This window comes from Rosa chinensis, chromosome 7 (genome assembly GCF_002994745.2).
Source record: "Rosa chinensis cultivar Old Blush chromosome 7, RchiOBHm-V2, whole genome shotgun sequence".
NCBI classification, from domain to species: Eukaryota; Viridiplantae; Streptophyta; class Magnoliopsida; order Rosales; family Rosaceae; genus Rosa; species Rosa chinensis.
This window is the reverse complement of record NC_037094.1, coordinates 51,537,283-51,679,853: the sequence shown is the minus strand read 5'-3', so window position 1 is coordinate 51,679,853 and position 142,571 is coordinate 51,537,283. Positions and strand designations below refer to the sequence as shown.

The 142,571-nt window shown below is 40.2% G+C and overlaps 8 protein-coding genes, 4 long non-coding RNA genes and 2 pseudogenes across 66 annotated transcripts in view; 10 read left to right on the top strand and 4 right to left on the bottom strand.

The window, feature by feature from the left end:
• Nucleotides 1–2,911, top strand: part of LOC112175343 (V-type proton ATPase subunit G) — a 2,926-nt gene extending 15 nt beyond the window's left edge. Inside the window, exons 1-6 of one of the 2 annotated variants that reach the window (XM_040512176.1) lie at nt 4–108; nt 1,262–1,457; nt 1,677–1,775; nt 1,984–2,084; nt 2,240–2,392; nt 2,704–2,911. In XM_040512176.1, coding sequence (XP_040368110.1) covers nt 1,688–1,775; nt 1,984–2,084; nt 2,240–2,383 — 333 coding nt within the window. In that variant the 5' untranslated portion in view covers nt 4–108; nt 1,262–1,457; nt 1,677–1,687 and the 3' untranslated portion in view covers nt 2,384–2,392; nt 2,704–2,911. Of the gene's footprint in view, nt 109–1,261; nt 1,458–1,676; nt 1,776–1,983; nt 2,085–2,239; nt 2,393–2,703 lie in introns of both variants that reach the window. The other variant, XM_024313015.2, reaches the window with a different exon arrangement.
• Nucleotides 2,912–23,649: 20,738 nt separating this feature from the next.
• LOC112176375 (putative disease resistance protein RGA4) lies at nt 23,650–87,196 on the top strand. 42 transcript variants are annotated; one of them, XM_040510358.1, is made up of 16 exons: nt 23,650–26,651; nt 26,923–26,982; nt 27,098–27,395; nt 27,577–27,685; nt 27,943–28,028; nt 28,915–29,303; nt 29,420–29,543; nt 29,752–29,889; nt 29,997–30,092; nt 30,375–30,460; nt 30,552–30,644; nt 30,787–30,895; nt 31,375–31,473; nt 31,834–31,914; nt 32,030–32,148; nt 32,562–33,167. In XM_040510358.1, exons 1-2 carry the CDS (start codon nt 23,782–23,784, stop codon nt 26,951–26,953), a joined length of 2,901 nt encoding a protein of 966 aa, XP_040366292.1. In that variant the 5' UTR covers nt 23,650–23,781; the 3' UTR covers nt 26,954–26,982; nt 27,098–27,395; nt 27,577–27,685; nt 27,943–28,028; nt 28,915–29,303; nt 29,420–29,543; nt 29,752–29,889; nt 29,997–30,092; nt 30,375–30,460; nt 30,552–30,644; nt 30,787–30,895; nt 31,375–31,473; nt 31,834–31,914; nt 32,030–32,148; nt 32,562–33,167. The 42 variants fall into 42 exon arrangements, with proteins under 42 accessions (XP_040366292.1, XP_024170040.1, XP_040366302.1 ...); XM_024314272.2 differs by lacking the exons at nt 27,943–28,028; nt 28,915–29,303; nt 29,420–29,543; ... (7 more) ...; nt 32,030–32,148; nt 32,562–33,167 and adding exons at nt 82,946–83,089; nt 83,703–83,783; nt 83,926–84,068; ... (6 more) ...; nt 86,192–86,290; nt 86,651–87,196 and having other exon boundaries at nt 27,582–27,648; XM_040510368.1 differs by lacking the exons at nt 27,943–28,028; nt 28,915–29,303; nt 29,420–29,543; ... (7 more) ...; nt 32,030–32,148; nt 32,562–33,167 and adding exons at nt 82,946–83,089; nt 83,703–83,783; nt 83,926–84,068; ... (6 more) ...; nt 86,192–86,290; nt 86,651–87,196 and having other exon boundaries at nt 27,582–27,685.
• On the top strand, nt 45,671–49,527 carry LOC112176378 (protein FAR1-RELATED SEQUENCE 5). 6 transcript variants are annotated; one of them, XM_040510370.1, is made up of 6 exons: nt 45,671–45,823; nt 46,336–48,409; nt 48,514–48,611; nt 48,692–48,740; nt 48,868–48,960; nt 49,042–49,527. In XM_040510370.1, exons 2-6 carry the CDS (start codon nt 47,608–47,610, stop codon nt 49,140–49,142), a joined length of 1,143 nt encoding a protein of 380 aa, XP_040366304.1. In that variant the 5' UTR covers nt 45,671–45,823; nt 46,336–47,607; the 3' UTR covers nt 49,143–49,527. The 6 variants fall into 6 exon arrangements, with proteins under 6 accessions (XP_040366304.1, XP_040366303.1, XP_040366305.1 ...); XM_040510369.1 differs by having other exon boundaries at nt 48,493–48,611; XM_040510371.1 differs by having other exon boundaries at nt 48,493–48,611; nt 48,692–48,763.
• LOC112176380 lies at nt 49,643–53,353 on the bottom strand. 5 transcript variants are annotated; one of them, XR_005802966.1, is made up of 6 exons: nt 53,147–53,353; nt 52,719–52,820; nt 51,453–52,078; nt 50,263–50,336; nt 50,118–50,215; nt 49,643–49,984 (listed from the first exon to the last, which is right to left on the bottom strand). It is a non-coding gene; the product is annotated as an uncharacterized LOC112176380 (long non-coding RNA). The 5 variants fall into 5 exon arrangements; XR_002926921.2 differs by having other exon boundaries at nt 50,118–50,196; nt 53,147–53,352; XR_002926923.2 differs by having other exon boundaries at nt 50,118–50,336; nt 51,453–51,582; nt 51,882–52,078; nt 53,147–53,352.
• Nucleotides 55,335–59,108, bottom strand: LOC112176377 (pentatricopeptide repeat-containing protein At3g61520, mitochondrial). Of its 2 annotated transcripts, none has more exons than XM_040510375.1 (2): nt 57,087–59,108; nt 55,335–55,962 (listed from the first exon to the last, which is right to left on the bottom strand). In XM_040510375.1, the coding sequence occupies exons 1-2, from the start codon at nt 58,059–58,061 to the stop codon at nt 55,924–55,926; spliced, it is 1,014 nt and encodes a 337-aa protein (XP_040366309.1). In that variant the 5' UTR covers nt 58,062–59,108; the 3' UTR covers nt 55,335–55,923. The 2 variants fall into 2 exon arrangements, with proteins under 2 accessions (XP_040366309.1, XP_040366308.1); XM_040510374.1 differs by having other exon boundaries at nt 55,335–55,965; nt 57,090–59,108.
• On the top strand, nt 66,402–69,308 carry LOC112178119 (annotated as a pseudogene).
• Nucleotides 71,273–73,200, top strand: LOC112178117 (putative disease resistance protein RGA3). Its single transcript, XM_024316320.2, has one exon. It carries the CDS (start codon nt 71,353–71,355, stop codon nt 73,198–73,200), a length of 1,848 nt encoding a protein of 615 aa, XP_024172088.1. The 5' UTR covers nt 71,273–71,352.
• Nucleotides 80,225–81,094, top strand: LOC112178116 (putative disease resistance RPP13-like protein 1). Its single transcript, XM_024316319.1, has one exon. The coding sequence runs from the start codon at nt 80,225–80,227 to the stop codon at nt 81,092–81,094; it is 870 nt and encodes a 289-aa protein (XP_024172087.1).
• Nucleotides 87,197–96,218: 9,022 nt separating the features above from the next.
• LOC121050818 lies at nt 96,219–111,217 on the top strand. Its single transcript, XR_005804075.1, has 2 exons — nt 96,219–96,374; nt 110,969–111,217. It is a non-coding gene; the product is annotated as an uncharacterized LOC121050818 (long non-coding RNA).
• A 1,655-nt stretch (nt 111,218–112,872) lies between these two features.
• Nucleotides 112,873–113,668, top strand: LOC112177192. The gene is made up of 2 exons (XR_002927305.2): nt 112,873–112,980; nt 113,297–113,668. It is a non-coding gene; the product is annotated as an uncharacterized LOC112177192 (long non-coding RNA).
• A 200-nt stretch (nt 113,669–113,868) lies between these two features.
• LOC112177191 (pentatricopeptide repeat-containing protein At3g61520, mitochondrial) lies at nt 113,869–117,681 on the bottom strand. 3 transcript variants are annotated; one of them, XM_040511640.1, is made up of 3 exons: nt 114,571–117,681; nt 114,221–114,487; nt 113,869–114,115 (listed from the first exon to the last, which is right to left on the bottom strand). In XM_040511640.1, the coding sequence occupies exon 1, from the start codon at nt 117,628–117,630 to the stop codon at nt 115,294–115,296; it is 2,337 nt and encodes a 778-aa protein (XP_040367574.1). In that variant the 5' UTR covers nt 117,631–117,681; the 3' UTR covers nt 113,869–114,115; nt 114,221–114,487; nt 114,571–115,293. The 3 variants fall into 3 exon arrangements, with proteins under 3 accessions (XP_040367574.1, XP_024171197.1, XP_024171196.1); XM_024315429.2 differs by having other exon boundaries at nt 113,872–114,487; XM_024315428.2 differs by having other exon boundaries at nt 113,886–114,487; nt 115,231–117,681.
• Nucleotides 117,682–125,569: 7,888 nt separating this feature from the next.
• LOC112179759 lies at nt 125,570–126,306 on the top strand. The gene is made up of 2 exons (XR_002927885.2): nt 125,570–125,720; nt 126,015–126,306. It is a non-coding gene; the product is annotated as an uncharacterized LOC112179759 (long non-coding RNA).
• A 7,954-nt stretch (nt 126,307–134,260) lies between these two features.
• Nucleotides 134,261–135,612, top strand: LOC112178115 (annotated as a pseudogene).
• Nucleotides 135,613–137,557: 1,945 nt separating this feature from the next.
• LOC112179335 (D-galacturonate reductase) lies at nt 137,558–139,348 on the bottom strand. Its single transcript, XM_024317733.2, has 4 exons — nt 138,961–139,348; nt 138,471–138,714; nt 138,169–138,348; nt 137,558–138,001 (listed from the first exon to the last, which is right to left on the bottom strand). The coding sequence occupies exons 1-4, from the start codon at nt 139,287–139,289 to the stop codon at nt 137,789–137,791; spliced, it is 966 nt and encodes a 321-aa protein (XP_024173501.1). The 5' UTR covers nt 139,290–139,348; the 3' UTR covers nt 137,558–137,788.
• Between the last annotated feature and the right edge of the window lie 3,223 nt (nt 139,349–142,571).

Here is a 142,571-nt window from a genome sequence, read left to right as displayed (position 1 = left end):
GATGCCTAATCTCTCTCTCTCCAACGTCTATTATAAAAAAAAAAATCTGCCATCGTTCCCTTGGGTAGAAATTCAGAATCAACTCTTCTGTAGTATCTTCTCCTTCAGGTATATCTTCAAATTTTATTTTACTTTTGATAAGATACAAAGACAAGTATTAGCTAGTGTCATAGAAACATATTTGTTTTCCTTTTGTCTATTTGTTTGAGTTTCAATGTTGTGTCTGTACATTTGAGGCCGGCCGATAACTAATTTAAAATTTGAATTCAAATTTGGGAGAGATTAATCATGTGTCAGATAATGAAACTCACATGAATCTGCACACACATTGTATAAGAGTTTGTAGGTTTATCTTCAGAAATCTAGCTAAATCTGCAGAGAAGTGTTGATTAGTTTACACTGCTCATAGCTGCAGGTACATCCGTAAAAAGAGAATTGAAATGGTATTAATTGATCTTGGTTTTTGATCACTTACAGATTATATGTGTTTCCTTTATCATATCATCAAGTGTGGTCAATACGATCAAATTACCAATTAGTTGAAATAATCGTATGTGGAATAGAAGGACTTGAATTTGGAAAAGTTCATTCTCAAAGAGATTGAATTACCGGTCTATGAGAAAAATGGAGTCATGGAGATCTAACAATTAATTAGTACCGGCCTCATATGTCCTTGCAACTTCGCATGCTTGTACAACAAGTGGATTCTTTTGGATTAGTTGTCTATAGCATCAATGTTTGGTCAGCCTTTAGATATCTGTTCACACTTTTAAAGGGTCATCTCTATCAATAAAATTAGTAGTTAGCAAAAGCTGCTATCTACTGGTGCATTTTTAGGAGTCTCAGTGGATTGACACAATGAGAATTTCATTCATGCTTTTTAGTAGCTTACATTCTTCAACACTCTCCATTGATCCGTATGTACTTTTTTGAGCACTTACGTGGTATGGGAGATGCTGGACCAACTTCCCTTTTCTATATAAAGCAGATTTTGACAGAGTTAATTAGCTTGGATTCCTCTAAGGTTTAACACAGAGTTTCTTGAATCACTCTACATAATTGGCTTGGATTCTGCAACTATGTATATCATATCCTTCTTGTCGTTCCAATATCCATTAAAATTGGTTCAAGGATGTCTCATCCTTAATCGATGCACTTCGGAGAAGACAATATTGGAATTGATTCACTTTGCCTGAGAGAGAGAGAGATTAACTGAAGGATAATTGTCAATATTGTTTAGTACTGAATCACAACTGATTAGCTTGCAGATATACTCCTAGCTATGGTTGATTTCCTTACAATTTCATTTGATGGGTGCTAACCAGAAGATCAGCTCATCTGCAGAACGAGATGCTCGCTGCAGCTACTGTATCGTATTATATAGCACTCAGAATATTCCAAAAGCTTATTAAGTCTGGTCAGAATGGATTAAGTTATCCATTCATAAAGTACCTAAGGTTAGCAATAGGTAGTTATGCTTGTTGTAATCATTAGTGATTATGATAATTTAAGGATCTACTGCAAACTAATACTGGTGTATCCAAGTAGTGCTGATCTACTATGATTGAGAGACCATACAAGAATATAGTTCAAGCTTTATTATTTCTCCAGTAAGTTTTTGATCATTTACACTATCTCTTCTGATTGAAGCTCTTACACTATCTTTTCCTTTCTAGGTTGTACAGAGATGGATTCCGTTAGAGGACAAGGAGGCATCCAGATGCTGCTAACAGCTGAACAGGAAGCTCAACACATTGTTAACAGCGCTAGAAACTGTAAATGCTTAAACTCATTTCCACAATTATCATTCGACATGTATGATCGCATATTTGACTACAGCTGATTATAGGTTGATCGAATAAGTTTCATCACGTCGTTTATTCGACTTCCATTGTTTTCTGATTCTGTGTTTTTCATGTCATCTGCTCCTTTTCTATTTTAACCATTTGTGTGTGTCTTGCACAATAACCTTACATTCTTTAGCGAAGATGGCTCGCTTGAGACAAGCTAAAGAAGAAGCTGAGAGGGAAGTGCAACAGTATCGCACCAATATGGAGGCTGAGTACCAAAACAAACTTTCAGAGGTACCACCAATCAATATCAAAAGAACTTCATTCTTGCCACAAAAGATGTATAAATAAATAAGAAGTCATTTGCTTTCTTCAAATGAAATATTGCGAAGCATCAGTACATTACCATCATAAAATGATCTGATTAGCCTTTTATTAAATTTCTGCAGACAAGTGGGAGTTCTGGATCCAATGTAAAAAGGCTCGAGGAAGAAACAGAAACGAAGATTAAGAGCTTGAAGGAATCAGCCTCCAAAGTCCAATCAGATATTGTTGGCATGGTTATGAAGTATATCACTAATGTGAAAATTTGAAGCGTGCAGGTATGGACGCAGCTGATTTATTAATTATGTTACATGCTAACTCTATTTATTTTGGATTAGTCACATCAAGTCATATATAGGTTTATGAGGTTTATATTACTATAACTTAGTAATAAATCTGCACTGTAATATCAGCAGCCACTGAATGCTGTTTGAACTACATATGGGTGCAAACACATGAACTCACTTGACCCTATAAAGAATTCCAGTTTTCATATGCATTGATCTCTCTAATATTATCGAAACAAAACTGCAATACTAACAATCAATTCCTAATATTAATTTGTTCTCTTGGTTGTCTTATTATCCAGTCACAATATATGTCGAGTTGGTGCAGAGAGATCATGGAATAATGGAGTGCATAGCTATAGCAGACAGGATAGTTTTCAAAAATCTTTTTATCTTTGGAGAATGTCTTAGCAAAGAATTTCTCTAGTTCCTGTTTTCTTTTTAACATGCTTCTATTTCCTTCTGTACTGATAATAATTTTGACATTATACTGTATCTGATATACTGTAGTAATTGCGAAGTTTTCAAACACACAGAGAAAGTCAGTTAGGGAAAAAATAGGAGAGATTAAAACCGAGCAATTTTTCTTTCCACACACTCTTGAGGTTTGATAAAGTTACAGCAGCACTCTGAAGATCATTAACAAGGATTTAGATGTGGAAACCACAAGATAAGCTCTGCAGACTGTGACTAGAGTTCATTACCCAACTCTTGTTTTTTTTTTCTTTATTTGATCAACAAAAGAACTTAAAAAGAAAACCCCTAACTCAACCAGTGCCAAGCTTGAGGATGAAGGTAGAAATCTATTCCAAGTTGTTCAGGTCGTTGTGTCATGATCCAAAGTTTCAAGAGAATGAACCACAAAGTTTGCCTCACAAGAATGTGGGAGAAGGTGAGGGAAGCGAAACTGGAAGCAAAAGGGTATCTCTGAACAGAAGTTTAATTTTCTAGGGAACAGAACGCTAATGATGAGAATCTTTGAGTCATCTTCTACATCATTACTTCAAAACTGATGAACTTGTAATGCTAGTAAGCTGTCTCTCAGAGCAATAACTCTAGTGACGAGAATCTCAGCAACACTATGTTTTGGCAGCTGCAATGATGAGGGGTTACCTTGATTATCTGACTATAAGGCATACGTATCAAAGTTAACTTGATTAGTGAAGGGTCTGGGGCTATCCATTTAATGTGAAAATGCTTGTCCCTTAACTGATTATCCTGCTTATCCTTGGGAGGATAACTGGAGAAGTATTTGTTCCAGCTAGCATAGATAACTTGTGCCGAACTAGAAGCAATATTTTAAAAAATCAGCCTGTTATGCTGATGCCAAATATGCTTCTTTAGAATAAACTTTTGTTGTCTTAATTGATGTAGAATACTTCATCCATGTTCATGGATACTACTGCTTTCCTCGATGGAGATTTAGATGAGCACCTAGTGTGTAAAGTTCGTTAGTTCAATGCTGATGATGGAACAAATCTTACTCCAAGACCGGATCTCTTTCTTTGAATGGCTGCATGTCAATCTCAACCTCCTCCGCTTCAATCAGCGTCAAAGTCCCCGAAACCGGAGCTTTTCCGGTATTATGGATAACGGCTGCCAGAGGATCGGTTTTCAACCAGGCCCGCCCTACTACATTGGTGGATTTGGTGCGGGAGATGATTAAAGAACTATGTTTGAACTAATAAAACAATAATACGTCCTCTAGTCTACAAAATTGGCAGTCCTTTGAGAGCACTCTGTTAGATTTATTTAGCTTTTTTAACAATGAGCATGATTCCTTGCATATAGGTATTTCAAATCCATCTCAAACTCATTTGACCTAATATTTAATATATTTTAGCAAATTTACCACTGTTGTAAAAGTCAAGTTGTTTTAAATCACTCCATTCAAATCAACCTTAAACAATATGGTTGTTTTCAAAAATATGGGTAATAGGAATGGGAGCATAGTTACAAAAGTTTCGCATAATTGTCAATGCTGATGAAGAGTGATGAAGCAGTTGTAAAGAGTTGCAGAAAAGAACAATATATGCTTTCCGTCTCTCGCATTATTATTCTTTTTTTTAATCCAAGAGTGCTGCTTTTAAACTCTTGTGGTTCAAGTATAATTAAAGAGGAATACTGCTCTCTTTAGCTAAAGTTGTTGAAGTAATAATCGAGGCAGGTATCTCCATCTCTCTCTCTTTGGAAACTATACCTTAACAATTGATATGGTGGTGGATATATTCGTTACTTCAATTATTTCTTCATCCAAACCAGAATTTAGCCAAATCAAATTAATTGAAGCAATCAATGAAATTTCGGCACTATATATAGACAAACCGAGCACAAGAGAGGTGACAGCACTCTCATCCATTATACCTTAGTGTTTGAGCCCAAAAGTAATTTTGGCGAAATCCTTTAGTGGGTCTGAGCCAGTGGGCCGATACCTGCGGCCCAAAAATGAGACTACGTGGATTTGGTTTGTGATGTTGCTCATCCAGTGTTTCATAAGGAGATATCATCCTTAATTGCATGAAGATATGAGCGCTCGTGAGGGCATGAAGATATACTTGCAATTAATACGTGCGTATCCTACTGCTCGCATCCAGCGATCACATCTAGGATTCTAAGAGGCAATTAATCTTTACCTATATTCTAGCGACGACAGAAGCGGATAGTTATCACCCACAATAATATCAATACTATTAAGAGTTTTGATTTGATTCAAGGCCAATAACTGTGGCCCAAAATATAGTATTTCATTCCTATTAGGAAGGAGAATCTGCAGCAGCCTATATATAGAGGCTAAAGACGATACAGAAGGACCCCCCTTTTTGACATCTCTCTGAGCAATCGATCCCAGCGATTACAAAGCCTCCCCGGAGCAAACCCTCAACCTCGTTGAAACCCGGTGACCGCCCGCCAGTCCTAGTCTCCTCGCGAGCCGACTGTCAGCCTCACCAGTTCAACCCGACGACCGTACTTCCAGTCCCAGTCTCCCCAGGAGCCGACTGCGAGCACAACCGCCATTGTTATTTCCAGCGAAGCAAGGGTAACGCCCTCGCAACCCAGCGAAGCTAAAGTCACGCTTTAGCGAACCCGTGTTCCTCTCAAACTTCCCAGTGATTGCTCTGCTCAGCTTTCAAGTTGAGTATCGATACGGTGAACGAAAGAAGACCACAACCAAAGCCCTTACCCGCGTAAGGCAAGAAGTCCTTTTCCGGAAGGCAAGAAAAGAACCCTGTGACGAGGTTGGTGCTCTCCTCGTCCACAGCGCTTGAAGAAGAAGTCAGGTCACGGGACTACCCCAATGACTGCACCCCGCGGTGCTGGCACGCCTGCACAACCACTCGCCCAAAAGAGACTGTTTGCACACCAGCTGGTTTTGGAGCCAAACATTTTGGCACGCCCAGTGGGACCACCTCAAACTAGGGTTTCTTTCTGAACGCAACCATTGGGAAGCCCAGCGATAACCCTTACCGAAAAGGTTACGCTAGCTGCCCAAAGCATAAGACCTCCAGCTACAGATCGCATTCTCGTGCGGACTGTCGTGGTCTATCTGAGGAACAAGTGACGCAACGATTCTCTCTGCAGACTCAATCATCCAGTATGTCAACTTCTCAAGGTGAGAATCGCTCGGCCGCAACTGAAGGTCAGAGCGTCAACACTAATCAGGCCAGCGAGCCTGTCAATCCCTCCACTGTCAACACTGTAGTGGAGGGTGGAGAGGAAGAGGCTTTCGTTTCGAAGCCTATCCCGGAAGGAGCAACCATCGATGAGACTATCGCGATCCTTATGGAGAATGTCGAGAATCATCGCAAGAAGATGGACGCGGATCTCGCCAGAGAAACTGCAAAATCCGAAAGGCTCCTCCGTGAGTTTGAGCAGCGCATGACCCTCTATGCGGAGAATACCAAGCAGCAGGTCACACAGACAGAGGGCGCCTTGAAAGCGCAAGCTATAACTATCGCTGCTGCACAAGATGAGCGTCATAAGACAATTCTGAACGCTATAGCGGATCATTCCAAGCAAACCGCATCAAACATAGCCGATCTCCGCAAGGATGGGGCCAACTTGGCAACTGAAGTGGCTATGCAGAGAGCCGAATTGAACCATGCGAAGGAGGTGATGCACACGGCTTTAGGAGACCCTAATACTATCATTGGCTCTCTTGGCCAGCCGTCCGGTTCAGGCAAGTACGTGCCACCAAATTAGCGCGACAAGGCCAACCAGAACGTCGGTTCTTCGTCGACGATGGTTGCTGCTACTCCATCGAAGAACAAGGAGCAGGCCTTGGTTATTCCTGGCAGCAAGGAAAAGACTGCTTCATCAAGTGGACAGGCCGCCAAGAAACATCAAGCCTCTAAGGGTGTAGGAGCTACGTCAGAGCCTACGACTTTCGTCTAGTACGACAGTGACGGAGAGGAAATAGTATATCAAGAATTGCCAGGAAACTATTATGCGCTCGACCAAACTGGCACTCCGATCAGGATAACCGCTCTGTCAAAGGAAGAGATTATCCCTGCAGTGACTCTCCAGCCAAAAGCGGCTACCCGCATTGTACATGTCGGGGAAGGATCAACAATAGTAAACCAGGCAGCCCCTGGACAAACTGTTCACCGAGCTGCGGTGATACCCCTCCACCTCCGGGTCCGGAGTACGTGAGACGTGAGGAGGTAGAGGAGATGATCAGATTGGCAAACCCTAGGGCCCAGCCAGATGGAGTGTACGAGGGACCTTTCCCTCCACACATCATGCTCGCACCTTTCCCTCGAGGTTATAAGAACATTATTTTTTCTACTTTTTCAGGGGAAGACACGGAAGATGCGGCCACTCATTTGGCCAGATTTAGGGTGCAATGCGGCCAATATCAGAATGATGACGTCCTCAAGTGCAGGATCTTTGGCACCTCCCTATCCGGCGCTGCCTTCAGATGGTTCTCTAAACTTAGGCCAGGGACAGTGATGGATTGGCCGGCGATGGAACTACTTTTCCGGGAAACATTTGGGAATATTGAGCCTGAAGTGGATCTGGCCTCTCTTACTCAGATGGCCCAACAGCCTACAGAATCAGCAGTTTCTTATCTTCAGCGCTTTCAAATCCAGAAGGCCACACTGAACGTCATTCTGCCTGAGAGGGAGTTGGTCAAGTTGGCGGTTAAAGGCCTGGAACCCCGGCAAAGAAAGAAGCAGCATGGCAGCATGATACAGTCGATGGGAGAACTCATCACGGAGGTAGGCAGTTTTGAGCATCTCCTTCGAGAGACAGATGCAAGGAAGAATGCTTCCAAAGGAACGTATGTGCTCGGTAAACACCGTACGGTAGCGGCCCTGAGCTACCAGCCAACCACTTACGACCCGTATTATCATCGCGGTACTGGTGAGGTGAGCCAGGACGATGAAGAGGACGAGGATAATGATATAGCAGCCTACGAATTGACTGGGAAGAAAAGCTCGTCTTTGAAACAGTTGAAGATTTCCAAGGAGCCTGTTAAGCTCAAGTCAATGGCCTTCACTAAGCCGGAGTTCGCGGCATATACCTACGATGCCAACAAAGCGCACGAGATTCTCGACGAAATGATTGCTGCGAAGATGGTGAAGACTGATTTTGGGCCGTTTCCGCGGCCAGAGTAGTTGAAAGGAAAGAAATACTGCAAGTTCCATAACCTGTGGAACCACAACACGGCGGACTGCGTAAAGCTCAAGGACCAAATTCAGGTATGGCTTAATAACGGTAACTTGCAGGTTGAAGCTCCAGTCACCGCGACGGCACTGGTGGATTGGACCCCTTCCCTGATACTGGGGTCAATATGGTCAACGTAAACTGGAACAGAGAGCAGCAACGGAAACCAACGCTGGATTTGGCCACGAGCAAACAGGGTCATAAATCCACCGCAGGTGAGGCATCTGTTAAGGATAGAGTTGCGACGACCAACCAGGCCTCACCCGTGGTTCTGTGTTCGCGATGTAAAGAGGAATGTGGTATCCAAATGCCGCATGAGGAAGTCGAGCAGACATTTCGCTTTGGTTCCCTGCCACCAGTCAAGTGGGCTTCCCCGTCGCGGAACTATCAGCCTACCAGCCCGAGGGAACGGGAGAAAGTGACATCACCACCACCCCCCAGAGACTCCAATTTATTCCTGAAATTAAAAACAACCGCGAACGAACCAAAGCAGGAAAAGGTCAGAAGCGGTTGCAAAGATGTTTTGACCAAGCCCTATATACCACCTGCAGCAGCTAATCCTATCAAAGAAGGCAGATGGTACACCAGGGAAAAGGGGAAGGCAGTGGAGATTAGCCCGTCCAGGAAGAGGAAGCTACAGCGCAGGTTCGGTGAAGCCAAGCGCACTCTAGAGGCCTTAGACCAAGGCCTAATTAAACCTTCCCAATTGGTCAAGTTGCCTGAACAATACCAGAAAGAAATGGAGGCACTGGCCGCCAAACCACTGAGACCTCCCCGTGGTCTTGACAAACAAACAGGTTCGCTAATGGGGGCTTCAAAGCCCAGTGTGTTTTGCAGGATTACTAAAGAGAGCTCACCGCTGCCTACCCAAAGGAACAGCTCGCCAACTCAACGACCGCACGTCAGGCGCAGGCTCTCCCATGAAGCACCGGCGGTCAAGGCTTCAGTCTTCGACAGGCTGGGGGGCAAGGACAGGGTGGTTAGCACCTTGCAATGGCGACCTAAGGAAGTCCAAAGTGTGGTCGTTCCCGCCCCAAAAGAGCGTAGGGAACCGGAAAACCCTAAGCCGTTGGTAGGTGAGCAAGAACTCGAGTCACAAGCGCCTGAACACTGCCAGGTAAAAGGCCTTACAGAAGAATCTTTAGTAGATCGCTTGGCTCGGCAGTTCCAGACTGATATCCCGTTGGAAGAACCCAAGATTGATCTGGATGTCGACGTGGAGGGGACTGAGTCAGATAATGTTTCTTGCAACATGGTTTACGTGCTCCCCGCGAAATATGCCTTGCCGGTCGCTACTCAGGATTGCGTGGAGACAGAAGAAGAGGGTGCGCAACCATTGCAGATCACTTCAGCAGCCGCAACACCGGTAGAAGACGGGGCCTTACCAGAACCAGCGGGGGTTCCAGACAAGGGGTCGCTCATGCACTTCTCCAAGCCAACACCAGCCATGGTCCAACACATGCGGCCGCTATACATTACGGCAGACATCGGTGGTATCAAAGTCAGCAAAATCATGATTGACACCGGAGCGGCCGTTAATGTTGTCACTACTCGGACCATGCACTTGCTTGGAATCAAGCGGGAGAAAATCCAATCCACATCTCTTGCGCTCAAAAATTTCGCAGGAACTGTAACCAAAACCCTAGGGTTATTGTTCTTGCGTTTTAAAGTCGGACCAGCAGAGGGAGTTTATGCTTTCTTTGTGACGGATTGTTATGCGGCCTACAGCGCCATTTTGGGCAGGGATTGGATCCATCGGAGTTACTGTGTTCCGTCGACACTTCACCAAGAGTTGGTTATGTGGAATAGAGAAACAGACACGGCAGAGGTGGTCCCAGCAGATCCCCGTCCGTTTCCGGTCTCCGCAAATTATGTAGATGCCAGATACTATTTGGAACCTATCACTCCATTGCAGGTTAGTGGCATCGATGATAAGGGCCGCCCCACAGGGGTGACGGCCTCTGAACTGGCACAGTGGGGTCTCACGCTCGCAAAAGAAGGCTTGGAGCGGCCCGGCCATGTTGTGCCCAAACCTTTAACTGATTAATGGATTACGACCTCATTGAAGAGGGAATGGAAGCCTTCCACTCGATACACGAACGGTTGTCATCATACATGGTGGAAAAAGAGGCTTACGATCGCATTGCGACCTTAGAGGTCGTCAATGAAGAACTTGCTGATCCGGAGGATGACGAGGAAGTCCATATTCAGCTCGCTTCGGCGGCGCTGGACGATACACCTCCCAAGGTTAAAGACCCTACTGAGAAGGTCAACCTGGGTACTGTAAGCGAGCCTATGGAAGTATCCATCAGTGCTTACCTAGAGCCTAACGAGAAACAGAGGCTCATCGAACTATTGCTAGAGTTCAAGGATTGCTTCGCGGAGAAGTATGAGGACATGCCCGGCCTGTCACCAGACTTGGTTTGTCATCAATTACCAACTCTTGCTGAAAAGAGGCCCGTCAAGCAGGAACCTCGACGAATGAACTCTGAGACCCAGATTCTGGTAAAGGAAGAGGTAGAGAAAATGCACAAGTCAGGCATTATAAGGGTTGCCAAGTATAACCAGTGGCTATCTAATATAGTGCCTGTCCGGAAGAAAAATGGCAAGATGAGAGTCTGCGTTGATTATAGAGACTTGAATCTCGCCACACCTAAAGACGTTTACCCCATGCCGGTCGCGGATATGCTGGTGGACGCGGTGGCAGGCCATGAATTGTTGTCCTTCATGGACGGCACTGCGGGATATCACCAGATTCCCGTCGTTGAAGAAGACAGACACAAGACTGCTTTCCGCTGCCCTGGCTTCGCGGGAGTTTTCGAATACGTGGTCATGCCTTTTGGCATGAAGAACGCCGGTGCGACGTATCAAAGAGCCATGAACTTGATCTTCCACGACATACTGGGAAAGGTTTTAGAGATATACATTGATGACGTAGTCGTCAAGTCTCAGAAGCGAGGGGATCACATCGTGGATCTCAGGAAAGTGTTTGAGCGCATGCGCCGACATAGACTCAAAATGAACCCGGCCAAGTGTGTGTTTGGGGTTCAAGCAGGGGACTTTCTGGGATTTATAGTCCACCAGCGAGGAATTGAGGTCCCCGAGGACAAGGCAAGCGCAGTCATTAATGCATCTCACCCACGGACGAAGAAGGAATTACAGCGTCTTTTGGGTAAGATTAATTTTCTAAGGCGTTTCATCTCTAATTCTGCAGGGAAAATCCAGCCCTTCTCACCTTTGCTGAGACTACAAGGACAGAATGAATTTGTGTGGGAACCCAAGCATCAAGAGGCTTTCGACAGTATCAAGGCCTATCTGGCAAACCCACCAGTCTTGGTTCCACCTAGAACCGGGGTCCCGTTAAAGCTATACATCTCAGCAGCCGACGCCTCCATTGGAAGCCTGCTCGCTCAGGACGATGAGGACGGTGTCGAGCACGCTATATTTTATCTCAGCCGCGTACTGACAGATTGCGAGACAAGGTACACCCCTATGGAAAAGCTGTGCTTAACCCTATACTTTTCGGCGTGCAAGTTGCGACATTACATGTTATCCTTTACTACTTGCATCATCGCTCAGACCGATTTGGTCAAATATATGTTGTCCCGGCCTATCTTGAGAGGCCGCATTGGCAAATGGGTATTGGCACTTTCAGAGTTTTCGCTCTGGTATGTACCCCAGAAGGCGGTCAAAGGGCAGGCTATCGCAGATTTTCTAGCACATCATCCTCCGCTAGAAATACCCGTACTGAAAGAGTTGGAGATTGCCTGCAACACCACGACTCGACCAGATAAAGCAGCATCCCTGAATACGAGGTCTGGTATCAGGCTACAATCTCTCTATAGCCCTGGGTGTTATTCTTCGATGGCTCAAGAACAGATACTCTGGCCGGCGCAGGGATTGTTCTGGAGAACCCTGCTGGTGATCGTTTCTCTTATTCTTTCCAGCTCACGTTCCAATGTACTAATAATCAGGCCGAATATGAAGCTCTTATCATTGGACTCGAAGTCTTGTTGGAAATGGGCGTTCGGGACGTTCAGATTCGCGGCGATTCTCAGCTCGTTATCAATCAGCTTCTGGACAAATATCGCTGTGCGAGTTGGCTGCTCATCCCATACCTGAATCGCGCCATTGAGCTTCTGGACCAATTTACAGATGTTGAGATGGAATATATACCACGTGAACGTAACTTTGCAGCTAATAAGCTCGCTCAGTTGGCTACAGGCATTACCTTGAAGTACGGAGTGCGCGAGCGCATTCTGAAAGTTGAGCGTCGCACATTACCTTCGTGGCTTGCTCGACCTGATCCTCCAGATGATCCCGTGGTTGCGGTACTAGAGCCCATTGATGTCGATTGGCGGATTCCACTGATTGAATACCTCAAACAACCAGACTCCACCACTGATAGGAAGATTCGTTTCCTCGCATTGAATTACTTCCTTAGAGGCGATGAACTGCGCAGACGTGGAGAAGATGGTATAGATTTTCGATGTGTCTACGGTCGCGAAGCCAAGAGATTGATGCGCGAGGTGCACATGGGGATATGTGGATCTCATCAAGCTAGACCTAAGATGCGTTGGCTCCTCCGACGTCATGGTTATTATTGGCCCAGCATTTTGAAGGATTGTATTGCATTCGCCAAAGGCTGTGAGGACTGTCAGGCGCACGGTCCTGTCCAGCATGTCCCTAACATTCCTATGCAACCTATCATTAAACCTTGGCCTGCGCGGGGCTGGGCACTGGACTTGATTGGGATGATCCATCCTCATTCTTCCCTACAGCACAAGTTTATCATCGTCGCCACTGATTACTTCACGAAATGGGTTGAAGCAGAGCCTCTGAAAGAGGCCTCCGGCGCTACCATTCGCCAGTTTATTTTCCGTAATATTCTCTGCAGGTTTGGCATCCCTGAAGTGCTGGTGTCGGACAGGGGGGCAGCGTTCATGGGAGGCCCCGTTGAGGAGCTGGTGAATGATTTTGGCATTCAATTCACACATAGTACTCCGTACTATGCTCAATCTAATGGTCAGGCGGAGGCGAGCAACAAGACAATCATCACCTTACTGAAGAAGATGTTGGTGGAGAATCCTCGACAGTGGCATGATACTTTGTACGAGACACTTTGGGCCTATCGCACTTCTAAACGTAATCCCACCGCCACGACGCCGTACGCGCTTATGTTTGGACATGACGCTGTTTTACCATTAGAAATTAATGTTCATTCCTTACGAGTCCAAGAACAGCATCATTTGATTGGCGAGGATTATGTTCAAGCAATGTGGCAGGAGCACGAAGACTTAAGCGAGCAGCGCTTGGCCGCTTTGGACAATTTGGTGATGGAAAAACAGCGTATCGCCCGCGCCTATGATAAGAGGACCCGGGGTCGCAGTTTCAAAGAAGGTGACCTCGTTTGGAAGGCCATTTTACCCTTAGGTGAAAAGGTAACCGGTCGCGGTAAATGGACGCCGCGCTGGGAGGGACCCTTTGTTATCCATCGAATAATGGAGCGCGGCGCTTTTCACCTCAAAGACATCGACGGTGATATCCATCGCAACCCTATTAACGGTCGTTTTCTGAAGAAATATTATCCAAGTGTCTGGGAGTTTGACGATCCTCCCGACCCTGTTCCTGCTCCGACTGGGGGGCAACCTTAATCTTCATTGGCTCGCAGTGTTATGGTTATTCGGCCTTTTCTCGGTGGCCTTTTGTTTTTGTATCTCCTCCCCACTGAACATTGGGGGGCACCTCAATATCTATTAGGGCCTATACAAGAGGCTTTGTTTTGGACTATTTTTTGTAAGAGTCTATACAAGAGGCTTTGTTTATGCTTATAGTCCATGCTATCAGTTACTTGGTTTTTATTCATTATCTTAACAAAACGTGTTAAGAATAAATACAAGGGCCTATACAAGAGGCTTTGTTTTGGACTATTTTTTGCTTTTTTGTTTGTGCAGATTTTTTGAGTACAGATTTTTGAGTAAATCAAGCATTTTATTCATAAAGTGGCTTTGCGGCCAGAAGCATACAACAGAATAGAGCAATACAGTTTCACATGCGAGGCTACAGACATAAAAGTTCAAAGTGTTCGTTGTGGCCGTGTGGAGAAGGATCTGGACGCTACCACCTCAGAGCATTCTTCCCCCTACGATCCGATCCTCCTCCCATCTAGGTCGCCGCTGCTGTCATCGGTACTGGAGGAAGAGGGGAAAAAGAGAGCCTTCATTCCCCTTCCTGGGGCCTCTCCTCCAGGCAAGCGTTGGGCTCCAGAGCAGGCGCGACTCACAACCACATCTACCTCCTGGGGTAAATCAGAAAGTGCGTGCCCAGGCCCCAGAGGTAGACCGCGGAGGCAGAAAGGTAAGCCTCAGAGTGGCTTTCCTCCCTTCCTCCGCTTGCTCCGCGCGGGCAATCTGAAAAGTTGGACTCCTCAGAATGTGGTTCTGCCGCGTTAGGAGCGCGGCATGTTCTTCGGTTTAACTGAGACTGGCCGGTTCATCCAGATTTTCAGTAACCAAAGACATGCCGCCGGACCTGAGATTAGGCCATGAAGCCTACCCAGGTCTTGAGATTAAGCCGTGAAGCCTAAGAATCTGTGGCTAAGGGTGAGATCACGGTGCGAGGATTTTAGAAACTGGAGGAAAAGCAACAGGGCTTGCGAGTATGGTGGTTTGGTTATCGCTCTTCTTTGGATGCTGGTATTTATAGGGTTGATCTCACACCGTGCAATGAGCAGTTGAGACGCTTTCAACGCCATCAATAAGAGAATCAATGCGGTTAAATGCGATTATCTCGGAAATGGAAGATATTGAAAACGCGTCGGAAGCAGGACGGTCTCCAAGGAAGCAACCGCCCAAAATGGGGTTATCTTTTCAACGATCTTGCTTTTCATTAATTGGCAAACCTTAAATGATATTTGGGCCGAGCAAAGCGGGCTGAATATTGTATATATTAAAAATATCCTTATACAAAGTAAAATGGGCCTAAAACAGGAGGCCTAAAGTTTTCGACCCGCATGGGTCAAGCGAAGCAAGTGCTCATCCAGACGAAAGCTAGCGTCGACAGCAGCGCGCTCTGCTTGTCGAACTGCTTCGTGCGCTTGAGCCAGGTTCTGAGACATCGCTTCTAGCGCTGTTAAGGGTTGTTCAATCTGAGGCTCCTCTTGCGCCAGTTGGGCCGTAACCGTCACTAATTGGGCCTTGGCTTCGATTAGTTGGGCTTGGAGGTCCTGAATGTGGGTCCGAAGGTGGTTCTGTGAGATCCTTAGATCCCTGACCCGAATCGCTTGATCGCCTAGAGAGTCGCGAGATACCTCTGCTTGTTGTGCGAGGCCGCGATAGTGGGCCTGAACCTGCCTGACCTGTGTGGCCGCGGTCGTCCTTCCATCGATCCGTGCAGGAAGATTTTGCAAGAGCTCATATATTTCAACAAATTCATCTTCAGTGATGGTACGTTCGCGGCGAAGTACCATCAGATATTCTTAAGCTCTGGCAGCTGCGCCCGGCAGTAAAATGTCAAGACCCAGGAGTCGCTGCAGATTGTCCCTCGCTTCATCTGCGACCCCTGGAGGAGCCACTTCGAGTACGCGAACAAGTCTTTCCAGCCTATTAGGAGGCTCAGGAGGGGGAGCTTCATCGATAATGTCGGCATCAACGGCAGCAGCAACAGGGCCTACTTGAGGCTCGACGATCGGGGCCGCAACTTGTTCTGGTACTGCATCTATATCAGCACCTATTTCTGGAACCTGGGGGGCAGGTTCTTGATTCGCCATGCCTTCATCAGCGGGCTCAGCAGGGTCAGCGACAGCGACCTCCTCAGCAGGGACGTCACTCTGCAATGAGGAAAGACGGTCAGGTATACAAAGAAGAACAAGAGCTAAGGCACCAATTTTCGACTAAGAATACCTCTGCGACAGGGCCCTCGTCTGAGACATTTACTGGCGCGGGTTCTTGAGCTTCCTCATCAGGATTGCGATCAGGTGACGCGAGCGCTGCTGGTTGTGTAGCGATCAGATCCTCAGGTGGTGCGTCCGGAAGGGGCGCATTCTCTTCCGTTTCATCGGAACTATCCTCTATGATCTGCACAGGAATAGAGGCTGAGCCACCATCAGTGCTGATAGGCGGTGGAAGATTTTCAGGTCCCACAGGTGTTGGCGCTCGCGAAGTAGTTGTTCCTTGAGTGGCAGCTGAAGAGCCTTCCCCAGCATATGTAGATGGCCTGCGACGAACCTGTAAAGGAGAAGGGTGTGAAATATGGGCAGAAACAGGGATAATTTCTAACATAGGCTCTTTGCCTCTTACCAACCGGTCAGCCATTGGTTCATCTCCTTCCCAAGGGTCAGCATGAGTATCTGAGAGACTATGCTTACGGGCTATAGCAGCCATAACCTGTGAGAAGCAAGAGGTTAGCATTTAACTCACAAAGTTGGTCCTGAAGACAAAGGGTTCTTACGGTTTGTGGATCGTCGTCATCAGAAGAAGAAGAAGAACCCTCAGCTGTAGCTTCAGCAAGTACTGCCTTTTGTTTTCCAGTTTGTCCAGCGGCCGGTGAAGCATTGTTTGTGCGGCGGCCAGGGCGCGGCGCACTCCCCTAGTACAAACAAGTGTGAGTAAAGGAGGAAACAATGAAGGAGTTTGCAGGGATTAGAGTTGCAGTACTTACTTCTGGAGGTGGTTCACGAATTACGATGCCAGCCTGGGCCGGACGAGGAGCCCGCGTAGGTCTGACCACTTGGAGGGGTCGAGGCCTGTTGGCGTCTTCAGAAAAGCGAGCGAGCACTTCAATATCAGCGGGGTATGGTTTCCTGAGCTCGCCAAAGAGAGTAGCGAAGAGTTCGTCATCTGGTTGAGTCCAACAGTTGACAGAGACTTCTTTCCACCAAATCTCATACCCTTCTTCGGTTCCGTCTACAGCATCAAGGTTTTGGGCCCAACCGGGAAGGTCGACCAGCGCGAGCATACTTTGTGCCGGTGGGGGCCCGGAAGGTGGACCGAATCTTCGCCAGGAAGTGTTATAATTCCAGGCATCATACAGAGGGACTGGTACCAATTGGACAAGGCCAAATTGGCGGGCGAAATGATTAGGAGCATAGAGCTCATAGCTGAGTTCCTCGGCGGCAATACGGATGTCTGAACAGGAGACGGCGCGGCGGAACGCCAGGCGAGCGCGGTCGGGATAACGAGGATCGCCAGGGAGGAAGCCATATTGTAGCACAGAAGGGAATCTTCTTCCCAGAATTAAATCACAGTATGGCATGTCGTCTAACAAGTACAGATAAGAAAAGCATTCAGAGTAAGGGGGAGATGAGTACTTGTCCTCGCGGCAATACCATCGACCTAACAATTGATCGGCCGGCGGGGATTGCGGGATATCTTCACGGCGGAAGAATGGGAAGTAGGTCTGGATCCAGAAGTCCAAAATCCAGAAGGGTCCGGAAATGTTGATCTCAAAGGGATGCATCGTCGCTTGGTACAGCATGCGATAGATGGCGCCCAAAACCGGTTGTCCGAGCCCGATGTTGCGGCCGTTGTAGAGGGCCGTCGCTAAATAGGTCCAGGTGCCAGTGGGCTTGCAGGAGGAGGTACAGAATATGAATTTACAGAGCCAATATTCAAGGAAAGCAATTCCGCCGGTCGCATTGTGTTCCCAGCTGTAATATGCCAGCCATCTTGGGTATGAACCACTATGAGCGCTGCGGCCTTGCTGGGCCATGGTCAAAGTGAAGTCGACAGAGTCAAATTGACCATGCACATACGGCTCGCCATCGATAGGAAGGCCAGTGATGGCGAGGATGTCCAACAGAGTGATGCTCATTTGACCAAATCTGAAGTCAAATGTGTTGGTGGCGGCATTCCAGAAACAGAGGAAAGCAGCGAGTGGCAAACGATTACCACCGCGAGGAAGATGGAAGCACAGATCAATAGTGTGGGTAATACCTGCAGCATTCCAGCAACCTAGATCTCGCGCCCGCGCCTCGTGATACCAAGAAGTCTCCTGTGCACTAATGGAGGATGGCCAATTCCCTATCTTGGCCTGATGGTTTTGGACACCCCAACCGCTGAAGTCTCCGGGAGTCCTTCGGAGGACTAGAATGGGCCATCGGACAGGAAGACCGTACATAGCGATGGCATCATCTGGGATAACACCTTGCGGTGCTGGGCCTAATCCGGTGTGATGATCGGAAAAGCGAAGGAGTAGGGGTCGGTGAATGGTAGTCTCTAGATGAATGCGAGCACCAATACTGGTGCCCCAGGTCCGAGCAGGAGTTTCGTTCAATTCTTCTTCCTGATCGATAATGATTTTCTTAGGGGGAGCCATTTCTGGATTGTTTGCAAAGAAGATGGAGCAGAGATGGGTTTTTCTGGGTTTAGAGTTTGAAGGAGTGTCTGATGTGACAGGGTTGCGGCTCTGCGTGTAAATAAAGAATTTTGTGAGGGAAACGATGCAACAAAAAGCGTTTCACAAATGAAGGGATGCGACCTTCATTAATGGCATCGTTTCAAGCGACTGACACGACTTTCTAAGTCCCCTTCAATCAGTTGCATTTTAGCAGGCTTGATTTCGGGGCCTGGGGGGCAATGTTTGAGCCCAAAAGTAATTTTGGCGAAATCCTTTAGTGGGTCTGAGCCAGTGGGCCGATACCTGCGGCCCAAAAATGAGACTACGTGGATTTGGTTTGTGATGTTGCTCATCCCGTGTTTCATAAGGAGATATCATCCTTAATTGCATGAAGATATGAGCGCTCGTGAGGGCGTGAAGATATACTTGTAATTAATACGTGCGTATCCTACTGCTCGCATCCAGCGATCACATCTAGGATTCTAAGAGGCAATTAATCTTTACCTATATTCTAGCGACGACAGAAGCGGATAGTTATCACCCACAATAATATCAATACTATTAAGAGTTTTGATTTGATTCAAGGCCAATAACTGTGGCCCAAAATATAGTATTCCATTCCTATTAGGAAGGAGAATCTGCAGCAGCCTATATATAGAGGCTAAAGACGATACAGAAGGACCCCCCTTTTTGACATCTCTCTGAGCAATCGATCCCAGCGATTACAAAGCCTCCCCGGAGCAAACCCTCAACCTCGTTGAAACCCGGTGACCGCCCGCCAGTCCTAGTCTCCTCGCGAGCCGACTGTCAGCCTCACCAGTTCAACCCGACGACCGTACTTCCAGTCCCAGTCTCCCCAGGAGCCGACTGCGAGCACAACCGCCATTGTTATTTCCAGCGAAGCAAGGGTAACGCCCTCGCAACCCAGTGAAGCTAAAGTCACGCTTTAGCGAACCCGTGTTCCTCTCAAACTTCCCAGTGATTGCTCTGCTCAGCTTTCAAGTTGAGTATCGATACGGTGAACGAAAGAAGACCACAACCAAAGCCCTTACCCGCGTAAGGCAAGAAGTCCTTTTCCGGAAGGCAAGAAAAGAACCCTGTGACGAGGTTGGTGCTCTCCTCGTCCACAGCGCTTGAAGAAGAAGTCAGGTCACGGGACTACCCCAACGACTGCACCCCGCGGTGCTGGCACGCCTGCGCAACCACTCGCCCAAAAGACACTGTTTGCACACCAGCTGGTTTTGGAGCCAAACACTTAGCTCATATTCAGCGTTGTTCTATTTCTATTTGAATTATAACCAAGTTCTGACCCCAAAAATGGCTGATGCACTGATCTCCGTTCTTCTGGAGCAATTGGCTTCAGTAGTATATAAACACATAAATGAAGCGGTGAAACTGGTTTTGGATACTGAGAAAGACGTTAAAAGTTTCAGCAGCAAGCTCAAAGCTCTCCAGACTGTGCTTGAGGATGCAGAGAAGAAACAAGTGATGGAGGCTAGCGTGGGAGACTGGTTGAAGAAGCTGAAAGATGTGTCGTACAAGATGGACGATGTGCTAGATGAGTGGAATACTGAAATTCTCAGACGACAGGTGGAGGAGATGCAAGACAAGGAAGGAGAAAATGCTCTTGTTACCAAGAAAAAGGTATGTTTCCCCAAGCCATCTGATTGCTTTTGTTTTGGCCAAGCCAATAAGGTCATTCATCATCATAGAATAGCTAGAAGGATAAAAGGACTGAATGAGAGGTTAACTTTGATTGCTGCTGAATGATAAGGATTGTTTGGCTTTGTTCAATAGCATCGCGTTTTTGGATAGGGGAGAAGATGAGGCTGATGAGTTTGGAGCTATTGGTAAAGAAATTGTGAGAGTGTAAAGGTTTGCCTCTTGCTGCAAAAACTTTAGGTAGTCTAGTGTGTAGGGCTGCACACGGATTGGGTTGGATCGGTTTTGACTTCAAACTGTCTCTATGCCAAAGTGAACGGTTTAGGCATTTTGGAAAACCGGTCATAAAATAAATAATCTCAATCCAACCTAATCCAATCCAATTAAAGATGGTTTGGTTTGGTCGGTTAGGCGGTTTTCACCTATATAATATTAACATGCTATTTATGAAAAATTCATAGTAAAAATTCACTCTCAAGAATTGAAATGATGTTAAATTATCTAATTAAAATCCAAAACATATAGTCCAAAACTAAAACCTAAATTAGATTCAAAGTGATTCACTTATTTAAAGACTTAGCCATCAATACTAGCTTAATATGATAGCATTAAAGGTCAAAGAATGAGAGATTGAGAGATCAGAAATGTGATATGAAAGGATCAAAAAAATTATAGCGATTATATACTAAGGTTTTAGGCCTTTGGGCCTTGAATTCAATATGATAGTATATCATTTTAGAATAGAGTTATAACTGGAGATTTAGAACTTAGAACAAACCGGACAAATGAATATATATATTTATTATGTGTGTGTGTGTGTGTATATATATATATATATAAATTTCTCTTATATGTCAAACATACCGGTCGGTTCGGGTTCTGCGGTTTAAGTACAAGAGAAACCAAACCAACCCAGTTCATAAATGGTTTGGTTCGGTAGTGAACCAATTTTCAATTTTTAAAGTTAAAAAACCTTAACCAAACCATATTTATCTGTCGGTTTTGGCCGGTCTGTACCTTGTTTTGCACACCCCTACTAGTGTGGTATAAAAAAAAACAAAGAGGAATGGCGAGATGTTTTGAATAGTAAGATATGAGAATTATAAAAAGTTGAGGAGCAAGTTGTAGACACTAAAAATTTAATGAAAATAAAATTCATTAAATAATTCGGTCAACACTTGAAATTATGATCGAACAAATTTAGTCGGCATGTGGGTCTCACAATTTTGCGATGCTAAATGGTAAATGCTTTAATTGATCAACAGGGGTTAAATCTCGAATTGCCGTACTAGGAGTTGAGATTGTGCTGCCTCTGAAAATCACCTTGGCCTATACAGCCGAGGGATCAAGGAACAAATGTCCTTCTTGATGAATAGATGCGGAGCGTGCCAGCACACTGCCAGAAGGCCAAGTGTACAATTGTAGATGTAGTAGATGAAGTGCGCGTGTTCTGACTTCGTCGAGCAACTGAAAGCCGAGGAAGGAACAATCTCGGCTGAGAGTTCGATGCCTTTAGATCAAGGACTTTTGGGTTGTTCAATGGACGAGTCACAAATAGTGATTGGTAACCGAACAATTACGTAAAACTACTCCTAGTGCAAGAAACAAACACGATAGTAAAAGAGCAAGGAAGTAAACTCTAAATTAAGTGCAGAAAAATAAAGAGCAATAAAGTAAATCGCAGGAAAGTAAATAGCAATAAAGTAAAGAGTGAAAAAAGAAAATAATAAATGGCTTCAAGAATAAAACTATCAACTATTATCAAAATGTAACAATGGAAACAATTGAAATCATACTAGGTTACAAGAAAAACGAAGGGAAATGACTTGAACTAGTAGAGCCAACAACTAAAGAAATGAAACTAATCTGGAGCTAAGAAAAATAAAAGGAAACCCATGATGGACTTTTGACTGGAGATGCATGTGTGTTTCTTGATTTGTCGACTGCTTCTTTATATATATAGAGGCTGAAGTGGTTGAATCCTTCTTCCATGCAGCTGCCTTTACTTCAATCCAATTAACGTCCCGGTTTAATTGATGCATTAGAATACTTCAACAAATAGGAGTGTGGTTCTCATGTGACAAGTGGCATGTCAATTATCATGCATACATGATTAATCAACATTGATCAATTAGTTAATTAGTACTGCACCACGTCTTTGCTAAAGAGTCCTAACTAACCCATGAAGCCAATGTCCTTTATCTTTCATATCTCTCTCTTTGTTTGGATATGAATAAACCACCCTAGCCAATGCTAATCCAAACTCCTAGATTGTTGCGTGGGGCTACAAAATATGAAAGGCACTTCTAACATACTTCCTCTAACATCTTCAGATAAAGATGTTGATAATTAGAAGATTATTAATAATTATCAGGAGCCTCCCTCCAATGGCTATGACTTGACGAAATGGAGGTTGATAAACCGGGTGTAAACAGATTGACAGCTACTCTTCCACCAGAACTCGTGAAAAAGTTTGAGGACATGAGTCTTGAGTTTTTAGTGCTATCAGCTAATAGCCTTCTAGTGTAGAGCTTCAATTCATCGGGTCTTCAGAACCATGCTATCTTACCAGTGGGGCTTCTATGTTGTGCGGTTCTAGTCATCCTATTTGGAAAGTATAATACTAATTTGGTACCGACTATCAAATAATTGAGGCATTGGAAATTACCAAGGAATGGAATTGGAAATCATAATACTAATACGGTAACAACTAGCGAAGAATGTGAAAATGTATGCGTAAGCGACTTTTTATGTAGGAGATGACTCATGGTTTAGTGAACTCACTGTTAAATAAATAAAACTCAATCATATTTGTGAATTCGTGTTTAAACAAATGAAATATTATTACATATTCTGATACACAAAATTAGCGATTCTTTGCTAGCATACTCGATGTTTAATTACTTCATTTACTCTTTTTAACAAACTTTAAATGGTTTCTATCATTTGCAATATTCTACCTACTGTGAATTTGTCATCGTCCGCGTGTTGTCTAAATCATGGGTTGATAGGAGAGTGAAATATTTCCAACATGTACATTGTAAGGTTAATGTTGATAATGGAGCAGCTGTGAAGAGTGCTGAGAACGATATATATCGACCCATCAGAAGCTTTCCAGCTTTTTATGCTTTTCAATGTTGATAATGGAGCAGCTGTAAAGAGTGCTGCACAAAAGAACAATATTTATGGTCCCATCATAAGCTAAAGACAACGGTAAAGAGTGCTGCTTTTCGAATCCTGTGGTTCTAGTTTCTTCATGCTTGCAATTATTAAAGAGGAAATATTTATAATGATCTGTTGAACAAATAATTGAGGCTAGCTGCACATAAGAGCAATATTTATGGTCCCATCATAAGCTAAAGACAACGGTAAAGAGTGCTGCTTTTCGAATCCTGTGGTTCTAGTTTCTTCATGCTTGCAATTATTAAAGAGGAAATATTTATAATGATCTGTTGAACAAATAATTGAGGCTAGCTACACATAAGAACAATATTTATGGTCCCATCATAAGCTAAAGACAACGGTAAAGAGTGCTGCTTTTCGAATCCTGTGGTTCTAGTTTCTTCATACTTATCTTCTTTCAAAAAAAAAATAAAAGAAAAAAGTTTCTTCATACTTGGTACGTAGAAGAGAGGTGAGAGCACAGTAATCCAACAATTTCATATTCATCTCCGTTCTTTTTCTCTTTCAATTATAACCAAGTTCTAAACACGAAAATGGCTGAGGCACTCATCTCTGTGCTTCTGGAGCAATTGGCTTCAGTAGTATATAAACACACAAATGAAGCGGTGAAACTGGTTTTGGATGCTGAGAAAGACGTTAAAAGTTTCAGCAGCAAGCTCAAAGCTATCCAGGCTGTGCTTGAGGATGCAGAGAAGAAACAAGTGATGGAGGCTAGCGTGGGAGACTGGTTGAAGAAGCTGAAAGATGTGTCGTACGAGATGGACGATGTGCTAGATGAGTGGAATACTGAAATTCTCAGACGACAGGTGGAGGAGATGCAAGACAAGGAAGGAGAAAATGCTCTTGTTACCAAGAAGAAGGTATGTTTCCCCAAGCCATCTGATTGCTTTTGTTTTGGCCAAGCCAATAAGGTCATTCATCATCATAGAATAGCTAGAAGGATAAAGGAACTGAATGAGAAGTTGACTTTGATTGCTGCTGAAAGAGAAATGTATGGCTTTCATCAATCCACAATAGGTGGCCATGATGATCAACAGCTTATTCAACGGCAGAAAACTTCATCTTTGGTCGATATATCTATGATATTTGGCCGAGAAGTAGAAAAAGAGTCTTTGTTGAGCAAGTTGTTGAGAGAGAGTAACCAGGATGGGGGGAGTAGCCAAGAAGGCAAGCGGTTCCTTGTCATCCCTATTGTAGGGATGGGAGGGATGGGGAAAACTACTCTTGCCCAATTAGCCTATAATGATGAAAATGTTACAGCCTATTTTGATAAGAAAGTATGGGTTTGTGTCTCAGACCCTTTTGACGAGATTAAAATTGCCAAAGCGATCATTGAGAGTCTAGATAAAAATGAAACCCAAAGAAATTCAGATGAGTTGGAAACCCTACTCTTATGCATAAAGACTCATGTTGAGAGTAAGAAGTTTCTCCTAGTCCTAGATGATGTGTGGACCGAAGACAAAACCAAGTGGGAAAGTTTGAAATTATCAGTAATAATGCAAAGTTGTGAAGAAGGGAGTACAGTACTGGTTACCACGCGAAAACAAGGGGTTGCTGAAATGATGAGAGCAACCAGTAGCATGATCCATTTAGACAAGTTGAGTGACAAGGATTGTCTAGCATTGTTCAATAGCATTGCATTTTTGGATAGGGAAGAAGATAAGGCTAATGGGTTTGGAGTGATTGGTGAGGAAATTGTGAAAAAGTGTAACGGTTTGCCTCTTGTTACAAAGACTTTGGGTAGTCTATTGTGGCATAAGAAAACAAGAGAGGAATGGCGGGATGTACTAAATAGTCAGATATGGGAATTAGAAGAAGTTGAGGAACAAGTTTTTCGACCACTGTTACTTAGTTATTATGATTTGACCCCTGCACTCAAAAGGTGTGTTTTGTATTGTGCACTATTCCCAAAAGATTATATGTTCGATAGAGATAATTTGATTGAGCTTTGGATGTCACAAGGTTATCTTAATTCAAAGGAAAACAAAAAAATGAGAAGAAAAAGTCAAAATTATTTTGAGAGTCTAGCAATGCGGTCTTTCTTTCAAGATTTTGACAAAGATGACTTGGGAAATATTATAGGGTGCAAAATGCATGACATTGTCCATGACTTTGTGCAGTTTCTCAGTAAAAAAGAATGCATGATAATAGAAGTTGTTGAGAGTGCTACTAAAAAAATGGACCTATCAGGTGATAAGGTTCGTCATTTGACTTTAGTGAGTGTACCCGAAGGTCCACTTCCTACTTGGTGTTTTGGGTGTAAAAATATGCGTAGCCTTACACTCCTTAATTCAAAAATTACAGCCATAAGCCCCGGTTCAATTTTGCAAATGAAATGCCTCAGGACATTGAATTTGCGTGGTAACAAGCTCAATGAAGTTCCAAAAGAGATTGGTGAATTGATTCATTTGAGATATATGAATTTGTCTAGGAGTGGTAATTTCAAAGAATTACCGGATGCTGTGTGTGATTTATACAATCTACAAACTCTGGACGTTTCGTGCTGTGATCAACTAGAGAAACTACCCAAGGCAATGGGAAAGTTGATTAACTTGAAGCATCTACATGTTTGGGGTTGTGAGGAGCTGAGGTACTTACCGAAAGGGATTGGGAGTTTGAAAAGTCTGCAAGTACTGGACTGGTTTTATCTATGTGAGGGTGATGATGAAGCATTGAAATTAGGAGATCTCGGAATCATGGACCAGCTTCAGGGGAGCCTTTTTATAGATGGATTGGGGAATAAGGAAGATGCGAGTGAGATTGAGAAAGCACAGTTGGGGAATAAGGAGCACCTCTCTCATTTGGGAGTAGTTTTCCAGGTCGGAGATGAAGATGGAGAGCAGAGAAAAGGTGATGAAGAAATACTGAATGCATTGCAACCGCATCAAAATTTGGAATATCTTGTGATTGGGAATGGCCATGCCACCATCGAGTCTCTCTATCGGATCAAGTCTCTACACAATTTGAGAAAACTTCATCTCTATAATTGGCGATTCTGGGAAGTTTTGCCTCCTCTTGGAAAATTGCCATCGCTTGAAATTCTGGAGATATGGGCGATGAAGAAAGTGAAAAAGGTAGGAGTTGAATTTCTGGGAATAGAAGAAGAAGAAGAAGAACAAGTCTCAGGAATTCTATTCCCCAAATTGAAACAACTCTGGTTTTTTGCCCTGAAGAACTGGGAAGAGTGGGCCTTTCTTTCTGAAATCACAATAATGCCACGCCTTTCTGAGTTGCTAATTGAGAGTTGCCCAAAGCTAAAAGCACTGCCAGACTTCCTCTACAAGATACCAGCACTGCGTACTTTGGAGATCAAGGGTTGTCCAATTCTGGAAGGAGAATACGAAAAAGGAGTGGCACAACATTTCTCACATCCCAAACCTCACAATTCGAAGTTACTGAACAGGTATCGATCACCAAATGCAAATTATGAATGAATCTTTAATTCGATGACTCTATTATGTAATTCCATTCTGGTATTCATATTGTTGGATTTCAACTACTTTGCAAATTTGCAATTCCGTTCACATTTTGCACAATATATATATAATCATCAATTCTTTAATAATCATTATTGTATCTTGTTTATGTACTCCAACGCTTACGTTTACACACTTGTTCAACTTCCATAAGATGATTTTGACTCCAATCCAACTTGATCAACAAATCCTATGCAGGAGGAAATTTTCAAGCGGTTGCAAACCATAAACTGGCTCTTCCTCCATCCTTGTTCAGAGGTAAGTACTATTTCTCCTTTCCTTTTTTGTTTTTCTTATTTCTACTTTCTGCATTTCTTTTTCTTTTCAGTTTCTAATTTAGGAGTTGGAATTTTGATTATCTGTTTGTTTGCAGCAAATCATTTTGCCTTCGACCAACATGTGCTTCATCTCTTTACTTGGCGTGCTTCTGAATGATGGGCTTCCATGTCCTCTCATGGATGCACACCGCACTCAGGTCTGAATGATGCTTCATGAAGAACTTGCAAATGCAAATGGAATGTGTGCAAGTCCAATCAGGATATGGGAACCAACCCAACAGAGAGTGAAGTTCTCCGGACAGAGAATCTTTAGTTACACTTAAGGACTGCATTGAAGCTTCTAGGACTAAGAATGTCATTGGAGTTGTCAAGCTGATGAAGCTCTCTAGATAGGTATGCTAGCTAAATACACCTCAATACCATTCCTCTGATTTCTCTCCATTAGATCAAATCTTCAAGCTTTTGTTCTTTATTTTCATGTCTCTTTTCTAAATCCTTATGCTGAGATGAAAAAGAAAATTTTGACCTCAAACTGTTACAGCTAATTCATATCGAAACTGTTTGTTCTTCTTAGCAAAGGTCATGACTGAATTAACTTGTGAAGTTGGAGTTCATCCAGTCTGATGTCTCATGCAACATGTTGGGGGTATGGACTATTCTTCAGTAGCTTAAATATTTCAAAGGTATATAACAGTGGCATTATGTTATATTGTAATGTTTCAAGATAGTACAATTGCATGCTAAAATGTCACATTAGAGTAGTAAAGGAAAGGAAAACCTATATAACTTAGTTGAAGCCTTGAAGGCCACTTACAGTATTGGGTGAACTGCTTGCTAATTCACGATTTCTATATCTCATGCTTTCAATTTATCAGCCTCTTGGGTACAGGGTTTGGTTGTTAATTTGTTGAATGCTATCTGATTTTGTTAATTTGTCCAGGTGGAGAAATAAATCTGATTTTGATGAACACATTCTAAGCAAGACGAAATATGTATCAGGCGGACTTTCACCACAAATGAAATTTGGTGTGCATTTGACTGATTTAAGTGGTCTTAACTCAATATGTTATCAGTATCTTAAGCTCCAGAATTTGGTGGGCTTTGATCAAACTATATTGCGCGCCTAGAATTGGAAATATATTGGTGCATATATATTTTAGTTAATAATTAATTAAAAGGTTAGTGTATGAAGCTTGACAAATGTATTTTAATAGAAGCTCCAGAATTCTGTTGGGACTAGGGAGTTGTTTCCTTGTTAAACCACAAAAGCAATAGCTTGTCATTCCTCTAGCTACACCTTGTCTATATGCCTTTTAACTATGAAAGAAAGAAAATCTCTTTCTTCAGTGCACTGAATGCCAGTTTACAAAATTTTGTAACTTATTTTTTAGGTATTCATAAGATATCATATTTATTGTAATCATCTGGTAATATGTAGGTATTCATAAGATCTGGTGTCTTTGAAAACGAAAAAACATAGCCTATTTTTGTTTTGTAAAGTCGTTTTTAGGCCACTCCTTCCCTATGCCTTTGTCGTAATCTTTAATTGAAAAGAATAACAGCACTTCTGGAAAGATTTGTTAAGAATTTTAATGCCGCTGCATACTTGTTTTGGATTGATGTCTCTTAGTTTCAGTTTATACTGTAGTCCCCAAATCATGTCTATTTCCTACCCTTGTTGTCTCTTTCTAGTTTCTACTCAGTAAAAGAATATAAATGTAAATTTACATACAGCTAGGTTTCATATTACTTTGCATTATCTGCAATAAGATTACTATTATTTAGTCACTATGTCTTCTCTCTGGAATCCAATGCTTATAGTCCCTGGTTGTCAATTTCTTGAACTGTCAAAAGATATATTTACCTCCAGCTGGAGAAATGAATCTGATTTTGATGAACATGTTCTATGCAGGATTATGCATCACATGGTCTTTCACCATAAAGGAAATTTGGAATGCATTTAACTGATTGAAGTGGCCCTTAGCTAAACTAGGTGCATGTTAACGATCCACATGTTCAGTGATCCATTGCCATACTTTAAAGGCTTTAATTTAAGCACTTTTTAGTTGTCAAATTATCTAATTTTTATTAGGTTTGACAACTAATTTCCATGGCATATGGGTTTTCTTTTCTTGGGCTGAGGCTTTCTTTGGAATGGATACAGATGCGAATCGGAAGCTTTTTGTACAATCTGCATCCTAACAATAAACATGGAGCTGGAGAAATGGCGTTTCTGTAGCTGTACTCAGTGGACATCCTCTGTAGTCACTATTAAACCATTCCACCTCCCTATCATGAAAGGTAATTCTGTAATAGTCTAGATCCATTGTGTTAGGCTACACCTGCATATACTCTCTCCCCTAAATATTGCAAAATATATGCCTGTGTACTGCTGCTTATATATATTTTAGTTACAGATGTTAAAAGGTTTAGGTTCTGAAGCTTGATAAGTGCATTACTAGGACAAGGGATGTGAAGATACAAAATCAGTTGAAGTTAAATGGTGGTTCAGTAATAGGAGCTACGGGATGCTTTTGAGCGGTAAGTTGTTTAATTCCTTGCACTAGGTTGTTGCTGTCAAGTCTGTTTGATACTTTGATATTCTTTTCTGGTACTTAAGTAACAGAAAGTTGTCCCACACTTTCTCCTCAACCCCTCTATTTTAAATTTCCAATCACTCAATCATCCAAAATTCTGAGATCAGTTTGTCGTGGCCTTCCATTGCCAATCCCTCCTAAGTGCATTACAGGTTGAGGATTGTCAAGCGGTGGATTACACCATAAAGGAAATTTCAGAGGCAATAATTTGGAAATTTAGACCTCCAAGACCTGATGATGATCCCCCAGTAGGCCTTATGCTTCTAAAACTTGGAGGCTTAAAACCATAGGTAGGCTTAAAACTTGTATTCAAATACAAATTTTGAATACGTAGTATGGAATTTATCACTTTCAATTCACTTTATAAAGAAGTGCTCTAATTATGTATTTTCTGTAGGCATAAAATGTCGCCAGGCTACATTTATGAACCACTTTGAAGCTTCAAGGGCCAAGAATGGCATTGGAGTTATCAAGATGATTAAGTGCTACATAGGTAAGCTGGATATATAGCTCAGTATCAGAACGAACTTTAAGTTCTTTGTTAATTTGTGTTTAAAACTGGTACTGATGATATATGATTATATATGCTTTGTATGTTATATTAATGTCTATTTCTTACTAGTCATTTCTTATCTTTTTACTACTCATGATACAAGGATATATAAAATTTTGGGTGTTGTACTGAAATGCGCCGCTTACTGATGTTGGTTGCTTATTTGTTGAAGAACTAAATGATCAACAACACCTCCTTGACATTTTGCTGAACTAATTCTAGGTAGGATGGATTGTCGAGCAGTTGTACACACCGCAAAAAACTTGGTACCCATTTGACTCGTTGAAGTGTCTCTTACCTAAATCTAGGTACATGTTAAGAGCTTCCTAAGGAATCCAAATATCATGGTTAGCATGGGTTTGATATCTGATATTGTTGGCATGGGTTCTCTTGTCTTAGGCTGAAGCTTTTTGTTGAATGGATGCCGATTGCTAGAAAAGAACTTGGAAGCTATTTGTGCAATCTCTATCTTAACAATAAGCAAGCAACCAGGTAAACGTTATTCTGAAATATGTACTTTCTAATTAGATTATTTGACAGTTTTGATATGTAATTTCCTTGGCGCCATTGGTTTTCTCGTCTTAGCCTGAAGCAATTGTTTAATAGATGTTCATTGGTAAATGGGCCTTGGCAGTTGTTTGTGCAATCTGTATCTGAACAATCAGCAAGTAGCCGGTAAATGTTGCTCTGAAAGATTTGGTGGACATCCTCTTACTCAAACTCTGCCAACATCACCGTCCCAGGTAAATAACTATACGGTCCACATCCGTGGTACTCCTTTCTGTTATGCTGCATGCCCATATTGTCAGACCTTGATCAAAATCAGTGGCCTAAGAATGCAAATACAGCATTGCATATATATTTTAGTTACAGATTCATGTTATAGATTGAGTTTTAGTCTCCGAAGCTTAATAAGTGAATTTATACTAGGATAAGAAATTTGAACATACGATATCATTTGTAATAAAAGGTGGTTTAGTTATTGGAGCTGCAGGGTTATTTTAGTATGGACGGTATGGTGTGTTGCTTCTTTCCTGTTAAATCATGTCTGGTGTGTCTCAACAATGTTGTTTTGCTTATTTTACTTTTTCCATCATCTTGTTCCCATGTTTTAATTTAATTTAAATTCAAATTCATAACACATACATTTTCAGGTAATATAGAATTGGCTTCCTTTATTTTAGTTATGATAAGTCATCAAATGTGCAACCTTTTTACTCAGGATATCTCACCAAATGACATGTATCTACTACATTCACTGCATTGAAGCATCGATCACGGAGTAGGAAGGGAGCTGAGAAGCTGATGAGGTGTCACTTAGGTAATCAGCTAGATACCTCTATATCACAACTTGGTGTTCTTCGTTACCATGTGTTTATTGTAAGGATGGAAGGTTTTTAGTTTAGCTTCGGAGAGATTTCATAGGTTTCCAGTTAGCTTAGAAGAGATTGCTATGGTGTTAATTATTACGTACTTCTCCTTATGTCCTCTGCTTTCCTATTACACAAAATCCTGAATTCCTGTATTTATTTTGTTATGCAAATGTATCTCTCTTATAGTCTTGTGTGATCTTATTTAATTGTATGAAGGGCTTGATTTTACGCTTTCATGTTGTCAAACTTTTCCAATATTACTACGTTTGACATCTAATTTGCAGGACATGGTTTTTCTTGTCATATAGGCTGAAGTCTTTTGTGGAACTGAAGCTGATTGGGATTTGAGGCAGAAGCCAAGTTCAATGATGGTTAACTTTGCTATTGAGGTAGAACCCTCTGCTGTTGTTGATGGCATCAAACTGGCTTGTCAGTTAAATCTGGAAAGTGTAGTGACTCGCAGCAGTTGATTGCAGCACCGAACAATTGATCGAATCGATATAGGTAGTTGGAGGATTTATCTTTTTCTCATTGATTTCCATCATCAACTGAGTCTTGTGGTTGTCGATTTATCCTGAAGCAAATTGTGCTACTGATGTGGCCGCTAAGCTTGCCAAATCAAGGTTCGCTGTAGTATGGGTTTGATTGACCCCCGACCTCTTTAGTGTCTGTTTAAGTGATGGTCTTCCATGGCCACACTAAATTCCATTTCATGTTGTTAAAGTTCTTATGCCTGGTGCTTTGTATCAGCTGACTTTCCTTTCTATTTTTGTGCTCCTCATGCATGTATTTCTCTTCCCTCTTGGACTTCCTTAATCGAAGTATTTCAGACCCAAAACAAAAACTATTCATGCATTTTCTCAACATGGTGCCTAATATTGATGGTCACTAGTTGGAGTTCAAGATCTAAGCTTACTCCAGCTGAAGTGTGATAGGAGCATATTTTATGCAATATTTTTGTTATAAACTCTTATGTTTTCTTTGTTATTCTATTTTATTTTTAGATAATTTATTTATTTTTGTATTTATTTATTAGGTTTTTCAAAGCAAACTAAAAACAAAGAAGCTTAAAGAAGGAAATGACGTGGAATTATAAAGCATCCGGATTCATTCAAGAATCCTTGATGGACCAATGATAGCTTAATCAATGAAGCTACATAAAAGATGGAGTCAAATTCAGCAAAATTAATGATGTGGCAAATTCTCATTGGATGAGTGATGTCAATCATTGATGGACCAATCGGAAAATTAGTCAGAGACTTTTTTTGAAGCAAGGAGTTAGAGATCCACAAGAAAACAAAGAAGAAAGGTCTTGGACCAGAATAAAGAGCCGTTGGATGTTAGAATCAAAACCTGCATGTGACACATAAGAAAAGCAAGAAACCATTCAAACTATTCAAGGAGAAGAAGAAAAAGCTTGAAGCCCCAAAACGATTGATCTCTGCCTTTTGACGATCGATCGTTCATCCTGTTTTCATCATCTTTTCGATATTTGTTTCTCTCTCTACCATATATGACTTTATTTTGTGTGTCAGTTTACTCAGTTAACATTATGAGTAGCTAAATTTCCTACAGTTAGGGGCTTTCAGCACTAAACATGATGTGATTTATGATATTGGCATTTATTAATATATTTCCTGAATTTTGGATGTTTATTTGTTCATTTGTTTATCATTGATTAGTTTAGTATGCTTGTTAGTGGTGGAAAACATTAGTAAGCATGCTAGTTTATATGGCTATGAGTGTATGTATGATCATCATTCTAGAGTAGCAAGTGAATTACTTGAGCCCCATTCTTATGAACCAATACCTAGGTAGATCGATTAAAACAACACCAGCCAGTATCGAAATTGCCTAGCTTTACTCAATATTTTAGTTCTTAAAGACTTAAAATTTTACACCCCCACATAACCTCCATATTTCATAAATTTTTTTTTTTTGATAGATGGGGCCAAAAGGCGCACACAAATCATCAAGTAAGACATTGATAACTTGCAGAGGAGGTTGCTCTATGAAATGCACTCCAAGATCAGCACCAACACCATCTTTAGAATGCAACTCCATATTTCATAATTTATGTTTCTATGTGAATAACAAGTTTTTTTTTTTTTCAATGTTTTGTTCTTTTTCCATCAAATTTTACATATATTTCTTCATTTTATCGGAATATATCCTAAATATCTTATATATTGAGGATATATGATAATATAGCATAAATTTTGCAAAATCGATGAAAGATAAGATATTTTCTCCCTATGATATATCAGTCTCTCTAAAAAGGGAGATATATCAAGAATATCATAGATATTTCAACCCTTGCCATCACCACTAGACAATGATTTCATTTATGATATCTTTATTAGCATGTTCCTTTTCATTTGGATGTCTTTACTCAGGTTAACCTGCATGATGTGTGCATCCTAATGCAACTTTTAACGGACATTTGATGAAAATGAGTATGTTACTAGACATATACTAGGGGGAAAAGGCCCAGAATAAGCCCAACTCACATGAGAGAGAGGAATTAGAAAGGGCAAGCCCTAAGGCCCAGCTCACCAGGCAGCATTGCTGCAGTCCTGAGAAGATGAGACCCTAAAGCTAGCCCAGTACCCATTCCTTCCCGGCCTCTCTACCACACAGGTCAGCTAGAACTGGACTTACAGGGGAACAGCCTACCCCTCATTACTCCAATGGCTTCTAGCATCTTTCAGCCATAGAAGCCCCCAAAATGGTTTAAAGTGAATTAAATTTTTGGAATTTAGCCAACTTTCTCAACATGATTATTCTTGATCGAGAAAACAAAAGGTTTTCGATCACTGCTGATATATTATATATAACAAAAGAAAATTTTTTGGTGAAGAATATACCTACATTAATTTGATCCTCAAATGCGAGTCTCATGTACATCTCTAATATTAATCCTTGGAGCAGCATACATGTCGATCGACTTTCCCTTCTTCGAGCCCTGGGCATGTTGCGCCTGCCGGCAATTGTTGCTTCTCCGGAGGTGGATTGAATCCTTTATCGTGCTAATATGGAGCTGCAAACTCGAATCTATGGCCGGTACAATATGCATGCTTGTCATGTATGATCTGTGGCACTACTGCAACAGCCATCCATTGCTGCCGCTAATAAGGAGAGACTATATGCTTATTATACATATTTGGTTCTTCATTCTGCACCCAAGGATCGGAATTTTCTGTTACTGTATTAGTACAAGATGCGATGCATTCCTAAAAAATTCTAGTGTGAGCGCTCAGTTGATTAGTAGCTTGATGATGATTCGGAATCCGTTTCATTGCATGTTGACTTTCAATTTCATTCTGCATTTTTAAACTATACGATTTTTATTTGATCATCAAAATATCTAATACCCCATCTCCAAGTCATTGACAAGACTAAGGTATCTATATATATTGATGAATGAATACGTAGCTAGCTTATTTGAATTCTAGGGCACAACCCTAATTTTAAATTGGACTTTGTTTTTTATTTTACTTTTTCAATACAAAAGATAAATCTTTAGGATCACAGATCCAATACTCGCCATTGCTGCGATGGCTCTTCTCCTTGTTTGTGATAAAATCCCATACTTATCTATTCTAAAAAATAAAAAATAAAAAATAAAAAAAATCTCATACTTATCTCTTCATATATGTTTGTTTGTGTTTGTGTGTTTGTGTTTTTTTCTTTTCTTTTTTGAGGAGAAACGATAATTATATTGATAATTGGTGATCGTCTCATTTAAGCTTCAAGTTGTGGCTTTAAAAAGATTCCAAGCACATTTTTAGAGAAGCTAAATTTGCGGCAGATCGGTTAGCAAATTTGGGATAGGCCTCATCATGGGCCGGGCTAGGACCAACCCTACCCTAAATTTTAGGGCTTAGGGTAGGGCCGGGCCGGGCTTTGACCGAGTCAACAAAAAATAGGGCCGGGCCGGGCCAAGGCTCCAATATGTAAGCCCTTACCCGCCTTTAAAGCCCATTCCGCAAGGGTCAAAAGGGCCGGGCCGGGCCAGCCTTTTTGAATAGGGCCAGGCCGGGCTTTTGTTTAACTCACATAAAACAAAATTTTGACAACCAAGTATGCTCTCTGTCTGAAACTTCCAAAAAAAAAAAATTTGAACTCAAAAACGACTTCAACAATCATACTTGAGAACTTGGGTTAATTACAAATCCCACTACACCTGAGTTAATTAGGCATTCTCATTGAAATTGCACCCAGAGGCTACAAAAACTCTTTTAATCAATTCACAAAAAGTACCGCCATATTTGATACAAAAACTGAAGCAAACTTTCCTCTCGTAAGCAAAATTTCCTTCATCTCTTACTAACATCAACAGGAGAAACAGGCTTTTTCATGGCAACCAAACAAAGAACCTGCAATACACAAATATATTTCAGTTCAGCAACATTACATGTCATAGGCGGCTAAAATTGCTAGTCATGACATACAACAACCACATGCCTACAATTTAACTCTGCAATAACATGTCATAGTTATATGATAATAAACAATATAGTCTTTAGCTAAACTATATTAGTTGGACAACCATATAAGATTAGTCTACCAAGATAAAGACTCAATTGACATGTTATCAGAGCTTGACTCTGAATAAAGATGGGTGGTAGTTAGTTACTTGTGGTAATAATCTGCAATTCAAGGCCTGTATAGTACAAAGTTTAATTATACATTGGCTGGGAGGAGACCATATCCATTACGAGTTCTAAAATATAGCCAAAAATCTAAAGGCTTCATTATGGCAAGAGAAGAAGCGAGGAGATTATGCCTACAAAGATGTGTTAAACACTTCCCCAACAACATCAAGAAAAACCATTGAGAAATAATTTGAAAAGAAACAAGGTTACAATATAACCTTGTGTTAGCCTTGTGTTTCTTCAGGTTAGCCTTGTGTTTCTTCAATTTTCTGGGCTTGCATAAATCATTCAACCACTCATTGGCATCATTTTGCATTCTGATTCACACCCTCGTGGCCTCGTTCAATCTAGCCTCTTTTGATCTAAGCAGATAGCAAATATTGCTCAAGTTCCTGAATCGGAATTGAGTTTGGGGATGTTTTGGATGAAGGTGGCTGAGGTTTGGTGGATTATGGTTTTGGAGGAGATTGGGGAAGTGGAATAGAGAAGAAGAGAGTGGCGGATTGGGAAGGGTCTGTGCGAGTTCATGCTTCTCTCCAAATGGCTGCCGCCTCCTGCTACTAAGCTCAGTCGCTCAGAATCTCAGATTAGAAGTTTAGGTTGAGCTTGGATGACCTAGATGGCTCTCTCTCTTTGGGCCAGGAAAATGGGCCTCATATAGTCATACATTAATTGGGTTTAGGTCAGAACGTACCCATTCTGCCATTTTCTAATAACAGTTTATATATTTCCATTTCTATGTATTATGTAATAGAAAATATTAAAAATAAAATACAAATTTTAGGGTTGGGCCGAGCCGGGCTTTTAGGGTAGGGCCGGGCTTCATTTGCATTACCCATACCCTACCCTATTTGAGAAAGGGTCGGGCCGGCCCGCCCTAATGGAAGGGCCGGGCCAGGCTTCGGCCCTAGGGGCCGGGCGGGCTTTGGGCCCAAGGGCCATATGATGAGGCCTAATTTGGGACACATGAAATCATCAAATTGTCCGTGGACTTATTTGGTGACTCATGTAATCTTATTTGATAACTTGAATAGCGGGTGCCGTAGAGATTCTTCTGTCTAGTTTGTTTGTTTGTTTTTTATTTTTCTTATTTAAAAAAAAAAAAAAAAGTCATACGCAATGCGTAGTTCATTTGAATTCAAATTTGACTAAATAGATAATGCTATATATCATGATAAAAAAATAATAATAATATTAAAAAAAAAAAAAAGAAGTCATACCCAATGTGTAGTTCACTTGAATTCAAATTTGACTAAATAGATAATGCTACATATCATGATCATATCTACTAGCACACTACACCCTAAAACCACCTAACTCACTCTTGGGGACCATAAATTTATAAACTCCGCGCCCCCCATTTCATCTATCACGCACTGAAATTCTACCATAAGCACCACAAAATAGCAAATAACTAAATGAACATAAAGAGCTGAAGATGCATCCCTCGATACCAATAATCATGCAGGCCATGTACAAAATTCTAGAATCTAAATCAATCAAGCCATACCCTCAGGATTGTGGATTAAACCACCAAAAAGGGCGCGGCTTGAATGATTTATCTGTCACATTAAGGAGCGAATTAAGCTTTTTTCCTTGGGAACCCCCATCTCCGCTTGTCCTTACTTGTCGTTACTCTTCTCATCGGAGATAAAAATTTCGTTGAAATCCCCAAAACACATCCATGGAATCATGGACATCTTGACGTATAGCACCCCCATGTGATTGATAACTTGACAAGTTTGAGCGGGCGCTCAATTACTAACTTGACAATCGAACCCCTCCATTTGTTGACTTTCAGTTTCATTCCATAATTTCAACACCTAGACTTTTTAACATATCCTTCTCCTAGTATTTGATAAGATTGTAATAAGTAGCTCCTTTGAATTCAAAGTTCAAACTTGACTTTTATAGCCGGATAATCATGATCATATTGGTGGATTCACACCACAACATAATTGGGTTCAGAGAAAATTTTTGATTCTTCTCTTTTTAATTGTTCCTAATTAGTATAAATAGGCGGCCTCTCCTCACAGCCTCAAAACGCGAAGCAAATTAACATGGCTAGAGACAAAAGTATGGGTGCAATAGTTCTTCTTCTTGTTTGTGGTATGATCCCTCACCTCTCCTCAACTATTGTCGTTGTAATTAAACCTTGTGTAATTAACTTGTCTTTCAAAGTACAGACAGAAACATATATTCATTGTAAGTATGCAAATGTATATTTGTCAGATTAAGCAAGTAAAGAAAGGATTGAAAAAATGTGAAACACTTCTCCAACTTTAACAAATCTACTTCTGAATAGCATGGTTTTTATAAAATTATAAACCCTATTGAGTAGTATATATATCGTGCATGATCACAAAGGTGTTTGCTTGATTATGAAGTTACGATCGGATAATGTATGGGCAGGTTCAATCCTACTGGGTATGAGTCCAACCGAGGCCTGCCCTCAATTTTGCTACGAGGCAGCTTATATGACTTGCCCGTCTTCAGGATCGACGCATATTTCTCCATCTTGCAACTGTTGCTTAGCACCGCAGGTTGGCTGCAAAATTTACTACTCTGATGGAACTCTAATCTGTACTAAAACTTGAATATTAAGACGCATGATCATCATGCCCTGGTATTAATGGTTTTAAGTAATGAAGTAATAAAAACGAGAATAAGAAACAGACTTCGATGTCTGGGTTATATGAGTTATATCTTTGCCGTCCGATCTCTCTTTATGATTTCTACTTTTTTTAATTTTTTTTTTATGTAATCTAAAAGAGAAAAATGAAAAGAAAAAAGTAAAAAAAAAAAAAAAAAAAAAAACAACAACAACAACAACAACTATTAGAAGACCACCAACGTTCAACAACACCAAGCTACAATATTAAGAAGTTAACTGAATCTGAGCAATATATATAAACCCTAAGTATATTGAAATAGGTGTGTAGTATACTGCCTGGGAACAAGATCGATGCGTCCATGAGGATGATGGCATTTTATCAGTATAAGAACACTAACAACACCAATGAGATTCCAGAACCCTTAATTAGTTCCACATCAGAAAAATAAAGTCATATATGCATTGATTAGTCCGTTAATGCAACCAGCACCACACACTAATTAATATTGTTGGATACATGTGTGTTGAACCCGTTGATGCTTCACCATAACAGTAAGGAAACTAGAAGAACTGCGTATGCGTGCAGTAATTAATATCACTCTACTGGTAGTTTTGGCTTCTTTGTAAATGTGTCTGCACTCTGAACATCCTGTTGATGTTGTCTTCACTTGAAGGCATAGCAGCCGAAAGAATTGAAGACTTTTTGGAGTGGGTAGCCACATGTTTTGCATCCCATGTTTGCATGTGCCAAGTCTAATAATACATATGTGGACAAGGCAATTATGGAGCAGCTGCATAAAGCCATGGAAAGAGAATATATGGCAGCTGGAAAGTAGAGAAAGAGTCAAAAAGCTTGTTGAATTTGGCAGCCTAGTGTTGGTATTCATGATGACTGCGTGTGCTAGACATAGCACATAATTATAGACAGAATTGGGGCATTGCAGCCGTATGGGAAAATAATGAGAGGAACGTGAAGCAGAGAGAAGCAGAAGGGAGAAACAAATTGATAGCCATCCTTGAATACTCATAAGCCTTCCTATTCTTGTTGGTGACTTAGCTACTCCATAGTTGAAGCTTCTTAAGCTTAGTTGTTGGTGTTGCTATGTATTGTATATGAGAAGTAAGAATTCTTCTTCTTCTCTATTTGAATCAAAGGAGAGTTAATAGGTTTGGGTGTATTGGGGATTTGGGTAGAGAGAGTTGTTCATAAACTCTAATTGTATGTTTCTCCAAATTGATCATAGTGGAATATCTTGCCGGCTCCGTAAGTGGATGTAGTTCAATCACACTGATTGAGTGAACCACTATAAATCTTGGTGTTTCTTTGTGGTTTGCAAATAAGTTGTTTTATTTTGCTTTGTTTGTTACTGTTGAATTCATATCAATACCTTGTTTGTTACGCTTCCGCACAACAAACTGGTATCAGAGCTCCGGTTCTGAATTTGGGAGTTGTGTATTGATTGGATTCAATGGTTGACACAAAGAAAAATTCGAGTTCGGGTTCATCGTCGTCGACTACTAGGCCATCAATTGGCAATGCCAAATTTGAAGTTGAGAAGTTTGATGGAACAAACAATTTTGGCATGTGGCAGTGTGAGATGATGGACGTCTTGTGTCAACAAGAATTGGATATAGCTCTTGAAGACAAACCAGAAGATATGAGTGAGAAGGAGTGGAAGCAGATTAATAAGTGGGCTTGTGGTTCTATCAGATTGTGCCTTGCAAAGGATATGAAGTTCTTTATCATGAAAGAAACTTCGGCAAAACAGCTGTGGAAGAAATTGGAAGACCAATACATGATCAAGAGTGCTGAAAACCGGTTTCACCTGAAGAGGCGGCTTTTCCGATTCAATTATCGGCAAGGTATTTCTATGTCTGAACACATCAGTGATTTCAATAAGATACTTGCAGATTTGGCTAATTTAGATGTGCAAATTAGTGATGAGGATAAGGCTTTGTGTTTGCTAAATTCTCTCCCTGACGAGTATGAGCATTTGATTACAACTTTGTTGCATGGAAAAGAATTTGTGAAATTTGATGATGTGTGTAATTCATTGATAAATAATGAGTGTCGAAAGAAGGAGAAGCAATTGCAGAAAGTGACAGGTGAAGCACTTGTAGTAAGAGGAAGATCTAGAGATAGAAATTTTGGTGGAAAAAGAGGTAATTCTCGTTCCAAGTCAAGAGGCAAATTTCCTGCAAAAGATGAGTGTGCTTTTTGTCACCAAAAGGGGCATTGGAAGAAAGATTGTCCCAAGTTGAAGACTAGAGACAAGAAGGGTTCTGAAGTGAATGTTGCAAAATCTGAAGATGATGATGATTTTGGTTTTGCATTGAGTTGTTCATCTACCTTTGATGATGTTAAAGAGGATGAGATTGATTTTGCTTTGGCAAGCTCATCTTCACTTGATTACTCTGAGAAATGGATTCTGGATTCGGGTTGTACACACCACATGTGTCCTAACAAGGAATGGTTCTCTACTTTAAGAGAACTAAATGGTGGAGTAGTTTTGATGGGAGATGATAGTCCTTGCAGAACTAGAGGGATTGGTACAATTCGTCTAAAAATGCATGATGGGGTTGTTAGAGAATTGACAGATGTTCGGTATGTTCCGAACTTGAAGAAAAATCTTATCTCTTTGGGAACTTTAGAATCAAAGGGTCTTACAATCACATTGAAGAATGGAGTTGCCAGAGTTGTGTCAGGTTCACTTGTGATGATGAGAGGTACTAGAGATAGAAACTTGTATTTTCTACAAGGGAGTACAGTGACAAGTGAAACAGCAATTTCTGAGACTACAGATGATGCAGATACTACCAGATTATGGCATATGCGTCTTGGACATGCTGGTGAGAAAGCAATGCAGGGATTAGTGAAGCAAGGTTTGTTGAAGGGTGCAAAGACTTGCAAATTGGAATTTTGTGAACATTGTGTATTGGGAAAGCAGACTAGAGTGAAGTTTGGTACTGCAGTTCATCAGACTAAAGGTGCTCTAGACTATGTTCACACAGATGTGTGGGGACCTACCAAAACTGCATCTTTGGGAGGTAAACACTACTATGTCTCTTTTGTTGATGACTTCTCTAGAAGAGTATGGGTGTATACCATGAAGCATAAAGATGAAGTCTTAGATATATTTGTGAAGTGGAAGAAGATGATTGAGACTCAGACAGGTCGGAAAATTAAGAGACTCAGATCAGATAATGGTGGTGAATACAAGTCTGATCCATTCTTGAAGTTATGTCAAGATGAGGGCATTGTGAGACACTTCACAGTTAGAGAGACACCGCAACAAAATGGGGTGGCAGAGCGCATGAATCGTACTTTACTAGAGAAAGTTCGATGTATGTTGTCTAATGCTGGATTAGGCAAAGAGTTTTGGGCTGAGGCAGTTACATATGCAGGCCATCTCATCAACAGGTTGCCTACTGCTGCAAATGAGGGTAAAACGCCCATGGAGGTATGGTCTGGAAAACCTGCTACTGATTATCATTACTTACATATTTTTGGTTGTCCTGCTTATTTTCATGTCAGGGAAAGCAAGCTTGATCCGAGAGCCAAGAAAGCTATTTTCTTGGGATTTAATGATGGTGTGAAGGGATTTAGGCTTTGGTGTCCAGATGTGAGGAAAGTTATTGTAAGCAGAGATGTGACATTCGATGAGGCTGTTATGGTTAATCAGAGTGAGCAGACTGATTCTCAAAAACAGAAGATGACCATAGAGAGTTTGAAGCAGGTGGAGTTTAAAGAAAAAGTTGATGAAACTCCAATTGATCCAGGTAGTCCTACAGTTGAGCTAGATGATTCTACAAATGAAGATTCAAGTATTGAAGTAGACGCTCAAGCTCAAGAGTCTCCACAGCAACATGGACCTATTGCACTTAGAAAAGGAAAAAGAAATGCTCCAAAGCCGGCTTGGCTAAATGATATGGTAACTTATGCACTTCCAATTATTGAAGAAGAAATTCCTTCTACCTATGAAGAAGCTGTGATACATGCAGATAGTGTAGAATGGGAAAAAGCAATGGATGAAGAGATGAAGTCTCTTCACAAGAACAAGACTTGGGAGTTGGTTCAGTTACCACATGGGAAGAGAGCAATTGGCTGCAAATGGGTATTTGCTAAAAAGGAAGGATCTCGATACAAGGCTAGATTGGTAGCTAAAGGCTATGCACAAAAAGAAGGAATAGACTACAATGAGGTATTTTCTCCTGTTGTGAAGCATTCTTCTATTCGTATTCTATTAGCCTTGGTTGCACATTTTGATCTTGAGTTAGCACAACTTGATGTCAAAACTGCATTTTTACATGGTGAATTGAAAGAAGAGATCTATATGACTCAGCCAGATGGTTTCAAAGTTGCTGGTAAGGAAAAATTGGTTTGCAAACTGCATAAATCATTGTATGGTTTGAAACAGTCTCCAAGACAGTGGTATAAGCGGTTTGATAAATTTATGTTTGGTCAGAAGTACACTAGGAGTCTTTATGATCCATGTGTTTACTTTCGCAAGCTACATGATGGGAGCTTCATTTATTTGCTCTTATATGTTGATGATATGCTAATTGCATCTAAGAGCAAGGTGGAAATTGAAAAATTAAAATCACAGTTGAGTGGTGAATTTGAAATGAAGGACTTGGGAGAAGCTAAGAAGATTTTGGGCATGGAAATTGAAAGAGATAGATCGAAAGGCAAGGTTTGTTTGTCACAAAAACAATATTTGAAGAAGATACTACAGCGGTTTGGCATGGTTGATAAATCTAAACCTATAAGTACACCACTTGCCTCTCATTTCAAGCTTAAATCTTCTATGTCTCCTAGCACTGATGATGATAGGAAATATATGGCTAAAGTTCCTTATGCTAGTGCTGTTGGTAGCTTGATGTATTGTATGGTGTGTACTAGACCTGACATTTCACAGGCTTTAAGTGTGGTGAGCAGATATATGCATAACCCAGGAAAAAGTCATTGGCAAGCAGTGAAATGGATTCTACGGTATATTCTTGGTACTGTGGATGTTGGAATTGTGTTTCAGCAGGATAAGATGAGTCAGTGTGTTGTTGGGTATGTGGACTCTGATTTCGCAGGTGATTTGGATAAGTGCCGATCTACTACAGCTTATGTGTTTACTCTTGCTAGTGGAGCGGTGAGTTGGAAGTCGAACTTGCAATCTACTATTGCTTTGTCGACTACAGAAGCTGAATACATGGCGGTAACAGAGGGTGCAAAAGAAGCAGTTTGGCTTCGTGGTTTGCTTGAGGACTTGGGAATAATTCAAGATTATGTGGATCTCTATTGTGATAGTCAGAGTGCTATTCATTTGGCAGAGAACCAGGTTACTCATGCTCGCACTAAACATATCAATGTCAAATTTCACAAGATTCGTCAACTGGTGGAGGATGGTGATATAGAGCTCCTGAAAGTTGGAACTGAAGACAACCCTGCTGATATGTTGACCAAACCAGTTCCATTGAGCAAGTTCAAGCATTGCTTGAACTTGATTGGTGTTCGTAAAATTTGATCTTCCCTACGGGGATGTTGGAGCGGCAAATTGGTATATGATATTCTACTTGTGATGTTATTGTATCAAGTGAAGCCAAGGTGGAGATTGTTGATGTTGTCTTCACTTGAAGGCATAGCAGCCGAAAGAATTGAAGACTTTTTGGAGTGGGTAGCCACATGTTTTGCATCCCATGTTTGCATGTGCCAAGTCTAATAATACATATGTGGACAAGGCAATTATGGAGCAGCTGCATAAAGCCATGGAAAGAGAATATATGGCAGCTGGAAAGTAGAGAAAGAGTCAAAAAGCTTGTTGAATTTGGCAGCCTAGTGTTGGTATTCATGATGACTGCGTGTGCTAGACATAGCACATAATTATAGACAGAATTGGGGCATTGCAGCCGTATGGGAAAATAATGAGAGGAACGTGAAGCAGAGAGAAGCAGAAGGGAGAAACAAATTGATAGCCATCCTTGAATACTCATAAGCCTTCCTATTCTTGTTGGTGACTTAGCTACTCCATAGTTGAAGCTTCTTAAGCTTAGTTGTTGGTGTTGCTATGTATTGTATATGAGAAGTAAGAATTCTTCTTCTTCTCTATTTGAATCAAAGGAGAGTTAATAGGTTTGGGTGTATTGGGGATTTGGGTAGAGAGAGTTGTTCATAAACTCTAATTGTATGTTTCTCCAAATTGATCATAGTGGAATATCTTGCCGGCTCCGTAAGTGGATGTAGTTCAATCACACTGATTGAGTGAACCACTATAAATCTTGGTGTTTCTTTGTGGTTTGCAAATAAGTTGTTTTATTTTGCTTTGTTTGTTACTGTTGAATTCATATCAATACCTTGTTTGTTACGCTTCCGCACAACACATCCTAGTGAGGTGCTTCATTTTTGGGTAGATGGTCAAGGAGAATCTTTGTTGTCATTGATGCAAACAATGAGTGTCCTGGAGTCTCCCTCAATTTTGTTTATGTTAATAACCAGCTTGCAGTAATGGAGCTCTGCTTAGACATGCCTGTTAAACCTCACGCTTCAGCTACACATCATTAGGGTTCGGGTTCATAAGAAAGCATGAGAATCTCATCATCATAAAAACTTTAATTATGAGTTTTTTACAGATGAGAAACCAAAAGAAGACTGAATCATGCATGCTTAAGAATATGGTAAATAAAATAACCAAGTGACCACAGAACCAAGACTGAGAAAGTATCTCTTAACTACGAGAAATTCTTAGGTAGGGCACCCCCACCACGTCACATTTACGACGATCCATTCGTAGCTTGACACGTGTGATTTTTTTTCCACGCCAGATTGCTGCAAAAAAGGCTTCAAACTTCCAATCAAATTTCAATGTCCTGCCAAGAGTTTTGCCTAAATTAGAATTCCTCGACTATATCGAATCTAGGAACAACAAACGAGGCCTCTGTTCTCTCACCCTCACCCAATTCATCATCCTTTCCATTCCATTCCAGATTCACCAAAATAAACACAGCTCGACCTGTTAGTTCATTCTCATCAGTAAGGTATTCGCTTTTTAATTCTTGTTGAATTTCTGTACTTCTTGTCTTCGTCAGTCTTTTCTTTCTTGTGAGTATTTCGTGTGAAGGGGGTGGAGAGGAGATAGGTTGATTTTAGTCAGGATTCTGGAAATTGTGAGGTTTTGGAGGTGGGTTTTATTGGAATTGAAATCATTTTGAGGTTTGAGAGGTGGTTTTTGTTGGGTTTCAATCTGGGCATTTCAATTGTTTTGCCATGGAAGTGGTGTAGAGGCGAGCTGCATGGAGAAGAGTTCCTTATAAACCAATCTTCATGCAATATAGAGAGGAGTCCCTTATAAACCAATCTTCATGCAATATAGAGAAGTCTTCTCTTCAACTTCCTAGGCGTAGTGATCATTGCTTAAGCTTGTCAATAAAAAGTGTTTGCCTTTTACGTTCAGTGAGCAAAAAAAAAAAATATTGCTTTCAACTTTATATGTTACTCGACCGGATGAGGCTATAATTGTTTCTTACATTGTATATTTGTTGTTTGACAGATTTCAATTGGCTTGTAAAGGAATGGAGGAAACTATTGGAGACGAAGAAGAACTCAAAGTGGGAATGCAAGTACACTCTGATGATGCGGCTTACAATTTATATAACACCTATGCTGTGAGGAAGGGTTTGAGTGTTCGTAATGGACATATTTGAAGAGATGCATCAAATGAAATCCGTCAACGAGAATTTCTGTGTTCAAAGGAGGGGTTTACAAGAGACGAGGATGTATTTCAACCAAACAAACACAGGAAGTTAGAAACAAGAGTGAGTTGTAAGGCTATGATATCATTTACAATGAAAGATGGAATATGGACAGTATCGCAGATCAATTCAGATCATAACCATGAGCTTGCAAAGCCCGACGAAAGGCAGTTTTTGAGATCAGGGTGAAAAGTAACAGGTGCTTGTGGAAATATTTTTACTTTTATGTATGATGCGGGCATAGGACCAAAGAAATCATTTTTCTACATAGCAAATGAAGTGGGTGGTTCGGAAAATGTTAGGTGCACTAAGAAGGACGTCTATAACTACTTGCAAAGGAAAAAGAATGAAATGTTGGAAGCAGGTGATGCACAGAGTTTGCTGAATCACTTTAAGCGCAAACAAGGTGAGGATCCTTACTTTTTCTACTCAATGCAATTGGACCAATATAGCTGAATGACGAATTTCTTTTGGAGGGATAGCAGAGCAAAGCTTGATTATGATTGTTTTGGGGATGTTATATGCTTTGACACAACATTTCGTATGAACAAGTATAATTTGATCTGTGCACCTATAGTTGGAGTTAATCATCATTGGAGAAATGTTTTTTTATTGGATGAGACTACGGAGTCATTTGTTTGGTTGTTTGAGTCATTTTTGGAGTCAATTATGGGAAACAAAGCACCAAAAACTGTTTTCACAGAGGAAGATAAAGCAATGGCAAATGCAATTGAAATAGTGTTTCCAAATGCATGTCATCGATTGTGCACTTGGCATATTGCCAAGAATGCCAGCAAGAGAATTGCTAGTAACCTTGGAAATCCTGAGTTCAAGAAACAGTTCAACCATTGTTTACATGGATGTAGTACTAAAGTTGAATTTCGAGTTTCATGGGATAGCATGATTACTAGATATAATCTTGGAGATCATACTTGGCTTACAAAGTTGTATTCACTTCGACAAAAGTGGTGTCCAGCATTTAATTTGGATATTTTTTCAGCAAAGATTAGATCAACTCAAAAAGGAGTGAAAGTACAAACAATGTGTTCCATGGAATCTCTACACACACAATGGAGCTCATTAAATTTGTTCATCACTATGAGAAAAACATTGAAGAGAATCGTTTAGCAGAGTTGGAAGATGACCAATGTTGCAAAAATGGTGCACCACGTCCAAAAGTATGGAGTAAAATGTTAAGGAGTGCAGCCAAGGGTTATTCTAACAAAATGTTTCAACTTTTTGAAACAGAATTCTATGGCTGTATGGGAGTTAGACTAAAAGAAGTTTCCAGCCGGGATGGAGTTTATATATATCAAGCCATTGAAGATGGTCGTCAAAGTGTGCACAAGATTGAATATAATTCTACATCCTTGAACATTAATTGTTCTTGTGAGTCATTTGAGTCGCTTAGAATCTTGTGTTGTCATGCTTTGACGGTGTTTGATATGAATAATATCACTACTTTAGCCACTCAGTATATCTTGAAGAGGTGGACTAAAGAAGCAAAGAAAGGGATTGTGGTTAGCAATAATACATGTGGAGGAACAAGTGAGAATTCAAAGTCTGCTAGAGTGTTGCGCCTTAGCGAATTGATGCATGAAGGAAATAGTGTGTATGACATAGCCTCACTGACCTGTTCAGGTACTGAAATTGTCAAGGATCTGTTAAAAGAGGCAATGAAGAGCCTTGAAAAAGATAAGGACACTATCTACGTGTTGGAAAATTTGAAGAAACTTGGTGACCAATCTAACTCTGGCATTCCTAGTAATGAGATACTAGTTTTGAATCCACCAAGTGCAAAGACTAAAGGAATGAAAAATGCTAGAATCAAAGACGTGAGGGAGATAAACCAATGGAAGAAGAGAACAAAAGGTATATATATATTTAATGATTCTCATTGTGTTGTTGTGTGTTTACTTAAGCTGCTCTTTTCTTCTTGACTAAAGTTTATATAGCTGAAATTTTTATTGATGCAGAACAAGAAAGCCAAGAAAACAATGATCCAAAAGCTCCAAATCATGTGTCTACATCTAATCATCAATTTGGTATACTTAACACCTCATTTTATAATCAGGTATACATTTTGAAACTTTCCATTTATGAGTTTTTATGTATTACAGAGGGAGTACTCTTACATGTCATTTTATGTTTTAGGGAATTTTAAGTTGGCCTTTTGGACATCCCAATCCATTTTTTAGCTATGGTCAGATACCTTTCTCAAACCAAGTATGTGTGTGTGTATATATATATATTTATTTATATTTGAAATTTTTGTACATTCCTACATTTTAATTGCTATAATGAAACTAAATTAAGTTTCATATTTGTAGAATTCAACTTACTCAACTACAAGTCTGAATCTTGCACCAACTACAACTCTAACTACAAATACTACACTCAGACAACAACCTCAGTGAAGTCAGGTTGTGTTTTTATATTATCTCCTTAAGTTGATGACATGAAACTCAATTACATGTATGAGTTAGTGAAGTTATATTGTGCAGGTTTAAATGATGCAGTACTAAGAGGATCTCTTTTGTTAGACTTGAAGACAAGTTTGGGACTGATTTTGATTAAACTTGTCCCCCATTTGTGCTACATATAATTTAATCTCTGTGAGATATGGTTTGGAGAACATGAACAATATTTCAAACCTAGTTTTTGAGACATGTACATCTGACATTTCATTTTGTAAGGTTCTTTTACAAAAACATGTGCTGCAAGATTGTGTAGTTTGGTTCCATGTAACTTTCAATTTATCAGTTCCCCCTTGAATGATACTGATGATATAAGTCAACTAGTTTTAACTTCTTATTTCATGATGCAAGTATTTGTTGCGGTTTATATATGTGCAGCTTCAACTGAGGGAACACCCTCCACTGATATGACTATTTTGATCAACTGTTGCGTTTTGCTGAGCGTTTTGCTGAACAGTATGTCTGGGCTGCAATTACTCTTCTACTTTCCATTGGCTGCAATGGCTTTTGTTTTTAACAGCTATTTCATCCCACTGTATACTTGGCTTTGGCCAATGTATAATAGTTCCCACACACACTGCTTGTTGGTCAAATTCAATAGATATTGCTAGAATTTACTAGAATAAGATCTAATTAATCTCTTACCTCTCACATGTATTGCTAGTTTATAAACGTTTAAAAATACAACCATTGAACTGCTCAAAACATACAAATTGGAAGAGACAAACTGTTCATAGCCTGCCACCTTTTGACAACAAACAATTATAGTAGAAAATGTTCAATTTTCTTCTAAGCAAACGTTTATATAGGTATGTTGCAACTTTGAGACTATTCTGTGTCAACCCTCCAGTCCCTGCTCTCCCAGTTGCGTCTCTTCTTGTAACTCCCTCTTCACCTATCCTCGATCTGTACATCTTGGAGGTGCCACTGCATTTTTCATTTCACGGCCTGACAGCTTCAATCTCATGTTCTTGACACAGACAAGCTTTATTAGTAAATTGAAAAAATTGGCATGGCTTTCATAGTACACTACTTGCTATTTGCCTTTATCCCACTCGTATATAGCAATGCCTGGAATATGCTACAAAAGCATAGAACGCTACCTGCTATTTGTCTAGAATATGCTACAAAAGCACGACAATTGCAATGCATCATTCTGCTACCAAATATCACCCTCATAGTCTGCATATGTTAAATGCTTCTATTAAAATCTCACAAATAAGCATTATCAATCATAGATATGCATACCTGATATGGCTGGAGTTAGACATAGCCTTTATGTTTGCATCAACAGGGTAATGAATAAATGGATAATATTCCACCTGCAACCATCAGGAGCTCAAGTTTATATAAACCATATATTCAGGCCAAATTTGAGCAAGCAATTCCGGGTTTCTGAACAAGCACACATTTAAACTCAGCTGCCAGAACAAGCAAGTAAAAGGTACTGCAGTGAGATATAGAAACCAGATCTCGATCAAAAATCAACCACAAATAGATCCTGTTGTATCATAAAGTCTCCCTAGAGATGACAAAACAGCAAAGGCAAGCTATAAGACATTCTGAAGTTGTCTACTCATAATTCCACCAATTTAGAGATACTAACTTAGTAAGGTTCATCCCTGTGTGGTGATTTTCAATAACCTGGGATGTATGGAGGAAAGGAAAATTTAAGATATAATACCTTCCAACAAACATTGGCAATTGGTTTCCCTTTTGCCTTTAACTTCTTGTTGTGTGATTCCCTAGCCTAGGTGAACTTTGCAAGTGCATTCTCAACAGCAGCTAATTAGCATTTACAATGCTTTGCTGCTTCTTGTTTTTGCTTGATTTGGAGATTCTACATAATAGAAGAGCTAAAGCCATAACCAAGAAACTTAACAAGACACTAATGAAAGGCATAACCTTATATTGAGGCGTGTCAATAACTAAATACTTTAGGGTATATTCTAAGAATAACGAAGCTTCTGGAGTGACAATATTGGCATTTTAAAGAGGAACAAAGAGACCTCAGCTTTGAATTGGTCAATTAGAGTGAGAGATTGACAAAGAATATGGAAAAGCATTGTGTTCATAAGACAGGAAAAATATTATGGTGTGGTGTGCAATGTCATTTGTCACAAATATTAGCATCAAAATCATTTACAATTCAATAGTTTTCTGGAGAAATATCCTGATTCCCAAATAAACTAGAGCAAAGTAATAGGAAATGAAGATTTGGTATCAAATGGCTTTTTTTTCCATAAGAATATTGAGAAGAAGTTGACTAATTGGAATGAGTCTAAGACTTGATCAAATATTTTACTAGCCTAGCTATGAGACTTGGAACTTTTAAAACAGTAGCACTTATTAGACAGATGATGCTAGAGGTGTAATTTCTCTAGCACAAAAAAAGTTGATAAAGAAGAAACCATCTCACTAAAAATGGGAAAACCAACCTCTCTAGTAGAATCAAATCCTCGGAGATATCGTATTATCGATTCCTTGCTTCTCAAATGCATCGGCAAAAGTCGCTTCACTGCTTCTCCCAACAATGTATTGCTTTAATGCCCCTACTCTTCTAGCACTCTTCATCTCGTCCGCAAACAAACAATTACTATTACTTAAAGGGGGATCCATGAACTCCCAACCAATCTCAACTATAGATAAAAAAAAGCCCAACCAAATGCTAGAACAATTGCATGTGAGATTGAAGCAGCTTCTGATTCGAGAAATATATAAGCTCATAAACAACAATATATAAGCAGGAAGTGTATGATCTTGCAGAACCTCTACGAACACGTATATAGAATCGAGATGTTGAGATTGAAACGAATGAAATATAAGGATGACCAACTAAAAGCGATAGATTGAGGATTGAAGATTACCATGCGAACTCTTTCGTTCGGAGATCTCGATCTGATGGAGAGCGTGAAGGCAGAAGAAGAAGTTGATAGAGTCAATTGGATGCGGCAGCAAGCAGAACAAGAAAGTGGACGGTGTTTGTTGTTCCCAGATTCGCGGAGTTCTAATTTAGGCAAAACTCTTCGCGGGACATTGAAATTTGATCGAAAGTTTGGAGCCTCTTTTTGCAGCAATCAGGGCGTGGGAAAAAAAAAATCACACATGTCAGGCTACGAATGGATGGTCGTAAATGTGACGTGGTGGGGGTGCTACAAGCCCTTTAACTGAACCACCAGATTAAGACATCTGGCACTGCATTCTTGATGATGACACTTGTTCAAGAAGAAATGTTGACTATTTAGTACCAGTGTTTTCAAATGCGAAAGCGAAGGCGAAGGCGATCACCTAGAGCCTCGCGAGGCGAGTGCCTCAAGGCGTTGAGGCGATCACTTTTCCCGTAATTATTATAATAATACACTACATTTATAAATAATATGAATATACTTAAAAATAAGGTTCCAAACAACACCCATATAGGAAAATCCAAAGAAACAAGCTACATTTTAAGCATTTCAAGAGTCAAGAAATCCCTAAATTACAAGAGTCAAGAAATAATTTCAATGGTTAAGAGCAGAGCAACTAAAACCGATTTGAGCAAAACCCCAAACCACATTCAATGCCAAGCTGATCAGCCACAAACAATCAAGAAATCCGTAATTTCAAGAATCCATATATCCTTATATTTCGATACTTCAAACCAGAATTAAAGCCATATCACAAAAAAAATCACACCAAAGTCATGAAGAATCTGAGTTCTTTACCTCAATGAAGCAGTCATGGAAAAAGAGACGCAGCAACTGAGCCGAGACATTCCTCTGCTGGCCGTAAATCCAAGCCATATTCGACCTCACAATGGTCTCTGCCTGAGGGCACAAGGAAGCATATAATGAGTACCAAGATATAGAACTCTTGAAGTTCAAACATATAGAACTCTCGTGGATCAATTAACACCATGAATTGGACATTGATTTCATCATTCAAGCTTAAAAACATTAAAAAGTCAATGACAACTCTTCCTATATTTCAAAATTGGTTGCAAACAAAGAACTCAAATACGAGACTAGAATTACAATTAAAGATCAAAAATTTCTCATACCCATATGAGATGCAGATGATACCAAACACCATTGATACCCACTTCAGCACATAGTACCCAAAAATCCCAAAAAACTTCATTTACAGAGCTTACCTTCACTTTTTTGGGTTCCAATAGAAATCGTACTCCAGATTCCCCGACGCCTCATCCGTCATCGTTTCAGTGTGGAACTCTTATCGCCTTCCTTCGCTAGAAGCCACAGAGACCAGGCTGACCTGCGACTTGTCGGAGGTCGCCGACGACGAAGAAGAAGAGAGAAAAAGTTTGCTTCTCAATCTGATAGAAGTAGACAAGTCAATGTGATAGATGTCGACTTCGTATGGGGGAAATTTTTTTTTTTTTTTAAAAAGTCAAAACGACGTCGTTTTGACGGAAAGAAAAAGGAAAAAAATGACCCTCGCGTCTTCTTCTTCCTCGCACTGCCACCTCAGGCGCCGCTTCTGCAAAAAAGCGACGCTCCATCGCCTGGGCAACCGCTTTTCCAGCAGCACGTCTCAGTTTGATCCAGCGAGGCTTTTTCTGGTCGCCTCACACCGGAGCGTGGCCCGGGCTCGCCTTGGCGACGCCTTTGAAAACACTGTTTAGTACATTGACTCTCAACAGGGGTTAAGTTCTTTGAGCCAGCAACGAGCAGATCATATCTATTAGCATCTCTTCTAATAAAGCGATATAGTACTGCTTAAAGGAAAAGCTTGACAGATTCATCAAAGTCAGCTTCAACATGTTTGCCTTGGGTGTAAAGAATGCCCAAAAATCTAATGATGTACGTTACGTAGCCAGCTCCATCCAACCAGAGAATAAATCTCAGGATGAAATCTCCTCATGCAATGGAGCATACATACCAAAACCTGTTTCCCAAGAATAATAATGGAGATGGGGAATCCTTGTATAAGTGTGAGCGCTCACTTTACTAACTCGACAATCAATTCCCTCCATTTGTTGACTTTGAATTTCATTTGGTAATATTATATCAGCAGTTTTTTATTTCCCCCAGCAATTAATCGATCTACACCGGCCCTTCTCCAAGTAACTTTACAAGACTATAAGGTTTTCTATGTATATTTTGATCAAGTCGTGGCTTATTTGAATTCAAAGGCACCAACTTAAGATCAAACTTAACTTGAATTATATATCCAGCCGGATCATGATCATGTGACTGGTTTCACACCAGAACATATATAATCTGAAGCAGTAGGATCGGAGATAAAATATTCTTTATATTTAAATTGTTGATTATTAGTATAAATAGGCTTATGTTCACAGCCTCAAAACTCAAAGCAAAACATAGCCATAGACAAGAGTATTAGTGCAATAGTTCTTCTCCTTGTTTGTGGTATGATTTCTCACTCTTTTCAAATATTAATGTTCATTCTATTTAAGCCAAAGAAAAACTTATGTTCAAACCAAAGAAAAACTAATTTAATGAAAAAAATCTGAAATCTATAATTCTCAAAGCACAGAAACGATCCAAAAATGTGTATGTTTCACACGTACTCAACCATCGAATTACTGTTCTCAAGAACTGTCAAATCCAGCAAACTAGGTTTTGATAGAATCCTCTGAAATTAAGACGTATATCTTATGTGCATGCATGTTCACAAAGGTTTTTGCTCGATTATGAGGGTTGATGTATATGCAGGTTCAATCATACTGGGAGGGATTCCAACTGAAGCCAAAGTTTGTCCTCTAATTTGCTATGATGCAGCTGCTTATATGACTTGCCCGTCTTCAGGAAACGAGCATCTTTCACCACTCTGCAACTGTTGCTTAGCATCGGAACCAGGCTGCGCCCTTGACCTGTCCGATGGAACTCGCCTCGACGCCTCTGTACTAGTACTTGAATAGTTGAATATGATGACTGGGGGCATGCATGATCATGATGCCCTAGCCTGTATGATACAATAAATATTATGGTATGCCACTAGTACGTGGTTTTGAATTATCCTAAGAATAAAAAAAAAAAAAAATTATCCTAAGAATAAGAAAAACAGATCTCGGTATCTGGGTTATGCATTTGCTAGCTTCTACTAATGTGATCGATGTTCTTTATGATTTTTAATGTTTCTTTTTTTTTTTTTTCCATGGGAGAACTTAAGGCGCGCACTATTCTGCAGTTTTACTGGACCCAAAAAGATTGAAAATAAAATTGCATTTGGGATGCCGGCAAGTACTTTAGGAACTAAATTAGTTGGCCAAGGTAACTTGTTTTTTTTTTTTCCCGGTGATTCTTAATACTGCTATTTTGCCTAAAAATGTCTAGTAACACGTATGGAATCAGAAATGATTCTGGTACTGATATTCAAATCTTAATAACTGAAGTTGCTTCCGAATTCTAAACACAACATTAAACAAGAAGAACCTTTCTTTTGCAACTCAGAATGGAACCAAACTTCATTCAATGGATACCTACACTCTTACGGAGAAATGTCAAAGGGGAAGGTGGCATTCTGCTCCTTCAAACTATTGTAAGATAACGCTGACTATCATGAAGACAATGCAAGACTCATTAGATATTTCACATTTTCACATTGCGACCCTTTACTTCAAAATCCAACTTTTGACTCACATGAGCCTCTGGGTCATTGCCAGTTACTCTGATTTGCTTGTGTATATCTTCTCGGCTGCTTCAGTGGCCGCAGATGTAGCCTTGTCCAAACCCATTATTTTGTACGTAACTCGCTTAAAAAGCCATCAACATCAGCAGGATTAATTTTGTATGGGCAATGGGCAGCGCCCGGAAATTTCCCACAAGTCACTTCTTCCTTGTACTCTACTAGAGCTTTGTTGATGACATCTCCAACTTGTGCAAACTGCTTCGGAATTTAGGGGTAACCTGCAAAAGGGAAGATACTTCTTTGTTTAAACAAAATTCATGAGAAGAAAGAGATACCAAGGAGATTTGACTGTTGAATTAACCTTGGGCCCTTAGCATGATGTGGGTGCTGTGATCATGGTAAACTAGCATCAGCATGATATGAGGAAATAATTGAAGATATGCTTATTATGTCAACAGAGAATTATATATCATGCCAAAACCCTGACAAAGGACAAGAAAGAAAGAAAAGAAAAGAAAAGAAAAAAAAATATCTAGACCAAACCCAATAACCCATTAGGTCATCAGGGAGAACAAATAAGTTGGAGCTTGATGCCTACAGCCATAAGAATAAGTTGTGACCAGTATTTGGTTCTAGGCTTGTTGTTTGAGGCTGAGCTCAGGAAATGTACTATTTGCAACTAGTTGCATCTGAATTAACATATGCCGACCAATGCATCAGAATCCATATACGCTGACCATGCAGTCTTAAATAAGAATACAGTTCCTAAAGCCTATAAATGCCTAATAAGTTCTTTACCAAGCAAAAGCTAAAGTTGCAGTAGAACGTAAACATCAAAGATATTACAAATATATCTTATGAGATAAACTTTACCAAAGATGTTAAGACCAAAAGGGATACACACAAGAATATCCGATGCACATGTATCAACCAAGATCAACATGGCTACATAATAAGCTGACCTGTCCGCTGCAAAAAGGCTGGAAGATTAGAATCATTTATGCTTTCTCCTAACCATGAACAATTTACAATGCGACTATCCCATCCTTCTGTTGGGGCTGAGGCTTCGAAACCGGATATCCTTGAACAAACTTTCTCAACCTCTCTATTTCACCAACACCAGAAAGCCATTCAGTAAGAATCTCCATCGTTATATAATCAGGATTACAGGCCTGTTCAACCATTCGATCCATAAATTGAAGTGCCTTCTTTAATAAATTGTTCTCTCTAAGGGCTTTGAACAGGGCATTGAACCTTTGGGTATTAGGTCTCACCCCTTTCTCCTTCATATCCTCCATCAAATAAAGAGCTTGTTCCACATCATTCTTCTTGCAGAGAGAATTTATTAAATCACTGTATATTACAGTATTCGGAGGTATCTTTGACTTAGAACCCATGTCTCTGAAGATTCTCATGGCTTTGTCGATATCACCATCCAAGCAATGTGCATGAATCAATGTACCAAAAGCAGTGGGAATAATACCCTCATCCATCATCCTGTCAAGTACTTTATGTGCACTTTTGAAGTCCTCAGCTTTGCTTAAGTAGGCAAGCAACGTGTTGTATGTTACGCTATCAGGCTTCACTCCAGACGCCTCCATTTCCTCAATCATCTCATGAATCTTATCAGGCTTATTTTTACTGGAGAACCCATTAATCATAACATTGTAGGAAACGATATCCATAGAGAAACCAGCCTCCTTCAACTTCGAAACAACAAAGCTGGCATCCTCCATCCTTCCAGCTTGGCTTAAACCAGAGATCAAGCAGTGGTAAACTATTGCATCTGTGGGACATTCAGCGCTCAACATCTGATTAAACAACTCCATTGCCTTGCTAATATTGTTCACATTACAAAGGGAAGTGATTAAGATTGTGTAAGTGACAGCATTGCCTTTCAGACCATCCCTCTGCATTTCATTGAAGAAGTCAAATGCAGTGTTGAGTCTCCGATGCCTGCACAGACCATCAAGCAAAGTATTAAGGGTCTCCACATTTAGTGGTATCCCTTCTTCCTTCATTTTATCAAAGAGCTCACGGCCCCTCTCAATGTCCCCAACTTTGTTGAAACCATCAATCAAACAATTGTAGGTAACAGTATTAGGAGCACAGCCGCCTTGCGATCTCATCCTTTCCATCAAACGCAATCCTTCTTCCTGCCTTCCCACTTTGCAAAGTCCATCAATCAGAGTGTTATAGACGATCACATCTGGTTCAGCGGAAACCCCCTTTACCCCTCCACTCATCGTTTCAAACACCTCCAAGGCAGCATCTATTCTCCTAGACTTGCATAACCGATTAATAAGAATACCAAAAGTTATAACATCGGGCTTAATGCCCATCTCTTCCATCTTCGCCATAAGCTCACTCATCCTCTTAAAATCATTACCTCTCCCCAAAGCTGTCAAAAGCGCATTGCACGGAGCAGCTTCCACAGCACCACCCATCTTCATGACATCATGCAAAACATCCCAAGCAATACCAAACTTCTTATTCCTACACAAAACAGTGACCAATTTCGTAAGTATCGTGCTATTAGGAAACACACCATGCTTACCAAATCTCGACACCAACTCCACAATTTCTTCCCTATCTGCTCTCTATCTGCTCCCTATCTGCTAGCCCATTCTTGAGCAACATCCCAATCACCACATTGCGAATGTGAGTAGTTTTCAACCCCAAATGAAGCTCGTTAAACACTATGAGAGCCTCGTCCTCCATCCCAGCCATCCCCATGGACCGAACAAGCAGACCTGCGGCCTTGAGATTCAGCGGGACATTCCGGTCCTTGGCCATCTTGTAAAGCTAATAGAGCTTGTTTTCCGACGTGGGCTCTCGCAATGTGAGCTCCAGAAGGGCCTGGAATGCGGAGGAGAGCAGAGCCTTGGATCCTGGAGGGGTTCCGGCCACGTTTTTGGAGACGTAATCGAAGAACTTGAGGGCTTTAGAAGGAGCGCCGAGGCGGCGAGTGATGAGGAAAAGGGAGCGAGGAGAGGGAGAGGTTGAGTTGGGGAAGAGGAGGGTGTGGAGTTGGTCAAAGTTCCAGTCTTTCTCATTGGGTCGGAGGAGTTGGAGGACTTGGGTTATGAGGGAATCGTCGTCTTGGGGTGGTTGGTTCGGATTGGAATTGGGATTTGTGCAGAGGTGGCGGCTCAGGAGGATTTGGATTTGGGGTTTGGGGTTTAAGAAGGTCGAGGAGGGGGTTTTGACTTTTGAGTGGCTTGAGGCTAAGAGTGAAAAACTCTTCATTTTGATTTTGGGAGCAATGTTCCAAATGTGTTTTCTTCTGTCATGTTTTTTCGTAGCTAATAAATAGAAGCAGATACTTCATAGACAAGCGTACAAGGAAGAAGTCAAGACATGCATCAAATCATTCTGCAGTCTATTGATTAGAGTGTTAGCATGCAGAAGAGTATTATGAATAAAACCGAAGCCAATTTCCGAACTCTTTTCACAATCTCATGGGATCCCCGGATATCAAAGACGTTGACAAGGACCTTGTGAGATGAACAGTACTAAGCACAAGCACCAAAGCTAACACATTGTCTATATACTAAAGCTCAGTTGCCCAGTTTTCTTGTTCATCACTGTACACAAAGCGGAGTGACAGTTTTGCCCTTGGTATTTTGATGAATGACAGTTTTGCCTGAGAAGTTTGGGTACAATTCTCAGTTCTTCCTCCTTTTGGAAGTATCTATTTCCACTAATATCTCCACATCGACACCCACTCTTGCAGACTATCAAGGTGGTTTTCGGTTCAATTTTCAGTCAATCCTGGGTTTCTGTTCAATTACACCTAATAAAACCTGTTTTTGCTTTCGGATTTTGTTGAAACAGAAGGAAAGAAAAGAATAAGAGGAGGAGGAAGAAGAAGAGGGAGACGGGAAGAAGTTGATGCTCGATTTGAACAGAAATCGAGTAAACTGATCATCCCAGGTACTCTCAGTCTCTTAGCTTTTCCACCATCAGACATCACCGTTTTGGTTTTTCCTGTTCAAGAACCAATCCAAGTAGTTTTCAATTAACCTGGGTTTCGATTTTTGTAGGGGTATTGTTCGTGCTCCAGTTTGGGGTTTAAGTGATTGATTGGAGGAGGTTGAAGGTGAGTTTTTAATTTTGGGTAATTTCAGAATTGTGGTTGTCTTTTTTTTTTTTTTGGTGCTGGAGTGGTGAGATTGTTTTGAGGGTTTTCACAGTCGAAGTTTTGAGGTCCCCAATTGATCTTCTCGGTGTGGTGAGTTTTAAGGAGCTTGAAGAAGTGAGCGCATTTGTCAGTTAAGCGTGATATGAACCGAGCGAGAGCGACAACCTTCCCGGTGAGGGATTGGACTTCATTTCTTGTCTTTGGTGATGCCATATCGAGGATGGCCTGTACCTTCTTGAGACTTGCCTCGATGCCTTTCTCGAGGACAACAAAGCCCAGGAATTTCCCCCCAAGTACGCCAAACACGCACTTGTCTGGGTTGAGTCGCATACCGTATTGGAGTAAGATGCAGAAGATGATGCCCAGGTTCTTGATGTGGTCCTCAATGGTTATGCTCTTAACGAGCATGTCATCCACATATACCTTCATTATCTTTCCGATATGTTCTGCAAACATGGTGTTGACTAGTCTCTGGTATGTGGCCCCGGCGTTCTTGAGGCCAAATGGCATTACCTTGTAGCAATATAAACTCATGTCCGTAGTGAAAGATGTGTGCTCTTGATCGGAAGGTTCCATGGCCATCTAGTTGTAACCCGAGAAGGCATCCATGAAGTTAAGGAGCTTGTGGTCAGCGGTTGAGTCGACTAGCTGATCTATTCTGGGTAGGGGAAAACTGTGTTTTGGGCAAGCCTTGTTCAAGTTGGTGTAGTCGACAGACATGCGCCATTTGCCATTGGGCTTCTTGACAATCACAACGTTGGACAGCCATGTCAGGTAGGATACTTCCCAGACTAATCCGTTATCCTGGAGTTTCTTGACTTTAGCCTGGATGGCTTTGTAATTTTCTTCTGTGAAGGCACGTCTTTTTTGTCTGATCAGGGGAACGTTTGGATAGATGGTGAGCTTGTGGGTCAGTAGTTCTAGCGATATTCCTGGCATATCGGCGTATGACCATGCAAACACTTTCTGTCTGGTTTTGAGGAAGGCAATTAATTCTGCTTGGAATTATGGGTCTGTCTTGGAACTGATCTTGACCTTTCGTTCTGGGTGGGTATCGGATATGGAGACCGATATTATTTCCTCCAGAGCATCTGGTCTTGAGTGCTTGAGTTTTCACTTAGCTTCCTTTCTTTTGCTTCGAGTATCGCAGGTGTCTGGGGTCTCAGGATCCTCCCTCAGGTCTTCGGGTTTGTCGGATGGGGAGGGCAAGTCAGAAGTTAGGAGTACCTCTCGCCTGCCATGTCCCCTCGCGACAGCCAAGGAGTTGCATTGTCTTGCGAGCTCTTGATCACCTCGAATGGTGAGGGTGCCTCCCGGAGTGGGTATTTTCATCATCAACATGTGCCCCGCGACGAAGCATTGGAGTCCCTAGATGGCGTCTCGCCTAAGATGACGTTGTAGGAGGAAGGACAATCGACAATGATAAAATGTGTTGTCATGGTGGCGATAGTGCTGCCGCCACCAAGTGTGATCCTCAGATTATCGAATCCTAAAGGCTGGGTGATTTCTCCTGCAAAGCTGGTCAAGGGCTAGTGATCCTGGGAGAGTTTCTTCTTATCTCGGTTCAGGCCTTCGTAACAACTACCAAACATGACACTAACCGCCGTGCCACTGTTGACCAGAACCCGGTGGCAACGATAGTGGTCGATGACCATGGTGATTAGAAATGGGTCGTTATGATACTTCTTTATGGTGTCCTCGTTGTGGCTAAAAGCAATCTAGTCCCACCCCACTTGTGGGGTGTGGCAGCCGTGGCTAAGTCTTAAAATTTCCTAGCCCCAAGGGCATTGGCGCTTCTGTGCATGGTGACTCTCGAGTGCGCATGGGGAACCTCCATGTATCGTTAGGATCTGTCCATAGCTTTGATGGCATTGGCTCCTGTTGCGGGAGTGCGATATTGTGAGAGTTGGCCGCTTTGAATGAGGTGCCCGATAGCGTTCTTTAGTGACCAGCAGATATTGGTGGGGTGGCCCGATTCTTCATAGTATGTACAATATTTTCCGTTGTCTCGTGGTTTGGCTTGACCAGGCTTGCGTCTCAGTGAGCGCGAGATGATATCCTTGTGGTTGTTCCAGATTTCTTCATAAGAAGCGGTGAGTGTGGTGTAGATCTCGTATCAGGGTGCCTCAAATCTTTGGTTGTCCTTGTGTCGGGTACTGCTATATGGCGCATCGCAATACCGACTACGTAATGAATTGTGCTTTTGTTTCTCAAGGCTCTTTCCATACTGCTAGTCCCTCCTGTCGCTGTAGCCTTGTCGCTCTCGTAGGGTTCTGTCTTTCTACTGGGCAGGCTTGTTCCTATTGGTGTCTTTGTTCCTATTATTGGAGGTCCTAGCGGGGTTGTGCACTTGGGGTACAGTGATTGGATGAGCATTGGCTTTGGTATCAAGGCCAAAGTTGTCGTATTCGGCCTGTGCGAAAGCAGTAGCTGCGTTGAGGAGGTCGTCATATATCGCAGGGGGATTAGTGTTAATTTGCAATAGGAAGTATCCTGCCTGGAGTGCCTGCTTGAATGCCGATGCTGCTAGGGGCAGGTTGAGGGAGCAGCATTGCGTGGCCTGCTTTTGCCATCGACGGACAAGGTCTCACAATCGCTTGTTTGGCTGTTGCTTAAGCCTAAATAGGTCAAGTGTCGTGCGATATCCACTGCCGCACAGGATGAATCGGCGTAGGAACTTTTCCCCGAGCTCCTGAAGCTATCGATGGAATTAGCAGGGAGGTTAGGAAACCAGTGCATGGCTTCGTCAGTTAAGGTTTCCTCAAACGTGTGGCAAGCCATTGAATCTGTGTATCAGGTTCCATGTAGTAGGGACTGGAAGACTTCTAAATGGTGGTATGGATCTCTGGTGCCATTATATTTCTCAATTTTGAAGGGTTTGGCCTATTGTGGGGGCTTCTCGGCTTGTATTCCGGGAGTGAATGGGCCCATTTTGCCCTAGAAGCCAGCTGTGATCGGTTGCCAGCCTGTCCTGCTGTCGGTACTTTCAATATATGCCTCTAAGGAGGCGTTGGTCTCTTTTATCTGTAATAACAACCAGGTGTTGAGGTCGGGAGGAGGTATATTGGTGGTAGCAGTCATGTTTATGCCTGATGTTCCCGCCATTTCCTGTGCCGGCTGGGGTGCCGGTGCTATGTTGAGTTGGCCCAAGAAGAGGGGGAGTTCAGGTAGATCACCTGAGGTCCTATACTGGTACTGTTAGGCGTGGGGCCCATAGGGCTTCCCGAGGTTGCGCTTGGGGGCACAAAAGTGCCAGCGAGACCAGTGCTGTAGTGAGGACTGCTCCGGTTGTCGGGCACCACCAATAGTTGGTACTGGGGTCTCCTGCTGATGGGACCTATCTAGTGCTTCGTTGCTTGCGACTCGCCAATGGAGTGCTTCTCTCAAGATGTGATTCTGGTTTACCATGTTTTTGACCTCTCGATGAGTTGCTGCGGCTGCTGCACGCTCGGCCTCGGCTTATGCGCGTGTCTTCATTAGGTCGGGCATTGCTATTTCCAGTGATGCGGCTGGAACAATGGTCATGACTGAGCGAGTCTTGGTGTTCGAGCTTTGGAACTCGAGAGTGCGTTGGACCTCGCGGGCACTGCCTCATGGGGCGGATTGTCATTGTTGGTATCTGGAATGCTGGTAGCCATTGGTGATGTGTTGTTCTATCAGCAAGGAGCGAGGGGAGTCCTTCTAGCGCCAAATGTTTCAGCTGTCTCAAGAGGGGTTTGATCCAGCTAAACACGGGGTGTATCGGTCTGCTACTATCGCTATCGGTCTCACTTATCTGCAAAACAGACGAAGGTTAGAGGGAAGACTGGGTGTGCCGGCCTTCAACGCTCCGATACCTAAGTCAGTATCGTTATAAGATAATGATAATGGAAAGCGATAGTAAACAGTTACCTCTTTGGATTGTTGGAGATGATCTTAATATAGCATATTTGTAGGAGCTTGGTTCCGTTTCTTTCAGTGTGGGACTCTCAGGGTTCCCGATATCGCCCCGAGGGGTATTGGGACCCTAGGTTGGGAGCTTTCCTTGCTTGTGTATTGGCGATACGAGTCTTGTACTTCTGATACTTGTGCCTAGGAGGTATGTGTATACCAACATCAGTGATGAATGAAGAAGAGGCAGATCAGCTACATCTAAACAAGTCACTTCACCAACAGGAAACCTTGATTCATACCTGCCAGCTCTTCCTAAAATAAAAACTAGTAAGTCTATTGATAAATACATAACATACTATTTCAACCTAAGGAAATAAAGGTTTTGAATATACAATAAGCTAGTGGAAGATACACACTTGTCTTTATAACAAACAAGAACACATATATGCATAACAGATGCATCACAGGCATACATAACCATGCAACCTATAACTTTACAACTTCATATTTAGGTATCCTTTTTCTATGGCATGTTAGCCAAATAGCCACCTTCAAGTATAAGGGGTACAAGTAATAGTATAGGGATTTAAGAAAGGTTGTTGAACCGACGAGGATTTGATTCCTTTCACTAGCTAGGGTGTGAACCTAAGGAGAGCTAGAATATGCAGATGTACAATCACAAACCTAAATTCACAAGGAAATCTAGGCTCGTAATGGAGTAGTGATTTGATTTTGGTTTTTGATTACACGTATTTTTATACGTGTAATTATGTCTAAAATACTAGAATTAAGCTAATCCTCAAGTTAATTAATATATAGTTAATGCATTTTTATTTATTTTATAGGAAATACGTGGAATTGCGGAAATCAAGTGGAAATGGTGTGAAATTGTGTAAATTGGAGTATTCCGACAAAATGACGAAATAGTCGATGCCGGTCAACCATAGTCAATATGAGTGAGGAAGCTGAATCCGAGTATTTCAAGATGATGTCTTCTAATGTGCTTTATGATCGAAGAAGGAAAGAAGGGGATGAAGAAAAGAAACAATTAATTGACTAATCATTGGCTTAATTAATTAATCATTGGACGATTTATTTAATTAACCAATGGTTTTGATTAATTAACCAATGGTTTGATTAATTAACCCCAGCCATGACGTGTAGGTGCAGCAATCCTTGATTGTTGTTTTATTGTTTGGTGCCCAATCCAGCCTTGACACATGGCAGCTATTTTCTTAATTAAGCTAGCAGCCTATCACATACTACTCTTTTCTCCATTTGTCCATTCAATCCTAGGCTGTGTTTGAGGGAGCTTTTTTGCTCCCCCGCTTATAAGCACAAGAGCTATAAACGTTTGGTAACTCAGCTTATCCTCAGCTTTTTTCAAAAGCTGCTGTGGCTTCTATCGAAATGGAGAAGTTGGCTCCCCCATGCTTTTAGAAGCCAGAAGCTAGCCAAGCACTGTAGCGCTTGTTATTGTACATTAATGTAGTAAAAGTTATATCTTGATCAAAGAGATTGAGAAAGTGTAATTTCACTTTTTGGTACAAAGAAGAGGAATTCTTTTAGTAGAATTAGCATGAGGATTTTGGTTGTTGAAGAAATTGGAACAAGAGATAGGTATGTTAATAAACAGGAAGATTAACTATGGTACAAGGCAGAAGCTTTGTTGTGGTATGTTATTTTAGAACTTTGGCACTTCTGATTACCTTCCTAGTCCCCATTTCCAGTGTATTAGAAACTATTTGTTGAACTGTTGGAATTGTAGGGAAGGTGGGGCTTGATAGTTGTCTTGTGGTCTTCGTTATTTTGCCTTTGTTTTTCTTCATTATAGCTATTGTATATTTTCTGATTCCTGTTTGGTTCTTCTTCAAAGACTGCAAAGTTCTGCACCTTTGAAAATTAATCATAGAAGTTAAACACCTGCAGATACAGCTAGCATGTTATAAAATGATGATTTAATAAGATTTGACAACCAGAGGGGAGGGAATGCTGTGGGTGATACGCAACATGATTGCAGCAACCTCTTTGCAGTCACTGCTCCTCTTGAGTTCTTTTTTGAAACCTTCAGTCTGGTTAAGTTTTTTAGGTAAGGATATTTTGGGGATGTTAAGGAGGTCTTAGTTAGTAAATTGGGGGTCTACTAAGTATAGGAGGTCTAAATATCAAATTTAGAGGTATGAAACTATGAATAGAAGCATCCTATAAGAAATAATATGAATATTTTTTTTTTTTTATTGGAAATAACTTCATTCATCGCAATCACAACACGTAAATAATATGAATATCTTTATGATGATCCTTATGCGGTTAATCGTAATATTATGTATCAACAAATTTAAAATATTTAGATCGGAATGAATGCCACAATGTTTAAAAACTTTGAATCAGAATTTCAATATATATATTATTCTAATTCCAGTCGAAATTTTTGAATTTTGGATTTGCATCATAATCAGATCAGACAAAAATCGGTAACTTTCAACTCAAGTCGCAGGCCCAGTTCCAAGTATGATGGATAGGACCATATGGCCCATATGTCCATGACATGTTTTCAATTTCTTCGGATCTTCTCATTATTAAAGGAAATACTCAAATTACAATTATCTACCTAATAAATGCATGGTCCAATCTCGTTGAAAATCTTTTGGTACATCGTAACCCAAAAAAAAAAAAAATTTTGGTACATCAGCACCCTATAATTTCTCAACAGAACTCCCTGGTGGTCATGTATAAATATATTTACACTTGTAAATGCAAACAGTTTTGACCTAGACTGAAGCCTAATCTCTCTCCTTCTCTCTCCAACGTTTATTATCAAAAAACTTCATCTGCCATCGTTCCCTTGGGTAGAGATTCAGAATTAACTCTTCTGTAGTACGTACCTTCTCCTTCAGGTATATCTTCAAATTTTGTTTTAATTTTGATAAGATACAAAGACACTAGATAATACTTGTCATTTATGTGTCACGTTTTGTTTTCCTTTTGTATATCTGTTTGAGTTTCAATATTGTGTCTGTACATTTGAGGCCCGATAACTAATTTAAAATTTTGAATTCAAATTTGGGAGAGATTAATCAAGTGTTAGATAATGAAACTCACATGAATGTGCACAGTCATTGTATAAGAGTTTCTAGGTTTATCTTCAGAAATCTAACTAAATCTGCAGAGAAGTGTTGATTAGTTTACACTGCTCATAGGTACATCTGTAAAAAGAGAATTGAAATGATATTGATTGATCTTGGTATTTGATTACTTACAAATTATATGTGTTTCCTTTATCATATCATCAAGTGGGTCAATACGATCAAATTACCAATTAGTTGAAACAATCGTATGTGGAATAGAAGGACTTAAATTTGGAAAAGTTCAATGCTCAAAGAGATTGAATTACCAGTCTATGAGAACATGCAATGGAGATCTAACAATTAGTACCGGTTGCATATGTCCTTTCAACTTCGCATGCTTATACAACAAATGGATCCTTTCGGATTAGTTGTCTATAGCATCAATGTTTGGTCAGCCTTGAGATAGCTGTTCACACTTTCAAGGAGTCATCCCTATCAATAATATTAGTAGTAAGCAAAAGCTGCTATCTACTGGTGCATTTTAAGGAGTCTTAGTGATATAAATGATTGACACAATGAGAATTTCATTCATTCTTTTTAGTAGCATACATTCTTCAACACTCTCCATTGATCTATATGTTTTTTTCTTTTTCTCTTTTGAGCACTTAAATGGTATGGGAGATGCTGCACCAACTCCCCTTTGCTATATAAGGCAGATATTTGACAGAGTTAACTTGGATTGCACTAAGGTTTAACACAGAGTTCCTTGAATCACTCTACATAACTGGCTTGGATTCTGCAACTATGTATCTTATATATTCTTCTAGTCATTCCAATATCCATCAAAATTGGTTTAAAGATGTCTTATCCTTAATTGAGGCTCTTCAGAGAAGTCATTGGAATTGATTCACTTTGCCTGAGAGATAGAGAGATTAACTATAGGATATTGGTCAATATTGTTTAGTACTGAATCACTACTGATTAGCTCACAGATATACTCCTAGCTATGGCTGATTTCCTGACAATTTCATTTGATGATGCTAACCAGAAGATCAGTTCATCTGCAGAACAAGATGCTGCAGCTACTGTATCGTATTATATAGCACTCAGAATATTCCCTAAAGCTTATAAGTCTGGTCAGAATAGATTAAGTGATCCATTTATAAAGTACCTAAGGTTAGCAATAGGTAGTTATTCTTGTTGTAATCATTAGTGGTTATGAAAATTTAAGGATCTACTGCAAACTAATACCGGTATATCCAAGTAGTGCTGATCTATTTTGATTGAGAGAACTCAAGCTGTCTTATTTCTCCAATAAGTTTTTGATCATTTACCTTTAAGTAGAGAAGGTGTGAGATATTTTCTGATCGAAGCTCTTAAGCTGTCTTGTCCTTTTTAGGTTGCCCAGAGATGGACTCCGTTAGAGGACAAGGAGGCATCCAGATGCTGCTAACAGCAGAAGAGGAAGCTCAACACATTGTTAACAGCGCTAGAAACTGTAAATGCGTAAACTCATTTCCACAATTGTCATTCTACATGCATGATCTCATATTCGACTACAGCTGATTATAGGTTGAACAAGTTTCATCACTTCATTTATTCGACTTCCATTGTTTTCTGATTCTGTGTTTTTCATGTTATCTGCTCCTTTTCGTTTTAACCATTTGTATGTGTCTTGCACAATAATCTTTCATTCTTTAGAGAAGATGGCTCGCTTGAGACAAGCTAAAGAAGAAGCTGAGAGGGAAGTGCAACAGTAGCGCACCAATATGGAGGCTGAGTACCAAAACAAACTTTCGGAGGTACCAACAATCAATATCAAAAGAACCTCATTCTTATCACAAAAGATATATAAATAAATAAGAAGTCATGTTCTTTCTTGAAATGAAATATTTAGCAGCATCAGTAGTACATTACCACAATAAAATGAACTGATTAGCCTTTTATTAAATTTCTGTAGACAAGTGGGAGTTCTGGATCCAATGTAAAAAGGCTCGAGGAAGAAACAGAAACGAAGATTAAGAGCTTGAAGGAATCGGCCTCCAAAGTCCAATCAGATATTGTTGGCATGGTTATGAAGTATATCACTGATGTGAAAATTTGAAGTGTGCAGGTTTGGACACAGCTGATTTATTAATTGTCACATGCTAACTCTATTTCTTTTGGATTAGTCTCATTAAGTCATACATAGGTTAATGAGGTTTATAACTTTATATTACTATAACTAAGTAATAAATCTGCACTTTGATATCAGCAGCCACTGAATGCTGTTTGAACTACTTATGGATGCAAACATGGCATGGCCTCACTTGAGCCTATAAAGAATTACAGTTTCCATATGCATTGATCTCTCTAATATTATCAAAACAAAATGTAATACTAACAATCAATTCCTAATGTTAATTTGTTCTCTTGGTTGTCTTATTATCCAGTCACAATATACGTGGAGTTGGTGCAGAGAGAGCCTGGAATAATGGAGTGCATAGCTAGAGCAGACAGGATAGTTTTCCAATTTTGATAAGCCTTATCTTTATATGTTTAAAGAATGTCTCGGCAAAGAATTTGCTCTAGTTCCTGTTTTATTTTCAACATATTTCTATTTCCTTTTGTTCTGATAATAATTTTGACATTATACTGCATCTCATATACTCTAGTAATTGCAAAGTTTTCAAATACATAGAAAGTCGGTTAGGGCGAAATAGGAGAGATTAAAACCCTCCCTAAATTAAAAACCAAGCAATTTTTCTTTCTGCATACACTGTTGAGGTTTGGTAAAGTTACAGCGGCACTCTGAAGATCATTAACAAAGATTTAGCAGTGGAAACCACAAGATTAGCTCTACAGACTGTGACTATATATAGTTCATTACCCTGCTCTTATTTTTTCTTTATTTATTAAAAAAAAAAGGAACTTAAAAGAAAACCCCTAACTCAATCAGAGCAAAACCCCTAATCAGAGCCAACCTGTTCAAAATGGAAAATAGAGCTTGAGGATGAAGGTAGAAATCTATTCCAAGTTGTTCAGGTCGTTGTGTCATGATCTAAAGTTTAAAGAGAATCAACCACAAAGTTTTCCTCACAAGAATGTGGGAGAAGGTGAGGGAAGTGAAACTGGCAGCGGAAGGGTGTCTTTGAACAGGAGGTTTTTTATTTTTATTTTTATTATTTTTTATTTTTTTATAGGGAACAGAACGCTATTGATGCTACCAATTAAGTAAGCCGTCTCTGAAAGCAATAACTCTAGTGACGAGAATCGCAACACCAAGTTTTTAGCAGCTGCAATGATGGGGGGTTACGTAGATTGTCTCTGACTATAAAATTAGAGGTAGCATACCTATCAAAGTTAACTTGATTAGTGAAGGGTCTGAGGCTATCCATTTAATGTGAAAATGCTTGTCCTTTAAATGCTTATCCTTGGGAGGATTTGCTTCATAACATGGAGAAGTATTTGTCCCAGCATAGATAACTTGTGCCGAACTAGTTAAGCAATGTTTTCAAAAATCACCCTGTTTGGCTGATGCCAAATCTGCTCTTTTAGAATAAACTTTTGTTGTCTTAATTGATGTAGAATACTTCATCCATGTTCATGGCCGGATACCACTGCTTTCCTCGATGGAGATTTAGATGAGGAAATTTATATGAAATAACCTCAAGGTTTCATAGAGAATGAGCACCTAGTGTGTAAAGTTCTGAACTATGCTGATGATGGAACAAATGTTACTCCAAAGACCGGTTCTCTTTCTTTGAGTGGCTGCATGTTAATCTCAACATCCTTCCATCAATCAGCGTCAAGTCCCCGAAACCGGAGCTTGCCGTTTTTATGGATAACGGTTGCCTGAGGACCTGATTTTTGTGTGGGATCGGAGATGATTAAAGAACTATGTTTTGAACTTTGAACAAATAACACAATTAATTTACGTCCTCTGGTGACTGGTCTACAAAATTGGCAATCCTTTGTGTGCACACTGCCAGATTTATTTTGCTTAACAATGAACATGATTCCTTGCATATAGGTATTTCAAATCCATCTCAAACTCATTCCACCTAATATTTCATATATGTTAGCTAATTTACCACTATTGTCAAAGTTAATTAAGTTGTTTTAAATCAATCCATTCAAATCGACCTCAAACAATATGCTTGTTTTCAAAAATATGGGTCAATAGGAATGGAAGGATAGTTACGAACGTTTCGCATGGTTGTTCAATGTTGATGAAGAGTGATGAAGCAGTTGTAAAGAGTGCAGAAAAGAACAATATTTGCTTTTCGTCTCTCGCATTATTATTCTTTTTCTATACAAGAGTGCTGCTTTTTCTCTCTCGTGGTTCAAGTATAGTAAAGGAGGAATATTTCTCTCTTTAGCTAAAGTTGTTGATGTAATAATCGAGGCAGGTATCTCCTTCCTTCTATCTCTTTGGAAATTATAACTTATCGATTGTTATGATGGGGATGGTGCATATATTCGTTACTTCAATTATTTCCAATCTATATCCAAACTCGAATTTAGCCAAATGAAATTTATTGGAGTATCTAAGATATTTCGGCACTATGTATATTTATAAACCGAGTAGAAAAGAGAGGTGAAAGCACTCTCATCCATTTTATCTTAGCTCATATTCATCTCTACTCTTTGAATTAGAGCCAAGTTCTGACGCCAAAAATGGCTGATGCACTCATCTCCGTGCTTCTGGAGCAATTGGCTTCAGTAGTATATAAACACACAAATGCTGCGGTGAAACTGGTTTTGGATGCTGAGAAAGACGTTAAAAGTTTCAGCAGCAAGCTCAAAGCTATCCAGGCTGTGCTTGAGGACGCAGAGAAGAAACAAGTGACGGAGGCTAGCGTGGAAGATTGGTTGAAGAAGCTGAAAGATGTGTCGTACGAGATGGACGACGTGCTAGATGAGTGGAACACTGAACTTCTCAGACAGCAAGTGGAGGAGAAGCAAGAGGTGGAAGGAGATAATGCTCTTGTTACCAAGAAGAAGGTATGTTTCCCCATGCTCTCCGGTTGCTTTTGTTTTGGCCAAGTCAATAAGGTCATTCATCATCATAACATTGCTAAAAGGATAAATGAACTGAATGAGAGGTTAACTTTAATTGCTGCTGAGCGAGAAATGTACGGCTTTCATCAATCCACAATAGGTGGCCATGATGATCAGCAGCTTATTCAACGACAGAAGACTTCATCTTTGGTCGATATATCTATGATATTTGGCCGAGAAGAAGAAAAAGAGATGTTGTTGAGCAAGTTGTTGAGAGAGAGTAACCAAGATGGGGGGAAGCTCCTTGTCATCCCTATTGTAGGGATGGGAGGGATGGGGAAAACAACTCTTGCCCAGTTAGCCTATAACAATGAAAAGGTTACAGCCCATTTTGATAAGAAAGTATGGGTTTGTGTCTCAGAACCTTTTGATGAGATCAAGATTGCTAAAGCGATCATTGAAAGTCTCGTAGGAACACCAAATAGTTCAAATGAGTTGGAAACTTTATTGCAATGTATCAAGACTCATATCAAGAATAAGAAGTTACTTCTTGTTCTAGATGATGTGTGGACCGAAGACGAAACAAAGTGGGAAAATTTGAAACTACCAATAATAATGCAAAGTTGTGAAGAAGGAAGTTCAATACTGGTGACCACGCGAAAACAAGAGGTTGCTAAAATTATGAGAGCAACCAACAACATGATCCATTTAGATGAGTTGAATTATAAGGATTGTTTGGCTTTGTTCAATAGCATCGCGTTTTTGGATAGGGAAGAAGATGAGGTTGGTGAGTTGGGAGATATTGGTAAGAAAATTCTGAAACGGTGTAAAGGTCTGCCTCTTGCTGTAAAGACTTTAGGTAGTCTATTGTGGTATAAGAAAACAAGAAAGGAATGGGAGGATGTTCTGAAGAGTGAGATATGGGAATTAGAAAAAGTTGAGCAAAATGTTTTCCGACCACTATTATTAAGTTATTATGATTTGGCCCCTGCTGTCAAAATGTGTCTTTTGTATTGTGCTATATTTCCCAAAGATTATGAGTTAAGAAAAGATAATTTAATTGAGCTTTGGATATCACAAGATTATCTTAGTTCAAAGGGACAAAAAGAAACGAGAAGAATAGGTCAATATTATTTTGAAAGTCTAGCAATGCGGTCTTTCTTTCAAGATTTTAGAAAAGATGAGATGGGAAATGTTTATGGGTGCAAAATGCATGATATTGTGCATGACTTTTTACAATTTCTTACCCAAAATGAATGCGTTATTATAGAAGCGGTCGAGGGTGCTAATCAAAGGATGGAGCTACCCGGTGATAAGGTTCGTCATTTGACCTTAGAAAATGTAGTCGAAGGTCCACTTCCTGCTTTGTGTTACGGATGTAAAAATATGCGTAGCCTTATACTCCTTAATTCAAGTATTACAACCATACTTGGTGAATTAATTATGCAAATGAAATGCCTCAGGACATTGAATTTGAGTGGTAACAAGCTCAATAAAGTTCCAAAAGAGATTGGTGAATGTTGAAGGAAAATCAAGTTTAGTGTGCCTTATCAAACTAGGAATAGGAATAGGAGAGAAGGTTCTAGATTTCCCAATCCTACACGGATTGGTATTCCTTGTAACATTAGATTATGCACTTTGTAATCCCTATATATAGGGCTCCTATTCTCTATAATGAAATACACTTCTCTCATCAATCTCTCTCAATACCAATATACTTAAACACGTTATCAGCACGACTCTAGCCACAAAAACAGAAAACCAAAAACCCTAAAAAGTTCTTCCCACCGAAATCTGCCGCAAGCCCCTGCAGCACCTAGCCCCTTGCTAGCCCGCCTACTACTGCAGCTCTCTCGGCCTGCCTACCTGCCAGCGCGCCCCCGCGCTCAGTTCGCTGCCTTGCAGCCCCGCGCCCGTGCGTCCACCCCACGCTGCCCCTGCAGCGTCCCTGCTTCCCCGCGCACACCTGCGCTCGTCTGCCTGCCTGCGCGCCCCTGCGTCCGCAGCTACCTGCTTGCGTACCCGTGCACCTGCAGCATTGCATCAAGCTGCTAGCCTGCAGCTGCTCCTGCAACCCTCTCGGCCTTGACTTTCCTGCACCCTTCGGCAGCAACTACAATCCTTAACTGCCATCACCACCGCAGCCCCTGCTGCCTCGCATCCGCTGCACGCCTCTACTTAGATTACTTCGCTCCATCACGCCTGCATCGACACGCGCGTGATCCAAAACCAACAAGTAAGTATCCAAAGAGTAAGCTTTAAAGTTCCTGATTTGAAATTCTTTCTTTTTCTCGGGGACTTCAAAACCTCCCTTCTTCTTCATCCCACCTTTCATAGAACGTGGGTTCGATTCAATGCGGAATCGTGGGGATTCACGCAATTAACGAACTAAGAGCGTTCGTAAGACTTCGGACTAAGAGCGTCCGCAAGCATCGATTTATGACCTTATAAACATCATTGTTTCGGTCTAATCCAATTTTCTTGGAAATCGATTTCTTGGTAGCATAGCTCGGAAATCTTAATATTTAGTTGTCGTGGAAGTTTTAAACTCCGAAACTAATATATTTCTTCTTCTTATTTCAGGATGTCGAAACTTGACTTTCCTGCACTTACCTCAACTGGCTCGGAATATCATAGTTGGGCCACGGATGTTGAGCACCATCTCACTTCAAAAGGGATCCTACCCTTAATTCAAGCTCCTAATCCTACTCTCATATTTGAGCGTACGGCTACGAACAATGCCACCGCCCTCATCTTGATGAGGCGCCACATGGATAAATCACTCCGACTGGAGTACATGGCAATCAAGGATGCTAGAGAATTATGGGTCGCGCTAGAAGAGCGATTTGGTAATATCAAGGATACCCTCCTCCCTGACTTGAAAGTTCAATGGGGCAATCTACGATTCGCCGACTTCAAGTCTGTAGCTGAATATAATTCAGAAGTTCTACGCCTCAAAACTATGTTGGGGTTCTGTGGACAACCCGTCACAGAACAAGAACTAATTGAGAAAACTCTCTCCACCTTCCCCGTCTCAGCAATTTTGCTCTCAAAGCAATATCGAACGGAGTTCGATACTAGACGGATCACGAGATTTCATCAGCTCATTACTATTATGTCTGTAGCTGAAAAGCATGATAATATCCTCGTGAAGAATTATAATTCAAGGCCTATCGGAACTAAGAGCGTTCAAGAGGCGAATTATAATAATGCACCCAAAGGAGGGCACAAGGAGCGGAACCCTAAGAATAAGGGACACAACGGACGTTCTGGTCCATATAACCGCCCTACAAAGGAAGGTACTCGTCAGAATGAAGGACGATCACGTGGCAATACATGGCAACGTGGGAGAGGAGGCCGTGGGGCTCCAGGACATGGAGGAACCACCCAGGGCCGTGGGAATGGCGCCAACTCCTATGGGGGACGCCACCCAAGTGCAAACAATGCACCTCAATTAAAGGGAGGAAATCACAATGACATGTGTCATCGATGTGGATCTAGTGAGCACTGGTTCAAACAATGCAACGCAAGCAAACAATTGGCTGCGCATTACAAGGCATTTAGAGACTTCAGAGAGCATGAAGCCAACTTTGCCGAAAATATAGAAGAAGATGGTGATGATGTCAACGTCAATCTCACCATAACGGACTTCAAATCTGACAAAGAATTGCACAAGGATGCTGCAGATTTTGATTAGTATAGTCCTTTACTTTTCCAAGAATTATGTAATGGCTATTATGCCTTAAATCAATAAAATGACTTATTGTATTAACTCTTTCCCTCTAGGCGTACTCAAGAGTACTTGTGATGTCTAGGCAAGGTTTGATCTGAGAGAACGGTTTTAAAAGTGAGCAACGCTCCACCAAAATCTCGCCTTACCTTACCTGGTCACAACTAAATTGAAATTACCGAAAGGATTGAGTGACTACGATTTGTCTACGGTTTGATTTTTATATTGGATTAGATTTTGGTCAAGAAACTTTGATGTAATCATTGGCTATTATTAATAAAGTATCGATTTATCTTATTCAAATGTCTTGGACATATTCTAAATTCGAACTTTATTATTTTTCAGTATGTTTCCCGGAGAGCTCGAATGCCTCGTGGATAGTGCTACTACACATACCATCCTTCGAAACAGGCAGCTATTCCTATGGATGGCGCCTACTCGATCTTCTGTGACTACGATGGCTGGACCATCTCAATTGATTCATGGTCGAGGACCAGCTCAATTTATGTTGCCTAATGGCACTACCTTGAATGTCACCGAAGCTCTTTATGCTCCTAGGGCAGGAAGAACCCTATTGAGCTTCAAAGATATAAGAGCCAATGGTTTTCATGTGGAAACACATTGTGAGAATGGACATGAGTTCCTTTGCATCACCTCTAATGACTACGGACATAAACGAGTATTAGAGAAACTTATGTGTCGCTCTAGTGGGTTGTATGCAACCACTATTCGAGTCATTGAATCCAACCATGTCATGAGAGATGATTTATGGGATTCCGACACGTATAGGCTTTGGCACGACCGTTTGGGACACCCAGGTCGTGACATGATGATCCGTGTATTAAAGACTTCACACGGACATCCCTTTTTCAGAACGAAAAGAAGTAAAACTCGGTTTTTGGACACCGAAGGAACCCCTGCGCCTCACGGCGCCGTTCACCCCCAAATCCGGCCATCCTTGGCCGGCGCCGCCTTCCCCCTGCGGCCTCAGGGTGGCATTGACGCCACCAAGGGTCCTTTGTCTCCAACTTTTACTTCTAAGGTCACTTGTGACTTTGTGGCTCAACCAAAATCCTCATTGGTTGTTTCTAAAGCCCATCATTCGTTCTGCAAAGCCTGCTCTTTAGCAAAGTTAGGATCAAGACCATCCTATGCAAAGGACACCAAGGAAAATATACCATTCTTGCAAAGAATTCAAGGTGATATTTGTGGACCTATTCAACCACCATGCGGACCATTTAGATATTTTATGGTGTTGGTTGATGCATCGACACGCTGGTCACATGTCATGCTATTGTCCACAAGGAACGCTGCATTTGCTAAACTCCTAGCACAAATCATTAAGTTACGGGCTCACCACCCTGATCATCCCATTAAGTCTATAAGATTAGACAATGCTGGGGAGTTTACATCAAAGACTTTTGATGATTATTGCATGTCCATTGGGATTGATGTTGAACATCCTGTTCCTCATGTTCATACCCAAAATGGTCTCGCAGAAGCCACCATTAAACGACTACAAATGGTTGCTCGAGCATTGGTGATGCGCACCAATCTCCCTATTTCTGCTTGGGGCTATGCAATATTGCATGCAGCTGTACTTATTCGTCTGAGGCCCACTGCCACCCAACCCTTCTCTGCGTCCCAGATGGTTACTGGGTATGAGCCTGATGTCTCACACTTACGCATATTTGGGTGTGCGGTCTATGTGCCTATTGCGCCGCCACAGCGCACCAAAATGGGTCCTCAAAGACGATTAGGCCTTTATGTTGGATATGATTCTCCAACGATTATCCGCTACATAGAACCCTTGACAGGCGATCTCTTTACCGCTAGATTTGCGGATTGTCACTTCGATGAGACAGTCTTCCCATCGTTAGGGGGAGATAAGAACATCAATGTTCAACAGGAACGACCGGAATTGTCGTGGTCTGTCCCCACTCTGTCTCATCTTGATCCCCGAACCGCACAGTCTGAAATTGAAGTGCGGAGAATTCTCGATCTTCAGAACGTAGCAGAATTGATGCCTGATGCGTTTTCTGATATCGCTAAAGTGACGAGATCACACATACCTGCTGCAAACGTGCCTGCAAGGATTGATGTCCCTAAAACTAGAGGACATGACGCTAACTCAAGAGGATTTGAGCATGGCGCCAACGTCCCCTCTCACAGTGATGGTGACGTTGTGGCTAGGCCCATGGCTCCTGCCAGGAAGCGCGGGAGGCCTATAGGTTCGATGGATTCTCGCCCAAGAAAGAAAGCGAGTTTGGCACAGAATAATCCATTAATCATCGATATAAATAATCCATCTCATGAGAATATTCCGGATTATGGTTATGTCCAAGAGACATCATTGGGGGACGCTCCAATGTCAGAACCAACTCCAGAGAATAGAGAGATCTCCATAAATTACACTAGTGTACATGAGATAATGGATAGAAATTCTATGGCGATTGATGATGCATTTGCATATCATATTGCAAAAGGAATTATAGAATATGATGATATCGAACCTCGCTCTGTTGAAGAATGTCAACGAAGAGCAGATTGGCTTAAATGGAAAGATGCGATCCAGGTTGAATTGGATTCACTAACAAAGAGACAGGTATTTGGGCCTGTAACGCAGACACCCCCAAGTGTAAAGCCTGTTGGCCATAAATGGGTCTTTGTTAGAAAGCGTAATGAGAAAAATGAGGTGGTAAGATATAAAGCCCGCCTTGTGGCGCAAGGTTTCTCACAACGCCCTGGAATCGACTACGAGGAGACATATTCTCCCGTAATGGACGTTATAACGTTCCGCTACCTTGTCAGTTTGGTAGTTTCCGAAAAACTTGACATGCAGCTTATGGATGTGGTTACAGCATATCTCTATGGGGATCTAGATTCAGAGATATATATGAAGGTTCCAGATGGACTTCAATTACCCAAATCAAGTGGCTCTAAACCACGGAGCGCGTTTTCAATAAGATTAAAACGCTCACTATATGGATTAAAACAATCCGGACGGATGTGGTATAATCGTCTAAGTGACTACTTGATTGGGAAGGGATATATTAACAATGAAATATGCCCATGCGTGTTCATTAAAAGAACAAGTTCCGGATTTGCAATCGTAGCAGTTTATGTCGATGACATGAACCTAATTGGAACTCTAGATGAGTTAAAGGAAACTGCTAATTACTTGAAATCCGAATTTGAGATGAAAGATCTTGGGAAAACACGGTTTTGTCTCGGTTTAGAACTCGAGCACCGTAGTGATGGGATTTTGATCCATCAGTCTGCATATACTCAGAAAATTCTAAGGCGCTTTAATGAAGATAAAGCAAAGCCTGCAAGTACTCCCATGATCGGCCGTAGTCTTGAGCCCGGAAAAGATCCGTTTCGTCCAAGGGATGAGGACGAAGAACCCCTAGAGGCCGAAGTGCCCTATTTAAGTGCAATAGGCGCATTATTGTACTTAGCTCAATGCACAAGACCGGATATCTCATTCGCAGTGAACTTGTTAGCTAGACATAGCTCTGCGCCAACACGCCGCCATTGGATTGGTATAAAGACAATCTTTCGATACCTAAGAGGTACGATTGATATGGGCTTATTCTATCCCTACAGAGAGAAAAGGAATGACGGAAAATTGGGATCGGACCCAAAAAGGCAAAATGCCCCCGTCCATGGAATGGCCGCCGGCCATGTTGCCGGCGCCGGCGCCGCCGCCGCTCATGGTGGCCGGCGTCCTCCTATCTCCCTCCATCAAAACGACAATGATGTCTTGATGGGCTTTGCTGATGCAGGGTACCTCTCTGACCCTCACAAAGGTCGCTCCCAAACAGGTTATGTCTTTACCATGGGAAGCACTGCGATATCTTGGAGGTCTACGAAACAGGCCCTTGTTGCTACTTCCTCAAATCATGCAGAGATTATTGCTCTACATGAAGCTGTACGTGAATGTGTATGGTTAAGGTCTGTAATTCGACACATTCAAGGAAGTTGTGGTTTGAAGTCTACCACAGATGACCCTACATGCATTTATGAGGATAATGCAGCTTGTATTGAACAAATGAAGTTAGGTTTCATCAAGGGTGACAACACCAAGCATATATCGCCTAAGTTCTTTTATAATCAGCAACAACAATCACTTCTAAAGATTGAAGTGAATCAAATCCGATCAGAGGATAATGTAGCGGACTTATTCACTAAGTCGTTACCTAAATCCACCTTCGAGAAACATGTGAAGAGCATCGGATTGAGAAAGTTATCCGAACTCCCACGATTGTAGCAATCAGGGGGAGATATCGACATCAGGGGGAGTTATGATGTCTACATGTTCGATCTCGAAGAGTGAAGGACGTGTTGTGCTCTTTTTGTCCTTCGACCAGGATTATTTTTGTCCCACAGGGTTTTTGTTACCTGGCAAGGTTTTTAACGAGGCAACGGATGAAGCGTCACCACCAAGTTTGAGCGGCACAAGGGGGAGTGTTGAAGGAAAATCAAGTTTAGTGTGCCTTATCAAACTAGGAATAGGAATAGGAGAGAAGGTTCTAGATTTCCCAATCCTACACGGATTGGTATTCCTTGTAACATTAGATTATGCACTTTGTAATCCCTATATATAGGGCTCCTATTCTCTATAATGAAATACACTTCTCTCATCAATCTCTCTCAATACCAATATACTTAAACAGTGAATTGATTCATTTGAGATATATGGATTTTTCTTATAGTTGTAATTTGAAAGAATTACCGGATGCTGTGTGTCATTTATACAATCTACAAACTCTGGTCCTGAAGTTCTGTAGTAAATTAGAGAAACTACCCAAGGCAATGGGAAAGTTGATTAACTTGAAGCATCTATATGTTTGGGGTTGTTGGAGGCTGAGGTACTTACCGAAAGGGATTGGGAGTTTGAAAAGTCTGCAAGTACTAGACAGGCCGTTTTATGTATGTGAGGGTGATGATGAAGCATTGAAATTAGGAGATCTCGGAATCATGGACCAGCTTCAGGGGAGCCTTGAGATACAATATTTGGGGAAAGATGATGCGAGTGAGATTGAGAAAGCACAGTTGGGGAATAAGGAGCACCTCTCTCATTTGAGAGTATTTTTCAAGGATGAATATGGAGAGCAGAGAAAAGGCGATGAAGAAATAGTGAAAGCATTGCAGCCACATCAAAATTTGGAATCTCTTTTGATTTGGTATTGCCAAATTGGCACCACCGAGTCTCTCTATTGGATCAAGTCTTTACACAATTTGAGAAGAGTTGAGCTCTATGGCTGGAAATTTTGTGAAGTTTTGCCTCCTCTTGGAAAATTGCCATCGCTTGAAATTCTGGAGATAAGGTTCATGGAGAAAGTGAGAAAGGTGGGAGTTGAATTTCTGGGAATAGAAGAAGAAGAAGAACAAGTCTCAAGCATTCTATTCCCCAAATTGAAACAACTTACGTTCAGGTCGTTGTACAACTGGGAAGAGTGGGCCTTTGTTTCTGAAATCACAATAATGCCACGCCTTTCTGAGTTGCGACTTGCGTGGTGCCCAAAGCTAAAAGCACTGCCAGACTTGCGCTACAAGATAACAGCACTGCGTACTTTGGAGATCCGGTGTTGTCCAATTCTGGAAGGAGAATACAAAAAAGGCGTGGGGAAGGAGTGGCACAACATTTCTCACATCCCAAACGTCTCAATTACTCCATTGTAGTGAACAGGTATCGATCACCAAATGCAAATTCTGAATGAATCTTTAATTCGATGACTCTATGTAATTCCATTCTGGTATTCATATTGTTGGATTTCAACTACTTTGCAATTCTGTTCACATTTTGCAGTAAGAATATAATCATCAATTCTTTAATAATCATTATTGTATCTTCTTTCTGTAGTCCGAGGCTTACAGGCTTGTTCAACTTCCATAAGATGAATTTAACTCCAACCCAACTTGATCAACAAATCCTATGCAGGAGGAATTTTCAGGCGGTTGCAAACCATAAACTGGCTCTTCCTTCATCCTCGCTCAGAGGTAAATACTATTTCTCCTTTTCTTTTTTGTTTTTCTTATTTCTACTTTCTGCATTTCTTTTTCTTTTCAGTTTCTAATTTAGGAGTTGGAATTTTGATCATCTGTTTGTTTGCAGCAAATCATTTTGCCTTCGACCGGCATGTGTTCCATCTCTTTACTTGGCGTGCTTCTGAATAATGGGCTTCCATGTCCGCTCATGGATGCACACCGCACTCAGGTCAGGAGTTGAATCCATGGTTTTGGCAATGTCCATATCCAAATACAAATCTTTTATTTTGAAAAGTTATATTGTGTTCTCACTTTAAGAGTTTTTTTTTTGGGTTCTTCATGAAGTACTTGCAAATGCAAATGGAATGTGTGCAAGTCAATCAGGATATGGTAAGCAACCCAACAGAGAATGTCATTGGGTTGTCAAGCTGATGAAGCTCTATAGATAGGTATGCTAGCTAGATACACCAAATACCACTTCTCTGCTTTTGTCTTTCCGTTAGATCAAATCTTCAAGCTTTTGTTCTTTATATTCATGTCTCTTTTCTAACTCCTTACGCTGAGATGAAAAAGAAAATTTTGTCCTCAAACTGTTACAGCTAATTGATATCGAAACTGTCTGTTCTTCTTAGCAAAGGTCATGACTGAATTAACTTGTGAAGTTGGAGTTCATCCAATCTGATGTACGTGTGCTCATGCAACATGTTGGGGGTATGGACTATTCTTCAGTAGCTTAAATGTTTCAAAGGTATATAACAGTGGCATTATGTTATATTGTAATGTTTCGATATAGAACAATTGCATGCTAAAATGTCACATTAGAGTAGTAAAGGAAAGGAAAACCTATATAGCTTAGTTCTTGAAGTGCACTTACAGTATTGGGTGAACTGCTTGCTAATTCACAATTTTTATATCTCATGCTTTCAATTTATCAGCCTCTTGGGTACAGAAGTTTGTTGTTAATTTGTTGAATACTATCTGATTTTGTTAATTTTTCCAGGTGGAGAAATGAATCTGATTTTGATGAACACATTCTATGCAAGACGAAATATGTATCAGGCGGACTTTCAACACAAATGAAATTTGGTATGCATTTGACTGACTGAAGTGGTCTTAATTAAGCAATCCAATGTACGTAATACAGAAAGGCTTGAATTATGCACTTTCTAGTTGTTAAACTAAATTGACTAGGTTTGATATCTAGCCGAAATACAGATCTCCATGGAACTGAACAGGTATAACCAAATGCAAATTTTAGTATGAAATTTATTTTCTTTTAATCTAGTTTATCGATTACTACTCTAATTTCAGATTTCTTTGGTACAGGAAATCCCACCAAGCTATAAATTTCCATTCAGGTATTCATACTGTTGGATTTCAACTACTTTGTAATCTTTCATTGTGTGCACAGTTTGCAATTAAAATATTATTAGTTATTTAGTCATTGTGTCTTCTTACTTCGTGGTTTTCAATGCCTATATATTCAAGTTACAGATTCCATTTAAAGTTTGGTAACTGAAGCTTTTGTGGAATGCATGCTGACAGGGATTTGAGTAGTAATTGGGGTTTGGAAGCATTTTCTGCAATCTGTATCTTAACAAGAAGATCAGGCTGGGAGCCTGGTATTTGGTGTTTGTGCAAATGGACTGTTCAAATTCTGCCACCTCAATCGTTAAAGGCTACTTGAAGGTAAATATATGTTTCAGATCCAAAGGACTCTGTTCTATTAAGCTACACCCAAACATAGTCTGGTGCTTTGATTGAACTATATTGCCAAGAATTGGAAATATATTGGTGCATATATATATATATATATATATATATACATATATATATTTTAGTTAATAATTGATTAAAAGGTTAGTGTATGAAGCTTGACAAATGTATTTTAATAGCAGCTCCAAGATTCTGTTGGGACTAGGGAGTTGTTTCCTTGTTAAACCACAAAACCATTAGCTTGTCATTACACCTATCTTTATGCCTTTTAACTATGAAAGAAAGAAAATCATCTTTATTTGGTAGGTATTCATAAGATATCATATTTATTGTAATGCTCTGGTATAATATGTAGGTATATATAAGATCTGGTGTCTTTGAAAAAGAAAAAGTAGGTATCTACATACAGCTAGGTTTCATATTACTTTGCATTATTTGCAATAAGAATACTATGTTTTAGTCACTATGCCTTCTCACTGCAATCCAATGCTTATGGTCCCTGGTTGTCAATTTGTTGAACTGTCAAAGATATATTTACCTCCAGCTGGAGAATTGAATCTGATTTTGACGAACACATTCTATGCAGGATTATGCATCACATGGTCTTTCACCATAAAGGAAATTTGGAATGCATTTGACTGATTGAAATGGCCCTTAGCTAAACTAGGTGCAAGTTATTGATCAGCATGTTCAGTGATCCATTGTCATACTTTAAAGGCTTTAATTTAAGCACTTTCTAGTTGTCAAATTATTAATTTTTATTAGGTTTGACAACTAATTTCCATGGCATATGGGTTTTCTTTTCTTAGGCTGAGGCATTCTTTGGAATGGATACAGATGCGGATTGGAAGCTTTTTGTACAATCTGCATCCAAACAATAAACATGGAGCTGGTACTCAGTGGACATCCTCTGTAGTCACTATTAAACCATTCCACCTCCCCATCATGAAAGGTAATTCCATAATAGTCTAGATCCATTGTGTTAGGCTACACCCGCATATATTCTCTCCCCTAAATATTGCAAAATATATGCATGTGTACTGCTGCTTATATATATTTTAGTTACAGATGTTAAAGGGTTTAGGGTCTGAAGCTGGATAAGTGCATTACTAGGACAAGGGATATGAAGATACAAAATCAGTTGGAAGTTAAATGGTGGTTCAGTAACAGGAGCTATGGGATGCTGTTGAGTGGTAAGTTGTTTAATTCCTTGTAGTACGTTGTTGCTGCCAAGTCTGTTTGATACTTTTTCTGGTACTTAAGTAACAGAAAGTTCTGCACATCATAATGCAGTCCCACACTTTTCTCCTCAACCCCTTTATTTTAAATTGCCAGTCACTCAATCATCCAAAATTCTGAGATTAGTTAGTCGTGGCCTTCCATTGCCAATCCCTCCTATTTGCATTACAGGGTGAGGATTGTCAAGCGGTGGATTACACCATAAAGGAAATTTCAGAGGCAATGTTTTGGAAATTTAGACCTCCAAGACCTGATGATGATCCCCCAGAAGGCTTTATACTTCTAAAACTTGGAGGCTTAAACCATAGGTAGGCCCCATCTCCAAATACAAATTTGAATACATAGTATGGAGTTTATTACTGTCAATTCACTTTATAAAGAAATGCTCTAATTATGTATTTTCTGTAGGCACAAAATGTCTCCAGGCTACATTTATAAACCACTTTGAAGCTTCAAGGACCAAGAATGGCATTGGAGTTATCAAAATGATTTAGTGCTACATCGGTAAGCTGGATAGCTCAGTATCAGAACGAACTTTTAAGTTCTTTGTTAATATGTGTTTAAAACTGGTGTTGATGATATATGATTATATATGCTTTCTCTCTTCATCAGTTCAAATCTTAAAGCTTTTGTATGTTATATTAATGTCTATTTCTTACTAGTCATTTCTTATCTTTTCTACTCATGATACAAGGATATATAAATTTTGGGTGTTGTACTGAAATGCGCCGCTTACTGATGTTGGTTGCTTATTTGTTGAACAACTATATGATCAGTAACTCCTGGCTGACATTTTACTGAACTAATTCTAGGTAGGATGGATTGTTAAGCAGTCATACACACCTCGAAAAACTTGGTACCCATTTGACTTGTTGAAGTGTCTCTTACCTAAATCTAGGTACATGTTAAGAGCTTCTTAAGTAATCCAAATAGGGTTTGATATCTAATTTTCTTGGCATGGGTTTTCTTGTCTTAGGCTGAAGCTTTTTGTTGAATGGATGCCGATTGCTAGAAAAGAACTTGGAATTATTTGTGCAATCTCTATCTTAACAATAAGCAAGCAACCAGGTAAACGTTATTCTGAAATATGTACTTTCTAATTGTCAAATAATCTAGTTTTGATATGTAATTTCCTTAGCATGGGTTTTCTCTTCTTAGGCTGAAGCAATTGTTGAATAGATGTTCATTGGTAAATGGGCCTTGGAAGCTGCTTGTGCAACCTGTATCTGAACAATCAGCAAGTAGCTGGTAAATGTTTCTCTGAAAGATTCGGTGGACATCCTCTTACTCAAACTCTGCCAACATCACCGTCCCAGGTAAATAGATATATGGTCCACATCCATGGTACTCGATCCTTTCTGTTGAGCTACATGCCCATATTGATATTGTCTGACCTTGATCAAAATCAGTGGCCTAAGAATGCAAATACAGCATTGCATATATATATATATATATATATATATATATATATATATATTTTAGTTACAGATTCATGTTATAGATTGACTTTTAGTCTCCGAAGCTTAATAAGTGAATTTATACTAGGATAAGAAATTTGAACATACGAAATCATTTGTAATAAAAGGTGGTTCAGTTATTGGAGCTGCAGGGTTATTTTGGTATGGACGGTATGGTGTGTTGCTTCTTTCCTGGTAAATCATGTCTGGTGTGTCTCAACAATTTTGTTTTGCTTATTTTACTTTGTCCATCATCTTGTTCCCATGTTTTAATTTAATTCACATTCAAATTCATAACACATGCATTTTAGGTAATATAGAATTGGCTTCCTTTATTTTAGTTATGATAAGTCATCAAATGTGCAACCTCTTTACTCAGGATATCTCACCTAATGACATGTATCTACTACAATCACTACATTGAAGCATCGATCACGGACTAGGAAGGGAGTTGAGAAGCTGATGAGGTGCCACTTAGGTAATCAGCTAGATACCTCTGTATCACAACTTGGTGTTCTTTGTTAATATGTGTTTATGGTAAGGAGGGAAGGTTTTTAGTTTAGCTTCGGAGAGATTTCATAGGTTTCCAGTTAGCTTAGAAGAGATTGCTATGGTGTTAATTATTACGTACTTCTCCTTATGCCCTCTGCTTTCCTATTACACAAAATGCTGAATTCCTGTATTTATTTTGTTATGCAAATGTATCTTTCTTATGGTCTTGTGTGATCTTATCTAATTGTATGAAAGGCTTGATTTTACGCTTTCATGTTGTCAAACTTTTCCAATATTACTATGTTTGACATCTAATTTGCAAGACATGGTTTTTCTTGTCACATAGGCTGAAGTCTTTTGTGGAACTGAAGCTGATTGGGATTTGAGGCAGAAGCCAAGTTCAATGATGGCTAACTTTGGTATTGAGGTAGAACCCTCTGCTGTTGTTGATGGCATCAAACTGGCTTGTCAGTTAAATCTGGAAAGTGTAGTGACTCGCAGGAGTTGATTGCAGCACTAAACAATTGATCGAATTGATAATGATAGTTGGAGGATTTATCTTTTTCTCATTGATTAATTTCCATCATCAACTGAGTCTTGTGGTTGCCGATTTATCCTGAAGCGAATTGTGCTGCTGATGTGGCCGCTAAGCTTGCCAAATCAAGGTTGTTCGCTGAAGTATGGGTTTGATGGACCCCCAACCTCTTTAGTGTCTGTTTAAGTGATGGTCTTCCATGGCCACACTAAATTCCATTTCATGTTGTTAGAGTTCTTATGCCTGGTGCTTTGTACCAGCTGACTTTCCTTTTCTATTTTTTGCTCCTCATGCATGTATTTCTCTTCCCTCTTGGAGTTCCTTAATCGAAGTATTTCAGACCCAAAACAAAAACAATTCATGCATTTTCTCAACATGGTGCCTAATATTGATGATCACTAGTTGGAGTTCAATTAAGATCAAAGCTTACTCCAGCTGAAGTGTGATAGGAGCATATTTTATGCAATATTTTTGTTATAAACTCTTATGTTTTCTTTGTTATTCTATTTTATTTTTAGATAATTTTTTTTTTTTTGTGTTTATTTATTAGGTTTTTTGAAGCAAACTAGCAAAAAAGAAGCTTAAAGAAGGAAATGACGTGGAATTATAAGGCATCAAGGATTCTTGATGAATCCTTGATGGACCAAATATAGCTTTATCAATGAAGCTACATAAAAGATGGAGTCAAATTCAGCAAAATTAATGATGTGGCAAGTTTTCATTGGATGAGTGATAACAATCATTGATGGACCAATCGAAAAATTAGTCGGAGACTTTTCTTTTAAGCAAGGAGTTAGAGATCCACAAGGAAACAAAGAAGAAAGGTCTTGGACTAGAATAAAGAGCTGTTGGATGTTAGAATCAAAACCTGTGACACATAAGAAAAGCAAGAAACCATTCAAACTACTATTCAAGGAGTAGAAGAAAAGCTCGAAGCCCCAGAACGATTGATCTCTACCTTCTAACGATCGATCGTTCATCCTGTTTTCATCATCTTTTCGATATTTGTTTCTCTCTCTACTATATATGACATTATTTTGTGTGTTAGTTTACTCAGTTAACATTATGAGTAGCTAAAATTTCTATAGATAGGGGCTTTCAACCCTAAATATGATGTGATTTATGATATTGGCATTTATTAATATGTTTCTTGAATTTTGGATGTTTATTGGTTCATTTGTTTATCATTGATTAGTTTAGCATACTTGTTAGTGGTGGCCAACATTAGTAAGCATGCTAGTTTATATGGCTGAGTGTATGTATGATCATCATTCTAGAGTAGTAATTGAATGACTTGATCCCTATTCTTATGAACCAATACCTAGGTAGATCCAGTATCGAAATTGCCTAGCTTTACTCAAAACATTTTTGTTCTTAATGACTTTTGACTTGTGAGCTGTATAAAAACATCAATTTAGGTTCCATGTTAAAAGCTAAGTTAGGATGACACATCCTGCACTTAACATACCAGTTACCAAAGGGCAAGCCCAACCGACATGAAAAGTAATACCATTGGTTTAATCTGCATAAAGACAATCCAAATGAAAAGGAACAAGTGTAGTCATTGTCTAGTGGTGAGAAGTAGTTCCTATTTCCTAACTAGCTTTTTATCAATTTTTTTTTTGAGGGGAATGGAAGAGTATTCTATTAATATAAAATCATACGACCATACAAGGTCAAAGCTAGAGAGATCCAAAAAAGACCACTCAATATACATCACAATGCTCAATTATTCAACAATTAGAACAAGCCCATCACCAAGGATTAAATATCATTTTTACATATCTATTGGAACTTTCAAAAAAAAATAGATATTAGAAATATCAGGGATATTCTAGAAAATATATCTTTTTTGAAAGAATCAATTTATTGGATTTACATATAAATAGATATGGAATGTCAACTTCATCTACATCAAAAAAGAAACTCTAGGTGATTGAAAAGTCACTCGCTGGTCTATGAAAGTACAATAATCATCCTAACACATATGACCCATATAATACGAATTGTAGTGGTGAACATAATACTTATAGATCTGCTCTTTGGAGCTGCCGATTAGTTCCCCTATAAGGGGATAATAAGGATGAATCTAACTGGATGATTGATCATGTACTTTCATATTTATTATATCCATAAGCATCATAACCAAATTGATTGTTGCTTTTATGAGATTCATTTGAGTCTCACTGCACTCTGTGCCTAAACTGATAGAGTCAAAACTTAAGGCAACTGAAGAAACATCAGATATGGTACTTTGATCATCAGTTGCACCTCTAATCCTCCCCCCATAAACAATCTTCTGTTGAGCACCATGACCAGCTATTCTAGTACAGACTACACAAAGTCATAGACTACACAATACCAAATTATTCATATAATTGCACCTTCTATTTTTACACTCTTGTGCGGATCATAACCCAATAGTCTGTTCTCCTTGTCTGAAACATTCGTATAATTAAGGCCAATCTCATATAATTGAGAAAGATGAAGTGAGTGAATTACTTTTTGAAACATGAATTAAGGCCAATCCCAAGTTTGTTTTGTTTTGTTGATATTGCTCCATCATGAATTCTCCTCACCCAAATTCATCTTGAGGAAATTTCTTCTCACCTGAATTCCATTTCTCACTCAGATTCCCTCAAAAGGAATACTCCTCACCCAGATTCGCTTTAAGAAGATCTCTCCTCAAACAGATTTGCATTTAGGGAATTACTTCTCAATTAGATTTGCCTTGAGAGGATTTTCCTTCACCCAAATATTTCCTCAGACGTTTCACTTCGAGGTATTTTTCCCATATAGGTTAATTTGCCTCTTTATTAGGCTATATCCTGTCTAGAAACTGTTGTTAAAATTTTACACCCCCACATAACCTCCATATTTCATAATTTATGTTTCTATGTGAATAACAAGTTTTATTTTTTATTTTATTTTATTTCTATTTTTTGTTCTTTTTCCATCATATTTTACATATATTTCTTCATTTTATCGGATATATCCTAAATATCTTATATATAGAGGATATTTGACGATATCGGAGAAATTTCGCAGAAACGATAAGATAAAATATTTTCTTCCTATGATATATCAGTCCCTCTAAAAATAGGGATATATAGGGAATATCACAGATATTTCAACCCTTGCCATCACCACTAGACAATGATTTCATTTATGATATGTTTAGTAACATGTTCCTTTTCATTTGGATGTCTTTACTCAGATTAACCCGCATGATGTGTGCATCCTAACTTAAATTTTAACGTACATGTGATGAAAATGAATATGTTACCAAACATATACTACTCCCTCAAAAAGGCCCAAAACAAGCCCAACTCACATGAGAGAGAGAAAATAGAAAGGGCAAGCCCTACGGCCCATCCCACCTGGCTGCATTGCTGTAGCTCAGAGAAGCTGAGACCCTAAAGCCCAGTACCCATCCCTTCCTAGCCTCTACCACACAGGTCAACCGGAACTGGACTTCCAGGGGAGTAGCTTACCCCTCATTACTCCGATGGCTTCTAGTGTCTTTCAGCCATAGAAGCCCCAAAAATGGTTTAAAATGAACTAAAATAAAATCATTTTTAGCAATTTAGCCCGCATGATGTGTGCATCCTAACTTAGCTTTTAACGTACATGTGATGAAAATGAATATGTTACCAAACATATACTACTCCCTCAAAAAGGCCCAAAACAAGCCCAACTCACATGAGAGAGAGAAAATAGAAAGGGCAAGCCCTAAGGCCCATCCCACCAGGCTGCATTGCTGTAGCCCAAAGAAGCTGAGACCCTAAAGCCCAGTACCCATCCCTTCCTAGCCTCTCTACCACACATGTCAACCGGAACTGGACTTCCAGGGGAGCAGCCTACCCCTCATTACTCCGATGGCTTCTAGTGTCTTTCAGCCATAGAAGCCCACAAAATGGTTTAAAATGAACTAACATAAAATCATTTTTAGCAATTTAGCCAACTTTCTCAACATGATTATTCTTGATCGAGAAAACAAAAGGTTTTTGATCACTATTGATATATTATACTAGAATTTCTCCACACATACTCTGCATGTGCAAGTAGTTGGGAGAAATGGGTTGTGGGTCTTTTTTTTAAATTTTTTCAATAAAAATACATTTTATAAATGTCTTAATTATCCTTATGATTTAATTAATTCTCAAAGTTTATTAATCTTCTAGGGTCAATTCTGTCAAAATTTTAGATTTTGCCTAACAAACCCTCTTCTCTTAATAATAGTATAGATATAGATAGATATACCTACATTAATTTTTTATTTTTTTATTTTTGTGAAGAATATACCTACATTAATTTGATACCCAAATGCGAGTCTCATGTACATCTCTAATATCAATCCTCGGAGCAGCATACATGTCGATCGACTTTCCCATCTTCGAGCCCTGGGCATGTTCCGCTTGCCGGCAATTGTTGCTTCTCCGGAGGTGGACTGAATCCTTTATAGTGCTAATATGGAGCGGCAAACTCGAATCTATGGCCGGTACAATATGCATCATACATGGCAAGCATCTGTGGCACTACTGCAACAGCCATCCATTGCTGCCGCTAATAAGGAGAGACTATATGCTTATTATACATATTTGGTTCTTCATTCTGCACCCAAGGATCGGAATTTTCAGTTACTGTATTAGTACAAGATGCGATGCATTCCTAAAAAAATTTAGTGTAAAAAATCTAGTATGAGCACTCAGTTGATTAGTAGCTTGATGATGATTCAGAATCCGTTTCATTGTTGACTTTCAATTTCATTCTGCATTTTTAAACTGTATGATTTTTATTTGATCATCAAAATATCTAATACCCCATCTCCAAGTCATTGACAAGACTAAAGTATCTATATATATTGATGAATGAATACGTAGCTTATTTGAATTCTAGGGCACAACCCTAATTTTAAATTGGCCCACTACTAGAAAATTTATCTTTTACGACGCACAATTTACGGCGTGCATATCATGCGCGCCGTAAAAGAGTGTTGTTTACGACATGTTTTTTTATGCGCCGTAAAAGAGTTCTCTTTTTGGTTATTTACGGCGTGCTTCCCGTGTGTGCCGTAAATGACATATTACATTTACGGCGTACATTTTTTGTGTGCTGTAAAAGACTTTCATTTCTAGTCTTTTGCAGCGTACTTCTCATGTGCGCTGTAAATGGAAGAAAAACCTTTTACGGCGTGCTTTATATATGTGCTGTAAAATACTAGAAATGAAATTCTTTTACGGCGTGCTTTCAAGTGCGCCGCAAATTTCACAAATTTTAAGAGCCCTCATATTTTCGGCCAACAATTAAACTCCCCCCCTTTCCTTTAAGGGAAGTGTTCCCATCCTTCCATCTCTCTCTCTCCCTCTTCTCTCTCTCTCTCTGATCTTGTCCTTGCCTACTCCAACGGGAGTTACCAGACAACTACTTCTGCATATCAATGGAAGGGGGTTTTACTGGCCGCCACAAGCACTTTCCCTCCAAATTTGGGTTTCACTTTTTGGGGTTTGTTTTAGATCTGGAGACGAACATCATCGCTTCGGTATTCCAATTCTCTTTTTGGGTTTTGATATCATCAGGATCTGGTATAACTCTCTCTAACCCTTCTTTTACCTTTCATTTTTCTATTTTGCCTTGCATATTCGGTATTGATGTTCAAATTTGATTAGGCAGCGAAGAGACTTTGAACCCAAGAGCTTTGGGTGGATTTCGTTTGTGTTTGTTTAGAGCTCAAGATCTAATTTTGATTAGGTTTTCTTTTTGGGTTTTCAGGGTTTGTGATTATTCTGTTTCTATGCCGTCGAAACCCATCCCATCTTTAACTAAAAATTCCAGAAAATGAAATTTCCTAAGCTCTGGGAACCTGGAGATGGACACTTTTCGAGTTTTCTAATTCATTTCATCATCATCTGATTGTTATCTTTGAATTTTCTTTCTAGGTTTTTTGGTGGTTTTGTTTTTGTTGTTGCTAATTTGGGTTTTGGTGAATTTGTGAAGAGCAAGCGGTGTGTGTAGAAATTGGAAACAGGGGGTGAAGCAGAGTCTAGGATGCAGAGACAGTTTGGCTGGTTGGAAGATGGGTTCTTAAATATGTATGTAATTTGGGTTCTCTCTGTTTTTCGTATTTGCTTTAATATTCTTAAATTTTAGAACTTTGACAAGTAAATTGCAGGTTAGAATCAAAGTCAAACACAAACTGAAAAGTAAAAAAAACCCACTTTGGCTTTCATTTCTCATGATCATTCAATATCTTAGTACTTCAATCCCAGTTTTGTTAATTGCTGAACAAGGTTGATCAATTTCTATGTTTTTTTGAGTTGGTCAATTTGAGTCTCTAATAATGTGTATGATATATGAGATGTACCAATTAGGTTCATTGATAAATTAGTTGTGTTTCTCAGTTCATGCACTTTTACTAAGTAGTAATTAAGCAGGAATTGTTTTTGTTAGAAACAAATATCCTTGTTAAATGATACAAGGGTTTCCAAAATGCACTTTATCGGAAGACTTAGTAAGCAAGTTTAAGTTCTTTCTACCACATGCTACCAAATGCACATATCCTTGTTCTACATCTGCTAAACTGTTACTTCCAATATTGTAAACTGAATTGAGATCATGTACGTGTTGCACTTGTACGTACTAATGTATGAATGATAAAAATGAGTCAGTGGTTCAAGCCCAGCTTATCATATGTGTTTGGATTAAATGGAGTGTCTGAAGTTCTAGTTTAATTATGAATCAATAAGGGAAAAGAGTTAGCTAGACTTCTAATTAAGCTTTTAGTATAGCTTCGAGTCATTCTTTGTTGTGATGATTAGTTGCAAGATGTAGTGTATGTGAAGATGAATTATACTTATAAGAAATCGATGACTTCAGTTCAATCTAGCTTTTTTGGCTCTTTTAAGAATAGTTTGCACTTCATATATAGAATGCTTAGTTCAAAAGCCACATATACACTCTGCAAAGAACATACAATTCAGATTTAATTATTTGACTCCAATATGGAAGGTGGATCCTGAGCATGCAGTCAAGGGATTGTTATGATTATATATTGGTTCAGGCACATAACTTAGCTGTCTCAATTTCCTGTTAAGATTATATATCATTTATAAGCTGGACTTTATTATGTGTAGGATTTTTGGGTGTGGAGAACAAGAGGATGATGGACAGTTCTATTAGAGAAATAGAGAGGACAAGCCTTCTGAGGGCAAGAGAAGAAGCTGGTTCAAGGTTAAGAAAAGTGCTTGGCAAGGGCAGATGATGTGTTTTTCTTCTGATCAGATACAAGAAGGTAATTCAAATAAGCCCCTTTCAACTGGTGTAGTAGATGCTTATCTTGCAGAGTGGATGAGAGAAATGAATGTAAATTAGTGTAGGAAATGGATGTAAAGTAGTTGTGGAGGTTTCTTTTTGCTTCTATGGATTTTTATTTGCTTGTAAGCAAATCTTATATGATGTACAATAATTATATAAATGAAGTTTATTTACCAACAAAATATAGAAACATGAAATAATATGTAAATTGTGAATTTTTGGCTTTTATTATTATTATTATATTTTTTTTCAGCCCTCATTTACGGCGTGCATGGTATGTGTGCCGTAAATATAACCTCTTTTACGGCACACATTTGACTCATTTACGGCGTGCATGATATATGTGCCGTAAATACACTCCTCTTTTGCGGCACACTTTTGACTCATTTACGACACACATTGTGACTCATTTACAGCGCATTTCATGTGAGCCGTAAATAATAATTGTCTTTTACGGCATGTCCATTTAAGGCCTACATTTGTTGGCCGTAAAAGATCATTTACGGCGCACATTGTGGGCCGTAAAAGACCTTTTTTCTGGTAGTCCATGGACTTTGTCTTTTATTTTACTTTTTCAATACAAAAGATAAATCTTTAGGATCACAGGTCCAATACTCGCCATTGCTGCGAAGGGTCTTCTCCTTGTTTGTGATAAAATCCCATACTTATCTCTTCATATATGTTTGTTTGTTTGTTTTTTTTTTTTTTTGAGGAGAAATGATAATTATATTGATAATTGATGATGGTCTCATTCAAGCTTAAAGTTGTGGCTTTAAAAAGATTCCAAGCACATCTTTAGAGAAGCTAATTTTACAGCAGATCGGTTAGCAAATTTGGGAACACAAGATTTCTTCAAATTGTCCATGGACTCATTTGGTGACTCATGTAATCTTATTTGATAACTTGTATGGCAGGTGCCGTAGAGATTCTTCCGTCTAGTTTGTTTGTTTTTTTTTTTTGTTCTTATAATAAAAAAAGTCAAACGCAATGCGTAGTTCATTTGAATTCAAATTTGACTAAATAGTTAATGCTATATATCATAATCATATCTGTTTAAAGTTAGTCAGTTAGCTAGGGTTGTAAGTTTTTCATCAAACGTACTGTTATATTTAGCCACTACAGCAGCTAGACTGTATTTTATTCCAGTAATAAAAAAATTTTAATCAGAATAAAGTAGATGATATATAGTTGCTTCCACGTCGATCGTAAAAATTATTACAATCTTATCTAATTACACTACGAAATTTGAAGATATTAATGCTTTTGTGAAAGAGATTGATGAAGAGTTTATGCTCAACATGTTTTCGGTGAAGCAAATGGTATACCACATCTACTAGCTCACTTAGTATAGTCATGTAGAGGAGTATGTATAGTTAGATGGGCCTCCTAAAATCATTTAGGATGTCCTCTTCAACGGCTATAATATTTCTGCCTGGAGTTTAGGCATTTGGTCACCATAATACACTGAGCGCGCAAGAAGCTAACACCTCTCTCTACCACGCACTGAAACTCTACCATAAGCACCAGAAAATAGCAAATATCTAAATGAACATAAAGAGCTGAAGATGCATCCCTCGATACCAATAACCATGCAGGCCATGTACAAAATTCTAGAATCTAAATCAATCAAGCCATACCCTCAGGATTGTGGATTAAACCACCGAAAAGGGCGCGGCTTGAATGATTTATCTATCACATTAAGGAGCGAATTAAGCTTTTTTTCTTTCCGATTTTCCTCGAGGCTGCCCTCGAACATTACTAGTCGTTACTCTTCTCATCGGAGATAAAATTTTCGTTGAACTCCCCAAAACACATCCATGGAATCACGGACATCTTGACGTATAACTCCTCCATGTGATTGATAACTTGATAACTTGAACGTACTCCTCCATTTGTTGACTTTCAGTTTCATTCCATAATTTCAACTCCTAGACTTTTAACATATTCTTCTCCTAGTATTTGATAAGATTGTAATAAGTAGCTCCTTTGAATTCAAAGTTCAAACTTGACTTTGTTTATATAACCAGCAAGATGATCATGATCATATTGGTGGATTCACACCACAGCATAATTGGGTTCAGAGTAGAAAATTTTAGATTCTTCTTTATTAATTGTTCCTAATTAGTATAAATAGGCCTCTCCTCACAGCCTCAAAACTCGAAGCAAATTAACATGGCTACAGACAAGAGTATGGGTGCAATAGTTCTTCTCCTTGTTTGTGGTATGATCCCTCAACTCTCCTCAACTGTTGTTATTGTAATTAAGCCTTGTGTAATTAACTTGTCTTTCAAAGTACAGATCGGAGCATATATATATATATATATATACAAAAAGTGGGGAAAAATGGCAAATCCGTACCTTTTTGCTTCGGTGCGGATATCCGCACCTGAGCAAAGTTCTATATCAGGCCTTCTTGGGTGCGGACGTCCGCACTTTTTGCTTCGGTGCGGATTTCCAGTTTTTCTCCACTTTCCGATCATATTTTCACATCTTAGCCGTTCATTTTTTAGGTCCTAATGTATAGACCATCTCTGCAAAATTTCAGCCAATTTGGTGATCGTTAAGTCATCCAAAACTGCAATTTACCATTATAGATACGAACGGTTCCGGTTCGACAGATTCGGTCCGTTCGTGTAAATTGCAGATTTGGATACCTTAACGATCACCAAATTGGCTGAAATTTTGTATAGATGATCTATACATTAAGAACTAAAAATTGAACGGTTAAGATGTGAAAATATAATCGGAAAGTGGGGAAAAATGGCAAATCCGTACCTTTTTGCTTCGGTGCGGATATCCGCACCTGAGCAAAGTTCTATATATATATATTAATTGTAAATATGCAAATTGTTTCAGAGAAACTGAAGAGTGAATTGGTGAGTATTCCTCTCATATTGAGGGGGTTTATATAGGGTTACAAAGTAGTGTAAATTGCCCTACATACATTAGTATATTTGTTACTCAATTTCTCTACCTCTCAATGTGCATTCCATACAAACCACACATTCTCCACTTCTTAAGTGTATACTCCATGATATAGACATTTACCTATTTACTACAACACTCCCCCTTGGATATTTCATGTCAGTAGTATTGTCTTGGAGGTGCGCTTCTAATTTGCCTCGTTAAAAACCTTGCCAAGTAATAAAACCCTGTGGGAAAAACAACCTTGGTCGAAGGAGAAAAAGAGCACAACGCGCGTTGAGTGTGGAGTTTGTTTCTGGATAACATGGTGCTTCTCTTGTTGCCTCATTAAAAACCTTGCCGAGTAACAAAAACCCAGTGGGATAAAAATAACCTCGGTCGAAAGGGAAAAAGAGCACAACACACCCTTCACGCTTTTGAGACGAACATGTAGACATCTCCCCCTGATGTCTGTGCCTCCCCCTGATGACAACGATCATGGGAGTTCAGATAATTTTCGCAAGCCAATTCTTGCCACATGTTTCTCGAACGTGGATTTGGGCAATGACTTAGTGAACAAGTTTGCCACATTGTCCTCAGATCGAACCTGGTTCACTTTGATATTGAGGAGCTTCTGTTGTTGCTGATTGTAGAAGAATTTGGGCGATATGTGCTTGGTGTTGTCGCCTTTGATGTAACCTTGCTTCATTTGTTCAATGCAAGCAGCATTATCTTCATAAATGCTCGTTGGCTCATCTGTGGTAGACTTCAAACCACAATTGCTTCGAACATGCGTAACTATGGATCGAAGCCATATACATTCACGAACTGCTTCGTGAAGAGCAATAATCTCTGCATGATTTGAAGAGGTAGCGACTAGGGTCTGCTTTGTAGACCTCCAAGATATCGCGGTTTTTCCCATGGTGAAAACATAACCAGTTTGGGAGCGACCTTTGTGTGGGTCAGAGAGGTACCCAGCATCAGCAAAACCTTCCAAAGCACTTATATCGTTTTGGGATGGGGAGAGGGAACGCAATCCACCATGTGTGGCGTTCCTGACACTTGATGGGTCCGAATCCATCTTCTTTCTGTAGGGATAGAACAAGCCCATATCGATCGTACTACATAGGTATCGAAAGATATCTTTAACACCAGTCCAATGGCGTCGTGTTGGCGCAGAGCTATATCTAGCTAGCAAGTTCACAGCGAATGAGATGTCTGGTCTCGTGCATTGTGCTAAGTACAATAATGCACCTATTGCACTTAGGTAGGGCACTTCTGCCTCTAGCACTTCTTCATCGTCATCTTTTGGACGAAATGGATCCTTCTTTGGATCAAGACTACGGACGACCATTGGGGTGCTTGAAGGCTTAATTTTGTCAGTGTTGAAACGCCTAAGCATCTTTTGGGTATAAGCTGATTGATGAATCAGGATACCATCTCTACGGTGCTCAAGTTCTAAACCGAGGCAAAACCGTGTTTTCCCAAGATCTTTCATCTCAAACTCGGATTTCAAGTGTTCAGCGGTTTCCCTTAACTCTTTAAGGGTGCCAATTATGTTCATGTCATCGACATAAACCGCTACTATTGAAAATCCGGAACTTGTCCTTTTTATGAACACACATGGGCATAGTTCGTTATTGACATATCCCTTACCAATCAAGTAGTCACTTAGACGGTTATACCACATCCGTCCGGATTGTTTTAATCCATATAGTGAGCGTTTCAATCTAATTGCAAACGCGCTCCGTGGATTAGAGCCACTTGATTTGGGTAGTTGAATTCCATCTGGAATATTCATGTATATCTCTGTATCTAGATCCCCATATAGATATGCAGTAACCACATCCATAAGCTGCATGTTCAGTTTTTCGGAAACTACCAAACTGACAAGGTAGCGGAACGTAATAACGTCCATTACGGGAGAGTAGGTCTCCTCGTAGTCGATTCCAGGGCGTTGTGAGAAGCCTTGCGCCACGAGACGAGCTTTGTATCTTACAATCTCGTTTTTCTCATTACGCTTTCTAACGAATACCCATTTGTGACCAACTGGTTTGGTGTTGGGTGGTATTGGTACAATTTTGCCAAATACCTTTCTTTTCGTTAGAGAATCAAGTTCTGCCTGGATCGCATCTTTCCATTTTGGCCAATCAGCTCTACGTTGACATTCATCAACGGAGCGTGGTTCGATGTCATCAGTCTCAATAATCTCACGCGCCACTGAATACGCGAATACATCATCAATGATGATGGAGTTTCTTTCCCACGTCCCATGTACACTAGTGTAATTTACAGAGATCTCTATGTTCTCATGGATAGGTTCTGACACTGAGGCGTCCCCCAATGATGTCTCTTGGACATAACCATAATCCGGAACATTCTCATGGGATGGATTTTGAGTATCGATGATCAAAGGATTTATTTGTGCCTCATTCGCTCTTTTTCTAGGGCGAGTATCCTTCGAACCAATCGGTCTACCGCGCTTCCTTGCGGGACCTGCAGCCATAGATGCCACATTATTGCCATGTTGAGCAATGGTGCCATCTCCTGGCGTTATAGGAGTGGCGTTATGTCCATTATTCGGGACATCAATCCTTGCAGGCACGTTTGCAGCAGGTATGTGTGATCTCGTCACTTTAGCAACATCAGAAAACGCATCAGGCAGAGTGTCTGCTACGTTCTGGAGCTCGATTATTCTTCGCACTTCAAGTTCGGACTGTGCGGTATGGGGATCGAGATGAGACATAGTGGGGACAGACCACGACAATTCCTGTCGTTCCTGTTGAACATTTGTGTTCTTATCTCCCCCTAATGATGGGAAGACTGTCTCATCAAAGTGACAATCCGCAAATCTAGCGGTAAAGAGATCGCCTGTCAAGGGTTCAAGATAGCGGACGATAGTTGGAGATTCATATCCAACATAAATGCTCATTCGTCGTTGTGGACCCATCTTAGTACGCTGTGGCGGCGTAATAGGCACATAAATAGTACACCCAAAAATGCGTAAGTGCGAGATATCAGGCTCGTACCCAGTCACTAGCTGTAACGCAGAGTAAGATTGGGTTGCAGCGGGTCGTAGACGAATTAGCGTCGCTGCATGTAATATTGCATATCCCCAAGCAGAAACAGGAAGATTAGTGTGCATTACCAATGTCCGTGCTATCATTTGTAGTCGTTTGATAGCAGCTTCTGCGAGACCATTTTGGGTATGAACATGGGGAACTGGATGTTCTACATCAATCCCCAGTGACATGCAATAGTCATCGAATGTTTTCGATGTAAACTCCCCAGCATTATCAAGTCGAATTGACTTAATTGGATGGTCAGGGTAGTGAGCCCGTAGATAGATAATCTGGGCGAGGAGTTTAGCATAAGCAGCATTTCGAGTGGACAACAGCGCGACATGTGACCAGCGTGTCGACGCATCAACCAATACCATAAAGTATTTGAAAGGTCCGCATGATGGTTGAATTGGTCCACAGATATCCCCTTGGATTCTCTGTAAGAACGGAATGAGTATTTTAGGATCCTTTGCGTAGGATGGTCTCGGTCCTAATTTCCCGAAGGAACAGGCTTTGCAAAATGAGCGAGGGGCCTTAGAAGCAACCAATGAGGATTTTGGTTGGGCCTGAGCGTCTGTAGCGCTATTAGAAGCAAAATGTGTGACTACATCTCCTTCTATGGCATTGTAGCCATTTGGAGGAACAATCATGGCGTTATGCTCATGGTTGGTGTCATCACATGGGACTTGGGCAGCCTTATGGCGCCCCAAGACGGCTGCAGCACCAGATGCTGCAATTGTTGCGGTCTTGTTAAGTCCAGGAATCAATTCTCGATTCTTGCTTCTTCTCACTCTGAAGAATGGATGTCCGTGTGAAGTCTTTAGTATACGGAGCATCATATCACGACCAGGGTGCCCTAGTCGGTCATGCCAAAGCCAATATGTGTCAGAATCCAAGAGATCTTCTCTTATGACATTATTGGATTCAATTGGTCGAATTGTAGTGACATAAAGTCCACTAGATTGACACATAAGTTTCTCTAAGATGCGCTTTCGTCCGCAATCATTAGAGGTAATGCAAAGGAACTCTTTTCCGTTCTCAGTATGCGTTTCCGCATGGAATCCGTTGGCTCTTAAATCTTTAAAACTCAATAAGGTTCGATTTGCCTTAGGAGCATAGAGAGCTTCAGTGACTTTAATCAAGGTGCCATTTGGCAATAGGAATTGGGCCATTCCATGTCCTTGAACTAAACCTGATGGCCCGGCCATCGTAGTCACAGTGGAATATGTAGGCAACATCTCCAAGAATAATTGCCTATGTCGTAGAATGGTGTGCGTAGTCGCACTATCTGCGAGACATTGTAGTTCATCCATTCCTTAAGAGAAAAGCTCGTAATTAAAAAGGAGTCATAAAGGAAAGAACTCAACTTTTATTAATAAGCCAAACGGAATTACATCATCATTTATTTCATCAAAGAAAGCGTAATCCAATAAACTTAGTTAATGCAAAGCAATGGTAGTCGTCTAACTTCTTTCGGTAATTCCAATGCAAAGGTGACCAGGTGAGTAGAGAGATGTTGGTGGAGCAAGGGCTCGCTTAAGTACCAATTATCTCAAAACCTTCCTAGACATCACAATTACATTGAGTACGCCTACTAAGAAAGATTAATCCCATTGGCATCTACTATAGGATAATGTGGCGATTGCCTACATCTCTTGGAAAATGAAAGACTTAATCAAAATCGCCAGTTTCTGGGTTTTGATTTTTGTCGTCTTCCACCCTTAGATCGAGATTGCCATCTTGATCTTCTTGTTCCATGTAATTTGCCTCCCTTGCTTCACGATACATTTTGTACGCGTTTGCAACATTCTGGGATGCTTTACATGCCCTTGCCCAATGTCCAGGTAGTCCACATCGGAGACAAGCATCATTATGGTCAGGTTCCCTTGATCGAGGTGCTTTAGGAGCACTTTGAAAACGGTTGTTTCCATTGGTGGTGTTACCACCATAACCGGAGGCTTGGCCTCGCTCTCTCTTCACACGTTTACCTCCACGGTTCCGTGCACGCCTATCTTGGCGGTTTCCTTCCTCTTTAGGGCGAAAATATGGACCTGAACGTCCATAATTATCCCTTCTTTTAGGGTTTCGCTCCTTGCGTCCTCCCTTGGAGGTGCGACTATAATTAGACTCCGGAATTGACTTGGTTCCCACGGGTCTAGAGTTATAGTTCTTCACAAGTATGTTGTCGTGCTTTTCAGCTACGTTCATGACAGCAATTAGCTCATGAAATCTTGTGATGCGTCTAGCATTGATATCAATTCGATAGTTTTTAGCTATCATTAATGCAGAGACAGGGAAGGTAGAGAGAGTTTTCTCGATCAACATCGTATCAGTGATTTGATGTCCACAGAATTCCATCATAGACTTGATACGAAGTGCTTCCGAATTGTAGTCAAGAACTGTCTTGAAATCACAGAAGCGGAGGCTTTGCCATCTCTCTTCTAAGTCGGGAAGCAGGGAATCACGGACGTTGCCAAAACGCTGCTCGAGTTCTACCCACAGCTTTCTTGGGTCTTCCTCATTGAGGTACTCATTTTGGAGCGCGTCATTCATGTGCCTTGTCATGAGAATGATGGCTTTTGCTTCATTAGCCTCTCTCTTTGCTCTATTTGCTTCAAAAGCAAGAGCTTGTTGAGGAGTAAGCACGTCCTGACTTGGCTCTTGGATCGTACTCAGGATCCCATCAGCCTTAAGATGCTGGCGCACATCACGGATCCACTTGTGGTATCCTGCGCCTGTTGTCCCTAGTGGGTTGAAGCTCAACTTGTTCAGGTTACTCATCCTGAAGAACAACAAGAAAATAGGGTTAGTTTCGGAGCGAAAAGGGCTACCACGAAAAACTATAAACTTTCTGAGCGTAATCGCTTTCAAGAAATTAGGGATTTTCTGAGCGTAGTCGCTTCCAAGAAAATCTTGATTCCAAGAGGGGTTTTGGATTAAATCGAAACAATGATGTATGTGGTCGATTGTTTTCTTCTCAACAAATTCTAAGTTTGGAGGACTCTACAAGCTCCAAGCTTGGAGTGAGCACGAACCCCCACAGTTCGGCCTTTTGGTCTCCCCTATGAAGAAGAAAAGGGGGGGGGGAGAATAAGGGATGTTGGAAGTCCCCGTGAAAAGAAGAGAAAAGTAATAAAAACTTTAAAAACGGGAACTTTTAGAAAAGTTTACCTTAAGAATTGACCGGAAAAAGTGTCCGGAAAGTCGCCGGAAAAGTGTCCGAAAAGTCGCCGGAAAAGTGTCCGAAAAGTCGCCGGAAAAGTGTCCGAAAGTCGCCGGAAAAGTGTCCGGAAAGTCGCCGGAAAAGTGTCCGAAAAGTCGCCGGAAAAGTGTCCGGAAAGTCGCCGGAAAAGTGTCCGAAAAGTCGCCGGAAAAGTGTCCGGAAAGTCGCCGGAAAAGTGTCCGGAAAGTCGCCGGAAAAGTCGCCGGAAAGTTGTCGAAAAGTCGCTCGACAGATGTGTCGACAGCTGCTCGGCAGCAGCTCGGCAGCTGCTGCGCAGGTGCTAGGCAGGCTGCTCGGCAGATGACTCGGCAGGTGCTCGGCAGCTGCTGCGCAGGGCCTCGGCAGATGCTCGGCAGCTGCTGCGCAGGGGGTAGGCAGGGGCTGTCGGCAGCACTTCGGCAGGGGCTCGGCAGCACTCGGCAGATACTCGGCAGTTGCTGCGCAGGGGGTAGGCAGGGGCTGTCGGTAGCACTTCGGCAGGGGCTCGGCAGCACTCGGCAGCACTCGGACAGCGGTTCAGAACTTCTGGCAGCCGGTTCGGCAGGTTTCCGGCCGGTTCTGGGGGTTCTGAAACCGGTTCTGAGCTTCTGGGATCAAGGGCTTTGATATGTGATAGGATTTGGGGGTTTCTTGTAAGGTTGGTAAAATGACCTTGTTTGGATCATGAACTTTCTCTACTCTTATCGATTTCGATTCTAATTCTAGAGCAATTTCGTGCTGATAACGTGTTTCAGAGAAACTGAAGAGTGAATTGGTGAGTATTCCTCTCATATTGAGGGGGTTTATATAGGGTTACAAAGTAGTGTAAATTGCCCTACATACATTAGTATATTTGTTACTCAATTTCTCTACCTCTCAATGTGCATTCCATACAAACCACACATTCTCCACTTCTTAAGTGTATACTCCATGATATAGACATTTACCTATTTACTACAACACAAATGTTGTTGAAGGAATATCGATTTAGTGTGCCTTATCAAACTAGGAGTAGCAATAGGAGAGAAGGTTCTAGATTTCCCAATCCTACACGGATTGGTATTCCTTGTAACATTAGAACTAGCATTTTGTAATCCCTATATATAGGGCTCCTATTCTCAATAATAAGAACACATCTCTCTCAAATACATTATACTTAAACACGTTATCAGCACGACTCTAAGCCGCAAAGCAAAAACCAAAAACAAAACCTGAATTCCTCTTCATCAAAACTGCCGCAGCACCTAGCCACTTGCTAGCCCGCCTGCCCCGCGCGCACCCCTGCGCCCGCTGCTGCCCCGCGCGCACCCGTGCGCCCGCTGCTGCCCCGCGCTCACCCCTGCGCCCGCTGCTGCCCCGCGCACACCTGCGCACCCTGCTTCCCTGCGCACACTTGCGCACGCTGCTGCCCCGCCTACGCACCCGTGCACCTGCAGCCCTACACCACTGCTGCTGCTCCTACAGTTTGCCTCCGCTGCTCCTGCACCACTACTACCACCGCAGCCCCTGCTGCCCCGCATTCGCTGCACGCCTCTACTAGGATTGCTTCGCTCCATCACGCCTGCATCGACACGCGCGTGATCCAAATACAAGTAAGTATTCAAAAGAGTAAGTTTTGAAGTTCCTATAATTCGGAATTTATATTTCTTCTTCTTTTCTCGGGGACTTGAAAACCTCCCTTCTTCTACATCCCACCTTTCTTATAACGTGGGTTCGATCATTGAAAAGCGGAATCGTGGGGATTCACGCAATTAACGAACTAAGAGCGTTCGTAAGACTTCGGACTAAGAGCGTCCATAAGCATCGATTTAACGAACTAAGAGCGTTCATAAGCTACGGACTAAGAGCGTTCGTGAGCATAGATTTTGACCATTTAAACATCATTGTTTCGGTCTAATCCAATTATTCTTGGAAATCGATTTCTTGGTAGCATAGCTCGGAAATCTTATTTAGTTTTCGTGGAAGCATTGACTCCGAAACTAACTTGTTTTTGTTTCATCTTTCAGGATGTCAAACACAAACAAACTCGATTTTGTTCCATTGGATTATGCAGGCAAAAGGTACTTAATTTGGGTCACTGATGTCGAGATCCACCTCATTGCCCGTGATTTATTGCATACAATCCAAGAGCTTTGTCTTATAGAAACAGCTCCAGACCCTCAAACTGAGAAAGATAATTCCAAGGCACTTGCCTTTATGAAACGTCACATGGATAGTGACCTCCAGTTTGAGTTCATAAATGAGGATAGCGCCATAAAGCTTTGGCATGCGCTTCGCGAACGATATGGCAATGTTCGTGACTCCATTCTTCCGAATACAGAAGCAGAATGGAACGATCTTCGCTTCTATGAATTTGACACTGTCATGCAATTTTATTCGGAAGCTCTCAGCATCAAAGCAATGATGCGTCTCTGTGGAAAAACAATCACAGAAGACCAATTGATTGAGAAAACCCTCAATACCTTCCCCGTCTATGCTATGAGGTCCTCTGACTTATTCCGGACTCATGTAAATGCAAGGCGAATCACAAGTTTTCAACAGCTTATTGAAGCTATGGTCACTACTGAAAGACATGGCAATGAACTTGTGAAAAGAAGATTTGATAGGCTTCAAGATAGCTATCAAGAGCATCGTCCTATGGCTAGAGAAAGTCGCCATCGACGTCATGATCCATACGATCGAAATGCTCAAGAAGGTAATCGCTCAAGGCGACAATCCCACGACCGTAGGAGGCGTGATTTTGAGGGAAATAGGGTTGGAAACCATGGAGCGAACGTTGGCCATGGGCACCACTTTCCAACGCCACCAGTCCTAGGGACTATGCATATTGCGCCAATGCGCCTCAATCAAGGGAGAATCCTCTTTATGGTGTCTATTTCTGATATGGAACGTCTGATCAATGGACCTGAATTTGCAATGTACCTACGAAGGTAGTCGCATCATGGTGATCAAGACTTCGAGTTCACAAAGACTTTAAATCTGGCGATGAAGACAAAATACCGCAGATTTTTATTTATAGTCTTTTATTTTTCCAAGAATTATGTCATGGCAATTATGCCTTATATCAATAAAATGACTTATTGTATTAACTCTTTCCCTCTAAGCGTACTCAAGAGTACTTGTGATGTCTAGGCAAGGTTTGATCTGAGAGAACGGTTTTAAAAGTGAGCAACGCTCCACCAAAATCTCGCCTTACCTTACCTGGTCACAACTAAATTGAAATTGCCGAACGGATAGAGTGACTACGATTTGATTTTTATATTGGATTAGATTATGGTCACCAAACTTTGGTGTCATCATTGGATATTATTAATAAAGTATCGATTTATTTTATCTCATGTCGTAGACATGTTTTTCGAACTTTATTATTTCAAAGATATAAGAGCCAATGGTTTTCATGTGGAAATACATTGTGAGAATGGACAAGAGTTCCTTTGCATCACCTCTAATGACTACGGACATAAACGAGTATTAGAGAAACTTATGTGTCGCTCTAGTGGGTTGTATGCAACCACTATTCGAGTAATTGAATCCAACCATGTCATGAGAGATGATTTATGGGATTCCGACACGTATAGGCTTTGGCACGACCGTTTGGGACACCCAGGTCGTGACATGATGATCCGTATATTAAAGACTTCACACGGACATCCTTTTTTCAGAACGAAAGGAAGTAAAACTCGAAATTTGGATCAAGGAGGAGCACCTGCGCCTCACGGCGCCTTCCCCCCCTCAAGTCCGGCCATCCCCGGTCGGCGCCGCCATCCCCCTGCGGCCCAAGGGTGGCTTTGACGCCACCCCTGCTTCCTTGACTCCCATTTTTACTTCTAAGGTCCATTGTGACTTCATGGCTCAACCAAAATCCTCATTGGTTGTTTCCAAAGCCCATCATTCGTTCTGCAAAGCCTGCTCTTTAGCAAAGTTAGGATCGAGACCATCCTATGCAAAGGACACCAAAGAAAATATACCATTCTTGCAAAGAATCCAAGGTGATATTTGTGGACCCATTCAATCACCATGCGGACCATTTAGATATTTTATGGTGTTGGTTGATGCATCGACACGCTGGTCACATGTCATGCTATTGTCCACAAGGAACGCTGCATTTGCTAAACTCCTAGCACAAATAATTAAGTTACGGGCTCACCACCCTGATCATCCCATTAAGTCTATAAGATTAGACAATGCTGGGGAGTTTACATCAAAGACTTTTGATGATTATTGCATGTCCATTGGGATTGATGTTGAACATCCTGTTCCTCATGTTCATACCCAAAATGGTCTCGCAGAAGCCACCATTAAACGACTACAAATGGTTGCTCGAGCATTGGTGATGCGCACCAATCTCCCTATTTCTGCTTGGGGCTATGCAATATTGCATGCAGCTGTGCTTATTCGTCTGAGGCCCACTGCCACTCAACCCTTCTCTGCGTCCCAGATGGTTACTGGGTATGAGCCTGATGTCTCACACTTACGCATATTTGGGTGTGCAGTCTATGTGCCTATTGTGCCGCCACAGCGCACCAAAATGGGTCCTCAAAGACGATTAGGCCTTTATGTTGGATATGATTCTCCAACGATTATCCGCTACATAGAACCCTTGACAGGCGATCTCTTTACCGCTAGATTTGCGGATTGTCACTTCGATGAGACAGTCTTCCCGTCGTTAGGGGGAGATAAGAACATCAATGTTCAACAGGAACGACAGGAATTGTCGTGGTCTGTCCCCACTCTGTCTCATCTTGATCCCCGAACCGCACAGTCAGAAATTGAAGTGCGGAGAATTCTCGATCTTCAGAACGTAGCAGATTCGATGCCTGATGCGTTTTCTGATATCGCTAAAGTGACGAGATCACACATACCTGCTGCAAACGTGCCTGCAAGGATTGATGTCCCTAAAAGTAGAGGACATGACGCCAACTCAAGAATGCATGAGCATGGCGCCAACGTCCCATCTCTCAATGATGGTGACGTTGTGGCTAGGCCCACGGCTCCCGCCAAGAAGCGCGGGAGGCCCATAGGTTCGATGGATTCTCGCCCAAGAAAGAAAGCGAGTTCGGCACAAAATAATCCATTAATCATCGATGTAAATAATCCATCTCATGAGAATATTCCGGATTATGGTTATGTCCAAGAGACATCATTGGGGGACGCTCCAATGTCAGAACCAACTCCAGAGAATAGAGAGATCTCCATAAATTACACTAGTGTACATGAGATGATGGATAGAAATTCTATGGCGATTGATGATGCATTTGCATATCATATTGCAAAAGGAATTATAGAATATGATGATATCGAACCTCGCTCTGTTGAAGAATGTCAACGAAGAGCGGATTGGCCTAAATGGAAAGATGCGATCCAGGTTGAATTGGATTCACTAACAAAGAGACAGGTATTTGGGCCTGTAACGCAGACACCCCCAAATGTAAAACCTGTTGGCCATAAATGGGTCTTTGTTAGAAAGCGTAATGAGAAACATGAGGTTCTTAGATACAAAGCCCGCCTTGTGGTGCAAGGTTTCTCACAACGCCCTGGAATTGACTACGAGGAGACATATTCTCCCGTAATGGACGTTATAACGTTCCGCTACCTTGTCAGTTTGGTAGTTTCCGAAAAACTTGACATGCAGCTTATGGATGTGGTTACAGCATATCTCTATGGGGATCTAGATTCAGAGATATATATGAAGGTTCCAGATGGACTTCAATTACCCAAATCAAGTGGCTCTAAACCACGGAGCGCGTTTTCAATAAGATTAAAACGCTCACTATATGGATTAAAACAATCCGGACGGATGTGGTATAACCGTCTAAGTGACTACTTGATTGGGAAGGGATATATTAACAATGAAATATGCCCATGCGTGTTCATTAAAAGAACAAGTTCCGGATTTGCAATCGTAGCAGTTTATGTCGATGACATGAACCTAATTGGAACTCTAGATGAGTTGAAGGAAACTACTAAATACTTGAAATCCGAATTTGAGATGAAAGATCTTGGGAAAACACGGTTTTGTCTCGGTTTAGAACTCGAGCACCGTAGTGATGGAATCTTGATCCATCAGTCTGCATATACTCAGAAAATCCTAAGGCGCTTTAATGAAGATAAAGCAAAGCCTACGAGTACTCCCATGATCGGCCGTAGTCTTGAGCCCGGAAAAGATCCGTTTCGTCCAAGGGATGAGGACGAAGAACCATTAGAGGCCGAGGTGCCCTATTTGAGTGCAATAGGCGCATTATTGTACTTAGCCCAATGCACAAGACCGGATATCTCATTCGCAGTGAACTTGTTAGCTCGACATAGCTCTGCGCCAACACGCCGCCATTGGATTGGTATAAAGACAATCTTTCGATACCTAAGAGGTACGATTGATATGGGCCTATTCTATCCCTACAGAGAGAAAAGGAATGACAGAAAATTGGGATTGGACCCCAAAAGGCAAAACGCCCCCGTCCATGGAATGGCCGCCGGCCATGTTGCCGCCGCCGGCGCCGCCACCGCTCATGGTGGCCGGCGTTCTCCTATCTCCCTCCATCAAAACGACAATGATGTCTTGATGGGTTTTGCTGATGCAGGGTACCTCTCTGACCCTCACAAAGGTCGCTCCCAAACTGGTTATGTCTTTACCATGGGAAGCACTGCGATATCTTGGAGGTCTACAAAACAGACCCTTGTTGCTACTTCCTCAAATCATGCAGAGATTATTGCTCTACATGAAGCTGTACGTGAATGTATATGGCTAAGGTCCGTAATTCGACACATTCAAGGAAGTTGTGGTTTGAAGTCTACCACAAATGAACCTACATGCATTTATGAGGATAATGCAGCTTGTATTGAACAAATGAAGTTAGGTTTCATCAAGGGCGACAACACCAAGCATATATCGCCTAAGTTCTTTTATAATCAGCAACAACAATCACTCCTAAAGATTGAAGTGAATCAAATCCGATCAGAGGATAATGTAGCGGACTTATTCACTAAGTCGTTACCTAAATCCACCTTCGAGAAACATGTGAAGAGCATCGGATTGAGAAAATTATCCGAACTCCCACGATTATAGCAATCAGGGGGAGATATCGACATCAGGGGGAGTTATGATGTCTACATGTTCGATCTCGAAGAGTGAAGGACGTGTTGTGCTCTTTTTGTCCTTCGACCAGGGTTATTTTTATCCCACAGGGTTTTTGTTACCTGGCAAGGTTTTTAACGAGGCAACGGATGAAGCGTCACCACCAAGTTTGAAGCGGCACAAGGGGGAGTGTTGAAGGAATATCGATTTAGTGTGCCTTATCAAACTAGGAGTAGCAATAGGAGAGAAGGTTCTAGATTTCCCAATCCTACACGGATTGGTATTCCTTGTAACATTAGAACTAGCATTTTGTAATCCCTATATATAGGGCTCCTATTCTCAATAATAAGAACACATCTCTCTCAAATACATTATACTTAAACAAATGTATATTTGTCAAATTAAGTAAGTAAGAAAGGATCGAAAAAATTTGAAACACTTCTCCAACTTTAACAAAACTTCTGAATAGCATGGTTTTTATAAAATTATAAACCCTATTGAGTAGTATATATATCATGCATGTTGACAAAGGTGTTTGCTTGATTGTGAAGTTACGAGGGATACTGTATGTGCAGGTTCAATCCTACTGGGTATGAGTCCAACTGAGGCCAAAGTTTGCCCTCAAATTTGCTACGAGGCAGCTTATATGACTTGCCCGTCTTCAGGATCGACGCATCTTTCGCCATCTTGCAACTGTTGCTTAGCTCCGGAGGTTGGCTGCAAAATTTACAATTCTGATGGAACTCGAATCTGTACTAGTACTTGAATATTAAGACGCATGATCATCGTGCCCTGGTACTAATGGTTTTAAGTAATGAAGTAATGAAGTAATAAAAACGAGAATAAGAAACAGACTTCGATGTCTGGGTTATATGACTTATACCTTTGCCGTCCGATCTCTCTTTATGATTTCTATTACGTTTTTCTTTTTATTTTTTATGTAATCTGAGAGAGAGAGAGAGAGAGAGAGAGAGAGAGAGAGAAAACACCCTACCATTAGGAAGACCATCAACGGTCCAACAGCTCCAAGCTACAATGCTAAGAAGTTAACTGAATTGAAATAGGTGTGTAGTATTCTGCCTGGGAACAAGATTGATGCGTTCATGAGGATGATGGCATTTTATTAGTTGATTACAAGAACACTAACAACACCAATGAGATTCCAGAACCCTTAGTTCCGCATCAGAAGAATAGAGTCATATATAGAGTCATATATGCATTGGTTAATCCGTTAATGGTACTAGTACCACACACTAATTAATATCGTTGGATACATGTGTGTTGAACCCGTTGATGCTTCACCATAACAGTAAGGAAACTACAAGAACTGCGTGTGCGTGCAGTAATTAATATCACCAGAGTGGTTTTGGCTTCTTTGTAAATGTGTCTGTACTCTGTACACAATCTGAACATCCTAGTGAGGTGCTTCATTTTTGGGTAGATGGTCAAGGAGAATCTTTGTTGTCATTGAGATGCAAACAATGAGTGTCCTGGAGTCTCCCTCAATTTTGTTTATGTTAATAACCAGCTTGTAATAATGAAGCTCTGCTTAGACATGCCTGTAAAACCTCACGCTTCAGCTACACATCATTAGGGTTCGGGTTCATAAGAAAGCATGAGAATCTCATTATAATAGAAAATTTATGATTTTTTTACAGATGAGAAACCAAAAGAAGACTGAAACATGCATGCTTAAGAAAATGGTAAATAAAATAACTAAGTGACCACAGAACTAGGACTCAGAAAGTATCTCTTAACTGTAAGCCCTTTAACTGAACCACCAGATTAAGACATGTGGCGCTGCATTCTTGATGATGACACTTGTTCAAGAAGAAATGTTGATTATTTAGTACATTGACTCTCAACGGTTAAGTTCTTTGAGCCAGCAACGAGCAGATCATATCTATTAGCATCTCTTCTAGTAAAACGATTTACTGCTTAAAGGAAAAGCTTGACAGATTCATCAAAGTCGGCTTCAACATGTTTGCCTTGGGTGTAAAGAATGCCCAAAAATCTAATGATCTCAAGTAGCCAGCTCCAACCAGAGAATAAATCTCAGGATGAAATCTCCTCATGCAATGGAGCATACATACCAAAACCTGTTTCGATTCCCAAGAATAATAATGGAGATGGGAATCCTTGTATAAGTGTGAGCGCTCACTTTACTAACTTGACAATCAATTCCCTCCATTTGTTGACTTTGAATTTCATTTGGTAATATTATATCAGCAGTTTTTTATTTCCCCCAGCAATCTATCTATACCCTTCTCCAAGTAACTTACAAGACTATAAGGTTTTCTATGTATATTTTGATGATTTGATCAAGTCGTGGCTTATTTGAATTCAAAGGCACCAACTTAAGATCAAACTTAACTTGAATTATATATCCAGCCGGATCATGATCATGTGACTGGTTTCACACCAGAACATATATAATCTGAAGCAGTAGGATCGGAGATAAAATATTCTTTATATTTAAATTGTTGATTATTAGTATAAATAGGCTTATGTTCACAGCCTCAAAACTCAAAGCAAAACATGGCTATAGACAAGAGTATTAGTGCAATAGTTCTACTCCTTGTTTGTGGTATGATTTCTCACTCTTTTCAAATATTAATGTTCATTCTATTTAAGCTTGTACGTGTAATTAATTAACTTATGTTCAAACCAAAGAAAAACGAATTTAATGAAAAAAATCTGAAATCTATAATTCTCAAAGTACAGAAACGATCCAAAAATGTGTATGTTTCACACGTACTCAACCATCGAATTACTGTTCTCAAGAACTGCCAAATCCAACAAACTAGGTTTTGATAGAATCCTCTGAAATTAAGACGTACATCTTATGTGCATGCATGTTCACAAAGGTTTTTGCTCGATTATGAGGGTTGATGTATATGCAGGTTCAATCATACTGGGAGGGATTCCAACTGAAGCCAAAGTTTGCCCTCTAATTTGCTATGATGTAGCTGCTTATATGACTTGCCCGTCTTCAGGAAACGAGCATCTTTCACCACTCTGCAACTGTTGCTTAGCATCGGAACCAGGCTGCGCCATTTACCTGTCCGATGGAACTCGCCTCTGTACTAGTACTTGAATAGTTGAATATGATGATTGGGGGCATGCATGATCATGATGCCCTAGCTTGTCTGATACAATAAATATTATGGTCTGCCACTAGTACGTGGTTTTGAACTATCCTAAGAATAAGAACCAGATCTCGGTACCTGGGTTATGCATTTGCTAGCTTCTACTAATGTGATCGATGTTCTTTATGATTTTTAATGTTTCTATTTCCTTTTTTCATGGGAGAACTTAAGGTACGCATTATTCTGCAGATTTACTGGACCCAAAAAGATTGAAAATAAAATTGAAAGATATTTGGGATGCCGGCAAGTACTTTTGGAACTACATTAGTTGGCCAAGGTAACAAACTATCCTTGTTTTTTTCCCGGTGATTCTTAATACTAATACTGCTATTTTGCCTTAAAATGTCTAGTAACATACTAACACGTATGGAATCAGGAATGATTCTAGTAGTGATATTCAAATCTTAATACTGAAGTTGCTTTCGAATTCTAAACACAATATTAAACAAGAAGAACCTTTCTTTTACAACTCAGAATGGAACCAAACTTCATTCAATGGATACCTACACTGTTACGGGGAAATGTCAAAGGGGAAGGTGGCATTCTGCTCCTTCAAACTATTGTAAGATAACGCTGACCATCATGAAAACAATGCACGACTCATTAGATATTTCACATTTTCGCATTGTGATCCTTTACTTCAAAATCCAACTTTTGACTAGATGGGTTTTTACTCACATGAGCCTTTGGGTCATTGCCAGTTACTTTGATTTGCTTGTGTATATCTTCTCGGCTGCTTCAGCGGCCGCAGATGTGGCCTTGTCCAAACCCATTATTTTGTACATAACTCGCTTAAAAAGCCATCAACATCAGCAGGATTAATTTTGTATGGGCAATGGGCAGCGGCCGGAAACTTCCCACAAGTCACTTCTTCCTTGTACTCTACTAGAGCTTTGTTGATGACTTCTCCAACTTGTGCAAACTGCTTCGGAATTTAGGGCTAACCTGCAAACGGGAAGATACTTCTTTGTTTAAACAAAATTCATGAGAAGAAAGAGATACCAAAGGAGATTTGACCGTTGAATTACCTTGGGCCCTTGGCATGATGTGGGGTTGAATTAACCTTGGGCCCTTGGCATGATGTGGGTGCTGTGATCATGGTAAACTAGCACCAGCATGATATAAGGAAATAATTGAAGATAAGCTTATTATGTCAACAGAGAATTATATATCATGCCAAAACCCTGACAAAGAACAAGAAAGAAAGAAAGAAAGAAAGAAAAAATATTCTAGACCAAACCCAATAACCCATAGGTTATCAGGGAGAACAACTAAGTTGGAGCCTGATGCCTACAGCCATTAGAATAAGTTGTGACAAGTATTTGGTTCTAGGCTTGTTACAAGCTTGAGGCTGAGCTCAGGAAACGTAGTAGTTTTGAGCCTACCTGAATCCCTACTATTTGCACTAGTTGCATCTGAATTAACATATGCCAACAAATGCATCAGAATCCATATACGCTGACCATGCAGTCTTAAATAAGAATACAGTTCCTAAAGCCTATAAATGCCTAATAAGTTCTTTACCAAGCAAAAGCTAAAGTTGCAGTAGAACGTAAACAGCAAAGATATTACAAACATATCTTATGAGATAAACTTTACCAAAGATGTTAAGACCAAAAGGGATACACACAAGAATATCCGATGCACATGTATCAACCAAGATCAACATGGCTACATAATAAGCTGACCTGTCCGCTGCAAAAAGGCTTGAAGATTAGAATCATTTATGCTTTCTCCTGACCATGAACGATTTACAATGCGACAATCCCATCCTTCTGTTTGGGCTGAGGCTTTGAAACCGGATATCCTTGAACAAACTTTCTCAACCTCTCTATTTCACCAACACCAGAAAGCCATTCAGTAAGAATCTCCATCGTTATATAATCAGGATTACAGGTCTGTTCAACCATTCGATCCATAAATTGAAATGCCTTCTTTAATAAATTGTTCTCTCTAAGGCCTTTGAACAGGGCATTGAACGTTTGGGTATTAGGTCTGACCCCTTTCTCCTTCATATCCTCCATCAAATAAAGAGCTTGTTCCACATCATTCTTCTTGCAGAGAGAATTTATTAAATCACTGTATATTACAGTATTCGGAGGTATCTTTGACTTAGAACCCATGTCTCTGAAGATTCTCATGGCTTTGTCGATATCACCATCCAAGCAATGTGCATGAATCAATGTACCAAAAGTGACAACAGTGGGAACAATACCCTCATCCATCATCCTGTCAAGTACTTTATGTGCACTTTTGAAGTCCCCAGCTTTGCTTAAGTAGGCAAGCAAGGTGTTGTATGTTACGCTATCAGGCTTCACTCCAGACGCCTCCATTTCCTCAATCATCTCATGAATCTTATCAGGCTTATTTTTACTGGAGAACCCATTAATCATAACATTGTAGGAAACGATATCCATAGAGAAACCAGCCTCCTTCAACTTCGAAACAACAAAGCTGGCATCCTCCATCCTTCCAGCTTGGCTTAAACCAGAGATCAAGCAGTGGTAAACTCTTGCATCTGTGGGACACTCAGCGCTCAACATCTGATTAAACAACTCCATTGCCTTGATAATATTGTTCACATTACAAAAGGAAGTGATTAAGATTGTGTAAGTGACAGCATTGCCTTTCAGACCATCCCTCTGCATTTCATTGAAGAAGTCAAATGCAGTGTTGAGTCTCCCATGCCTGCACAGACCATCAAGCAAAGTATTAAGGGTGGCCACATTTAGTGGTATCCCTTCCTCCTTCATTTTATCAAAGAGCTCATGGCCCATCTCAATGTCCCCAACTTTGTTGAAGCCATCAATCAAACAATTGTAGGTAACAGTATTAGGAGCACAGCCACCTTGCGATCTCATCCTTTCCATCAAACGCAATCCTTCTTCCTGCCTTCCCACTTTACAAAGTCCATCAATCAGAGTGTTATAGATGATCACATCTGGTTCAGCCGAAACCCCCTTTACTCCTCCACTCATCTTTTCAAACACCTCCAAGGCAGCATCTATTCTCCTAGACTTGCATAACCGATTGATAAGAATACCAAAAGTTATAACATCGGGCTTAATGCCCATCTCTTCCATCTTCGCCATAAGCTCACTCATCCTCTTAAAATCATTACCTCTTCCCAAAGCTGTCAAAAGCGCATTGCACGGAGCAGCTTCTACAGCACCACCCATCTTCATGACGTCATGTAAAACATCCCAAGCAATACCAATCTTCCTATTCCTACACAAAACAGTGACCAATTTCGTAAGTATTGTGCTATTAGGAAACACACCATGCTTACCAAATCTCGACACCAACTCCACAATTTCTTCCTCACTGACACTCCTCCCTATCTGCTGTCTCCTCAATAATGAGCCAATCACAACATCGCTGGTAAAATCATCAACCCGAAACTTCGCTTCTGGGTGAAGCATTTCGTCGAGCACCTTCAGTGCATCATCCACTCGCCCAATCTTCAGCAACATCCCAACCATCACATTGCGAATGTGGGTAGTTTTCAACCCCAAATGAAGCTCGTTAAACACTATGAGAGCCTCGTCCTCCATCCCAGCCGCGCCCATGGACCGAACAAGGAGACCTGCGGCCTTGAGATTAAGCGGGACATTCCGGTCCTTGGCCATCTTGTAAAGCTCAAAGAGCTTGTTTTTCGAGGTGGGCTCTCGCAATGTGAGCTCCAGAAGGGCCTGGAATGCGGTGGAGAGCAGAGCCTTGGATCCTGGAGGGGTTCCGGCCACGTTTTCGGAGACGTAATCGAAGAATTTGAGGGCTTTGGAGGGAGCGCCGAGGCGGCGAGTGATGAGGAAAAGGGAGCGAGGAGAGGGAGAGGTTGAGTTGGGGAAGAGGAGGGTGTGGAGTTGGTCAAAGTTCCAGTCTTTCTCATTGGGTCGGAGGAGTTGGAGGACTTGGGTTACGAGGGAATAGTCGTCTTGGGGTGGTTGGTTGGGATTGGAATTGGGATTTGCGCAGAGGTGGCGGCTCAGGAGGAGGAAGACGGGGGATTTGGATTGGGGGGTTTGGGGTTTAAGAAGGTGGAGGAGGGATTTTGAGTGGCTTGAGGCCGAGAGTGAAAGACTCTTCATTTTGATTTTGGGAGAAATATTCTAAATGTGTTGCTCTTGTTAGAAACTTAAATGTGTCGAGTTTGACACGTTTGTGTCAAAATGATCTTGCTTGCGGTATACACATTTTTTGTGCTAACAGAAAACTTAAGGCCTCATTAGAATTTGATAACTTCACCGGAACCAATCGCTTACCTGATAGATGTAGTTTATTAATGATTGTAAGTGTTTGAACCCAAAATAACATTTTTTCCCGACAAAGGGGACTCGATGAAATCCGGGCCAATATCCGTGGCCCAAACTATTTATTTGCGACAAGTTCGGAATACATTGTTTAGAGGCCAAGTAAAGCCTATTTGGAGGCTAAGCAATCTTGAAGCAAATCTGAATATTCCTTGATTTACTAGTAATTATCAATATATTAATATATTTGATAATTATGGTGATTTGCTTTGCTACGAGGACGGAGCATATTTGACAAAAGATCTTGCATTAAGTACCAATATATGTGCAACTAAGGAGTATGCAATGGACGTGAACAGTTTGAGAAGGAGTCAACCATATCAAGGAGTATATATAATTGCTAAGTGGTGGCCCAACTGAGGAATATATATATACATACATAATTGCACATGCATGGCAGATAGACAATTAAGGAAGGTGAACTCCTTTGTTGCATACAAAAGCCAATACGTGGCTAACATATTCACATACATATTGCATGGTAGATGGGTCAATTAGGGAGTCCCCGCGACGAGTGCTCGCGAAGATATATATGAACATATATACATGCATATCCAAAAGCTCGCGACCAAGAAGAAGATTACGTTCAGGACTCCAAGAGGCAATTAATCCTTGCCTATATTCTAGCGGCGACAGAGGCGGATAATTATTAATTATTGCCTACGATAATATCAAAACTATCAAGAGTTTTGATTTGATTCAAGGCCAATAACTGTGGCCTAAAATATAGTATTTCATTCCTATTTGGAAAGTGAATCTGCAGCAGCCTATATATAGAGGCTAAAGACGATACAGAAAAGGACCTCTCTCAAATCAACTAATCTTAGCGATTACAAAGCCTCCCCGGAGCAAACCTTCAACCTCATTGAAACCCGGTGACCGCCCGCCAGTCCTAGTCTCCTCGCGAGCCGACTGTCAGCATCACCAGATCAACCCGGCGACCGTGCTTCCAGTCCTAGTCTCCATCGAGCCGACTGCCAGTACTACTGCCACCGATACACCCAGCGAAGCAAGGGTAACGCCCTCGCAACCCAGCGAAGCTAAAGATACGCTTTAGCAAACCCCGTGCTTTCTCAGAACTTCCCAGTGATTGCTCTGCTCAACCTACAACGTTGAGTATCGATTTTGGTGACCGAAGAGATCACAACCAAAGTACTTACCCGTAAGGCAAAAGTCCTTTCCCAAAAGGCAAGAAAAGAACCCTGTGACGAGGTTGGTGCTCTCCTCGTCCACAGCGCTTGAAGAAGAAGTCAGGTCAAGGGACTACCCCAACGACTGCACCCCGCGGTGCTGGCACGCCTGCGTAATCACACGCTCAAAAGAGACTGTTTGCACACCAGCTGGTTTTGGAGCCAAACAGTAAGTTTATCTCCAGATTTTGTACTTCAAAAGGAAGCTTAACGATCCTCACAGATCATTTGTGAGTGATATTCCTAGCTAAAGAAATGATGATGAAAACATTTGGAGCTAGTCATCCTTTTGTGTCTTTGAGTTAGGGTAGAGTAGTGTTTCCTTGTGTCATGTTTTTTCGTAGCTAATAAATAGAAGCATATACTTCATAGACATGCATCAAATCATTCAACAGTTTATTGATTAGTGATAGCATGCAGAAGAGCATTATGAATAAAACCGAAGCCAAATTCCGAACTCTTTTCACAATCTCACGGGATCCTCGGATATCAAAGACATCGACAAGGACCTTGTGAGATGAATAGTACTACGCACAAGCACAGAAGCCAGCACATTGTCTATATACTAAAGCTCAGTTGCCCGATTTCCTGTTCATCACTGTACACAAAGTGGAGTGACGGTTTTGCCCTTGGTATTTTGATGAATGACAGTTTTGCCTGAGAAGTTTGGGTATAATTCTCGGTTCTTCCTCTTTTTGGAAGTATTTGTTTCCACTAATATCTCCACACCGACATCCGCTCTTGCAGACTATTAAGGTGGTTTTTGGTTCAATTTTCAGTCAATGTTGGGTTTCTATTTGATTACACCTAATAAAACATGTTTTTGCTTTCGGATTTTGTTGAAACAGAAGGAAAGAAAAGAAGAAGAGGAGGAGGAAGAAGAAGAAGAGGGAGACAGGAAGAAGTTGATGCTCGATTTGAACAGAAATCGAGTGAACTAATCATCCCAGGTACTCTCAGTCTCTCAGCTTTTCCACCATCAGACATCACCGTTTTGGTTTTTACTGTTCAAGAACCAATCCAAGTAGTTTTCAATTAACCTGGGTTTCGATTTTGTAGGGGTATTGTTCGTGCTCCAGTTTCGGGTTTGAGCGATTGATTGGAGGAGGTTGAAGGTGAGTTTTTAATTTTGGGTAATTTCATAACTTTGGTTGTCTTTTTTTTTTTTTTTGGTGCTGGAGTGGTGAGATCATTTTGAGGTTTTTCACAGTCGAAGTTTTGAGGTAAACTATAACATTAACATTAGGTTGATCTTTGCATTCAGCTCTTTCCACAATTAGAGGCCAGATTACTTGGATCAAGAAGCTTCCACCAGCCAAAACATTGGCGCATCCCACGTTTTTGGAGTTTCAACTGTTGCATTAAAACTTGTAAACTAAAATTCCATTAAAACAAGCAAAACTACAATTGGATTATTAATGAATATTAATACAATACAATACAATACTACCCAGAAAAACAAAATAAATGAAAGAATGATCAAGGATAAATATTGTATTATCAACAACAACAAAAAAAGGACGAAGGAATTGAAAAGGAAGATAAATATAATTTTTTGGGGAGTACAAAAATAAATAAAAGAAGAATAAGGGATAAATGTAGTATCTATAAAAGAAGAAAAAGAAAATAGTGGAAGGAAAAGGGGCCCCCCAAAAAAACAAAAAAATACAAATGACATGCAATGTGAATGGTTGAAGAAAGAAGTTCGGTGCCAATTGAACTACAAAACATTCATGCAATTGGGGTCCTTTCACACAAATATATAGTAGCAATAAGAATTATATAGGGCCCCATAATTTGAGGGCCCTATTCCATCGCACATGTTGCACGGCATCTAAGCTGGCTCTGGTCTTATGTACATCTCTAATATTAATCCTCGGAGCAGCTACATGTCAATCAACTTTCCCATCTTCGAGCCCTGGGCATGTTGTGCCTTCCGGCAATTGTTGCGTCTCTGGAGGTGGATTGAATCCTTTATCGTGCTAATATGGAGTTGCAAAAACTCGAATCTATGGCCGGTACAATATGCATACTTGCCATGTATGATCTGTGGCACTACGTGCTGCAACAACCATCCACTGCTGCTGCTAATAAAAAGAGACTATATGCTTATTATACATATTTGGTTCTCCATTCTGCACCCAAGGATCGGAATTTTTAGTTATTGTATTAGTACATGATGCGATGCATTCCTAAAAAATTCTAGTGTGAGCGCTCAGTTGATTAGTAGCTTGATGATGATTCAGCATCCGTTTCATTGTTGACTTTCAATTTCATTCTGCATTTTTAAACTTTACGATTTTTATTGGATTAAATATTTGTTACTCCTCAAAATTTTCCCAGAAAAACAGTTTAGTCCCTCACCTTTTAAATTAAATTAGATAGTCCTTATTCTCTCTAATTCTCACACAATAGGTCCACAACAAGTCTAAAATGACTATTATACCCCCCACTTCCATTTTTTATTATTTTTTCTCTTTTTTAATCCTTTTTAATTTTTTGTCTACCTCTCTCTCTCTCTCTCTCTCTCTCTCTCTCTCTCTCTCTCTCTCTGTCTCCCCCCCCCCCCTCTCTCCCCTCCACTGAGTCAACTCATCGAGCCACATCGATTCCCAATTCGCAATCGAAAACACTAGCCATTTCTCCAGATCCGGCTCACTAAGTCCGTCCCGCCACTGCCACCACTCGTAGGCACCTTGGGAATGGCTTATTCGGAAGCCTATTCTAGTCTTCAACAGGTTATTTCTCCAGCCCTAGAGAAGATCACCAAGAACGCCTCCTGGGTTGACTCTCGCCAATCTCCGACGAGAGGTCGTCATGTCCTTTTGACATGGAAGGAAGAGAAGAAGAAGGAACACACTTGAAGGAGGGTGAGGAGAGCGATTCCGGTGAAATCCTCAGTGGCAAGGCATTTGTGATGAGACGAGGAATCGAAGCAACTCCGGTGACGTAAAGTTGTATAATCTCATTCGTGCTTGGTGACGGCTCGTTGTCCTTGGGCAAGACCCTCAGGTCGTCATCCTGTTGTTTGAGCAGGGCTTTGTAGTGATCTAGTTTCGGAGTCGTTGGTGGAAGCTTCTGAGCTAGGTCGGGCATGGGATGGGTGTTAGGAATAGCGAGGATTCTGGAAATCTACATGAGAATTTGAGAGAGTGAACGAGGTGAGAGGTAGAGTTAGGATTGCCCTCGATCAAGGCGTGATCAAATGTCTTGTCTTGTCTACCATGGATTTGGGCTCAGAAAGAGAGAGAGAGAGAGAGAGAGAGAGAGAGAGAGAGAGAGAGAGAGAGAGAGAGAGAGAGAGAGAGAGAGAGAGAGAGAGAGAGAGAGGAGGAGGAAAAAATAAATAAAAAATGATTAAAAAATAAAAAGAGAGAAGAAAAAAGATGGAGACATTAGAAAAGAAAAGAAAAAAAGAAGGGGTATAATAGTCTTTTTAGACAACAATTCAAGAGAATAAAGACTAACTTGTTTAATTTACAAGGTGAGCGACTAAACTGTTTTCTGGAGCAAAGTACAACGAGTAATAAGTATTTAATTCATTTTTATTTGATCATCAAAATATCTAAAATACCCCATCTCCAAGTCATTGACAAGACTAATTAAGGTATCTATATATATTGATGAATGAAAACGTAACTTATTTGAATTCTAGGGCTAGCCCTAATTTTAAATTGGACTATGTTTTTTATTTTACTTTTTCAATACAAAAGATAAATCTTTAGGATCATAGGTCCAATACTCGCCATTGCTGCGATGGTTCTTCTCCTTGTTTGTGATAAAATCTCTTACTTATCTCTTCATATATATATATATATATATATATATATATATATATATATATATATATGTGTGTGTGTTTGTTTGTTTTTTTTTTGTTTTTTTAATTTTTTTTAGGAGAAACGATAATTATATTCATAATTGATGATGGTTTCATTCAAGCTTCAAGTTGTGGCTTTAAAAAGATTCCAAGCACATTTTGCGGCAGATCGGTTAGCAAATTTGGGACACAAGATTTCCTCAAATTGTCCATGGATTCATTTGGTGACTCAATTAATCTTATTTGATAACTTAAATGGCAGGTGCCGTAGAGATTCTTTTGTCTAGTTTGTTTGTTTGTTTTTTTTTTCTTATGAAAAAAAAAAGTCATATGCAATGCGTAGTTCATTTGAATTCAAATTTGACTAAATAGATAATATTGCTATATATCATGATCAAAAAAAAAAAAAGAGTCATACGCAATGCGTAGTTCATTTGAATTCAAATTTGACTAAATAGATAATGCTATATATCATGATCATATCTACTAGCACACTACACCCTAAAACCACCTAACTCATGCACTCTTGGGGACCATAAATTTATAAACTCCGCGCCCCTCATTTCAACTGATGTTGTTTAAAGTTAGTAGGTTAGAGTTTTTCATCAAACGTACTGTTATGTTTAGCCACTAAAGCGGCTAGTACTGTATTTACTGCAATTTATTCCAGTAAAAAAAAAATCAGAATAATGTAGATGATATGTAGTTGCTTCCACGTCAATCGAAAAAAATTATTACAATCTTACGGAATCACACAACGAAATTTGAAGATATTAATGCTTTTGTGAAGGAGATTGATGAAGTTTATGCTCAACATGTTTCGGTGAAGCAAATGGTATAGCACATCTACTAGCTCACTTTTTCTTTTATTTTTTAGAATAAGAAACCTTTATTGATAATAACCAAAATTATAAAACACGGGAATGACCAGTGGTGAACGAGAATTCCCCACTCTGCTCCCTAAAACCTAAACCAGTTACTGGTCCGTCACAATAAATGACTTCCATGAGCCGAAGGAGCCCAACCCCTAACCATCCATATCGACCAACGTCTCGGGCTACCGAGAATCCCGAGAATATCGATACCACCCCATACACAACCGCTAAAACAACAAACGCCCTCTTCCACACCTTGTCCCAAAACTGCCAGACCACATGCAAGGATCCCTCGTCAGCACATTGACCATAAGACAAAACCAACAATAAACCAAATCATCCCCAGGCCAGGAGAAACACCACATCCATGACACCTCAATTTGACCCAACCCTAGCTCAACAGAGTAGGGACATGCTAAAGGCCAAAAAAACCTAACCAAAACCCTAATCGAAAACCAAACTAAGAAAACTACTTTAAGCAAAGACATATACCAGCTGCCGCAATCATCATCCTTCTCCTCAGACGACCCGCCAGCAGACCACTACCATAAATCAGTCTCGTCGGACTCACAACGTCGGAGAGAAGCTATCCACGCAGCAAGCCACTCAAACCTATCGACTTAAAGCCAGAACCCGACGAACCCCCACCGAGTATCAGTAAGAAGCTCGCCGTACCTTGACGCCCAACTGCATCCATCCACTTGATAGTCCGACACCCTTGCATTCTCCTCCTATCGACCAATCTCAGAGAGATAATCGGCGCCATACGATCCATGGCATACTGCCGCCACGATCTGGCCTTCGACCTTCTTCTCCAAGCCTACGCCGATCGCCAATTGTCCATACTGCCCACCTATGCCGCCACCTGAGAAGAACAAAAAGTCATACCCGACCAAGAAGGACAAATCGGAGACCAAACCTAGAGCCCCGAGCCCCCACAATCCCGTCCGGCAACACCCTCCACTAGTCGATGAGGTTGGGACCTATGATCGACGTTGGGGCGCCGCCGGACAGGCAGCAACACTTCTGTGCTTTCTCCAAAACCTAGTCTCTTCCCTCTATTCTCGGAGCACTCTCCGACTTGGGTTTTCATAACTACTAGCTCACTTAGTATAGTCATGTGGAGGAGTATGTATAGTTAGATGGGCCTCCTAAAATCATTCAGGCATTACGTCACCATAATACACTAAGCGCGCAAGAAGCTAACACCTCTCTCTATCACGCACTGAAATTCTACCATAAGCACCAGAAAATAGCAAATATCTAAATGAACATAAAGAGCTGAAGATGCATCCCTCGATACCAATAACCATGCAGGCCATGTACACAATTCTAGAATCTAAATCAATCAAGCCATACCCTCAGGATAGTGGATTAAACCACCGAAAAGGGCCCGGCTTGAATTATCTATATGTCACATTAAGGAGCGAATTAAGATTTTTTCCTTGGGAACCCCCATCTCCGATTGTCCTCGAGGCTGCCCTCGAACATAACTTGTCGTTACTCTTCTCATCGGGGAGATAAAAATTTCGTTGAAATCCCCAAAACACATCCATGGAATCATGGACATCTTGACGTATAACACCCCCATGTGATTGATAACTTGATAAGTTTGAGAATCAATTACTAATTTGACAATCGAACCCCTCCATTTGTTGACTTTCAGTTTCATTCCATAATTTCAACTCCTAGACTTTTAACATATCCTTCTCCTAGTATTTGCTAAGATTGTAATAAGTAGCTCCTTTGAATTCAATGTTCAAACTTGACTTTATTTATATAACCAGCTGGATGATCATGATCATATTGCTGGGTTCACACCACAACATATAATTTGGTTCAGAGTAGGAAATTTTAGATTATCCTTTTTTAATTGTTCATAATTAGTATAAATAGGCCTCTGCTCACAGCCTCAAAACTCGAAGCAAATTAACATGGCTAGAGACAAGAGTATGGGTGCAATAGTTCTTCTCCTTATTTGTGGTATGATCCCTCACATCTCCTCAACTATTGTTCATTGTAATTAAGCCTTGTGTAATTAACTTTTTCAAAGTACAGATAGAAACATATATTCATTGTAAATATGCAAAAGTATATTTGCCAAATTAAGCAAAGAAAGGATCGAAAAAAATGGGAAACACGTCTCCAACTTTAACAAAATTTCTGAATAGCATGGTTTTTATAAAATTATAAACCCTATTGAGTAGTATATATATCATTCATGTTCACAAAGGTGTTTGCTTGCTTATGAAGTTTCGAGGGATAATGTATGTGCAGGTTCAATCCTACTGGGTATGAATCCAACTGAGGCCAAAGTTTGCATTCAAATTTGCTACGAGGCAGCTTATATGACTTGCCCGTCTTCAGGCTCTACGCATCTTTCGCCATCTTGCAACTGTTGCTTAGCTCCGGAGGTCGGCTGCAAAATTTACAACTCTGACGGAACTCAAATCTGTACTAGTACTTGAATATTAAGACGCATGATCACCGTGCCCTGGTATTAATGGTTTTAAGTAATGAAGTAATAAAAACGAGAATAAGAAAGAGACTTCGATGTCTGGGTTATATATTTGCTGTCCGATCTCTCTTTATGATTTCTATTGCGTTTTATTTTATTTTATGTAATCTAAAAAAGAAAAATGAAAACAAAAAGGGGAACTATTAGGAAGACCACCAACGGTCCAACAGCACCAAGCTACAATTTTAAGAAGTTAACTGAATCTGATTAATACATATAAACTCAAAGTATATTGAAATAGGTGTGTAGTATTCTGCCTGGGAACAAGATCTATGCGTCCATGAGGATGATGGCATTTGATTATGTGATTACAAGAACACTAACAACACCAATGAGATTCCAGAACCCTTACTAGTTCATCAGAGAAATAGAGTCATACATATATATATATATATATATATATATATATTAATGGCTAATCCGCAAATGGTACCAGTACCACACACTATCATTGGATACATTTGTGTAAGAGTGCATTACAGATATAAAATTAAAATGCCAAAACATGAAGGGAAATATGCCACCTACAACATTTTGGCTCAAAATATTATTTCTCAAGTTAATCCCACAACAGAAACACAACACACTGACGTAAGAGCGTATGACATAAAATCAAAATGTCAAAACACGGAGGGAAATCTGCCGCTTACTGCATTTTGGCTCAAAATGCTGCCGCCTATGTTCCCACTTCACACAACAGAAAAGTACAACTTATGTTGTCTAATTTCTACAGCTTGCACAAGGTTTGCCTAGTGGAAGATATCCAAGCAAGCTTCCTCAAAATTTGGCGTCTAGTTTTCAATCACACAACGGAAAATATCAAGCACCGTTGTACTAAGTACCCCAAATTTTAGATTTCAAGAGGCAACCAAGACTCGAGAGTGGAGGGAAATCTGCCGCTAAATTTTTAAGACTCAAACAACGGACAATACTTAATTGTGTTGTGCAATGTAGTTCTGAGAAAAAAGTTATCACTTTGTTGACATTCACAGAACAGAACATTACTAATACCGTTGTACGATAGATTTTACTTAAACACACAACAAAAAATTTCTGTTTCGTTGTGTGATTAACTTTTTGTAGTAGTGTTTGAGTGCCATGATAGGGACCCTAGCACTTTCTGGATCTTCGAGGAAGTAAATTTTTTCTTTTCTGATAGCACTCTACTGTGTATGATGTTCTTCAAACTGTGGTCTAGCATTTTCATAGAGTTCTTTAGCTAGTGCAAAGAGAGCTGGGAACATCAGACCACTGCTTCTTTCCTGAAAAGTAAATAGGAGATTATCCAGAATTGCTTTCTGGTGGTATGCTAGTCTCTTGCCAGTTCGGAACACAGGAGCATCAAATGTTTGAAGTTCATAGTTAAAAACTTTTATTACTCCAGTTAGAGTAGGTTTGCTTTTTGGCAAAGCAACAGCCGTCAACGGTCTTGATAAGCCTTTACCGTCTGCCGTTTGAGACGGGCTAGCCAATCCTTTACCCTGCGATTGATCAGTTGTGGCTAGTCCTTTTGGACTTAGCAGGAATCTTTTGAGAATTTTTTCTTTTGGATCCACAGCAACTTCATGTTCTTTCCCAGTTCTTCTCCTTCTAGGATTGCGACCATCGTCGTCATCTTTTCGGCTGAACATTGCCAATTCTCTTGTTAAGGCATCTGGAAGATAGTTCTTGTTTCCTGCAATTAATTCAACATTATAATCATATTGGTTTAGAAATAATTGTCAATTTTCTAGTCTTCCTCTATCAGCAGCTTTATCAAGTTTGAATTCTTTGAAATTCTTTACTCTAGCACAATCGGTGCGGACAGTAAAGGGTTTTCCAAGAAAAGATGGAGAATTTAAAATTATTTTCTTAACAGCCATAATTTCTTTTTCCCCTGTAGGATAATTTAGTTCAGCAGGGCTGAACTTGCCACTACAAAATTTGCAGATCTTTTCAATGTTAGTTCTAGGCACTTTTGCTAGAACTACACCAGACCAATAATTATCACTCGCATATGTTTGGAGGATAATTTCATCATTTTCATCTGGTTGTTGTAGAGGAGGGAGGTTTTTGCATAGATTTTTTATCTGCTTCACAATTTTTTCATCATCTTCTGTGAAGTTCCATTTTCTTTTGGAACTTGTTTTAGGAGATAACATTGCTGTTAACCCTGAGATTTTGGGAATGAAATCCCTCCCATAATTTATGACACCAAGAAATCTCTCTAGACTCTTAGCATCAGGAATTCTATCTGGGAATTTCCAGATCTTCTCAAGGATATGAGGTTGAAGTTTTATCACTCCATTTTTTATATTTATTCCTAGGAAATCAACTTCATCGAGGATAAAGAAGATTTTATTTTCTCCTAGGATAATTCCATGCTGAACTATCAACTTTACAACCTCGTGGATGTCATCTATGTAGACGACGCAGAACTCTGCAACCTGTTTGAAGATGTTGTCCATCTTTCTCTGGAAGATAGAGGGAGCTTGCTTTATACCAAAAGGCATTACAAGCCATTCGTAATGACCTTGTGGTGTTCCAAATGCAGTGAGAGGAATATTATCAGGATGCATCTTGACTTGCCAAAAACTCGTCTTTGCATCGAATTTTGAAAAGACTTTGGCTCCTCTGAGCTGGTTGATCAGTACTCTTACTTGAGCAATTTGATAATCGTCTTTGACAGTCTTTTTATTGACATCTCGGTAGTCAATCACCATTCTACCTTTTCCTCTGAGATTTTCTGCATGATTTCTCACGTAGAATGCTGGAGCATAATGAGGGCTAGTGGAGGGTTGTATTAATCTCTTGTTCAGGAGATCTTCAATATCTTTTCTGAATTCTTTTTGGTCTTACTCTTTGTACTGAGGGATGGATTTGACATGACAGATAGCATTCATATCATGTAATCTTAATTCACAGACCACTGGGTCTTTTTCCCAAAACTTTTGAGGGTCTACATCGATGTTCTGCTCTAGTAGTTTCTTGATTTTCTCAAGAGTGAGAATTTTTTGAGACTCAAGCTTATTCTGGAAGTGCTTGAGGTTATGCTCATGAATGAAACTATCTTCTTCATCTGCGCTAGTTTTCTCTTCTTCTTCTTCTTCTTCTGAAGATGATTCAACAAGTAGTTCTTCTTGTTGTTTGATTTGGAGGATGGTTTCAAATTTGGGTTTGTAGGGGATAAGATCACCACTATTCTGTTGCGATCTCTAATATTGTGTAGTAAATTTGGTCCTCCCACACTTTTGGCTTGAGTAAGCCTGTCTGCCTAGAACACTTGTTCTCCTTTTCTGAAGCCTATTGCTTCCTCATCCTGGATAAATCTCTGTTGGAGAATAAAATCATTTCCCAACAAGAAATCTGAGCCTTGGCCTTCAGATTGCCAGACATTGTGGATGATAAATATTCCTCCACCAATGGTGATATGAACATTTTTTGCTACTTTATTCATGGTGAGGTGACTTCGGTCAAATGTTACACCCTTAGCAGTTCTTTTCTTATCTTCTTTCCAGAGTTCTTCTGGAATTGCAAATCTTTTTGCAACGGTAAATCTTGATCTATTATCTACAAAGGCATGTAGATGATATTTTTTATGATCAGGGAATTTTAGCCCAATCTCTAAGTAGTTGTTGTATATACTAGTAAAAACGACTTTCGATTGTTGAAGCTCATTTTCCTGAGCGTGTTCCTTTGGAATGAATGGTTTACATTCTTCTGGAACACTTTCTGGTGGTTTGACCAGTTCAATAGTTTCATCAATTTTATCTTCATCGATGATTTCTTCATTTATTTTTGAAGAAGATGGTTCCATGATTTCTTGGAACAAGACTTCTGTCTTTATCTCTTTTTGTTCAGAGAAATATTCTTTATATTCTTGTTCTACCAATTGGCTGACAAGGCCATTCTTGGTTTTTCTTCTTGCTTTAGCTATGAAGCATTCTTTGTGATAAGTCTTTTTTGACTCTTCACAAAACATAGGGAGACCATCCTTTTCGTGACACAGGCAGTAGTCACAAATGAATGTACCAGGGTTCACCTGATAAGAAGACATTAATGATTTTGTCTTACTTTCTTCCCAGTTTTTTATTCTTAAAACATTTATCTGTCTGGATTCGAAGTACTCTATTTTAGAATCGGACTCAGATGATTCTTCTTCTTCAGACCAGGCAGAGTAAACTGACCTGTCATCTTTTTCATCATCAGAATAAGCTATTTCATAGCCTTTCATATTCGATGTTTCTACTATGAGCTCATATTCGTCAAACAGAGCTTTAGTAGATCTTTTACCCTTTTCCGGTCATTCATTGGCATAATGCCCTTCAGCTTTACATAACCAACATCTGCAAGCTTTCTTGCTTGGTTGCTTATGCTGATGAGTATTCTTCTTTTTCTTGAAGAATTTCTTTTTTGGGATCTTCATCCTGTTGTTTCTTGTAATTGGAACTTTTCTTGAATTTCCAATCTTTTTTCTGATTACTCTTTTTGAATTTTTTAGAGTAATATTTTTCTTTCTTCTTTCTGTGGAATTTAGACTCATGACATCCCCAGTTGGTTGGCATGTCAAGTATTCCGTAACAGAAATTCTCAACTCCTTTGAGTTGTTTCTTGGTCATCTTAGCTCTAAGATTTTCTTTGCATTGTTCTTTTAGTAATTGCCTGATTCTGTCGGCAGTTCCTCCAACTGAAAATCTTTCAATTGGTTTTTCAGCTATGCTTTCTCTCACAACTGTTCTCCATGGTTTAGAGAGTTTTCTGTGCAACAGGTTAACTAGATCAGTATTCTCTAGTTCACCAATCGTATAGTAATATTCTTGAAATTCATTCAAGTATTCTTCAAAATATCTCAAGTCACAGATTTTGAGAGCATAGATATTTGATTTGACCGTTTCTTTAGCCTTTTCACTCAAATTTGAGATATCTCCACAGAACTGATCGTACAGTGGTACTGCAAAATCATACAGAGATTTTGAAGTTTTGTTTTCTTCCAGCCATTCTTTTCCTCTGGTTGTTTCCTTGAAAGAGAAGTAATACTTTTTTGCTAGTCCGGTGAGAGTAGTTTCAAAGTACATCTGAAGATCAGGAGCTTCAAATTTTCTAAGGGTAAGAGCGGATGCCATCATCAGGCTGTTTACCCATTGGTCAAGAGTTTTTCCCTTGTCTAGAGCTTTGTCTAGATCTAGCCAGATACCATAGTTGGAAATTGGTACTATGGGTATCTTGTTATTTGAGACAAATCTTTGAGAATTTCTTTCTCCATTTCTGCCTGTAAGGGCCTTCTGTATAGGGAGTTTGACTTTTCCCTTTTCTCTGGTGATGAAAGTTTTGGAGCCTTCTCCTTCTTCCATTTCAATTTGGTAGGGAAGGAGTTTTCTTTCCTTTCCTGGATTGAAGTTTTTCATTTCTTCGATTAATTTTTCTAATCGTTCAGGATTTTCGCAGGACTCTGCTTCTTCATAGAGATCATAGAGCTTTTGTGCTCTAATCATATTTACTGGTCTGTTTAGATAAGCTTCTAATTCTTCTTCTGTGATAGACTCTGTAGGCTCTTCAGAGTATTTTATACCACTAACATTAGCTTCTTCTCTAGTGTTGTAGCTTCTTCTGAGAAGATTCTTGTTTATCCTAAGGTTTTTAGGACGGACATCACTTTTCCTGTGATTGTCAAAATTTAGACTGATTTCTCCAGTCTTTCTACTTTCATAGATTTTAGCTTTTGCACTTTCTGCTGGTAGCTTCGGACCAGATAACTTCCATTCAATAGGAAAAGTTACTTCATTCCAAGTAACCTTGTGAATCTGTTGTGAATGGTTCTTCTGACTGGTGAGGAATACAGTAGTAAGACCAGGGATGTTTGATATCCTTGTCTTTGGTTCTACTATGGTACTCATTAGTTTATAGTATATTCTATATACTATTGCCAATTCTTGCATATCATTTTTGATAGATATGCCATCTATCTTGACTCTCAGTCGGAAACAGTGAGCTACATCTTTCAAGCTGGTTGAGAAGTTTGGGAAGCAGTTGAAATAAGCCACTTGATTGCATAAGGATGCCTCAAGTGTTCCCAACAGACTAGCTTGAAAATCTATTAATCTATTGTCTTGTAAGACACATAGAATTGAACAGTTTATGCCTTCTTGGGCAAGAAGTTTTATGCCAACTTGGACTGCTCCAATGTGCATAAATTGATATTTTTTTGCTATTGCTCTGGCAACTTCTTCAGGAGTGATCAGTAAGAGATCTGTTTCTCCTGTTGTAGAGGGGGTTGTGAATTCTAGTAATTTGAAGTGATGGCTATCCATCAGATCAAATGTTCCCCTTTTGTAGATCTGTTTGAAATCTAGCTTTGGAATTGAGGCGTTTTTTACCTCATGCTCGATTTCGTTATATTCGAATTCTTCAGCATTTGAGAGTTGTACTCGTTTCTTTTTCCTGAAAATGCTCATCATGTTGACATCTCGAGTTTCTTTCGGATTTTCATACCGAATACTAGTAGAACTAGTTAATGGATCCAGAAAAACCATGTTTGGAACATGATTATTTTCTGGTCTCTCTAATGGTTTAAATCCATTAGCTTTCTTTGTTTTTACTGTAGGCACTTTCTTGTCCTTCAGTATATTTTTCATAGAATCCAGCATTTTTTGTTGTTCATAGATTTTTCTACTAACATTTGTTAGCTTTTCTTCTTCCGTTTTTGGAAGTTCCTTGATATAATCCAGTTTGTTTTCCAATTTTTCTAATTGGTGGATTATAGCAGGTAGCTTTCCTAGATGATCTTGACATCTAGATAATTCTTTCTGTAGGTTCTGATATTTCTCATCAGAAGATTTTAGTAGAGAATTCAACTTCTCTAATATTAAATCAGACATTGTCCCCATTGGGGATTCCCCTGCTGAGCTCTTTACAAGCTCTGATACCAGTGATTTGCGGATCTAACCAATGCTCAAGTAATCAAGAGGTTTTTGTTCCTCTTTCAGAGTATATAAAAGATTTTCAATATCTTGCTCAACTTTATAAATCCTAGTTTGGATGCTAAAGATGAGATCCCAGTAATTAGGAGTTTCTCTTTTAAGACTGTCTCTATAGTCTTTCAATTTTTTTTCAGTTTTTCTCTTTCTTTCTTCAATTCTTTTGTAGTATTACGTACGGCAAATAACTTTAACTGTAGTATGTCAACGATCGAAATTCTGAATAGTAAAACGTACTGTTTATCTTTGAAAAATAGAGGATGACTGTTAACATCTGCATATATATTTAAACAAATAAAACTCTGATGGGCCTACCACATTTCAACAAAACTTTTGTTAAGTAAACAATGAAATAGACAGAAAAGAAAACAAACTGAAAAGGACAACAAAGAAGGGTACTACCGGTAGGAAATTTGACAAGATGGGTAGGTAGGAAGAAAATGGAGAAAAGGTTGTGTAAAGAGGAAGAGAAATAAGACATTGGGGTGTATGAGAAGTATTCTCATGGATCAGGGGTGTATGAGCATTAACCAAAAAAAGTAATATAAATGAATTATTCTATAAAAAAAAGTAACATAAATGAATTAGAAGTGTAGTTAAGGGTAAAAAAATAAATTAACTCATAACATGTGGCAAGTGGAGAGCAGATTGTCCTTATTTGTAATATTTAATCCTTATGAAAGGATTAGAAGTCAAAAAAAGTAGTTAAAGGTAAAAATTTAAATTAACTCATGACATGTGGCAAGTAAAGAACATATTGTCCTTGTTTGTAAGATTTAGTGTTTAATTCAATCTTTAGATGATGTATTTGTTAAGTCATTTTTTGTCAATAACTTATATGTAAGTTGTTAAAATTAATTTGCCAAATGCACAAATTTGAGAGTAAAGCCATTCTCTTCCTCCTAGTTGCAGGATTCATCTATGATATATTATATTTAAGTATACTAGTTTGATTCAAAGAGAGATTTAAGTCATCATTATTAAACTAGTCTTCCTGCTGCATTAAAAAGCTGGGCCTTCAGGTGTTTGTCATGTATCTAACCAAAAAAAAAAAAAAACAAGGCCTTTGAGGTGTGATTCGGCCTTATCATGAGCTTGGTCCGTAGTTTTTGGGTCCAAAGGCAAAAAGCTCAAAAACAAAACAAAAGTAAGAAAAATTATCCGGTTGCGGCCCCACCTTCGTCAGATCGGACGGCTCCGATCACCGCTACAATGAAGGCGACGTCGTCCCCCTCTACGTCAATAAGGTCGGCCCCTTCCACAACCCCAGGTAACCCTATCAAATCTCCGATCTGGTCATCTCTGCTTTGTTTCGATTCTCGCATTTCTGAGATTCTGCATGCAATTTCGGATTTGTGGAAGATTTTCCAAACACGCCCTTGCCCTTGCTGACGTTGTGCTGAATGGAGATCGTCTAGTGAGTGCTCCTTATAAACTTGAGTTCAGGAAAGAGAAAGACACCAAAGTTGCTTGTCGAAGGAGGAAGTTGCGCAGTTTCGAAAGGATTACTACCTTCAAATGTACTATGCCGACTTGCCCATCTGGGGGTTCCTAGGAAAGCTTGACAAGGAAGGAAAAACTGACCCAAATATTTCCTGTACAAGCACATCCAATTTGAAATTCTATACAATAAAGAGCGTTTGGCGCCAAGATGGATCCTCATTCAGTGTGGACTTGACAGAGGACAAGGACGTTGATGCACATTTCATGTACACCGTGAAATGGAGAGACACAAATATTCCATTTGAGAATAGAATCTTCTTCACTGCCACATCACTTGGAAATTCATTGGTTCTCAATCATAAATTCCTTGTGTCACAGTTCTCCTTTTGACGGGTTTTCTTGCAACAATTCTCATGCGAGTCTTGCAGAATGATTTCATGAAGTGAGATTTTGTAAATACATGTCTGTAGTAAATTTACTGTCTTTTTACCTTGCGCATTTCCAGCTGGTCGGTGTATTTTATCCATACAACCGAGGAGCTCTGTTCACTGCTCTTGTGGTCATATACGCGCTCACATCTGGCATTGCGGGATATACTTCAACCTCTTTCTACTGTCAGCTTGAAGGGACAAATTAGGTAAGTAAAGATTCTCTCTCTCCCTGTGCAACAAATTGTAGCTTATTGGAATCATGACTTTCCTTTTCTGATTGACAGGTCAGAAATTTATTACTTACTGGCTGCCTTTTTTGTGGGTCTCTGTTCCTGACATTCTGCTTCCTTAACACAGTTTACATTGAGCTTTACTACATATTTGCCAGTGTCTGGGGTCACAGGATTTACACCATCTACAGCATTCTGTTTATTGTTTTTCTTATTCTTTTGCTTGTCACTGTCTTTATAACTGTGGCTTTGACCTACTTCCAACTTGCTGCTGAAGATCACGAGTGGTGGTGGAGATAAACAATTTTTTTTTTCCACATAATATTATAGTGTGTGTGTGTGCGTGTGTGTTCACGTGCGTGTGTGTGTAATCATATTTGTATTGCGGTTTTTGTGACATTATACTGCTTAGTCCTAAATCTATAGTAAGGTTTTTGTGACATTATACTCGTTGAGTGAGTTATTAGTTTTGTGACTGTACCTTTTACTGGTAGTTTCAGGCCTGATTTGTTGTTGATGTGTGTGTAATCATATTTGTATTGCAGTTTTTGTGACATTATACTGCTTAGTCCTAAATCTATAGTAAGGTTTTTGTGACATTATACTCATTGAGTTATTAGTTTTGTGGCTGTGCCTTTTACTGGTAGTTTCAGGCCTGATTTGTTGTTGATGACATCAAATTGAGCTTTACTTCAAAGTTTTTGATAGGAATCATATTATCTTACTATAGCAAGTACAATCATGGTTCCCTTGCTACACAGATGAAAGCAAGTATTATTGGGACCTTTCCACAAAGTTGTATAGCTCGGAATAGCCAGACTTATTGATTTACAGACTATCAGACTTCAGCTTTTGCTGTTTGTATAGTGATTTGTGCCTTGCTGCTGTTCTATTCTTCTTTTTAATCATTGAAGTTTGTGGGGGTCTGGAGTTTTCATGCCTATATATCTGGGCAACTGAAAATTTACTGGGAGTCTGGAGTTTAAAAAGCAACAGAAAAAGAAAAATGGAAATAAGGGTTTTCATTGTTTTCTGACAGAGCATATGCTTTTTCAAATGAATTTTCTTTACGATACTAGATGCAGTTTATTTAAAGCGAGAAAATATTGACATATTGTCAATCCACTGTTATGGACTAATCAGAGTTCTTTTCATTGCGGCAGGTCTTTTCTTTGCGGTGGATCGACTGGCCTATTTATCTATGGTTACTGCTTGTATTACTACCATGCTAGATCAGACATGTCTGGTTTATGCAGACATCGTTCTTCTTTGGTTACATGGCTTGCATTTGCTATGGCTTCTTTCTCATGCTTGGCACTGTTGGATTTCGTGCTGCTTTGCTCTTTGTTTGTCACATTTACAAGTCTATCAAGCGGGTTAGCTGGATCTTTTTGGTGAATTGGTACTTGTTTCTTCCTTTAGAACATTGGAAAAAGTCTACGATTTTTGGTAGAAGGTAGATAATAGAGTGCCTTCAGAAGCAGCAGAGGACGCAAGGTTTCCTATATTAAAACACCTGAACCCTCAGTACGGCTCTTGCTTCAGGCTCTGGGAAGATGTGGTGCTCCTGAACTCTTCTTCACTATTTTAGTGTATCTATGTGACACGGGAATAACTTGTATTGTTAGAATTTGGGGCTTTGATACCACTGTTGGAAGTTGGTGTGGAAGATTTTAGTAGTAGTGGGCTAGGACTAGAAGATGGTTTGAGTTTAAAAAAACAGAGGAGGTAGGTTGTATGAAAGGAAAACAGAGAGGTTGGTTTGTATATATTGAGAACGGGTGAGCTTTTGATTATAGAGGAGCTTTGATGATTGTTGTTTTCCCTTTATTACAAGTGCAAAAGGCTTGACACATTTATAGACTTTGATCACTCCACCGACAGAACTAGCCGACATAGCATGTGGTTAATTGCTAACCACATATTAACGGACAACACTAGAACACCTGAACCCTCGTCAACAAATGGCCATGACTCTAGAACCTTTCTACACTAGCTACCATGATTAGTCTAGATTAATCTAGTTAGATTTGTACAAGTTCTAGATTAATCTAGATAACTAGATTATCAATGTGCATTACCGTTTTAACATGTATTAACCACATTTTACGTACTCTCTGAAAGTGCTCTTTCCTTTGTACTCTCGAGTAATTTAGCTCACTATTTATCTAGCTATTTAACTTATATGTATTCAGTATTTTCAGTACTTACATTTAGTCAAAGATATGAGAGAATGCATGCTGTAAAGAGATAAAAGCAGGGAAAGCCTTACTGTTTAGCTGGCCTTTTGCATCCAAAAGATCAGCTTTGATTGATTTTATTCGTAACGTGATACAATATGAAGTTAAGAAAGACCACTATCCTGCAATCTGAATTTCAACACCATTCAGTTATTATGATACATTGTGATCGACGGTGTCGATCAATTAACTAGGATCTTATCTTGACGTGATGGAATGAATAATCGATCAGTCGATCATAATCCAGCGTCAATCTGAAGCAGTAGATCATGCTGTCCCAAAAGTGAAGCAAAAACGAAGCCTTTGATCTGTGGAAGACGACTTATCTTCTGCAACTCCTCCTCAGTCAAGGACCAGTCGAAGATATCAAGGTTCTGCCTCATTCTTTCTTTGTTATAGCTTTTCGCTACCATGCTCACCCCTTGCTCATATACCCATCTCAACGATATCTGCAATTCACGCATGCAACATATGCATACAATCTATCAATTAATAATTAACTAAAGCTTAATTTAATTAATCAATCAAGCTATAAGGTTAGTTATCAACGTGCTGCAGGTAGACAAAGATATATTGGTGCCAAAAGATTAATTAATTTGTGATTTTATGTACCCACCTGAGCAGTTGTTTTCCCTTTTGCTTTGGCAATCTGTTGGAGAACTTGTGAGCCTAAAACCCTATCGTCTCCCCATGAAGTACCAGATGCACCCAGTGGAGAGTAAGCTGTGACATGTATCCCTTTTGCCTTGCAAAACTCCCTCAGTTTCGTCACCTGCCAAGCTGGGCTCATCTCCACCTACATACATATAAACACCAAATTTCTATCAGTAACAGACCTAAAACATCGACCTCGCTGATTAGCTAGTAAACTGTCATTGTTACTAGCTAGTAATGGATCGATGATATATACGTGCGTACATGATTGACGGCAGGAGGGATTTTGGCGATGGAGAGGAGCTCCTCGAGCATCTTGGAGGTGAAATTACTGACGCCAATGCCCCTCGCAAGGCCGAGTTTCTTGCATTCTTCCATGCCCTCCCAAACAGATTTGATATCGAGGGGTTGTACCTGATCTTCGTCGAGAGGCATACCCGTCATCTCTCGCCCCAATTTGAATGGCCAATGTATTATGTACATATCAACATACTCCATTTGAAGATTCCTACCAAAATATATATGTACATGTAATTGTTTGGTGAGTTTGCAATACCATGTAAAAAGAGACCTCTTGTGGTATTGTTCTTTGTCTTCAACAACTAATTGGGTTGTTGATGATGCTGTAACAGAAACTCAACATATATATATATATATATATATATATATATATATATATATATATATATATCTCGTTAAGTAGCCAAAGATACGTGTAGAAAAATAATGGGGAGGATCCTAAATTCCTAATTACCTTAAACTGGTGTTGATTGCAGGCAGCACAAGATCTCTTTCCGCAAAGCTGGCCCAAAGCTTGGTTGTGATGAAGAGCTCATCCCTCGACTCGATGAGTCCAAGACGTAGAGCATCAGCAATAGCTTCCCCCAAATGTTGCTCTGAATTACCATAAGCAAAGGCGGTGTCAAAGTGGCGGTAACCCACTTTGATTGCTTCAAGAATGGCAGCCTTGGCCGTTTCACGGTCCACCGGAGGGTGCGATGAAGTTCCCATGCCTATTACTGGCATAGTAATTTCATCACCACATGATCCTAGTTTTACTGAAGAAACCTTTAATGATGCCATTTCTAAATTAACTTGGGAGACACCGCAGTCAGCAGCTACCACCTATATATGTCTTGCATGTATACAGCTAAGCTACAGAAGGATTCTTATTTTTGTTTTTGCTTTTGTGTTGCAAGTTCATGATTCGCCTGAGTTTTTTTGTTTCTATTGTACATATAATCAGCCATGTAATTATATGCATGTCAATCGTGTTTTACATTTATTTGACACAAAAAGAGAGATAGACACCTTTCAAATAAATAAATAATAAGTGTCTATCTACTTTATTAAAAAAAAAAAAAAAAATTGTCCATCTACTCTTCAAGATCCGAAGAATCTAGCTATCTACCAATATGTCCACTATGAATTTTGTAATTTCAATGTATTTCATAAAATAAGGCAATGACGTCTCAATCAATGACCTTTTTAGGTTTCTAGCTATGTAATTTAAGTTACATAATTATTGACATGTTCATATCAATCATGTAACAAAAAATCAGGTCTATAACTCTATATCATAGTCACCACCACACCAAATGATTGTGCAAGATAGTTTTAACTTTAGAATTTTATCACTACTAATTATATATTTTCTATCCTGATTTTAGCTGTTTGCTAAAATTAAAATAAATCAAGGAAAAATTATGATAATTTCCCTAGATAACCATGCTAATGCCAAATAGTATCTTCATGTTCAAGTAAATCCTTATTTGTGTGTCTGGCCCAAATTTTATGTCACTTGACCTAGTGGTAATAGGGTTTTAATTAGAGAGAATCTCGGATAATATCTTAGAGATATCCATTCATCGTATGATTACATTTCCTTGTACAATTTAGATTCTATGCATTGTAATCCTCTATATAAAGAGGCCCATATTATCAATAAGAACACACAGCAATTCTCTCTTAAATATCGTTTCCCTAAAACACATTATCAGCATGAAGCCCTAACCCAGAAACAAATAGCCAAACCCTAATTCAAGAAGCTAAAAACCTTGAATCCGAATACAAAACCTTGAAGCCTTTTATGCCTCCACCTCACACCTTGAAGCACTCAATCCCAGTAGTCCATAATTGCTGCGCCTCCCCAAGAACCGGTCGGAAACCTACCGAACCGGCCACCGGAAGCTCGATACAACCCGCAGCAAATATTCCACCGGTTCACCATCTTCCAGACATCCAATTTCAACCAAATTTTGTCAGTAGACACATCTCAATCTGACGATTCAGGAACCCGAAGAAATCTCACAAAAACCGACCAAAAACTAGCTGAACCGGTAGACTGAAATTCAGTCAGAAAAACCGGTAAAAGGAAGGAAAAAAAAAAAGGAGGAAGGAGGAGCCCAAGCCGCGGCCCACTAACGCAGCCACGTCAGCAGCTGATCCCACATCACGTCAGCAACGGACCCCACACCACAGTCAGCAGCTACGTCAGCAACACAGTCAGCAGCCACGTCAGCATATCTGCCACATCAGCATCCGGTCAACAACTTCCGGCACTTTTTTCAAGTCAAATTTTCCGGCGACCTATTTCGAGGTATTTTTTACTAAACGTTCCCCTTTTTTAATTCAATTTCTCTTCTTTTTCGGGGACTTGCAATCTCCCTTGTTCTACCCCCTTTCTTCATCATAGGGGAGACCAAATTAAGCAGAACTGTGGGGGTTCGTGCTCACTCTAAGTTTAGAGCTTGTTGAGATCTCCAAACTTAGAGTTTGTAGAGAATTTATGATCGACCACTTACGTCATTGTTTCGATCTAGTCCAATACCTCTTGGAATTTAATTTCTTGAAAGTGATTACGCTCAGGAATTTAATATGTTTTCGTGGTAGCCTTTTACTCTCCGAAACTAACCATTTTTTCTTGTTCTCTTTCAGGATGAGTAACCTGAACAAATTGGACTTTGCCCCATTGGAAACAACTGGATCTGGATATCACAGGTGGGTCCGTGATGTCCGCCAGCATCTCAAGGCCGATGGAATTCTGGATACAATTCTCGAGCCTAGCCAGGACGTGCTAACTGTTGAGCAAGCTCAAGCTTTGGAAGCAAATAGTGCTGCCTTAGAGGCAAATAAGGCGAAAGCCATCATCTTAATGACTCGTCATATGGATGATACGCTCCAGTACGAGTGTATGAATGAAGAAGAACCCAGAAGGCTATGGGTCTCACTCAAATAAAGATTTGGCAACGTCCGTGACTCCCTGCTTCCTGACCTAGAAGTGAGATGGCATAGCCTCCACTTCTGTGATTTCAAGTCAGTTCTTGACTACAACTCGGAAGCACTTCGCATTAAATCCTTACTGGAATTCTGTGGTAAAGAGATCACAAATGTGATGTTAATTGAGAAGCCTCTCTCTACCTTCCCCATCTTTGCATTGATGGTTGCTAAGAACTATCGAGTCAATGTTACTGCAAGACGGATCACAAGTTTTCATGAGCTCATTGAAGCTATGAATGTCACTGAAAAACATGACAACATCCTTGTGAAGAACTATAATTCGAGATTCGTGGGAACAGAGTATATTCCGGAATCCAATTACATATAGTCGCGCCCCAAAGAGAGGGCGCCAAGAGCGAAACTCTAATCTTAGGGATACATTTGGACGTTCTGGTCCATATAATATCTCTACTTGGGAAGGTAACTGCCAAAATAGGCGAACACGGAATCGAAGAGGTCAATGTGGAAAGAGAGAGGGAGGCAACGCCTCTGGCCATGTTGGTGGCGCCACAAACACTAAGAGCCATCTAAATGACGCTTTCAAAGCGCCTCAATCAATGGAGTTTGAGCAAAGAGATGTATGTTCTTGATGTGGAGTGTCTGATCATTGGGCACACATTTGTAGCACTCGTGAAGAACTAATCACCGCCTACAAAGCATATTGTGAAGCAAGAGAAGCTCACTATGTGGAACAAGAAGATCAAGAAGATGATCTAGAGTGAAGGGTTGAAAACTACAAATCTGGTTGGGATCAATAGATCACCAATTCTGTTTAAATCTTTAGTTTTTCAAGATATGTAATAGGCAATTGCCATATATTTTTGTAGTAAATGCCAATGCTTTAGCTTCTCTTCAAAGTAGGCTCACCCAAAGTGAGTGTGATGTCTAGGAAGGTTATGAGATTAGTGGTACTTAAGCGAGCTTTGCTCCACCGACATCTCTCTACTCACCTGGTCACATTTATTTTGGAATTACCGAAAGAAGTTAGACGACTACCATTGTTTTGCATTAGCTAGCATTTTGAATTAGATTTTCTTTGGTCAAAGAGACAATGATGTAACTCCGTTGGCTTATGAATAAAATTTT

Excerpts from the sequence above, each read along its gene's own strand:
- LOC112178117 (XM_024316320.2), top strand. The coding sequence starts at position 71,353 with ATGGCTGATGCACTCATCTCCGTGCTTCTGGAGCAATTGGCTTCAGTA.
- LOC112177191 (XM_040511640.1), bottom strand. The coding sequence starts at position 117,630 with ATGAAGAGTCTTTCACTCTCGGCCTCAAGCCACTCAAAATCCCTCCTC.
- LOC112179335 (XM_024317733.2), bottom strand. The coding sequence starts at position 139,289 with ATGGCATCATTAAAGGTTTCTTCAGTAAAACTAGGATCATGTGGTGAT. Across the intron at positions 138,715-138,960 it reads GCAATCAACACCAGTTTAAG|GAATCTTCAAATGGAGTATG; the intron begins GTAATTAGGAAT and ends ATATTTTGGTAG. Across the intron at positions 138,349-138,470 it reads TCCCTCCTGCCGTCAATCAT|GTGGAGATGAGCCCAGCTTG; the intron begins GTACGCACGTAT and ends ATATGTATGTAG.
- LOC112178116 (XM_024316319.1), top strand. The coding sequence starts at position 80,225 with ATGGGAAAGTTGATTAACTTGAAGCATCTATATGTTTGGGGTTGTTGG.
- LOC112176377 (XM_040510375.1), bottom strand. The coding sequence starts at position 58,061 with ATGAAGATGGGTGGTGCTGTGGAAGCTGCTCCGTGCAATGCGCTTTTG. Across the intron at positions 55,963-57,086 it reads GGATGATGGATGAGGGTATT|CAACAGTCAAATCTCCTTGG; the intron begins ATTCCCACTGCT and ends CCAAGGTTAATT.
- LOC112176378 (XM_040510369.1), top strand. The coding sequence starts at position 47,608 with ATGGAGCTCATTAAATTTGTTCATCACTATGAGAAAAACATTGAAGAG. Across the intron at positions 48,410-48,492 it reads ATGGAAGAAGAGAACAAAAG|CTGAAATTTTTATTGATGCA; the intron begins GTATATATATAT and ends AAGTTTATATAG. Across the intron at positions 48,961-49,041 it reads AACAACCTCAGTGAAGTCAG|GTTTAAATGATGCAGTACTA; the intron begins GTTGTGTTTTTA and ends TATATTGTGCAG.
- LOC112176375 (XM_024314272.2), top strand. The coding sequence starts at position 23,782 with ATGGCTGAGGCACTCATCTCTGTGCTTCTGGAGCAATTGGCTTCAGTA. Across the intron at positions 26,652-26,922 it reads AATTCGAAGTTACTGAACAG|GAGGAAATTTTCAAGCGGTT; the intron begins GTATCGATCACC and ends AATCCTATGCAG.